The sequence below is a fragment of the Danio rerio genome, chromosome 1, assembly GCF_049306965.1.
Source record: "Danio rerio strain Tuebingen ecotype United States chromosome 1, GRCz12tu, whole genome shotgun sequence".
Lineage (NCBI taxonomy): Eukaryota > Metazoa > Chordata > Actinopteri > Cypriniformes > Danionidae > Danio > Danio rerio.
In genome coordinates this window covers 44,992,344-45,136,522 of record NC_133176.1, presented here as the reverse complement: position 1 = coordinate 45,136,522, position 144,179 = coordinate 44,992,344, and the positions used below count along the sequence as shown (strand labels likewise).

At 35.4% G+C, this 144,179-nt stretch overlaps 3 protein-coding genes and 2 long non-coding RNA genes across 25 annotated transcripts in view; 1 reads left to right on the top strand and 4 right to left on the bottom strand.

Annotated features, from left to right (window-relative positions):
* The window catches only part of si:dkey-37g12.1, a 67,672-nt gene extending 38,853 nt beyond the window's left edge, over positions 1 to 28,819 (bottom strand). For 5 of the 14 annotated variants that reach the window (XR_012407410.1, XR_012407417.1, XM_073953245.1 and 2 more), the window contains exons 1-17: positions 17,529 to 17,890; positions 13,289 to 13,351; positions 13,009 to 13,179; positions 10,542 to 10,663; positions 10,116 to 10,205; positions 9,868 to 10,013; positions 7,918 to 8,039; positions 7,674 to 7,820; positions 7,415 to 7,569; positions 7,145 to 7,280; positions 5,520 to 5,611; positions 5,276 to 5,405; positions 4,312 to 4,390; positions 3,929 to 4,028; positions 1,348 to 1,440; positions 1,134 to 1,211; positions 879 to 983 (exon numbers count right to left, since the gene is read on the bottom strand). Coding sequence is in view for 7 of the 14 variants with exons in the window: in XM_073953245.1 (XP_073809346.1) it covers positions 879 to 983; positions 1,134 to 1,211; positions 1,348 to 1,440; positions 3,929 to 4,028; positions 4,312 to 4,390; positions 5,276 to 5,405; positions 5,520 to 5,611; positions 7,145 to 7,280; positions 7,415 to 7,569; positions 7,674 to 7,820; positions 7,918 to 8,039; positions 9,868 to 10,013; positions 10,116 to 10,205; positions 10,542 to 10,663; positions 13,009 to 13,179; positions 13,289 to 13,295 (1,773 nt within the window). In the remaining 7 variants the exon portion in view is untranslated. Of the gene's footprint in view, positions 1 to 878; positions 984 to 1,133; positions 1,212 to 1,347; positions 1,441 to 3,928; positions 4,029 to 4,311; positions 4,391 to 5,275; positions 5,406 to 5,519; positions 5,612 to 7,144; positions 7,281 to 7,414; positions 7,570 to 7,673; positions 7,821 to 7,917; positions 8,040 to 9,867; positions 10,014 to 10,115; positions 10,206 to 10,541; positions 10,664 to 13,008; positions 13,180 to 13,288; positions 14,648 to 16,165; positions 16,304 to 17,528; positions 17,891 to 28,196 lie in introns of those variants that run through there. The other 9 variants (XR_012407419.1, XM_073953253.1, XM_073953293.1 and 6 more) reach the window with 5 other exon arrangements.
* A 5,739-nt stretch (positions 28,820 to 34,558) lies between these two features.
* smox (spermine oxidase) lies at positions 34,559 to 51,391 on the bottom strand. Of its 2 annotated transcripts, NM_001328186.1 has the most exons (7): positions 51,188 to 51,391; positions 46,016 to 46,250; positions 44,151 to 44,377; positions 41,741 to 41,914; positions 40,223 to 40,922; positions 37,977 to 38,137; positions 34,559 to 35,077 (listed from the first exon to the last, which is right to left on the bottom strand). In NM_001328186.1, the coding sequence occupies exons 2-7, from the start codon at positions 46,221 to 46,223 to the stop codon at positions 34,928 to 34,930; spliced, it is 1,620 nt and encodes a 539-aa protein (NP_001315115.1). In that variant the 5' UTR covers positions 46,224 to 46,250; positions 51,188 to 51,391; the 3' UTR covers positions 34,559 to 34,927. The 2 variants fall into 2 exon arrangements, with proteins under 2 accessions (NP_001315115.1, XP_073777225.1); XM_073921124.1 differs by lacking the exons at positions 41,741 to 41,914; positions 44,151 to 44,377; positions 46,016 to 46,250; positions 51,188 to 51,391 and adding an exon at positions 41,555 to 41,656.
* An 11,575-nt stretch (positions 51,392 to 62,966) lies between these two features.
* rnf24 (ring finger protein 24) lies at positions 62,967 to 133,048 on the top strand. 6 transcript variants are annotated; one of them, XM_073943578.1, is made up of 8 exons: positions 63,051 to 63,203; positions 73,682 to 73,807; positions 76,696 to 76,821; positions 106,727 to 106,876; positions 117,182 to 117,224; positions 117,388 to 117,429; positions 126,146 to 126,225; positions 128,834 to 133,048. In XM_073943578.1, exons 4-8 carry the CDS (start codon positions 106,734 to 106,736, stop codon positions 128,973 to 128,975), a joined length of 450 nt encoding a protein of 149 aa, XP_073799679.1. In that variant the 5' UTR covers positions 63,051 to 63,203; positions 73,682 to 73,807; positions 76,696 to 76,821; positions 106,727 to 106,733; the 3' UTR covers positions 128,976 to 133,048.
* LOC141386141 (uncharacterized) lies at positions 93,126 to 97,638 on the bottom strand. The gene is made up of 3 exons (XR_012407409.1): positions 95,783 to 97,638; positions 93,825 to 95,654; positions 93,126 to 93,566 (listed from the first exon to the last, which is right to left on the bottom strand). It is a non-coding gene; the product is annotated as an uncharacterized lncRNA (long non-coding RNA).
* Positions 101,400 to 134,921, bottom strand: LOC141386140 (uncharacterized). 2 transcript variants are annotated; one of them, XR_012407407.1, is made up of 4 exons: positions 134,573 to 134,921; positions 121,900 to 121,946; positions 105,772 to 105,906; positions 101,400 to 104,347 (listed from the first exon to the last, which is right to left on the bottom strand). It is a non-coding gene; the product is annotated as an uncharacterized lncRNA (long non-coding RNA). The 2 variants fall into 2 exon arrangements; XR_012407408.1 differs by lacking the exon at positions 121,900 to 121,946.
* Between the last annotated feature and the right edge of the window lie 9,258 nt (positions 134,922 to 144,179).

Below are 144,179 nucleotides of genomic sequence, written 5' to 3'. Positions count from 1 at the left end.
TTAACTAGTTCCTTAGTACAGTTGTGTACAAAAATAAAGGGTAGAGAAAAGTTTTTACAAAAATTCTACAGTGTGAATGGACCCAAACTGAACTGAACTATAGTTTGTATTCACCTACTAATAATCACAAGGAATGAAACATAAGCCTTAGCACATTTACATGATCCTGCCAGAAATAATATATAAATACTTTCTTTATTGTAATGATATAACATTGATCAAACATTGTCCACATCATCTCATTATACTGTATTTCTTTAAACTTGATAGATTAATTAGCCAAACATAAATGCACTCTAAAATAATGCTGATTTGTTATAACTCAATGTTGTGTCAAATACAGACAACCCATGTTATTTAATTTAAATTGAAATAAATTAACCCAATGTTGGGTTTATCCATATTTGACCCCACATTGGGTTGCAACCACCCAGCATTTCAAATTGCAAAACAAAGATTTGATGCTATAATAATAAATTTGTCAAAAAATAATGGCTATGAAACACATGAAATGCTTGAAGGTTAGTATGGTTACAGCACGAACGATCTAAAGTTCTCTCTGGACTTCTCTCTATATTTTGCTGTTTTTATTTATGAGTACAGTAAGGTATGTGGTAAACAATTTTTAAAAATACATGTATGTTTTGAGGTACATTATAAATTATACAGTCACACTGCAAACCTTTTTAAAGCCGCCAGGTTTTAAAAAAATAAACACATCTTGGAGTCAGGTTTCTACATGGACTGCATACAGTCGTGTTACATTACATATATGCATTTAAATTAAATGCATAGATCAAAAGTGCTAATTCCCAACCTGATTAGTTCTGTAACTAATATAAATAAAACATTAATATAGTATCTTGATGTTGTGCTACCTGCAGGCTGCCTTTAGGGCAGTACTCTGTCAGAATGAATGGTTGAGATGTTTCCAGGGCCGCTCCAATAAATTTACAGAGGTTATAATGGGTCAGATCCCTAAACTGAAACACATACATGATTAAACGGTCAATGTTGTTGCGACAGATTAAAAAATCAGTGGTACTGCTCAAGTTACATAACATTATCCACATGGGTAAATGCACAATAACATTAAAGTTAAATGCATTTGTCAATGTTTAAACAGATGTCACCTGTTTGAGCTCTGCCAGCAGCTCGCTGTTCAGATGTGTGCTTCTCAGATTTACGAAGGAAACAGAACAAATTGTGCCCTGAAGAAGAAAGATTTAATTAACTGAACTATGAATTATTTTATTGGGCAACTAAATTATGACCAGTGTTTTGCAGAGTAAATTGTCTTTTACATAATACCAGTGTTGTAAACGTTTAAATGGCAAGATACTTTACTTTGTAGACTGCGGTTCTATGCGCTGATGGCTTGTCTTGCATACTGCAAATGATGGACTCCAATGAAGCCTGAAGGGGTTTGGATCTGTGGGACTGAACCAAACAGAGGGAAGTCTATTATTAATGTAATCATTCAGTCAAATCTTTATTAACTATTGATTGCCCTTGTGTATGTTAACATATTATTTTATTAAATATGTTCAAGCAGTAAAAATATTTTTATGCAAAAATGTTATATGCAAAGTGTGCACAAACACAGAATTTTTGTAATTTTCAGAAGCTCAGGGTACATATATAAATATCAACAGATGAACACAAAAGAACATTTAAATAAGTGGAAAATAAAGTAAAAAATAAATTATGAAGCTTTATACATACACACACACATACACATCTAGATGTTTACGAGCAATATGTGCATTATTGATGTTTTTAACTGTACAAATAATAAACATTTATACATCATGAATAGTGAGAGTCCTGTATGTTTATGACCATAAGAAATTAGGTAGCAGCTGATGTGCTAGCTATAGGGCATATGTCGAACTAGTGTTTCTTCCCATACTGATAAACTTCCGGTGAACGGTTAATGTGACCAAATATTAGCCATATCATTTATATATGACTGTGTTGATGATGAGGTTCAGTTCCAAGCTATCGGCAGGCTAGCGCAAAAGTTCCACTTACTGGAGTAAAATAAATGTTTATATTTTAAAGACATGGCGGGGAAAATTAGACCCACTTTATATCAGTTATCACTCAGCCAGTTGAGATTGCTGATTATTAAAGATTCAGTTCCAAGCTATCGCCTGCCAAAATTGACTTGTTAAAATATGTAAAATATAAATAAAAATGTTTCTTGTTTCTTTTTTTTATAATATACGGTTCCTTTTACAGCATCGATGCTGTAATGTAATTAAAATATAATCAGTTAAATAGACTTTGGCATTCACTTAGATATTCAAGCGTAAAACGAGTTGAAAAGCCGTTTACTCACATGCGCCTGTCAAAATCGGCAGGCAAGCGCAAAAGTTCCACTTACTGGAGTAAAATAAATGTTGATATCAAGACATGGCGGGGAAAATTAGACCCATTTTATATCAGATATCACTCAGCCAGTTGAGATCGCTGATTATTAAAGAAATCAGACTTTAAACGGGACGATTTTGTGATGGCATAGAGTTCACTGAAAGCGCGTGACCCAGGTTACTAACAACTTAAAAGTTCTTCCGCATATACCCTATTCACGTTCAATATCAATGTATTTGTAGTATTTTTTCAAGTGTATAATTTCAATTACTGCAACTAAACAAGTTCTTTAAATAAAGTTAACAGCATTTTGATTCAGAAATTTATTTTTATACTTGAAATAATCCTTTATCCATACTTTAAGTAGATTTAAAAGTAATCACTTCTAGTTGACCATTTAGAAAAATGGCAGAAGGTAGATTTTTCTGATAAATCATCTGTTGAACTGCATCTCAATCATCAAAAATACAGCAGAAGACCCATTGGAACCCAAATAGACCCAAGATTCTCATACAAATCAGTCAAGTTTGGTGAAGGAAAAATCATGGTTTGGGGTTACATTCAGTATGAGGCTGTGTGGGAGATCTGCTGGATCATCATGGATGGGAATGGGATGGGAACATCAACAGCCTGTGGTATCAAGACATTTGTGCTGCCCATTACATTACAAACTACAGGGAGAGGGCAAATTCTTCAGCAGCATAGCGCTTCTTCTCATACTTCAGCCTCCACATAACAGTTCCAGAAAGCAAAGAAGGTCAAGATGCTCCAGGATAAGCCAGCCCAGCCACCAGACATAAACATTATTGAGCATGTCTTGGGTAAGATGAAGGAGGAGGCATTGCAGATGAATCAAAAAATCTTGATGAACTCTGGGAGTCCTGCAAGAACGCTTTCTTTGCCATTCCAGATGAATTTATTATTAAGTGATTTGAGTCAGTGCAGAGATGTACTGTAACTGTATGGATGCAGTCCTCCAAGCTTAAGGGAGTCATACACAATATTAATTATTTTTCCACTGCACCATTACTTTATATTTTATACTGCACATTATTTAGACCTTACTGTCCTAAATAAATAATTAAAATTCAAGGCATAATTATATTCTATTTTGGTAAAGTAATTGTAATCTAGAAACCGTTGCCTTTCATATTAGCCACTTCTGATACCAAATGATCAACTAGAAGTCAAGTTATTATTTGTTGCTCTTAAAACTTGGATAGGTGACAAAACTTTTGTCAGGTGGTGTATCTGTACACTGCAGTTGTACCACATAAAACTTTACATTTCAGAGTATGGAACATATACTGTGTGCTAATCTTCCTAAAATGGCTTAATTATACAAAGCCAATATTGATGACGTCTGTTACAATATTATAAAATCCTAAAAGGGAGATTAATTAGATAAAGCCAAATATTAGCCATATCATTCATATATAACTGTGTTGATGATGAGGTTCAGTTCCAAGCTATCGCCTGCCAAACTTGACTTGTTAAAATAACAGGAATACTTAAATGGATTGCCTTGATGAAAACTTATATCTTCTCAAACCTTTTCTGGCACAGTTGAGGAATGATGCTCCATCATTATGACATCATTAGCATTGATCGTCCACAGCATCTTGGAAGCTTCCTCCGGGAGTTTGTACTTCCTGGTAATAAAAACTCATTTAGACTTAAAGGTTTATTTCTAATGCAAATTATTATTTAAATGCCAAGGAAATCTAAAGAGCTGCAGTAAGGTAGACTGAATACAAGGCCTGCATTTAATATCGGCTCTAACGCTTTAGCTGAATGCAGCTGAATAACATCTGTTGGAAAGGATAATCATAACACATACATCTCATTTATGTAAATATTCTCTCTTTTAATCTTGATTATGCTATTCAAAGTGTTCAATGTCAGGTCTAAAAGCAGTCAAAACACACACTTTACCTGTACAAAACACAGATTGCAAGGGTCCCTGCAGCCATCAAGCCAGCAATAATCCCCAAAGCAATCAAGAATTTTCTCTCTGAAAAATAAAACACATCTGTAATCTGCAACTCTGCTGGGTGATCAGCACTCATTTGGTGTCAACATCCAACTGCGGCCATTTATAGAAGTATGATACAGCAAGACTTAAAGCCGCCAAGGGTAATTCTGCAGGAATGCAAAATGAAACAGTCACCTTTTCAGAATTCTGATAAAAGGATTATGTCTGGTTGCATAAGTCTGTCCTGACTTTATTGCTTCGACCTGTTAGCTTGAGGGAGATTCAGTCAGCGAGTAGCTGAGAAATCTTTACTGACGTTGAGCTGGACATTTGAGTCTTGCAGGCATTAGTACATTATTCAAGATTTTTTTTTTACTTTTTTTTCTCCCCTTTTTTAATCAAAGAGAGGGCAGGAGGCAATAGTGTAAAGATTAAAATTAAGGGATGAGAAAAGGAGAACTGGGGTGTTGGTGTGAATGTGCTGATCAATGGTGTGCATTTGGTGCCCCCTACTGGACAAAGTTATTGCAGTGTGGCCTCTGACTGGCCTCTTGAAGAAGCCGATAAGCGAGAACCACATGAATACACTTCCAAGCTTCATATTATGTTTCTGAGTGTTATTAGCATACAGACACTTTGGAAATTAGCAAAGCATGGGCCAACAGTATAAAGTATTCAAGTCCCAAGACTAACCCAGAAGAAAAGTTTTTTAAAGGGAAAAACAACTCTAGATACAATTCACTGCACTTTCCAGCATAAAATAACACTAGAAGTAGTAAAATAATTCAAAAGCACAAAAAAGTACTCAGCTTTTTTGCCATTTCTTGCCAAAAAATACTTTGGTATGCTCATAGCCAAATCTGAATCACAAATATGTCTGTAAAAATGAGGTTGTTCTTCTTTTGAGTCAGGGTTTCCCAATACCTAGATTGATGCAGAGTTCTCCTCTAAAACCACAGTCTGGAGAGTCTTTTGGAGGACTTGTCAGTCCTCCAGGCCAGAGGATCTGAACTCCTTTTACTGCCTTATAAGTCCCAAAATAGTTTGCAACAACCTGTAGAGAACCAAGTAAGTGATTTAGTTAAGACAGAAGAGCACAGCAATTTTAAAGTGGTTTGTATTTGCTGTGTATTTGTATTTAGTCAGTCAGCTAATGGTAATATCTCACCTGACATTGGTTATTGCTACCTCTGATCTGTTTCATCATATAGTTTAGCTCACGATCTCCACTTGCATCAATAGTCACATCTCCTTGGATACCTGTATAACACATATTTTTAAAATATGTATGTTAGGAACTGCCTGGTAACTATTGTAACTACTTTACAAATTGTTGAAAAAGTATACAATTTAATTTGAAGGAAAATGTAAGATTTTAAAAAGTAGGTGTGCACCTAAAGCCCAACCATCATTGATATATATATATATATATATATATATATATATATATATATATATATATATATATATATATATATATATATATATTGATACATATATATATATATTATTGATAAATTAGCCACAATATAGCCTATATATATATATATATACACACACGTTAATGTGAATTGCTCATCCTTCAATGATGGTTGGGTTTGGTTGCACACCTACTTTTTTAAAATCTTACATTTTCATACAAATTAAATTGTATACCTTTTCACCGTTAAGTTCATTCATACATATGAGATCGTAAAAAACAAAACAAAACATAAATTAGCCAAAATATAGCCTATATATATATATATATATATATATATATATATATATATATATATATATATATATATATATATATATATATATACATACATACAGTTGAAGTCAGAATTATTAGCCCCCCTTTGAATTTTTTTCTCTTTTTTGAATATTTCCCAAATGATGTTTAACAGAGCAAGGAAAATTTCACATTATATCTGATAATATTTTTTCTTCTCGAGAAAGTCTTAATTGTTTTATTTCGACTAGAATGAATGAAAAAAATTTTAAGCACCATTTTAAGGTCAATATTATTAGCCCCATCATAACAAACCATCATTATACTTGTCTAATTACCCTAACCTGCCTAGTTAACCTAATTAACCTAGTTAAGCCTAGTTAAGCCTTTAAATGTCACTTTGAGCTGTGTAGAAGTGTCTTAAAAAATATGCAGTAAAATATTATTTACTGTCATCATGGCAAAGATAAAATAAATCAGTTATTAAATATGAGTTATTAAAACTATTATGTTTACAAATGTGTGAAAAAAATCTGCTCTCTGTTAAACATAAAATAGGAAAAAAAATAAACGGGGCAAATTATTCAGGGGGCTAATAATTCTGACTTCAACTGTATTTTTATTTTTATTTTTTAATGAAAAGTTCACAAATTGCTGTGAAATTGTGTTGGAACTGCAGGAATAGGCAAAGGCTTAATTATTCCTTTACCAAATACAAACCAGAAGTACGTACCTTTGAACTCGGCATTATACTCGGCATTAGATAAGCACATGTAGGCTATAAACAAGTCCATAAAGGTTTGGGAAAGTAAAATATTCATATTATTACAAAATACAGTGTTTGCCATTCAGCTGGGAATACTATGTACTATATATATGTCAAGGAAAGTTCAAACAGAGCACCCTAATAGCAAAGGAAATTGACTTTAAACATGGCATGGTTGTTGATGCCAAATGTGTCACCAAACCTGATCGATTTGAGATTTTGCATGGTCTACTGAGTCTTGATTTCTGCTGTGAATTTCAGATTGTACAATCATTATAGAATAAAGCTACTGAGTGTAAAGTCAACAAACCTTTGATAGTTCTGTTCCACATCCGTCTAGTGACAGCTAAGCCATCATATGGGTTTCCATTTTCTGCCAAAGTTTCGTTTAATGCATGAGCATACAGCCAGACAGTATCATGAGCTATCGCTGCTAACACTGAAACCTGTTGAATTAAAAATTATTAAAAACAGCTTCAAGTTAGTCTGCTTCGTTCATTCATCTACACAGAAACTCACTGCCAATAGTATCATTAATAAAAGAGTCAGCTTTTGTTGATTTCTATAATCTAAAACCAACCTTTTCCGTTTGAGCATATGTATAGCCAAAGTCTATTTTGGATCTACTGATGACATTCTCTGAGAAAGCCTGATACCGTTTATCACTGGGTTTATACAGAGACAGGAAAAACAGAGCCTGATAGGCCTGCTTGGCCATTGAGTCATATGAATCGCCTGAAAAAAAGAAGTCATGCAGCATTAGAAAATTACGTCATGTTAAGTAATATCTTATTTTTGGGGGTTAGCAAAGTCATCGTGTTTGTGGTTATGTAACGCACCTTGTTCCCAGTCAAAACTGCCAAACAAGACCTTTTGCTTGTACGGCTCGAAACAAAAGAAAACAAAATCTCCATTGGTCAGGCCTTTCTTGTGAGCTTCAATTAGTAAACTACGAACCACCTTGCCATGTGCTGATATCACAATAACTGTGCAGGTGTAAGAATAAAACAGATGAATAATTTAGTTTCACAAAATTTTTCTGAAAATAAAATGTCATTCTCATTCAAACAGAGGAATTATTACTGCGAGCCACTTGAGCCATCTCATTTAAGACCCTTGACCAGTTCGACGTGGACCCCTGAGAGAGCGAGCTGTGGATGTCTTGATACTTGGCCACTGTGATGTTATTGTGCTCTGCTTGATACCTGTGGAGAAAACAAGATTTTATTATAATATTAAATATATATATATATATATATATATATATATATATATATATATATATATATATATATATATATATATAGAGCACTGTCATCAAACAGCAATAAGTTCACTGCTTCGAGTTCCAACTGGGTCAGTTGGCATTTGTGTGAGGAGTTTACATGTTCTCCCCTTGTTTGCGTGGGTTTCCGCTGGGTACTCCAGTTTCCAAAAGCATGGGGTATGGGTGAATTAAATAAACTAAATTGGACATAGTGTATGAGTGTGTGTGAATGTGAGAGTGTATGCATGTTTCCCAGTACTGGGTAGCGGCTGGAATGGCATCATGGCTGCATAAAACATATGCTGTAATAGTTGGCGGTTCATTCCACTGTGGTGACGCCTGATAAAAAACAAACTAAGCTGAAGAAAAATAAATGAATGAATAAAAGTATTTTCCCAGAGATGGGTTGCGGCTGGAAGGGCATCTGCTGCGTAAAAAACGTCTTGGATAAGTTGGCGGTTCATTCCGCTGTAGCGACCTGGATTAATAAAGGGACAGAAAAGAAAAGGAATGACTGAATGAATAATAGTATGAAACACTTTTTAAATATTATCTTCTTGGATATATAACAGCAACTATATTATTTATAAAATATGTGGGACAAAGCTAAGACTTCCCATTTAAAATTAAAATTATTAGCCCTTCTGTGAAATTAATTATTTTTGAGGACATTTACATAGTATTTCCTAATATTTTTCTTCTTAAGAATGTCTTATTTTAGCTCAACTGAAATAAAGGTGCTTTTTTAAATGTTTTAAAACAAATTTGAAGATCAAAGATAATTTATTTTGATTGGATACGGAACCAAGTTGTCCAAGACTTGCCTAGTTAAACTAATTAACCAAGATGAAACTTTAAATTGCACTTTGACCCTATGACTGCCCCACCAACAACAAAAAAAATTTGGATTGCATTTCTTAAATCCTAATGTTTCTAGTTAAATGTACTTTTTTTTCAACACATCTCATAACTTTCTAAAATATCAAGCATTTGGTAGAGCAGGCAGTTAAAGGGTTGCTAAACAACAGTCTCTTGCACAATTATGAATTTCAAATAAATGTTTTCAGGTAAAAAAAAAAAAAACAAGACAAAAGCAGCAGCAGTGGTTGCCAAGATGCTACCATAAATTGAGTAAATAAATTGTGTTTTACTGTAGCGTTGTATCAAATCATTTAGTTTTTCACTCTATTAATTTACAGATATTTATCCATAGACTTTGATTACAAATTTTTCATGGTTTTGGTTATGATAAACATATGAACATATTAGGGCTGGGTTGATAGACATCACGATACTGAGCCGATACACGATCCACGTCCACATTGGTGTTTCATTTAGCATTTCTAAACAGCTCTCCATCCACACTATACGCACATCACTTGACCACACACACACACACACACACACACAAACACAAACACACACACACACACACACACACACACACACACACACTCTGTCATGCACTCTAGCATATGCGCACGTCTGAGCTACAGGCAGCCAGCAGGTGCTTCGAGCACGAAACCCCAGAGAGCAGTGCACGTCGGACAGTTTAATCAAGAATGTACCGCTAGATCGCATCTCACTATAGTTGTAAGAGTTGACATGGGTTGTAAGTGTTGCGTTTATAAATATGCCGCAATAAAGGTTTTGTTTCCATTTCCCCGCGATGAGAGCACAGCTCACGTGTGGACCCACATATGTGGATTACAGTGGTCTGCTAACATGCGACAAAAATATGTTTGTAAGGAACATTTTGTACATACTTGATGCCCTCAACAGGAATAGCCCAGGTTGGTTTGCCGTCATAGATGATGCCGATGTGCTGCCAGCCAAACTGTTTACAGATTTCCACAAAGAATGCTCCTAGTTTAGTGAAGGGTCCAAACACTCTAGTTAACGTTGGGTAGGCCTGAATATAAGGATCCAAAAGAAAAATCCATAAGGTTACCAAATATCAATGCACATTATAAGATACAAACATATCAATGCTAACATACACATCACAACCAACCTTCTTATCCAGAAACTGTTGGTCTGCACATACCGGACTGATGACAGCAATGTTCCAGAAAGCTGCTAGTTTAGCAGTCACTGCACAGACCTTAAATAAGTATTAGCAACAGATAATAATACTCCATTTCCTCCTTCGTGAATATTTGAGAGTAATATGCCTTGTAATGATGATATCTTGTGACAAATCAGATTATAACGACTTTCGTAATTACTTTTTGATAGCCCATCATGCGTTAAAAGTCAATTTGAAGCTTTAATTGGAATTGTGTGCTTGTAGAAGACAGGTATCTTCATTTAAGAGTCTACTGTGTGAGTAATGATATAATGTGTGAAGATTGACATGTTCCAATTGAACCAGCTGTATTTTTATTATTTTGACCTTTAGTTCTCTAGCCTTGAAAATGACGCTAATGCAAGCACGTACATTTGAGCAAGACGGTCCAATGAAAGCGCTGTATTTATGCCTATTGTAAAGCGCTGCAATTTTCCCTGGACCACGTAGATCATTGCATTCATCATCCACATAATGATAGTCCAGATGATGACCTGAGACAAATCAATCAACATCTTATTACATTAAGTATGATACATTGTATAAAGACAAAAACTTCTAAATGATCAAAAAAAATGTAAAATAGATATTAAATAGATAGAAAATAAACTGTTCATTTTTTATATATTCGAATATGTCCTGATTAATTATATACAGGTATGTGCCAAAATAGAATATCGAGGTAAGTCAATTTATTTCAATACTTTGTTTCAAAACATGAAATTTGTGTGTTATATTAGTTCACTACACATAACATGAAATATTTCAAGCCTTCATTTGTTTCAATTTGAATGATTATGGATTAAAGATGAAAAAAAAACTAATTGAGTTTTTCACAACATTAGAATATTTCATGTGACCAATAAAAAAAGGATTTTACACACATATTAGCCTTCTGAAAAGTGTCAATGTACTGTATTATTTCCTCAGTACTTTGTTGGGCCTTCTTTTGCGCTAATAACATCATCAAGGGTGTATCACATGGATCAGCCTTTGACACAGTTGAGTTGTTATGGCAGCCCATAGTTGCTTTGATATTAACCTTTAGCCCGTCTGCATTTCGGGGTCTCTGTTCCCTCATCTTCCTCTCGACAATAGCCTATAGATTATCAATGAGTTTTAAGTCAGGTGGGTTTTCTGGCCAATTAAAACCAGGGATATCATGACGCTTAAACCAGGTACTGGTAGCTTTGGCAATGTGTGTAGGTCATGCTGAAAAAAAATCCTCATCTCCAAGTGGTATAGAGCTGTGTTAATTGTGAACTTGATAAAAGACAATGGACCCACACCAGCATATGACATGGCTCTCCAAACCATCACTCACTGTGGAAACTTCACACTGGACTTAAAGCAGCTTGGCTTTTGTGTCTCTCCGATCCTCCTCCAGACTCTGAGATCTTGATTTCCAAATGAAATACAAAATTTGCCTTTATCTGAAAAGAGGACTTGGGACCACTGGGCAACAAAGCAGTACTTTTTCTTTTTACCCCGGCACAGATGCTTCTAACATGGTTTTTGGTTCAGGGGTGGCTTGACGCATGGAATTCTACAGCTGTAGCCCATGCCCTGCAGACGTTTGTATGTAGTGGTTCTTGATGCTCTGACACCAGCCTCAATCGCCCTTGCTTGACAATCCTTGAAGGGCTGCAGTCATACTTGTGCACCTTTTCCAGCCACATTCCCTTCCTCTTAACACTCCATTAATATACTTAGATACTGCACTCTCTGAGCATCCAGACTCTTTTGCAATTGCCTTTTGAGACTTTTCCTACAGAGGATTCCAATGATGGTCTTCTGCACAACCGGCAAGTCAGCAGTCTTCCCCATGGTTCTGAAGCCTACTAAGGCAGATTGAGACATTTTCAAGGCTTTGCATTAATTAGCGGACTAGATTGAGACACAGGGAGCCTACAATGTTAAGCTTTGTCATGATATTCTAATTTTTTGAAATATAGTTTTTTTTTTTGCATCTTTAATCCATAAACATTCGATTTGAAACTAAAGAAGACTTGAAATATTTCACTTTGTGCATATTAAACTAATATAACATACAAGTTTCCCTTTTTGAAATAAATTATTGAATTAAATGGACTTTTACTCAATATTCAAAGATTTTTGGCACATAAACCTGTATTTTGTTTGATGATCAAACCAACTATCATACTTTTTTCACCATTAGTTTCAGAAAGCACCAACAAAAATGTCAATTCAGTGTTCAAGGTCATTCAGTGTTTCTATACAAAATTAGTTCAGTCATCCTCAGAATAAGAATATTTGTACTTGTATAATTATAATGTCTTTAAACCACTAAGATTTACCCATTACCCTCTTCTTTTATGCATAGCCACAGATAAGAAGTGATTATTTTGCACATAAATATATATTTTACACTGAAAGATGTTGAAACATTTCACCCATATTCAATATTCTACTTTCACAAGTTAATTGAAACATTAAAGTGATAGTTCACCCAAAAAATAAAATTTGGTAAACATTTGATTATCCTCCACTTATTCCAAACGACTTCTATTCCACTTTTTTCTGTTGAACACAAAAGATGATACTTACAAAAAGAACTATTGAGAACTAACTATTGACTTCCTTATAACATGTAAAACTCACACGGGTTTGAAGCAAGTGAAGAGTAAGTAAATGATGACTGGTTTGTGATTTTTGGGAAAGCTATCCCTTTAAAGTGAACACTTTACTAGCATCTAATGTGCTTTCTAAATATAGAAATAATTTTCTTGAATTTAATTTCATGCGACACCAAAATATAATTTCTCACATCTTTAACTCAAATATTTCTCATCTACTTTTCTACAAATAGCTGACTGACCTCGCAGAAGCTCCGGGCTGCTGTTTACAGAACTGATGGCGATTAGAGCACCAGCCCCAATCCGACCAGAGCTGAAAGGAATGGAGGTGTTGGGCATGGAGATCAGCAAGGTGAACCTGGTGCCCAGACTTACATGAACCAGAGCCATCAAAAGCAGCATTGAGCCAAGAGCTGTGAAGATACACTGCTTGAATGGCTTTAAATAAAAGCATCAATATTAAAAAGCACATGCACTATGATTACTATATGAGTGGAATTAATTATAATGTAAATGACTCACCATTCATTCCAAAGAAATAACTCCAGCTTCAACAAAAGCAGCGAAACAAATATCAGAAACTACCTGCAACCAGAATGGGAAAGATATCTAGTGGCAAACTTTGGCCATATGGTTTTGATCAGAAAGCAGCCATCCACAACAGAAATCTCCCCAGAGCGACTGTAAATCAAGGGTCGCACATTAATACTGGCCTGTATCTCAAGCTCTGGTGCTCCTCTGACGTTTGTTTACAGCTAAATAAGCATATGAGTAAACAGATGTCTATGGGAACTCTCATGTCCATGAGCTCCGGACAAAACTGTGTTGTGTCTGTTAGTGGTTTAAGTAGTGAAGTTTTCTGTTTACATATTTAATAAGGGCTCTTTTTAGAGCATAAACATAGTTTTCCTAAAATTATGACACAGCTGGTGAATGGTCTAAATTAATACATCTATTACTTAATACCTCTAACCACACTAACGGTTATTTAATTACATTAACTATTTCACAAAATTTAAAATTAAATATTTAAAATTTTAAATACGCATGAGGCATACTTTTATGAATGCTCTAGTTTGCATACATTTCCTAGAACAAAAATCTGAATATTGTTGGGGAAGAAGGGGTACAAATTCTAGTTTATAGGAATAATTCATCCAGTACTGTAAATTCTGTTATCATCTACTCACCCATCACTTGTTCAAAGTGAAACAACTTGTAAGTTCCCAACAGCTAGAACACAAATACATTTTTACAATTTTTGTAGAAGAAATTTTAATGCAAAAAGCCTATCGTGCATTAAAGCTCCAAATCTAAAAATTGCCGAATGCTTGAAAAACAGTTTTTTCTCTGCCATCTCTCACCATAAATTGAGGCAAGAAAAAAAAACTTTGACTGCCAACAAAAAAAATAATGTAAACTTTAAATATAATTGATGTTTAATTCACATATTAATATTCTTAGATCAAGAATCAGCCAGGTCAAATGGTTAAAGTTGAAATAAGCACAATGTCAGTGCCCTGCACACTCTGCCACTTGAAAGGTTTCTACAGTATATCGTGGGAATTGCCTCAAGTGCATCTGTCCATCTGAATTCTCTCTCAGAGAGAGAGAGAGAGAGAGAGAGAGAGAAACAAAACACCATGGCAAAGAGAGATAAATGTTGTCAACATGTTTCCCTCAAACTACTTAAAAACAACAAATACTATTTTGGGGTCAGTTTATGCCACTGCACAAAAATACATGGGAATAGTACAGAAATAGCGGAAAGACATTTGCATTTGGTATTGTATGAGGCAGTTAAGTGCAATATAATTAAATAGATCATAAAATTGTTTAAACTAGGGATGCACTGATATAATATTACTTAGCTATTTGCTAGATATGATTAATAATGATGCAGGCATTCAAAACATTTTATTTCAGAGCAAAATGTCCAATATGTATAGAATATCTGGAGTCCCCCAAGCCCAAGAACTGAAACAAAGCAATTATAAAGTTTGAAATAAAACTTCTTGGAGGATAAAAAATAATAATAATGCACTACAGGGAATATTTTTCTTCTGTAAAATGTATTTATTTATTTATAATTTATTTATATATTAGTTTTATTCTATGTCAAATAAAAGTAATGCTGTTAGCCAAAAAATAACAATTATGGGTATAGCCTAGTTTAAATTATACACAAACTGATTAGTGGTAGCCAATGTGACACTGATACAGGTAAAACAGGCATTGAAATGTATCACCAAGTCACAGAACACAGAATGTGTATTCATTGTAAGTACAGTGCAGTATAAAAACATTTCCTTTTAATATTAATTACAGGGAAACCTGTAAAACATCTGCAGTTTTATATATATGAGCAATATCACACGAGTAGCAGTGCGATATGGCTGTGTATCGGCACTGGTGGGAGGCGTGCGCTGGCACGAGGCCGCAGGCCTCCAGCTGACTATTCGGATTTGCTGGTCAAAACATTACAAGTAATAAAATGATAAATGAGTAATATGAGAGAGGCATAATAAGAGATGAATCTGGTTTAACTTGTTTTCAACATTACATTAAATGCCTTATTTTGGTAGTTTAGTTGTACTGTTGCAGTGTGGTAATCTTGTTAGTCGATCGTTTGGAGTTTTACACTTCAAAAGTATGAAGAATATAACATTTGTTGATCTTATTTGCAGTGTAAAAGTATTACGTTACAATCTAAAGTCAATTAAAAAGGTAGCTAAATACATTACTTAGTAACTATTTAAGGAAAGTAGTGTCAAAGTGCGTGTTATTTATTTATTATGTTTTTAAAGAGTATGTGCTTATTTAGACCTCTACTTATTTGCAGTTATTAAGCATCTAAACTGGGGATGCTCTGATATTGTTTCTAGCTTAATAAAGAAAAAAATCATTTTATATCAGAATCAGTTTAAAAATCCTTATAATTATATATTTTTTGCTGAATGAGAATGTCAGTTTTCTGTGGCACAGGGAATAATTTCAGATTCTCTGCACATTTGTGCAGTTTATTTATTCAAAAAAAGTGGACTGGATACTCAAGATGTCACTCGTTAAATCAATTACTAAATTATCAGAGATCATAAATATAAGAAACTAGTTATTATACACTGTTAAGAGTTTAAGAGTAGGCACTAAAGCCTAACCCTATTCCACCAAGGTCCACTTTGTTTAAAATGTCTGGCCTCGCCCTTCATTAATAGTAGTAGTACTGTAGTATTAGTAATCTCCGGGTCAATAATAACTCTTTAATGAAATCTCTGAACTCAGATCTTATGCTCATGGCCACTCAGAGGTTTGAGAATACACATGATGAAAATTAGGTCAAATTTACATTTTTTATTATTTAACAATAAAAAAAGTGCTGTGAATCACATTAAACACTACCTTAATAGCCTCAAAATATCTCTTGTTGTCTACTTTCTGAACGAATCCGTTTTAAACAGTCCAGACAGTGCTTTACTTCTTTGTTGAATGATTCAGTTGTTTGAGCGAATGGTCTCACTCGTTTGACTTTACTACCACCTGCTGGAAGATTTAGATTCTTATTTTGAGGATTATTTTTATATTTAATCAAAATCACACTTTTTCACATAAAAATGCAATAAAGTACAATAAACTATAATCTTTTAAATAAAGGCATAGTTCACACACAAAATAATTTTGTCATCATTTACACATTTTGGTGCCATTTAAATCTGTATGAATTTCTTTGTACTGTAGACGATCTTTTGTAAATGTTTACTTGCTTACTTCTTTTCTAATTTAACACAATAATGAACTGAAATCTTCTTCCGGTGGTCAATTCTGAGTCAATTTTACAACTTTCAATTAAATGTTTTTGAATTTAACTCAGGAAAACCAAAAATGACCCAGTAATGGTCATTTGTTGTTGTTTCTCTTCAGGGTCGTAAGTAGTACATGTTTGATGACAATTTATTCATTTCATTCATGTGTTGTAGGAAAACTCGCCCATTTCAAGAAACTGAAAAGTGTTTTTTTTGTTTTTTTTTTTACAAAATGATTTTAAATGTTCTTTAAATTAAGGTAATTAATAAATATTTCACCAATAAATATTTAATTCTTACATCTGCAAGTGTTTTTTTGTAGGTGTGTGTTTTTGTTTGTGTTATATATATATATATATATATATATATATATATATATTTTTTTTTTTTTTTTTTTTTTTAGAGAAAAGCTAACAGTAGCTTGAATTGGTCCATCCGTAACTCCACATAAGCAGTAATTTTAAAGTTTCGTCCGGTCATTCGGGTGACATCTTCTGTCTGGAGCATCAGGCAAATCTTCTGCTGTCCAGAATTAGGTGGTTTGTCTTGGTCGGGCATCTCAGCTGAGACCTGTCCACTATGGGTGACCCTACCGGTAGCTGTGAAGTACCAGTGGCGTAGCTCTCAGCATCACTGATGCACACAAGCCCTCACAGCACGTCAAGCTGCAAACCATGTGAGGGACCCTAACCTACCCTAACCCAACAGCCAACACTAACAACCCTAACAACAATCACAAATGTGCCAAAAACCACTCAGAGGAGACCAGCAACACGCAAGAAACCGCCTAGAAAACCTTGCTAAACGCATGTCAACATCCAAAAGAACCCAAGAGCTGAATATCAGCAGCACGGACCATCACCAAAACATCCAGCAATGTGATAAACTTGAATGAAAAGTTAAATTTGATTTATTGCAAACTTATTCTATAACTATATACAATATATACAGTATGTACATACGTGCCCATGGTCCTCCATCTGGCACTAGGATGACTCAGTGCCTGGGCCTCTTCCTCCGGGGCTCCTTGGGCAGTGGCTCTTTGCTGATGTCCACCTTGATGTGAGGGGGGACGCTGGACTCTGATCTGACCTCTGTGATCAGCACACGTCCATCAGGCAGCTCTGTCTCCAGCAGTGCAGGCCGGTCCAGCTTCTCCCACAGCCGCTGCTTTACCTCTAATCCTTGCTGGAGGGTGTACTTGCCAGCACGCTTCTTCTCGGTGGAGTCCATCACACTACGGTAGATAACCTGATACTCCTGTACACTCCGGCCGTGGATGGAGAGCGGCTCCTCCTGCGGACACCCACCCGCTGTGAAGACTGAGGCTGCGGGACGGACGACAGGAAGGACAGCTGCAGGACGGAGGACAGGAAGGACAGCCGCGTTCCTCAGGTGTCGCTCCAGCAGGAAGTCCTTGAGGTGTCCGGGGAGAGTCCTGGTTCTTCGTGAGCGTCGCAGTGCCATCGTGAACAACTTCAAAACAACTTCCCAAACTGATGAAACTTGTTCAGTTGTGTAGCGGGATGATCAGAATCGACCACTATATAGACAGTTGTGTGGATTTGTAAATCAACTCATGTTGCCATGGTGACAGAATGACGAGGGTCATTTAAATGTACACAATTTCAGCGTTAAGTCAATTAGAGGAGCAGGAGCTGTATGTTTGTTCACTACAGTTTTTTTTAAAATGTTATTAAACACAGAAATTCTCTTAATAAATATTAGGTATAACAGTAGAGGGCCCATATACCCAAATAAATAAATATTGTCCTCGTTTTTCTTTATTACGATATTTTCACCTTTGAGCTTGAAATTCGCGTCATCCATTTCCACGTCAGAAATCTGGTCACGTGTTTTAATTTGTTTACTGCAGTATAACACAAATACAACGAGGCAAAATTCGACCATTTTCATCTACATTTACAGGACAGAGCCCATATAATCAAACCAATAAGATAATAATTAAATTAATTAAAACAGAATAGACAAACACAAACAAGCCATTACAGGCTCTTCTATCCATTTAATTTTGTTTCAATAAACTAAACGTCTTCTACCTAACGCGGAGTTTAACATCTTTAAAGATTTACTGTGGATTTGTTTTAAGGCACTTTGCAGTTATGAATAAAATTTATCTTAAATGATTATGCAATACAAATTGAATATTAACATCTTCCCCTGATAAAACAAAGAAATTTTAATTTTTAGAAAATTGGGGGGCGGCGACAGCTGTATGGTGATGTGATGTTGATATAATTATATACTTTTTTAGGGAACTAAATCAATTCCTAAAAAACATTGGCAATCAGTTCCACGACACTGCCTTAAAATAGCCACAAACAGGGATGGGCTGGGTTGGGCTATTCTTACCTGAGAACGCTCAAGATTTCAGTCAGTTGAATGAGTTTAGAGGAGTGATGGTGTGTGTGATCTTGTTGACTGTTGTGTGTATTGGATGTTCAGCTGGAACCAGAGGGATTGCTGTGCTGGGTTCTGTCAGGAGCGCTGGGTTTCTCTCTGGTCCTCTCCTTTATTCTGGTTCTTCCTCAGTTCAGTGTCTTCACCTGAGCTGAGCCTTCGGCATTTGTACTCTACAAACAAGTGTGTTCACGATTTTACATAAGAAGTAGAATAATACAACAAGAAAATATCAGAGCATCAAGCAGCATAACAAGCTGTTTTTAACCTCTAAAAATCTATGTTGAACGAGACCGGAAGTCTCCAGTCAAACAGATTTTTTTTCTGTGATCCATGCATACTTTTGTCGTTTGATAAAGAAAACCCAACTCTTTTGTGGGTCTTACCCTTTAAGCCAAAATATTTGCTTCAAGTGTTTGAATTTTTAATTTCTCTTTAACTTTACATTTGTTTGACTTCATATTTTGATTTGATGTTATATTTAATGATGCTGATAATGAATGGACTTTATTTAGAATAATAATCCTATTTAAATACAGTTGTGGCGGAAGAAATAGGAGACAAAGGACTCAGTTTCTCTGAATTTCTGAATCTAAGTAAAATGTTCACATGCATTTTATTCTATAACAGTCTGAAAACATTTCCTCAACATGTCAAGTAAAAACATTGTCATTTAGAGCATTTCTTCAGAAAATGGCAGCTGTCAGAAAAACTCACTGTGACTGAAAATTGAGGTTGGTAATTGACTAACTTCTCTAAAGCTAAAACATTAGTGTCGTGTTGACTAAAATGATCATGTCTGAAAACTTGATCCTATCTTGTTATTTTAGTCAAAAAAGAGCGAGAAATGTTTAAACGTCATTTCTATGTTTAGAAAATGTCACCAGCAATTTACAAAATAAAACAAAAACTAATGACTAATTACCAGAGAAATGTACAATATCTGAAATGAATCTAATATCTTTGATTTTAACATGACCAGTTGATTATTATAGGGAAAATCACAATCTATTAAGCTAACTTTGTAAAGAAATAAAAAAAGCTTTTGTAACATTATATTACAATACTGAACAGCTTGGAGCAAGTATATTTTCCCCCTTCTCTTCTTTTTGTCAAAGAACATTTTAAAATGATGAGTTTTATTCAACTAGGATACTTTAAATTGAACAAAACTGACGATTAATCGTTTATAATGTCCTTCAATTTTTATTGCTATAAATGCAGTTCTTCTGAAAATTCTAGTCATCAAGAAAATTGAAAAAACTCCTCCCTGTAAGCCTGTCCGCTTTGCCCTGCACCAGGACGTAGATGTCTGTCTGATGGACTGAAATCCCACCTGAAAGAAGCAGAGGAACAGGATGCTAAAATACTTAGAAATAGAAATGAATGAATCCTCAATTTATTGTTACAGCTGTTGTTCTTTTTATTATTATCATTATTATTAGTATTATTATTATTACCAGCATGAGTATATTATAGTTATCAAGTTAATAATCTATCATACATATCTTTAATATTATTCTTGCATGTGGGTTTGTATAATTCATAATTAGCATTGATATAGTGTTTTCTTTTTTATTTATTTAGTTTTTATTATTATTATTTTTTTTTGCTTATTCTCATTGCTTTGTTTGCTGAACATTATTTATTTTATTTTATTTTTTACTCTTTTTGTTTCTTTTCTTTTTCTTCGACTCCTCCCCTTCATTTTCAGTTTTTTTTATTTCATTTTTATTTATTTTTTATTTTTTAATTATTATTTTATTAATTTTTGTTTATTATTATTAGTTTATTTTCTCTTTTCCTCTCTTTCCCCTTCTACTTACTACTATTATTATTATTTATTATTATTATTATTATTATTATTAGGTAATTATTATTGAGTTAACGATCGATTATTAGGTAATTATTTACTACTACATGAACTAAGTTGTAGTTCATGTAGTAGTAGATGTCATTGGTATAGTTGTAGCAGAAGTAGTAATGGTGTGGTTGTTACAGTAGTAGTAGTAGTCGTTGTTGGTGTAGTATTATCAGTAGTAGATGTTGTTGATGTAGATGTAGTAGAAGTGATTGTAGTAGTAGTAGTAGTAGTAGTAGACATTGTTGTATTAGTTGTAGCAAACGCTATAGTAGTATCAGTATTAGTAGACACTTTAGTAGTAGTAGTCGTGGTTTTGGCTGTAGTAGAAGCAGTAGTAGTTGTAATATAAGTAACTTTCTGTAGTAGTAGTTGGTGTAGCACTTGTGATTTATTATTATTGTTGTCAGTTATTACTGTTGTCCTTTCTCACTTTTTACTCTCATATTTACTAGCATACATTAATAAGCATTGTTGTTACTCCCTACCTCTGACTGGTTTCTTTCTATACGTTTTATCTATATCTGTGACACTTGCTTCATTTATTGACTGTTATTGTTCCTAATGTATGTACTCTGACCTGTCCACCAAGTTACCTTTACATGCATACACACACTCACATGCACACACTCATGCACATACCAGTACCTGACTATATTGTTGATGTTTTTGTTTTGTTTTTGTTTTGTTGCTTTGTATTTGTTATCTGTTGATGTTTTCATATATTTGTATGATTTTTACATATTCTAATTAAAAAAAAAAAAAAAAAAAGAAATAGAAATGAATATGTGGTAATAGAAAGCTTTCAGAAAATGTGATCATTGTCATGTGTTTTGTATCTGCTGTGTAGTCTGTTGTCCAGCGGAGGTTTCCAGAAACTGGGATGGTTTCTGAAGGTTGTCTGTCGATTTTAATGGCCAGCCATTCTGAATCAAACTCAAGCTTCTCGTAGGAGCTTCCTCCACAGTCTGCAATGACAAAACAACTGAATCTACTTCTGGATCTCACTACCTTGCTGGATGACGGCAGGAACATTACCTTCTAAAGGAAGACATTGGTCAAGTGAGAGAAACTAGCTGATCTTTAGGGCAGCATTGTTCATTATTCTTAGCCTGAAGGGACAAACAGCTTGTTGTTATTCATTTTAAACTGATATCTACATTTTATTCTGAGCCTTTTTCACACCTGTAACTGCAAGAGGTATAGAATCAAACTTGAGTTCACATTGTCATCGATCAAAAATAACGAAAGCATGCAAACCGTTAGCAAATTGTCCTCTTTTTGTTTAAAATTACTTCCATGACACTACATTTCAGATATGGGTGAAAAAAAAGTTCCTTGGGCATACGTTGTAGCAGATATAGTGTACACTCAACGGCCACTTTATTAGGTACACCTGTCCAACTGCTCATTTACGCAAATTTCTAAACAGCCCTTCACATGGCAGCAACTCAACGCATTTAGGCATGTCGACATGGTCAAGGCGATCTGCTGCAGTTCAAACCGAACATCAGAATGAGGAAGAAAGGTGATTTAAGTGACTCTGCACGTGGCATGGTTGTTGTGCCAGACAGACTGGTCTGAGTATTTCAGAAACTGCTGATCTACTGGGATTTTTATGCACAAACATCTCTAGGTTTTACAGAGAATGGTCCGAAAATGAGAAAATATCCAGTGAGCGGCAGTTCTGTGGATGCAAATGCCTTATTGATGCCAGAGGTCAGAGGAGAATGGCCAGACTGGTTCCAGCTGATCGAAAGGCAACAGTAACTTAAAAAACAACTCGTTACAACCAAGGTATGCAAAAGAGCATCTCTAAACGTCAAACCATGAGGCGGATATGCTACAGCAGCAGATAACCACACCGGGTGCCACTCCTGTCAGCTAAGAACAGGAAACTGAGGCTACTATTCGCACAGGCTCACCAAAATTGGACAAAAAAAGATTTCTGCAGATGGTATTGTCAGAATTTGGTGTCAACATCTTGAAAGCATGGATCTGTCCTGCCTTGTAGCAACAGTTCAGGCTGCTGGTGGTGGTGTAATGGTGTGGAGGATATTTTGTTGGCACAAGAGCTTTGCATTATGGATGTGCAGCCGACAAATCTGCAGCAACTGAGTGAAACTATCAGGTCATAATTAAACAAAATCTCCAAGGAATATTTCCAGTACCTTGTGGAATTTATGCCACAAAGACGTAGTGCAGTTTTGATTGCAAAAGAGTGTCCTTTACTTCAGAGGGTACTACCTTAACTAGTAAGGTGTGCTTAATAAAGTGGCCGGTGAATGTACAGTATGTTACATCTTATATGCACATAACTTTAAAAATAAAGTTCAATTTAAAGGCTGAACTAGGTTAATTAGCTTAATTGGGCAAGTTAGAGTAATTAGGCAAGTCATTGTATTACAGTGGTTTGGTCTGTAGACAATTGAGAAAATATTGCTCAAGAGAAATAATAATATTGACATTAAGTGTTTTTTTTTTATTTAAAATCTGGTTTTATTTTAGTCTAATAAATAAATAAGACTTTACACTAAAGAAAATATATTGTAGGAAATACTGTGAAAAATTTCTTGTTCTGTTAAACATCTTTTAGGAAAAATTTGAAAAAGAAAACAAATTCACAGGAGGGCTGATTACTTTGACTTCATATTACAATGGATGTCATGTAGTGTGTGAATCAGGCTTAATCCAAAAGCAACCAAAAGTTTCTATTTGTCAAAAGCACAGAGTGACAGTGAATGAGGACCCACCTGGTGCTGCATCAGAGTTGAGTCGAATGCAGGTGAGCAGAGATCCAGTATCTGGACTGCAGGTGCTCTAGAAGCTCAGCAGCAGCAGGGCGTCCCAAAGTACTGCTCTCCACTTCCTTTCTGAGGAACTTCTTCCTGCGCACAAGAGCATTTGTGTTGCCGTTCTGATAAATGCCTCATGGACAATCATGCACCAGGAAGATGGCTTTGTGCATCTACATCTGGAGAAATTCAGTGAGAATACATTATTTACTGCATTAGAGTGGAGTCTGATGTGTATTAAATCCATTCTAATTCATTTCCAGTTGTTTCTAACAGAACAGTTAATCCGACTGCTTGACACAGAAAACTTTAAACTGTATTGCAGTAATTATAAAACACTGGATGTCAGTTAGTAAACAAACTAGGCCGACAGTACTATAAGCAGTGGTGAGGCTAAAGGGCCAGGGTGGCTCTGGCCCACTCAAATTAAAGGCTGGCCCGCCCAGACGAAAATATTTGAAAGCTAAAAAATTCTGCAATAAAAACATGTAAAGAATGTGAGGCGGAATATGAATGTAATTGAATGTTGACGAATAACAGTACCATTTAGTTATTGTAAATTTGTCAAAAACATTTAAAGTTTGTGCTGATGAGCACTTTTGTTTTTGGCTTGATTTGATTGACAGAGGCGGCAGCAGCTCTGAAAATGAAACTAGAAGTGCTGTCCAGCTGACTATTCGGATTTGCTGGTCAAAAACATTAGAAGTAATAAAATGACAAATGAGTAATATAAGAGAGGCATTGTCACAGTGTAAAACTAAGACACTGTGACTAACAAACACACATCACATTGCACTCATACATAAAATACACACTTTTAAACATGGACCTTCGTTTTATTTGTATTGTGCATGTGTGTGTTTGTGTAATATGTATATGTTGTTTTCTGTCAAGACTAGCATTGTGTTTATGTAAAAATTTCACTTATGTCAAACAATAGCCCATAGCAACACTGAAATAACCACAGACACATTTTCTTTCAAACTTCATTTATTAACCAAACATATAGAGTTTACATATACTTACCAGTTTCCTATTCTCAGCACCAAACCTGTTTAACTTTCAAACAAAGCCATTTATACAGATTTTTCCCGCCTTCACTTTGGAGCAGCCATTTTCCATAACATCATCAGGGTCACAACCCCCTGGTCAGTAAATAAAAATCACAGTTTTGTTGTTTAAATTTGTATTGGTTATTTGTTGTGTTGTATTTTGAGTTTTGTATGCATATTCATTTACTTGCATTAATTTATATTTCTGTTGAATGTCTTTTTATGTATTTTTTTGTCTACATGTCAACCCACAAAAAGTAAAATGGTTTAACCCATGGGAGGGGCCAATACAATAAAATGGCCCCAAACATTCACTTGGAGTGGGTAGTTGTAGGAGAAGGTTGTGTTTTGTCAGTATTGGTAACAGAGTTTGTTCAGGTCATTTACTTGATTTAGCTGAACAAGCCTGTATATACATTGTAAATATATAATAGTTTATTTTTCTTTATTGTTATTTTGTTACTTTCACCTGTTTTGCTGGATTTTTGTTTTCACTTTGTGTAAATAAATCACTCTTCACTTTCACCAGCGGCTTCTGTGACACTTTTTTTGCCTCCATCCACCCGGTCAATCGTAACAGGCATAATAAGAGATGAATCTGGTTTAACTTGTTTTCAACATTACATTAAATGCCTTATTTTGGTAGTTTAGTTGTACTGTTGCAGTGTAGTAATCTTGTTAGGCGATCGTTTGGAGTTTTACACTTCAAAAGTATGAAGAATATAACATTTGTTGATCTTATTTGTAGTGTAAAAGTATTACGTTACAATCTAAAGTCAATTAAAAAGGTAGCTAAATACATTACTTAGTTACTATTTAAGGAAAGTAATGTCAAAGTGCGTGTTATTTATTTATTTATTATGTTTTTAAAGAGTATGTGCTTATTTAAACCTCTACTTATTTGCAGTTATTAAGCATCTAAACTGGGGATGCTCTGATCGATCGGCCGGAGATTGGTATTGGCCGATAATCACATTTTATGACTCGATCGGTACTCGCCAATCTGGCCGATCTCATGAACTGATGGCTGGTGTTTGTTTACATGTGGAGGAAGAGACACATGCAAATTAAATTAAATACCCTAGAAATCCTAGAGAGGAGAGTGAATATGCAAGAGAACAGGTTGTGAGAGGCTCAGTCATGTTATGCGTTTTTGACATTATTGCAGGTTCACTAAGAACTGGCTGAAAAATAAAAAAGCATTAAAATGATTTTTTATTTACTTGAATATTTAATATATACCTTAATCTAAACCAAATTGTTAATTAATGCCCTTAATTTAGTCTTATTTTACTATCAAAAGCGTAGATACTTCACTGGTCATCATTACTGACCTGTGCGCGCCAGCTACTGGGAGAGAATGATGAAGAGTTTTCTACAGGGGTGAATAATGCAACTTAATTTCACCAAGCCAAGATGTGTTTCTAAATCTTCATTTAATTTCTATTTTGAAATAATAAATCGACTTTAAATAAACAACGACTCAAGCTACCTAATGGCCACTGTGTGGATCACTGTTACTGCAGTGCTTGCCAGTAAATGAATTGCCAATCAGTGTACCACAGCCTGTGATAAAGCAAATAAACACCTAGTTTGTGTTGTCATATTTCCATTGTGTGCTTTTGTTGCTATTGTTTCTAGCTTAATAAAGAAAAAATACATTTTATATCAGAATCAGTTTAAAAATCCTTATAATTATAGATTTTTTGCTGAATGAGAATGTCAGTTTTCTGTGGCACAGGGAATAATTTCAGATTCTCTGCACAATTTTGCAGTTTTTTTTGAAAATTGAAAATGAAGACTGGATACTCAAAATGTCAATCGTTAAATCAATTACTAAATTATCAGAGATCATAAATATAAGAAACTAGTTATTATACACTGTTAAGAGTTTAAGAGTAGGCACTAAAGCCCAACACTATTCCACCGAGGTCCACTTTGTTTAAAATGTCTGGCTTCGCCCTTCATTAATAGTAGTAGTAATATAGTATTAGTAATCTCTGGGTCAATAATAACTCTTTATTGAAATCTCTGAACTCAGATCTTATGCTCATGGCCGCTCAGGTTTAAAAATACACATGATGAAAATTAGGTCAAATTAACATTTTTTATTATTTAACAATAAAAAAGTGCTGTGAATCACATTAAACACTACCTTAATAGCCTCAAAATATCTCTTGTTGTCTACTTTCTGAACGAATCCGTTTTAAACAGTCCAGACAGTGCTTTACTTCTTTGTTGAATGATTCAATTGTTTGAGCGAATGGTCTCACTCGTTTGACTTTACTACCACCTGCTGGAAGATTTAGATTCTTATTTTGAGGATTATTTTTATTTTTAATCAAAATCACACTTTTTCACATTAAAATGCAATAAAGTACAATAAACTATAATCTTTTAAATAAAGGCATAGTTCACACACAAAATAATTTTGTCATCATTTACACACTTTGGTGCCATTTAAATCTGTATGAATTTCTTTGTACTGTAGACGATCTTTTGTAAATGTTTACTTGCTTACTTCTTTTCTAATTTAACACAATAATGAACTGAAATCTTCTTTCGGTGGTCAATTCTGAGTCAATTTTACAACTTTCAATTAAATTTTTTTGAATTTAACTCAGGAAACACAAAAATGACCCAGTAATGGTCATTTGTTGTTTCTCTTCAGGGTCGTAAGTAGTACATGTTTGAGGACAATTTATTCATTTCATTCATGTGTTGTAGGAAAACTCGCCCATTTCAAGAAACTGAAAAGTGTTTTTTTTTTTTTTTACAAAATGATTTAAAATGTTCTTTAAATTAAGATAATTAATAAATATTTCACCAATAAATATTTAATTCTTACATCTGCAAGATTTTTTTTGTAGGTTTTTGTTTGTGTTATATATATATATATATATATATATATATTTTTTTTTTTTTTTTTTTTTTTTTTTTAGAGAAAAGCTAACAGTAGCTTGAATTGGTCCATCCGTAACTCCACATAAGCAGTAATTTTAAAGTTTCGTCCGGTCATTCGGGTGACATCTTCTGTCTGGAGCATCAGGCAAATCTTCTGCTGTCCAGAATTAGGTGGTTTGTCTTGGTCGGGCATCTCAGCTGAGACCTGTCCACTATGGGTGACCCTACCGGTAGCTGTGAAGTACCAGTGGCGTAGCTCTCAGCATCACTGATGCACACAAGCCCTCACAGCACGTCAAGCTGCAAACCATGTGAGGGACCCTAACCTACCCTAACCCAACAGCCAACACTAACAACCCTAACAACAATCACAAATGTGCCAAAAACCACTCAGAGGAGACCAGCAACACGCAAGAAACCGCCTAGAAAACCTTGCTAAACGCATGTCAACATCCAAAAGAACCCAAGAGCTGAATATCAGCAGCACGGACCATCACCAAAACATCCAGCAATGTGATAAACTTGAATGAAAAGTTAAATTTGATTTATTGCAAACTTATTCTATAACTATATACAATATATACAGTATGTACATACGTGCCCATGGTCCTCCATCTGGCACTAGGATGACTCAGTGCCTGGGCCTCTTCCTCCGGGGCTCCTTGGGCAGTGGCTCTTTGCTGATGTCCACCTTGATGTGAGGGGGGACGCTGGACTCTGATCTGACCTCTGTGATCAGCACACGTCCATCAGGCAGCTCTGTCTCCAGCAGTGCAGGCCGGTCCAGCTTCTCCCACAGCCGCTGCTTTACCTCTAATCCTTGCTGGAGGGTGTACTTGCCAGCACGCTTCTTCACGGTGGAGTCCATCACACTACGGTAGATAACCTGATACTCCTGTACACTCCGGCCGTGGATGGAGAGCGGCTCCTCCTGCGGACACTCACCCGCTGTGGAGACTGAGGCTGCGGGACGGACGACAGGAAGGACAGCTGCATGGCGGAGGACAGGAAGGACAGCCGCGTTCCTCAGGTGTCGCTCCAGCAGGAAGTCCTTGAGGTGTCCGGGGAGAGTCCTGGTTCTTCGTGAGCGTCGCAGTGCCATCGTGAACAACTTCAAAACAACTTCCCAAACTGATGAAACTTGTTCAGTTGTGTAGCGGGATGATCAGAATCGACCACTATATAGAATTGTGTGGATTTGTAAATCAACTCATGTTGCCATGGTGACAGAATGACGAGGGTCATTTAAATGTACACAATTTCAGCGTTAAGTCAATTAGAGCAGCAGGAGCTGTATTGTTCACTACAGTTTTTTGTTAAATGTTATTAAACACAGAAATTCTCTTAATAAATATTAGGTAAAATAATAGAGGGCCCATATACCCAGATAAATAAATATTGTCCCCGTTTTTCTTTATTACGATATTTTCACCTTTGAACTTGAAATTCGCGTCATCCATTTCCACGTCAGAAATCTGGTCACGTGTTTTAATTTGTTTATTGCAGTATAACACAAATACAACGAGGCAAAATTCGACCATTTTCATCTACATTTACAGGACAGAGCCCATATGATCAAACCAATAAGATAATAATAAAATTTATTAAAACAGAATAGACAAACACAAACAAGCCATTACAGGCTCTTCTATCCATTTAATTTTGTTTCAATAAACTAAACGTCTTCTACCTAACGCGGAGTTTAACATCTTTAAAGATTTACTGCTGATTTGTTTTAAGGCACTTTGCAGTTATGAATAAAATTTCTCCAAAATGATTATGCAATACAAATTGAATACTAACTCAGGGCTGCCAACATTTGGCTTTAGCTTGGGTGAGAATGTATGCCCCGCCCCTATGCCCACAAGTCCCGCCCACACTAAACCACGTCCCCATTTATTTATAAATCTATAAAAATTATATATTATTTTAATAAATACTTTTTATAAAATATTTATAATAAAGTATTATTATTATTATCCAATTATTATTCTATTCTCAATTCTAGGCTAAATTATCCGTGGTGTATGTGTGAGAATGAGTATGTATTAGCATTTCCCAGTGATGGGCTGCAGCTGGAAGGACATCCGCTGTGTTAAACATTTGCTGGATAAGTTGGCGATTCATTCCACTGTGGCGACCCCAGATTAATAAAGGGACTAAAGAAATAAAGAAAATGAATGAATGAATGAATGAATGAAGTCTAAACTCCCTGACCTCATCCCCCCTTTCTGCTTCATGCAAAAAAAAAAAAAATAAAAAATCTATATTTGTCTAACTAATCATCACATTGTTTAAACTTTAGACTTGCAAAACTCACTTAAGGCTGACACCTGTAGTCTACATAAAAGGCTGTTACCCCTGCATAAAATGCACTCCCTCTGAAATATGCATCTATTAACTGAAATTGATACAATCTTTTTAATAACAGCGAACCCCTGCCTTACAGAAGATAAGTTTTAATGAAAGTCTATGAAACGGGTGCGTTTTACGGCAGGGGTGCGTTTCTTAGCACAACACAACGCATAAGTGCGTGTGGGCAGCGCGTATTTATTCCTATGTTTACAACTGGGATTCATACCGGAGCGGGAACGCAAGCAGCGCGTCAGCCAAGCCTCTTTTAATGTGACAGACTAAAAGTGTTACTGATAAATAGGGAAACTTCTCCTAAAGTCAAGCTGATTGACTTTGGATGCGGAGACATTCTGAGCATATCACAATACAAGACATACAGGAGTATAAATTATGAAATTAATCAAACCTACCCTGTATAAAGGCAAGACCTTCATCACAATAAAATTAAACAAAACACTTGAATTGCTATAGGAATAATAATCAAAGAGAAGATGTAAAAGTTTAACATCACAGAATGTGCCTGCACAGAATGCTGATGGCTAAGAAAACTCCTACACCACCCCCAAACTGGGCTAATAATTCTGGAAAAGCTCCCACAACTACTTTAAAGTTGACCTAAGATCAGATGGAAATAATTCACTTTCTCATCAGTAGAAACTGTCAAACTGGATATGGTTTCAGGTCATCACATCAGACCGCTCCATCTGAAGTCTTTTGTAAAGCTTGGTATCTTGTGAGCTACAACGGGAGACACCTCCATTCCTCCTATAGCCTTTGCATCTTGCGGAGTGAGCAAGCCTTGTAGAATGTTTTGCACCTTTGCTTGAGAAAGCAGTATTAGGATATGTGAGTGCTGTCTCCAGGAGGATCCTGTATATACTGTATGCTTATACTTCATTTTGATTGTGTGACACAATTGGGCACTAAAATTAAAACAAGAGTTTATATTTTGGATAAGGTCTTAAATAAGATAACCCTCTTGGATAAAGATTCAGAAGCATCAAATGCTCTTCTAATGGTCCCGAGACCAAGGCTTTAACCTTACATTTTAGCAAGTTTTAATGTTTTTTTTATTTTTATTTTTTTGTAGTAGTAGTATTATGATATTTATGAAGTTATTATGAAGCCTGTTGGATTGTGTTTTTTAATATTGTGTGTAAGGGATTCATGTTTGTTGCCCATGACGCTACTGCCCTAATTTAATCACCCCTGGCAGGATTAAAGAAGTTGTTAAACTTAAACTAAAATTAAATAAACTTCAATAAAATAAAATTGTCCTCAAAGAAAATGTCAGTATTTTAATTCAATTAAAAAAAAAAACGTTTCAAACTGGGCAGAGCGGTGGCACAGTGGGTAGCAATGTCGCCTCACAGCAAGAAGGTCTCTGGTTCAAGCCTCAGCTGGGTCAGTAGGCATTTCTGTGTGGAGTTTGCATGTTCTCCCCATGTTCTTGTAGGTTTCCTCTGGGTTCACCTATAGCACAGTTCAGACATGTGCTATAGGTGAATTGGGTAGACTAAATTGTTTGTGGTGTTTGTGTGTGAATGAGTATTGGCATTTTCCAGTGATGGGTTGTAGCTAGGGCATCTGCTGTGTAAAACATATGCTGGATATGCTGGCGGTTCATTCCGCTGTGTCGACCCCTGATGAATAAAGGGACTAAGCCGAAAAGAAAATGAATGTTTATTAGGCAAAAGGTGTGTTATTATGTTACAGTAGTTCTAATTTCTAACCTAAACGTGCATGAAGTGCAAAAGTACTTGTGATGCTTGACTAACCTAATAACCCAAAAACTTTTTCAAGTTTATTCAGAATTATCCACTCTTATAGATGATGAGAAAGAGGATGAGAGCTGGTGTCTATTGAAAAATCAAAACAACATTGTGAGCATATGAATATGACAATGTGAGCAAATTAATTCACAGCACTTCAATTAAAATTTGAACACAAGTATACATTTTATGCAAGTTTAAATAAACTTACCTCATAAATAGATCCACGGCAAAGGGGAACACTCATCCAAAAATAAAAGTTTGCTGTTAATTTACTCATTCTTAGTGCTTCGAAGTTGTGGGTGATTGTTTTTTTTTTTATTAAAAAAAGATTTTTGACAGAAATTGTGGAAAAACTAAATCTATACCGATTGCTCCTGATGATACATCAAGGTCTTTTGTAGTGAAGCAGCTTATATTTGCAAGAAAGACTACTCACAACATTGCTTTTGTTTTTTTCATAACACCTCAACTCATCGTCAGTGGTCATGGGTAGTTTTTTTTTAGATTTGTCAAAATCACAGGTGTCAAATTCAGTTCCTGGAGAGCCACAGCTCTGCAGTTTAGTTCATTTGTTCATTGTGTTTTCGGCTTAGTCCCTTTATTAATCAGGGGTCACCACAGCAGAATGAACCAACAACTTATCCAGCATATGTTTTACACAGTGGATGCCCTTCCAGCTGCAACCCAACACTGGGAAACACCCATATACTTTTGCATTTACACACATACATTACAGCCAATTTAGCTTATTCAACTCCCCTATAATGCATGTCTTTGGACTGTGGGGAAAAACCGGAGCACCCGGAGGAAAAAACTAAGCGAGCATGGGGAGAACATGCAAACTCCACACAGAAATGCCAACTGACCCAGCCGTGGCTCGAATTAGGTCAGTTGGCAAAGTTGTTGCTGTGAGGCAATCGTGCTACCCATTGCGCCACCCTGCACAGTTTAGTTCCAACCCTAATTAAACACACATGATCAAACTAATTGAGTCCTGGCTTGTTTGAAACCTACAGGTAAAGCTGCGGTCACGCTGGGCTTTTCCTCCTATAGACTTCCATTCATACGCACGCAAATTCGTCAGACCGGAAACGCAGGGTCATGCGTCAAGTTTTGTAGGTTGCTGCGGTGCAAAGTTCAAGCTTGGTGAACTCTGACCTGTGAAATCGCACCACTTGACTGCGTGAGACCAATCGAGGATCAAAACATGACCTCTCTGGACAGAAATTTAAAACATGGAGCAATCACTCGCTTTTTAATGTCTAGTCATCTTGTTTAATCCCGCCCCTTTTCATAACGCCGTTTGACAGAATTTTGCACACACAAACTCTAGTGTGACCGCAGCTTAAGTGTGTTGGAGCAGGGTTGGAACTAAACTGTGCAGGGCTGCAGCCCTCCAGGAACCGATTTTGACACCCCTGAATCTATATATATATATATATATATATATATATATATATATATATATATATATATATATATATATATATATATATATATATGCGGTTCATTCCGCTGTGGCGACCCCGGATTAATATAGGGAATAGGCCGACAAGAAAATGAATGAATGAATTTATATATACATATATATATATATATATATATATATATATATATATATATATATATATATATATATATATATATATATATATATATATATATATATATATACTTTTTTTTACATTTTGGGCTGTTTGAATGAGCAAGGTCTACATGTTCAGCTAAAAAATCATGCGAAAGATATATTTGGTAGTTTTAGACAGCAGTAATAGACGAAAGCTGAAATCAATGATTAAATCGTACAGATTGTAATTTTCTTTTTGACCAACAGATGGCAGTCAATAGGTGATTTTGTAAATTCATCAGTGAGTTTTCTTAGATGCTTAAATATATTACAGCATCTGTAATATTTCAGGGTTTCTTCGGGGTCTTAAAAAGTCTTAAATTTACTGAAATATTGATTTTAAATCTTGTTTAAACAGGTCTTAATTTTCCATTGTTCGCGTTTTGCTTTCAAATCTGGCCAAAGCCCATACAATCACCAAAAATCACCTCAATAAAACTTAAAACTTTTTACTTAAAAAGGTCATTTGTAACTCTATTTATCATAATGGTTTAATTATTTTCCGTACAGTAACATTTGTTTGAAAGTTCTCCATGTATTTAAATCTGAGGACACCGACCATCTGCACAGATGCAGATTGCTGTGCATAGGTTTAGTTTATTATAGTTTTTAAAACTTTTAAAACATTTATTTTTTTAAATTATTTTCAATAAAGTTTAAGTTGGAAAAAAGTGTATGGAAGTACAGCTTGCTTGTTATTACACATTATTATCATTATATTATTAAATTATAATTTGTTTTGATAGGGCAAATAAAAATCTTTTCCGTCTGGGCCATTTGAAAAATTCCTTAGCCTTTAGCCCTTTATTGGTCAAAAATGTTATTCATAATTGTATTAAAAATGTCTTAAAAAGTCTTAAACTTAACTCTTAAATCTTAAAGGCTTAAAGATAAGTTTTTGTAAATAATGACTCCGTTAGCAAGCAGGATGAGGTCTTTTTTTCTGTACTTTCTTTGTAATTTTCATTGTTTTCAAATGAAAAAGAGATGCTACACTACGTAGTATGCACGAGTAACTTAATGAGTACGATTTCACATCCAAAATGCTATAGTAAAGCAGTATGGACTGTATAATTTTACAAAAAAAAAATTGCACATATATAGCACTAAATAAAAAAAGATGGCCTAGATCTCAGAATAATGTTAAGTTACATTTAATGACGAACAGAAATCTAATTAAAAAGGAAGCAAAGTCTGTCTAATTCACATTAATGTACATTTTATTCATATCGCTTTTTTTGTTGTTTAATCTTTTTTAAAGACATGACATTAAATACAGAAGGCACTTACAAAAATGGTTAAATTATAGAAACATATTGACAAGGATTAAAAATAATCAGAACAAATAAGGACCAGAGATAGCGGCACATGGCAGCCTTGTACAGTACATCTCAAATAAAATCTACAGAGCGCTAATCTAAATACAGTATAAAGAGGATTTATTGTTATTAGTTTAATGCCCCTACTAGGTTTTCATACATAATTTAATCATCTGAAATACAGAAAGCACGTAACACAATTGTTTTTTGTCACTAGTAAGTGGTTCTTGTTTTTGTTGCAATTTGTTTGTTTTAAATGTTAGGCTTTGTGGTTTCTGCACAGGAGTACTGGTACAGCTCCATCAAACGGTTGGCCTCCCTCTGTCCTGACAACAAAGCACCGTGGGTAGTGGAATAGTATTTTCTATGGGTGGCCTCCCCAGCAAACAACACCTGAAGAGGCTTTGGACAGAAGAAAGAAAAGGAGGACAAAATGTTAGCTTGACCAAACATATGTTCTACTACATGCTGCCTGGGGCCTGGTTGGATATTTTTAGCACAGATCTCAACCTTTCTGCGGTAAAAAAAAAAAAAAAAAAAAAGATTTCGTAGGTTTTTTGTGTGTGTGTGTGTGTGTGTGTGTGTGCAGCGTTGAGGTCAGACTGTTCCTTTCAGACCCCTAATTGGCCAGATGATGTTTGTGTGCGTGTATGTGTGTGTTTATTTGGCAAATGTACAACCCAAGCTTCTCGTCTGACTCAAATTTCAGTCTCGGCGCTGCACAGGTCAACATGACACATTTTTAAAAACTACCATGCAAGCAGATTGAGTTAGGCTGACCGTAGAGCAGTCCAGGGACATCTAAACAAAATCCAAAAGGTGAAAGGGCAATGTAAAGCTGGGCTTTCGTTGTTTTGGAGTTTTCAAATCCTGACTGATTATTAAACTGGGATAATCACACTGATTATCAAGCCTACATGCTTGCAGATTACATAGCAGATTGCAACTGATCACTATATTTAACAGCTTCTTACTACTGTTTTAGCCGGTGTTCAATAATACAATATCTTATGATAATAAATATGAAGAGTTCAGATGCAAAAACCTTTAAATACCATCTGAAATATTCTTCTAAATTGAGCATTTTCTTCAGCCTCCTATGTTTATGTTTAATTATTTCACTTTAAAGGCAATGGAAAGAACTTATTCATTATATAAAAGAAAAGAGCCTACACACAAAAAAATTACTTTAGAAGAAAATGTCAAACAGCATTTAGAGGTTTTTGCATCTAAACTCTGCGTATGCACAGTATTGTTATCATGGGCTATTGTAAGTACTGTGAATGATTTTTAGGCCACACTTTATGTAACGGATGAAAATATGATGTGATACTGCATGTAACATGCTATACAAGAGGATAAAACCCATTTTAAAGTATTATTGGTCTACTGAGAGTACAGTTACCTGGGTAATGTTACATAATTAATGTCAGTAATAACATTTAATATATTTATAGAGCTAAATGTTAACACAATCAGATTCCAATAGTCAAGTACTTGCCATTAAACTAAACTATTTTTAAAGGCACCCATTTTACCTCTTTTTTTAAGTCTTTTGTTTCTCCAGAATGTGTCTGTAAAGTTTTAGCTCAAAATGCTCAACAATTTATTATACCTTTTAGAATATTGGAATTTTCTGCTTTGAACAATTTGTAGTGGTTTTTGTAGTCTGTGCCTTTAATGCTGGTTCTTCCCACCCACCGTTCCCGACCTGCCTGTCAGAGTGTGCCTCAATCTCAGGCTCGGCTGCTTCAGATAAACAGCACAGTGACAGACATGAAGCAGATGTCACGTAATGTTTGTGGGAAATGCTACAGTGAGAACTTTCCCAATGATTATTTAATGTATTTGTTGTGGAGTTAATGAGTCACAGAATTATAAGTCGACATGAGTGACACACAATGTCGTTACAAAGTTCACACACACACACACACACACACACACACACACACACACACACACACACACACACACACACACACACACACACACACACACACACACACACACACACACACAGTGTGCGCATTTAACTTTGCACTGTTTTCGCACACAAATGTGACAGGATACACGTTAATATCCACCTCTGTATAGATTTCTGTTATGTTAATGTACAAAATAAACCTGATTTAGCGTCCACAAACCAGGATTGAAGCTTCTTTGATAATTATACTGACATGCGGCTGTGGTGATACATGCACTGTTTTAAAAACTGAAAAACTTGTAAAAAAAAACAAAAAAAAAACTTGTTTTGAAACTTGTAAAACTCATTCTTGATCACATTTGATGATGATTGATGATCTCAGAGCGCTGAACAGATCTTTTAATCCCTGTTGCTTTGCGCACATCCTGTATTGTTGATATGATTATACGTGTTACTACAAATACATGTTTATACGCAGATGTCAATCAAATCGGTGGGTGGGGAAACAGTGGTCGGCCTCAAAATGGTAAGAATTTGCATCCTATTTTAATGTCAGAAAGTTTTGAAAAGGAGACTTATTGTGTTTATATCACTCCAATATGACTGTGGACACACTATACCAACACACAGTTCTGTTCAAACAGCTTACAAAAGATGATGCCCTATAAAATACTCGTAATCATACAGCAGTTACTTATTTTTTTGGCTACACTTTTAAACAGCTACTTTCTACACTTACTGTACTAAGTACCATCAAAACTGAGGTGTTTCTCCCTAGTGTTTCTGTTTGTCCATACAAATGTTCAGCTTGTTTTTGACAAACTATATTCAGACAGTTTAAAATCTAAATTCCTCCAACTTCGCTATCCAATGGGCCTGAACAGCAATTTGCTTCTGGGTATTGGCTTTATTATCCTGACTTAAACCTCCTAAATATCAAAAATGTTTCTTTGTAGAGTGATTCTGATGTTTCTTTGCGCTGCCTGGGAGGAGTAAGATTTGATCTTGCACTACCAGTTAGTCTGGGACATTGAAACCGAAATTAGTTGGCATTAAAATATAATTTCCTTGGATTGTCAGTTAAATCAGCATAAAACTCATGTGTGGGGGCCTTTGTTCTGTGAGGCTTAAGTGGTTCTTAAAATAATTGAAAAGACTTTAATTGAAATAATCAGAAACAAACTTATTCCTTAAATGGACACCTGTTGGCCTAAGTTAATGGAAAATAAAAATCCAATTTTTTATACAATTTAACACAGAGAACCAATACTTTTTTCATAACGACATTTCATAAATTATGATATTTAACCTAAGTTAAGAAACATTGTGCAAAATATGCAGTATTTTCTGTACAACTGAGTGTAAATGTAAACTCACTGGAGCCTTGGTGTTTTTAATGTAAGGCAGGGGCTCAGCAAGCTTCTCCACATCTCTGCCGCTTGAGCCCACTCTAGTGAAGGAGTAAGAACCCCGGATATACGGATTACTGCCCCATGAGGAGCGCAGGATCCGCCTTGGCTTCGGAATATTCTGGTTCCCTGTTAGAAACATTAAACATGTTAAAAGAAACATCTAAACTATGTAAACCAATGAATTAATAAATATTTATTTTTATTGTATGCACACTGTAGTACAAACTATATGAGGTTGGTGGTATTACACAAAACCCTATTTTCACGCACTGTAAATGTGGTCAAAACACGAGTAAACAAACCCTTAGGTTTACAGTCACAATGAAAACAAATTAGGAGACCTATCAATTATCAGTCATGAGGTGTGACTAAATCCAATTTCAGCACACTAATTACATTGGACTGGGGCAGATGGGAGAGGAACGTGCCGTGAATCTGGATTAAAACAGACTGACCTACTTAAGGGGCATGGCAGCCTGTTGACATCATCTACAGAGAATGTGTGCATTGACCCTTATATCTGGTTAAGCATTCGGTCACGAAAGAGTTCCACCAGAACAGAAAGCAGAGATGTTTACAGTACAATCTTTCATACAACCCTGAAAACCTTTAAGCCCTTGTTTAAACCTTGTTCTTCTGTCTTGATTTAACAGGTATGTCTTCTTTCATGTCATGGAGGAATATAACTTAAAAGCATGGAAATAAGAAGAAGCTGGAAATAATCTACCTTGACTGTTACATTTAGAACAGGTATTATGTAGTTGGAGAGGGTATTAAAGAGCTAAATTCATTATGTAACAATTAATTAAAAAAATGCACAGTGCTAGGTTTAAAAGATTAAAAAAATACTTTAACATCCATCCGTAGACACTCAGGGAAGTGGTTGAAAAAGGATTAAGACATTAAAGGTACAGTATGTAAATTTGACACCCAGTGGTTGAACTAGGTATTGCACTCCTGGATCAAAACAAAGGCAAGCGCAGGTTGCCAGACTGAGGACGGGAGCAAGTGATTTAAACAGTGTTTTAAATAAAAGCAACGGCACCCAACATAAGAAATATTTTCCATATTAAAAGGAGTTTTTGTCCTAACCAACACCACCATTGATTATATTAGAAACGGCTTCTATTTCTTGCAGCTGAATCACACAAAATTATGACAGGTACACCTTATGTGCTTTATTCAGCGTTAAAGGCTACTAATTTGAGATTGAATGCCATTTTACGTGACATTTATTGCCAGCAGCAGCAGATAGTTCACCTCAGATCTTGAAAATTAAATAAACCGTTTGAAATTAAACTTTAGAACTAAACACATGAGTGCTTCAGCATCTACATTTCATAATGTTAACGAGGGTTCATATGTATAAAATAGATTATAAACCTTATAATTTCATGAGTGAGTGCATGTTCTGTGCTTCTGAATGGCTGTATTTAAATTTCGGTCATGTTTCGTCTGGTGCAAACAGCCAAATTGCTTATCACTGCGTATCTCGTCTCAAAGCTAGTTAGGACACGGGGTTACAATGTAACCTCCTCACCTAATGTTTACGTTTGTAATATTTATATTATTTGCTAATTAATAACCTCATATGGAACTCGGAATCTGTGTCTCATTTTGGAGTCTGCTACTGTCCACCAGAGGTCGCATTTCAGGCACGGATGCATGCTTTCAGAGCCTTTCTGTATGAATGAATGAAATATGCTGTTTTTTTACCAAGGCAACCAGGGGAGCTGAAATATAGTTGGCTAAACTGGCATTGGGAAGATTAAAAAGACCAAAACAAAGACATGTTCCGGCATGGAAAATACATTTTCAAAGCAGAATATCTGACTTGTTTTTCAGATAAACACGAACGTTCACTTAGCATGTTTCTTAAATATCTGCAAACATATTGTTTTTTATGCTTTAGAAGAGTCAAAAACTTACATACAGCACATTTAAGTGTATATGGGGATCCCTCTCCCATCCACCTTTCCCCTTAACCACAGTTCAACTTAATACCAAAAGTAAACAGGACCTTAGCAGTGGTGTGAAAGTGAAGCAACCCAAAACATGCCATTAAAACACTAAAGGTGTAATTATCTTGTTTCCTCACATCCTAATTGAAGACTAGTTAAAAAGAATTTCACCCAAATGATAAGAATCTTGCATAATGTGTATAATTACACTGAATATAATTACTTGTCTAATTGCAGTGAACGCGCTGACCTGTGAACTGGCGCAGTAGTTCTGTGCATATCTCCGCCACAGTCTCGTCGTCACACCTTTCCATGCGCAGGGCCTCTTCTCCGCAGATCCATCCACTCAGCATGTGGCCATAGCGCTCGGGCGGATACAGCACATCAAAGCTGCAGATCTTTCGGTACCACAGCTCTTCTGGATATGCCTGGCTCTCCAGTTGTGCCTCGTCCTCCCACACAAACTGAATGCTGTTGCATTCTGGGCTCCAGAAGGGCTCTGCAAACTCCAGAAAGATCTTGTCAGTGGTGCTAATGCCCAGTTTCTGGATGGCCTGTGCCTTGTCTTGTGGAAGGCCTGGGGAGAAGAGAGTCTTGTGAGCTTTCTTCAGGACCCCAAGAGAGGCAGTTAAGATCACATGGTCCGCCAGCAGACGCTCGCCGTCTTCGCACTCCACACAGACCGGAGAAGGGCTGGGCCGTTGGTCCTGGTTATGGTCAACCTGGTCTCCAAATTCTTCTGCATCCTGGGAGCTGCAGTTCCAGTGGACGCGGCGGACAGGCTTGCTAAGGTGGAGGACACAACTCGGGATGTCCTGAGCCAGGATCTCAACAACTTTAATGAAACCAGTGGGAATGACATGATGAGCGCCAGGAATCTCAGTCCACTCGCCAAACTCACTTAGAGACACTTCATCCATGTTGGGGGAACTGCTTTCACAGCTCTCCACCTGAGGCACACAAGAAGACACACATTGCTAATCTTACCCTACTGTAAGACTACTTCTTGGCACTTGTATGGCCTTGCTTTGGTTCATTAACTGTTGGTTTCATCCTGTCACAGTGAACGCATGGGCTCTGCTAAACACCACGTTCACTCTAAGGTTACTGTTCTGAAGTACACTGCTGTAAACAAACACAGGCAGACATAGTCTAGCAGGCATAAAGCCAACTGAGTGCTTTTTCTGGTCCTGGCCCCTTCCTCCCATAACCTCTAGCATTACAGATTGACATTCAATGGTGACATTTAACACTTTTACTTCAATAGCTTTCATTACTACCCGAGTCTCAATGAATAGTTTGACTAAACAGTTTCAGTATAAAAAAAGTTGAATTATTTAATGAATTATAAATGCAAGCCCTTTGCAACTCTAGGCTGTGTGAGAAAAGAATAAAAATGTTGTTTGGTTGGAATCCACACCTCTTCTCTGAAGTCTATGGTTTTGAATTTCACAAAGAGAACCTTGCTGTTGTGACAGAATGGGAAGAGTGCAGTAAGCCTGACATCACTACTGTATTACAAAAGCTGAAGAGACACGCAATGCATTTATTATTGTCATAGAGTTGCAGTAAATGTGCTTACGACAGTAACTCTGCTACTTCCTGTTGGGGCCTGTTAAGATGTCAAACATGATACCACACCTTATATTTCAAAATAAGGTCTAGAGAGGTATGTCTGGAGAGTCTATAGGAGGAACAATGGGTATGTTACCATGAAACTATGGGTTAGCAAAACATGGGAAAATATAGACCATAGAGCCCAGCTCACCTTGAGGTACTGTTGTAGCATAGATAACTTGAGCTTCCTGATGCTTTCTGAATCATAAGGATCAAGCATGATTTTCTTGCGCACCACGTCTCGTGTGAAGATCCCCACACTGTTTTGACTCTCAGCTCCCACAGGCTTTCCATTCTGGAAGAACTCCTGAGTCAGCTCATACACCTGCACAGAAGAGGTTGTTAAACAAGATTAAAAAAGAGAGAGAGAGACCTGAGAGACATCAGATCACCCATCCTTTCCACTACAAGTGTTTTATTGTATTAGTCACTGTGGTCGAAACACAGTATGGTCTAAATCAGGGGTGAAGTACCTTGACCTTGGAGAGCAGCTGTTCTGCAAAGTTTAACTCCAACCCTGAAAAAATACCTGCCTAAATCCTGAAGACCTATGCTGTATCCAAAATCGCCCCCTCATTCACGACTCCCTACATTTGTCCACATGAATAAGTGAATGCAATGTAATGTGTATTTATATAGGGCATTTATTGTGTATGGCCATACACCCAAAGCGCTTCACAATCATGAGGGGGTCTGTCCACACCACCACCAGTGTGCAGCATAGACTTGGATGATGCGAAAGCAGCCATAAGGAAAATGGCGTTAGTGCGCTCACCACACACCAGCTATTGGTGGAGTGAAGAGATAGTGATAGAGCCAATTCGGTGGATGGGGATGATTGGGAGCCCATGATTGTAAGGACCGATTGAGGGATTTTGGCCAGGACACCGGCGTTACACCCCTACTCTTTAAAATAAGTGCCATGGGATATTTAATGGCCACAGAGTCAGGACCTCGATTTCCGTAAGACTTTGGAGTGCATTAGGGGTATTTTCTTGCTGTTTAGTGTACATGGGTTGTACACTCGTTATTACAGTGGATTATGGGATTGATTGAGTGCACTTCTGAACGCTACAAATTGCTGTTCCCTCAAATACTGGACTATTTAACATCGATTAGTTGTTCAATTTTGTTTGGTTTGGATTAGAGCTAAACTCAGCAGGGACTGAATTTTTTGTCTACATTTTTATTTATTTTTTTTACTCTTGTCTAAATTATGAATTATTTAATGGGATAGTTCAACCTAAAATTAACAGTGTCAATTTACTCACCCTCATGTTGTTAAAAACCTGATAGTTTAACTTGCCAAATATTTATTGTATGATACAGTGCCTGATAATACATTGTCAAATGTAAATTTATAGAATAAAAAGTCTCTTAACAACACAGGGATCTAGCAAAAGATTGTTGGAGAGATAGAGAGGTCGATAAGTTCACTCTGAGAGATACAGCTCAAGAAAAGAAATCAACAACTAAACATATAGACTTTACTCTGGCAGCCTTGAGCTTGAATCGCTTTCTCTAAAAAAAAAAAAAAAAAAACAATTCCTGAGGGTGTGTTCATTGGAGAAAAAAAAACAGGTAGGAGCAGTTACAATGCAGTAGTCAACATTTGAAGTGGATCATCACCTTTCACAAAAGTTGTCTTAAAACTATTGAACAACACCCATTCCTGTCCAAGGACAATTTTGAAAACCATTTCTGATTCACTTTGAATGTTGACTACTATATATTAGGTTTCATAATGTTGAGATTCTCTAAAGCTTTGCCATTTATGAACAAAGCCCATCCCAGGGCTCAACAATAAGGACTGCCCGGTGGCCCGGGGCCAGCGTGAAAGACACTCGGGACAGTAGACAGGATTGTTACTGGCCCCTATCGGCCAGTAACGATGAGAATGTTTTTTTTGTTTATTTTTTTTTGTAACCTGGTGACAACCAGTACAGTGAAAAGATGGCAACATGGTGGCAAATTTAAACAATGAGGCTAAAAGAAAACGTTTCTAAAGGCTTAGAAGCAGACCATTACATGGGTACAAAATTAAGAAACTGAAAAAGAGAACAACAAAAAAACAGTTGTCAGTTTGGCAAGCCATTTTTATAAAAAGTTATTTAGAATTGCATTAAAACACCAGCACATTTTTCATACTGCTCTTTCATTTGAAAAAAATCTTGAATCTTGAATTTTGCTTATTATACATTTATTAACATATTTAAAATGTTTAAATTCTACAGGCATAATTTTGCCACTATTTAAAATATGTGGCTAAGAAATAGCTATTAACTTTTTAGTTTTTTTGGTGGGGCTAGTGAAAATTTTGACAGGGCAAGTAAAAATCTTAAGCAATGGCCCGATCGGACCCGTATAAAAAATCATTAACGTTGAACCCTGCATCCTCCGACTTTAAACTCTGCTTATAATGTCAATGAACCAAATATAGAGCCGGCCGAATACTTAAGTGACCACATCACATTTTGGAAATGCTTTGCATCCTGAGGAGGTCCTAGACTTATCATATGTACATATTTTATAAAACATGCCATGCAGCTCTCGTCTATCACCTCATTGTACAGGTCACTGAACTCTTCCACCAGATCCTTCGGGATTCGCTTGCCATTATTGGTCTGGTAGTGGGCCACACCATTTTTGGCGTAGAGGCTGATGCGGCCCACACTCCTTTCCTCCTCTGTGGTGTGCTCCAGCAGTCCATTGTCCTCAGCCAGGTGGTAGACGGGGTTCCCATTTGCCCCATGGATCCAGGTTGCTCCAAGTTCCAAAGTGGTTTTACCTGTGGAGATAGGAAGGAAGGGAACATTGAAAAGAAGCAGATTAAATCTAAAAAAGTTAGGATGAAGTTATATAGTTAGTTAATCCCAAAATTAAATCTTTGGAAAACAAATAAGATAATTTAGATGTAATCCAACAGATCCAATATTGATCAAAGATGGCAACGGGCCTGAAATGTTCAAAGTCCATAAAACAATGCATGTCACGTCATTTGTAATCAAAAAAAGCTTAAAGAACACTTTTGTGTGCAAAAAAACAAACAAACATTTGTAAAAACTATTTGTTCACCAGTGTCTTCGTTATAGCATAAGAGTGAACATTTACTATGATCAAAATGCAATGCTTGTGTGTTGCACTGCTCACTTTTATGACAATACATCATACTTTCTTTGGCACACAAAACTATTTTGGGGCTTTGTATGATTACAGTTGAACCACTGAAGTGACACTTAATATTTTGGCAATGTTTCTGGTTCCTTTTCTGGGCTTTGAATCACTAGACCATTGCTGTCTGTGGAGGGAGAGAGAGCTCTCTGATTAAATCTAAAATATCTAAATGTGTATTCCAAAGATGAACGAAAGTCTCAGGAGACTAGAACAGTATGAGAGTGAGAAGTCAGTTTCAGGGTAAGTATGAGTTTATGGCCCATTTATACTGAGTGGTACGGTACGGTTCAGTTTGGTACGCTTTAAGGGTCATTTCCACTGTCAAAAGGTACCTAAAAGGGAACCGTACCATACCACTTTTTGGGTACGTTTTGCAAAGGGTACCTAGCACAACAAAAGGGTACCAAAAGGCGGAGTTAGACACACAGCTGAACGCTATTGGTTTACAGAGAATCGTCACTACTGCATACACAAGCTAAAGAATAAAACCAAAGGAACCACCATTTTTAAATACACAGCCAAGACATTACATTGTATTAATATATACATTTAATAATGAACCAGTTTTGACCTGAGCTCAAACAAACCTAAATCTGCCTTGTCCTGTTTTTGTTTTACGAAAGCTCCAGAGAGCTTGCGATCACTTGCATGCGCACCTATATTAGAAATAAGTTCTTGAGCTGATGATAATCATGTGCACATGATTATTGAAGTGCTTCTGACACCCGATCCTTTCAGAAACAGACAAACGTGAGAGTGAACAGTAAAAAAAAACAAGGAGAAGCTTGAAAAAACAATGAAGCAAATGATTCTTAACCTAAACCGTTAACAAACTGCCATGTTTAACTATTATCATCGCCTTTTGGACTATCACAAACTCGGAATGACAGAATTACTTTCTGACAGAGGTTATATGTGCTGGTGAAGAGAGGTTTGCACGGACTGTGGGCTATAAGTTAAGAGTTGTTATTTAACCTAAATAAGGACTAAATGTATGCTTTGTGTAGATTTTCTGTAATTGGTAACATATTGGCGACTGTAAGCATATGTATGTGTTCATACATAAGTATTTATGTGTATAAATCATCTGTTTTGTGAGAAGTTTGGTATCCATTGGTACCCTTTTGGCAGAGGAAATGCAAGCCTGATAAAGGTTACCCATACCAACCCGTACCCTACTGTACCAGTAAGTAGAAACGGACCATTAGATTCAACTAACATTCTAAAAGTAAAAAGGAAGCTGTTGTCTCACCGTGCTGAATGCTTTGCACTCTGCCTCCAATACGGTCTGAGGCTTCTAGCACCGTAACATTGGTGAAGCCGTTCTCCAAGAGGGTTTTGGTAGCAGCAAGGCCGGCCAAGCCCGCACCAATCACTACTATTCGCGGTTGTCGATGTCCGTGTAAGGCACTACTAAGAGGATCATCAGTGCTGTCTGAAGATATTTCACAACTTTGCATGCCGTCCGAGCTCTTCTTCTAGGGAATCTAGAGAGGGTGAAACAAGGAGAAATCATTACAATACTAAGCCCTCTAGCAAGACAAAAAATAGAGACCATTCACAGAAAGAAGGGGAAATAATGCAGGAAAAGATACAGAACTTTAAATTTTTACTCATGTGGTTCTGAAGACCGACTACAACACTGTCTCTTTTCAGAGCACAACCTTAAATAACACCACTCCCAAAATAAGGAGTTTTATCTCCAACCTCTTGTGTGTGAGTTGAGAGTGATTATATCACCACCGCAGGGCTGAACAAGGGTGAATATGAAGCAAAAAGACTTGTGAAAGGTATATTTGATTCTTATTTTAAGCCATTACCATTCTGAGGACACAGTGCCATACAGGATAACGCACTCGTAATAAAACACAAAAGAATGTAAAATGTCATTGAACAGAGTCTATTACACTAGTGAATGGAAAAAGTCTGTGTGTGGCTGTGAAAATAATTACACTGCGATAGCCACAAGGAAATGAATGAGCCTGGATTTCCATTCAGGCTTTTCAGGCAAGCTTTCCACATAAACACAGCAGATTATGTGTGACAGCCAAATGGAAAAGATGCACCTGATGTGGGACAGACCTCATAAGAGAAGCTATCACAGACCTGAATGGGGAAAAATCTTAACGAAATATTATTGTGGGTACAGGATGTTGTTATGGAGGACTAAACATAACTTTTGTAGCAATTTCTCCTGTTAAATAGAAGAATCTATTGTAGTTCCAGTCATACAAAGATACTCTTCTTTGTAAAAAATCATACACAGCCACACACACTCCTTATCTCTCCACACTTTAATGCACCCAGTAGGCATAACCACTCACGTGCATTGAGGAAGTGATGGACAACTGTGAATGAATATGATTTGAATGAATGAGGTTGTGGCTACTATGCTCTCAGTGCACATCACAGTAACCTCCTGTTGGGAGTTTGCACAGGCCAAATTCATTAACACAGTTTGTAATCAGACCGTGGCGAAGGCAGGAAGGGCTGCCTGCAGCTTCTCTGACGCACAATGGCAGTCAGAGCACTTATAAGCACAGGAAGAAACTTGCATGATAGATGTATCATACTATATGATGTTTGCTTCTTAAGAATTCTGGATGTGATCTTAACTCAAGTAAAAAAAATAAAAGAAAATTAAGAAGTATTTCTGTTAACATTGCACCATTTTGTAAAGATTACAACTGATAGCTGCATTATGTGTGATACTATGTGATGTTTCCTTCTTGAGAATTCTGGATGTGACCTCAACAACAACAACAGAGATAGTTTGTTAATGTTGCAACATTTTCCAAAGATTACAATTGATCCACCTGCAAAAACAAGCAGTGTCAGGGAAAATCAAGAAACCCCATACTGGCTAAAACATGCGAAGTAATGTGAATGTAACAAGGATCTATCTAAACAAATAATATTTTTTTGCTCTGAGATTTAGACACGTACACGCAGTGAAGCTGGAATTCTCTCAATGGGTAGTCTGCAGCTATAAAAACAACCAGTCAGAATAACAGGGTGAAGACCATTTTTTCCCAAACTCTGGAAAAGATAATGCTGTAAGGAGCAGCTGACCGCAGGCATTTTAATAAACTGCTATGACTTTAGCAGAGAAAGCTGCTTCTGAAGCAGTTCCAGTATGAGAAAAGCCTCATTTGCATTGTTGATCGGGCCATTTAGAAAACATGACAATGATGTCATTAGACATATTTATAGGTCAATGAGACATTTGCTGAGACATTTGAGAGAAGTGGTGAGGCATTTATCAATGACTTGCGATTAAAATCTCCTATCAGAGAATAACATAGGTGAGAAGATCTTTGATGGGAGTCCTGAAATGGAAGGGCCCGGATGACCTCAGTGTAATAGGCATGGGCCGCTATAAGACTCTAACTGTGTAATAACCTTGGATAAAAATATCACGGTTTTGCGTTATTGTCATTACTGCTCTAAAATATATTCTTTTAAATGTCTGTGTAAAAAAACAAAAACTTTTTTTTACCCTTTTCAACACACTATATTTTATTTTGAGAAACATTTAAAGATATTTTGGAGCAGTAAACATGCCAATCTAAATAATTCAAATAAAACATTTACTTCTGCTTTTTCTATTAGTTTCTAAAGCAGATCTTTGGGCATCTGTTCTGAGAAACTGTTGTCCTAAAAAAATTTAAAAAACGAAACCGTAAACATACCTTAGCAACAGTATAGCAGACATTTTTTGACGGTTTTAAAAGCTTGATTTTTCCAAACCACTGTATACCTTGAAAACCATTATCATCCCATGCCTCCAGTGTAAACTGCAGGTACCCAACTTAACCCATTCTAATCTCATGCAATTTGATAAACAAAAAACAAGGCATTCTAGACTTGTAGAGCACATCAGAAGTTGCTGAAGGCATTAGAAACAGCTGTACCAAATAAAACTTTAACTACAGAGTTGACCTCTTTTTTTTCAACACAATGGTCGTGGTTGAGAGGGTTTGTGTATGAAACACTGCATGCATGAGAAAGCCCTTGCCTTGTGGTATGTCTGGTTTCAAGGCAGAAGCAGAAGGTCACATCTTATAAAGCTAGGATGAGGCCATGATGTAAGAGAAATAAATAAATAAAGGCATGGTTTCCATCCTTCCAGTCCACTGATCCTATATTAGATGACCTGATTTTAAGTCCCTTAGCATCAACAAGAAATTTGGACAGTGAAGGGTACTGATGCTCTTCTGGGCTGGAGTCAGTGCTATATAGACAGACAAATGGAGAATTGCTCAGCATTTAAATGCTAAATGCTTTCAAAAATGTCTTGTTATGACCTATTCATGTCTTATGATTCTTGTCTGTATATGAGCCACTCCACGCTAATGTCAACATTGCCATAAAAAATGAGGTTTTCACCAAAATAGAGAAACTGTTTCTACATTTTTTTTGTGTAGGCAAGTATTTTCCAGTACTTTAGAAACACTCAAAAATGTCTCTGTAGGTGTTTTTAAACTATTATATTTGATTTACCAAAGTCACACAAGAGCCAATTTTACATCTGTCACATCTATAACCAAGGTTTTCCCTCATAAATGCAAAAATGTCAAATAAAATAAAATCAGTGATGTTTCTTCTACAAAGAGCCGGCTCTCATCCTTTTGATTAGCATTGTTTCTTTTGGGTTGTGCAGTTTAATTCACAGAATTTCTACAAAATATATTGAATACTGCAAACTCGCAGACTTTCCTGTCACATCCATATTACATGTTTATTTTTCTTATTTAAAATATGAAAAATGTTTACAGATTGATTTTTTTCTGATCTCATAACTTTGTAGTCAGTTGTTTAGGGAAATATAAACAGTTGCTTCAGAATAATGCTATAACGTATACTTTCTATGTGATTTTATGTTTTGAGTTTTTACTGCAAATGTTACATTCATAACGCTGAAATTGCTCATATATATATATATATATATATATATATATATATAAAAATTCAGATGGCACTTATATATAGTGCCATCTAAAATTTCCTTTAAAAATAAAAAAAAATTTCAGCCTCCTTTGTTTATGTTGAGATATTTCACTTTAGAGACCAGGAAAAGGACTTATTCTTTGCCATAAAAGTGATATTACTAAACATACACAGAAGCCTGATTTTAAAAAAATGCTCATTTTACAGGAAAATTTCAGACGGCATTTAGAGGTTTTTGCATCTAAACTTTTCATATAGTGCAGATTCTTCTTTTTTCTGATGATTTAGACTTTATTTACTATGGTCAAAAATAAAACTGTTTCAGTTGGGTTGCTTAATATAATAAATAGCTGATGTATTTCGAAATCATCTCTTTTTGAGCAACCTCAAAGCAGCACTTTTACATCACTGTGTCTTTTCTTCTTCTTCTTTTCTTTCCATGAAACACTGAAGTAACATTAATTCAGCTTTATGATTTTTTCCCCCTCCGGAACTTATTTCACCTCCAGCCATGGCAGACTTGGGTTAACTCCTTGTAGTAAGATAATAACCACACCACATGTCCCGTCTTCTCACTCATAACAGATTATGGGTGGGCTTTGGGGGATGCACACACTCTACATGACCTAGAAATCACTGCCTACAGCCTCTATAATGCCTGCTCCTCCACCGCTCACACACACACTGTAAGACAAAGCACTGTGTTGTTTTCCACTTATCCCCTTATCAGAATGGGCCCTGCTTATTAAAGCAAAGCTGAATAGTTCAACATACCCGCACTTGAGACTCACAGGGAACTAAAACAGAGCAGGAACTGTCTCTTTGGAAGAAGATAACCTTCATAAAGCCGGCAGATGGATTGCTTTCCTTGTGATATTTATCCAATACAACATATTATGTTGTGTGGATATTAGCCTATTATTGTTTATATAGTCTTTTAAAAATTCTTATATGGTAAATAGTGGTTGTGTGAAGATGAAAGTCCAAACACTGGGTCATCCGAGTTGAGACGAGAAGTTTGCCTCAGCAAAAAGTGCGTCCAGAGGAACCAGCGCTGCCACGTAACTGCCTCGGCTACTGTCACGGCCGACTGGACTCCAGTGATAAGAAACGTCAACGTGTGACAGTAACCTAATTTGTTTGAATTTTATTTTTTAACGATATCAGCCATCACCCTTCGAGGTAGGCTACCCTACTAAAATAGGCAAACGCGTAAATAAACAGACTATTTCTCAATGTAACAGTGCATTGTAAGAAGCAGCTGAATGATAACTGACAGACACTGCCCTGTGTTTTAGCAAAGAATGATGAGAAACACGACTGAGAGGAACAAACCTGTCCGATATAAAAACACGAATCAGTCCTGCGAGTTGTTTACAATTTGGAATTACCGTTCCCCTTTAACAACATAAATCATAGAATAAACTACAGTGATAAAACACACACACACCATCCGTTCAGTATAGGTCTTTACCTGACTTTATCGTCTTCAGCGTAAACCGTTGAACGATCCTCTCTGTTCTTTGTATAGCCTATTCGGAGAGTCTCTCTTTGTATTTATCTGTCTTGAAACCAGAAGCAGCCAGTTTAGCCGATGCCGCTGCCTCCCCGCTGAATAAATATGAGGATCCGTGACGTACCGCCAGGAAACCGGCGCTGAAGCGAGTCTTGGCGTGACTCACTGTTTGCCACAGGGGCGTTTAAACGGCACGCAAAGCCCACCCTACCTGTAAAATAATGAGTGAGTAGAACTGAGTTTGTTCATGTAGATTAGCCTACGGGGAACGCCTGTACTTAAATAAACAAATACAGTAGTCAACATTTAAAGTGGATCAAAATTATCCTATAAGACAAGAATGAGTGTTGTTCAATAATTTCACAACTTTGAATATGTTTTGATACAAATGTTGACTAGGCTAATCAGGCATGGTTTAAGGAATCGCCCAATAAATCAATGTTTTAAAAACACCAATCTCACTGTAGTAATACAGGCTACATGAAATCAGAAATACGTATGATAAGTGTTTCTAAAATATTTAACAACAGGTCCCTAAGTCACTCTTTATTCATAAGCACATACTACTTGACAACTAATAATAATAATAATAATAATAATAATAATAATAATAATAGTTACTATTATTATTATTGTTGTTGTTGTTGTTGTTGTTGATATACTGTATATATATATATATATATATATATATATATATATATATATATATATATATATATATATATATATATATATATATATATATATATATGCTGCAACTGACTATATTAATATTGAATACTACAATTAATATTATTAATATAATGTAAACACCCCGGGCTAACAATAAAAAAATAAGGAAAAAGGCTGATGGCATTTTAACTGCACGTTGTTGGTTTTAATGTATACTCGTGAATACTATTTTTATTTTCTGTTGGTTATGGATAAAATATGGTAATTATAGTAGTTTAATCAATTTAATTAGATATTTTTAAATCACCAAGAGACCCCCCACACACACACACACACACACACTTTGGGAACCACTGCCTTATTACACTACAATAATAGTATAATAATTATTATAAAGGTAACATGCCTATATCTGTTCATCTCTAGGCCTAGTGCATTGTCTGAGGTTATTTTTAAATATTAATTTTACCTAAACACATTTTCTGACCAAAGCTCTGTGATGTAATACAGCATTAGTTGATTTTTTTTCTGTCATGAAGATTAAATGCAAGCTTTGACATTAATGTAATAATGTGGCAATCTGGTTTTAATTTGTATTTGTGTCTTTAAAGATATTAAAAGGTTTTCATCCAAAAATGAAACATTTCTCACTATTAACAAACCATCATGTGGTTACAAACCTTTATTAGTTTTTTTTTTCACTGTACACAAAAGAAGATATTTAGAAAAAAGCTCAACAGATTTCCATTTGTAAAAAAAAACAAAACATGGAAGTCAGTGCAGTGGTTTCAGATTAACACTTTTCAAAATATCTTCTTTTACGTATGTTTAACAGAAGAAAGAAACTCAAAGGATTCAAACAAGTGAAGGATGAGTAAATGATGACAGAATTGTATTTTGGGTGTGCTGTTCTTTTAATCTCACCAGACTAGTAATTTTTTGTAGCTGTCATTTCTTCTTAGTTGTTGTTGACTAAGCTGTAGTTCAGCAGATTCACAACTTCTCTTTTTTTAGATTCAGTGGAACATTCTGTTCTTGCTGTGGAAAAAACAATAGTTGTTAGTTTCGCTTGTCTCTACAGTTCATGACATGTGCTGATATGATGTCCTAAATTCATACGATTTTCCTAGAAATGCCAATAAAAATGTGTTAGATGCATTATTTATTAATATTTATTATTCATGGATGCTTTGGTCAATGCTTTTATCCAATTGTTTAACACATATTTTTACAAGCTGCACATCTGTTTTTCCTCAGTTTTCTTATTGATTTTACATGACTGTTCTCCTAATGATCTTTGACATATGTTCAGCATGCATGTGAAAGAGTCAACTGTTTTGAATAGAAGGAAAATGTGCTACAAGCACCTTATAATGGTTTTAAACAGAAATCATTAGTTATATGATCATGGTGTCTTTATGAAACAGTAAGGAACTATATTTTTTGGAAACTTGAGTTGGTAAGGGTCAACATATTCTAGTGCCAAGTGATTAAAGGTCCACTTGCAGGCTTTGTTTTAAAACACACACATGCACACAAGGATTAGCGGTGGTCAGTACGTTCCTGAAATGTGGTTTCACTAAAACTAGTTAAAACCCTTTCATGAATGGGTGCCAAAGCACAACTGATTGTAATTAAAACACAGGATTTAGAAGCGTTCCATTTGGGAATTAGAAAGCAACCAAAAAGCATGATCTCATACAAAAGGCCCCCTGCATGCCTGTTTACTGTATCACTTGATTATTAAAAAGATTTCATTTTCTGTAATTTAGATGTTACCATTGAAGGTAATCTTTTAGTTTAAGTAAATAAAAACAGGAATTTTTTAGGAGCATGAAAATAGTTATCATCATCTATGTAAACTATAAAAAACTTCATTTGTGATAACAGTCACATTTTCTCCATCCATTTTACATGTTCAGTCTATTAGCATGAAAGCTTGACAGCCAAAACAACAGTGCTGGAAGAAATGGCCGATTATGTGTATTTATGCCATATGTGATTTACTGTAAACGTAATAAATTAAAATTGTTTGTGCATTGATAAGAATAATAGAAATGTATGATTCTATATCTGACCGTGTGAACGAATATCTTCGTTGCTTGAACACTTTGTCATAAAAATAGGGGTGTAACGGATCATGGTTCATTAAGAACATACTTCACCCATGAATTAAAACTTTTTTTTTACTACTAATGTGTAACGATCGCAGAGAGAGCGCGCCATTCAAATCACACATAGCATTTAGGTTTTTCTGTAAAATACGGAAATTTTTGTAGGTTATTCGGGATGTGGTGGGATTCTTAGGTTATTATAGGTGTTTTCTGTCATTACTTCTTTAGCCTGCATTAATGCATTCAATGTAAGCTGCATGATTAAAAGTGATTAAAAGTGTGGGATTCCAACAATCATATGACAAATTATAAATGATGGTGATTTGCATGTTTATTAATCTTTCGAATCGCTGTAGTCAAATGTGTTAGGAAAAAGTACAAAAACAAAAAAAAGGGTTCAGTGTTTAGTTTACAAACAGTCAAATAGCACAGAAGTACTGGGATAACAGTTTATAGTTTAGATGTAATCACTGATGTTTATGGTAAAGATTAAAATCCCCTTCTTGCATTTATCTTGACCTTCAAAAATGAAAGTTGTAGGCAGCAATTACAATATTTAACCAATAGGTGGTGACAACCAGCCATCAAAAATATGCCACTGAATAATTCTTCAAAAATGACTCAATGAAAGCATGAAACAAAGGTTTAAGAGTGAATAACTGAATCGTTTATTTATAATGAAACTAAAATTGTGCACAAATTATAATGTTAGATTTCTACATTCAGCAAAAGTAGTAGTAACAGTTATTTTTTCACAGTACTGAATATTTCATAATTCCCTTTTTTCAGCTGGGTATTTCTTGATTTTATTTTTATTAAAATTACAGGTTCTCAGTTCTGTTGTTAAAACCAAAAGCATCCTACAGTGCTGTTTTTGTAATAAATGGAAAGCAAATTACATTGGTCTCCTCCCCTTTTGGTCTGATCTGAAAAATAGTCCAATACGTGACTAAAAAAAAAAATATATATATATATATATGTTTTCCGAACTGTAAGATTTGTGATTCATTACACCACCGTCTTTCGGATGAGACATTAAACCGAGGTCCTGACTCTGTGGTCATTAAAAATCCCATGGCACTTCTCGTAAAGAGCAGGGGTGTAATCCCGGTGTCCTGGCTAAAGTACCTCAATCCGTCCTTACGATCGTGGCGTCCCAATCATCCCCATCCACCGAATTGGCTGTATCACTGTCTCTCCACCAATAGCTAGTGTGTGGTGAGCGCACTGGCGCCGTTGTCCTGTGGCTGCCGTCGCATCATCCAAGTGGATGCTACACACTGGTGGTGGTGTGGAGAGACCCCCCCCCCCCCCCCTCATGATTGTGAAGCGCTTTGAGTGTATGGCCATACACGATAAATGCGCTATATAAATACACTTTACATTACACTAAAAATAATACACATGTACTAATACACAAGCATTTAATTGCCTACTGTCATACAGTCATTTTTTTAGATTGTTGTAAAATTATTGTAAAGCAAAACTTTTCAAAAACGCTCCAAAAATATATATTTTTTCATGCAGTATAAAAATCCTCAAACACTGGTCATATTTCTCTGTTTTGACAACATATTAGCATCAAAACCCTGTTTGTTTTGGGAGAAGTCATTTGCCATTTGAGTGTGAAGTATTTCCATTACACAGATAAAGTCTCTCAGACATGCTTATTATGCTGTTTCATGGGACAGAAAATGATGTTGTTGAATCGAAATGATCTGTTAACCCAGTCTAATTATAAACTAAATTTTTGTTCTCTTTATCTGAGGAATCACTGTTGTGGGGTGGCACGGTGCTTCAGTCAATAGTATCTGGATGCAGCCTTTATGATGCAAACAGAGTGCATCACTCAGCAATGCAATGTCAGACTCAATGCACTCAAATGGACTGAGTGACATCACTGTGTAGTGTAGGTAGGGTTAGGTGAGCCCATTAAAAAGCATTGGATGCAGCCCAGATTGCACTGCATTAGACCCCTCTCGACTCGGTGGTTAGCACTGTCACCTCACAGCAAGAATGTTGCTGGTTCAAATCCCGGCTGGGCCTGTTGGCATTTCTGTGTGGACTTTGAGTTTCCGGGTGCTTGGGTATAGGTGAATTAGATTAACTAAATTGGCTGTAGTGTGTCAGTGTGTGTGAATGTGAAAGTGTGTATGGGTGTTTCCCAGTACTGGGTTGCAGCTGGAAGAGCATTTGCTGCGTAAAACATATGTTGGCAGTTGGCGATTCATTCCACTGTGGTGACCATTGATAATCATGGATTACCTGTAGGAAAACGATTGAATGAATGAATCACTGTTGTTACTTTAAGATCATTTATTCATTTTTCTTCTGCTTAGTCTCTGATTATCAGGGGTCGCCACAGTGGAATGAACCACCAACTATTCCAGCATATGTTTTACGCAGAGAATACCCTTCCAGCCACAACCCAGTACTGGGAAATACTTGTGGATCCAATCTGTTACATGGACTCAAACACTCTGAAATCAAACAGGCAAAACCCTGTCACTGTTTAGCACATGGCTCTGTTTTTCTGTGTTATTTGAGAGAAAGCTTGCCTTGGCCACTCAAAAAGGCTGCCGTTATGTGGCCAGCACATGAAAGGACACGAGTCTCCTCGGTAAGTGGAATGTTGTAATGGCCTTCAGCAGTGGACCAATCTAATATAGAATGGCTCTACTGTTGGTGACTTCGGTGGGGTGCAAAGCCTGCACGTTGTGAATGCTGACCGCCCAGTCTTCGTTTTCTCTAGCATTGGCCATGTGCCTCAACAGCACAAAAGAGAAGGAAGAAAGTGTCTTTTCACTAATGGGAAAAGGCAAGCCCAGTAACTAGGTGGAAGTGTTCTCATCAAGATGGCATTGGCCATCTTGTTGGCCGAACTAAGATTTGTGTTGTTGTTTTGCTTGTTAAAGGGATAGTTCACCCAAAACGTCAATTGGTTCCAAACATTTAAGTTTTTCTTTCTAGTTAACACAAAGGAAAATAATTTTGAAAAAAAATGTAAAAAATCTGTAACTTTTAACTTTCATAGGGGGAAAACTATGGTTACAGGTTTCCAGCACTCAAAATATATTCCTTTGGGTTCAATAGAAAAAAGGAGCTCAAACAGGTTTGTGACAAGTGATGGGTAGGGCCAGACAGAATCTGCAGACAATTTTGCCACTTCTGCAGAGGATTTTGTAAAAAAAAAAAATAAATAAAAATAAATAAAACTTAATACATGAAATAAAAAATAAGAGTTTTAGCTTTTATTTAATGTTTACAATGCAAATCCAGTTAGATCCACTTATTTGGTAAACAAATATAATATCTCCTACTAAAAGATGGAAGATATTACTTTTCAAACTGTTTTGTAAATAAATCAAATGAACACTTTCATATTAGTCAATAATATTTCTGAAATTAGTTTAAAAACTAAATAAATATAAATTTTTACACAAGTTAATAAATAAACTCAACAATGGGCTAAACATCTGTGACAAACTGACCCGTGTGGGTCTAGTGATGGGAGAGAAAATGATAACAGAATTTTCTGTTTTGGGTGGATGTCCAGTGTTCTACAGCCTCCAATGCCTAGACTGCAGCTCTGCACAAAAAGTTTGGCCCGGGAAGAAAAGGTTGCACCCTACTGAGCCTGATTTCTTTCAAGGTTTTTTTCTTTCACTTTCATCAATTGGTGAAGTTTGTTCCTCGCCACTGGCTTGCTTGGTTTGGGACTTGTGGAGCTGCGCATTGATTCATTTGCTCTTCAGTGTTTGGACTTCCAACAGTGAAATTTAGACCATACTGAACTGAACTAAACTGAACTTCAACTATGAAAACTGGACTGACACTGTTTCAGTTTACTAGAACTTTACATTGCTTTGACAATCTACATTGTAAAAGCGCTATATGAATTTAATTGAACTGTTGGCTGAACTTGAAATGTTTTTTTATTAATTAATTAATTAATTAATTAATTTAATTAATTTAAATGGTCACATAAGTGGTGAGCTACATTCTCAGTTGTTTTCTAAGTAACAACAAAACAATGCTTCTGTCTAAAATTTGAGGTCATATTCAAATAATTCCATGAAAAAGGTTTCACTATAGTAATCTAATCCCGGATCAGCCTGGGAAACCTGACACAGGATTTGTGGTTTGTCTTTTGTTTAGTTCTGAACAACCTTTCGTGTTCTCCTTAAGAGATTTAACGCAGGTTTGGCCAATTCCACAACTAAAAACTATGAGTCATAGAATACTATTGCTCCTCAATTTACACAAACATTTCAAATAATGTTGTTCTGCATATTTATCAAAGAACCCTTGGTTACACTTTAAGGTTATTACATTGTAACTATTTTTTTAACTACTAAGTAATATTAATTAGCTACATCATGTTCTTTTATGGTTAGGGTTAGGTAATAGGTCTGTAGGTTGTTGCATGTATGGTGGCTCAGTGGTTAGCACTGTTGCCTCACAGCAAGAAGGTGGCTAGTCGGAGTCCCAGCGGGACCACGTGACATTTTTGTGTGGAGTTTGCTTGTTCCCACCATGTTCTCATGGGTTTCCTCTGGGTGCTCTGGTTTCCCACACAGTCCAAAGGCATGCACTTGGGTGAATTGAATAAATTAAATTAGCTGTAGTGTATGAGTGTGTGTGTGTAAGTGTTACCCAGCACTGGGTTGCAGCTGGAAGGGCATCTGCTGCGTAAAACATATGCGGGAATAGTTGGTGGTTTATTTCACTGTGGTGACCCCTGATAAATAAGGGACTAAGCTGAAGGTAAATGAATGAATGATATTTATAATCACTATAATAAGAACTGGCAGCATGTGTAACAAGGACACTTCAAAATAAAGTGTTACAGAATCCGAAAAATGTATTATAACTTCAATATCAGCATCAAAATGATTTCTGAAGGATCATGTCACAATCAAGAAAAAACTATTCAGCTAAAAGACATTTTTTAAAAAGATTTATAATTATTTTTTAATTGTAACAATACTTTTTTGACTTTATTAAACCATAAAAAACTCAAATTTGTTCACTACTAAAATAATTATAGGGTAACCAAATAAAAGTCAAAAACAGCCTCATCAAGTAGAAGCAGTTTCATCATCTAATTGTTGTTTTCTAATATAAAGTGTGATGCAAACACAGCCGCTGTGACATAATGTACCAAATGTGAGAGGAATTTTAATTGACTTCATAGAAAGACTCTGTTCTCTGCAACAAGAATGAATGAGTTCCAGTCTGACCAGGCAAGCCAAGACAGTCTCGTCGCCGCCTGCACTGCTTCACTATCTCACTCCTGCTTCCTCTCCGGCTCTTTTGTGTGCTTTCCCTTTACAGCTCTTGTTGCGCAACCCTCTTGGCTGAAAAACTGCCTTTCTCTTCATTGTGGTTATGTGACAAAGTGCTCTGTTACCTTGTGTTATGATTAAATCTCATTTTCTAGTGTGCCATAACTCACCGGGGCTGCACACCCTCCCACTTTAAGCTGATTATATTAAGACTCAACAATTAATGAACAAATCTGTTATTTTACATCCTGAAACCACATTTTGAGCTCCAGGCAAGTTCTGTTTTCAGTTCACACATAAATTGCATTTTTCTGATATCCCTGTTATCTTAAAATAGGAGTGTATGTAGTAAGGTTCTTTGGAGATGGAATCAAACTGTGTTTGTATTTTCCATAAAAATCTATAATAAAATGCTAATATCTTATACACTCTCAGAAATAAAGGTGTGTGAGCTGTAACTGGGGTGGTACCTTTTCAAGAGGTACATATTTGTACCTAAAAGGTCCATATTAATACCTCGAGGGTACATATTAGTACCTGAAAAGTACAAAAGTGTTCCTCTTAAAATTTTTAGGTACTAATATATACTTTCGTGGTACCAAAATGGGCCCTTCAAATGTGTACCTTTTAAAAAGGTGCAGTGACAGCTCGTGTACCTTTATTTCTGAGAGTGTATAGACATTTTTAAAAGTATTTGAAACACCTGCTGACTGCTGAAAGTGTGCAGTTAGTTTAATCTTAAACATATTCAATTCAATTCTTTAATTCTATTGCGCTTTTACAATGTGGATTGTGTCAAAGCAGCTTAAGATGAAAGTTCTAGTAAATTGAAACTGTGTCAGTTCAGTTTTCAGTGTTGAAGTTCAGTTTAGTTTAGCTCAGTGTGGTTTAATTTTCACTGCTGAAAGTCCAAACACTGAAGAGCAAATCCATCAATGTGCAGCTCTACAAGTCCTGAACCATATAAGTAAGTGGCAACAGCAGCAAGGAACAAACTTCACTAATTGTCGAAAGTGAAAGGAAAAAAATATCTGAGCACGACCATTTCTCCTACGGCCAAACTTCTTGTGCAGTCCACATAAAGGTTCTTTATAGCCATCAGGGGTTCAAAGGAGCAAAGGGTTCTTTAAAGTGGAACAAGGTTCTTTGGGAACCGAAAAAGGTTCTTCTAGCATTCTTACAAAAATGTTGTTTTGAAAACTGCTGAGCTCCAGAAACTCTACTTTAAATTAGATGCTTTTTTTCTTTTTTTTATCCTCTCTGCCCCCTCGTTAACTTGTTAGCCTTGTGTGTTTAAGCCCCTCTGATTGAGTCAAGTGCTGTTTAGAGATGATATTGGCTGTTTACACCAGGGGTGTCCAAACTCAGTCCTGGAGGGCCAGTGTCCTGCAGATTTTAGCTCAAACTCGCCTCAACACACCTGCAAGGGTGTTTCTATAAAGCCTAGTAAGAGCTTGATTAGCTAGCGCATGTATGTCTGATGGGGTTGGAATTAAACTTTGCAGGACACCGGCCCTAAAGGATCGAGTTTGGGCACCCCTGGTTTACACACTCAGAAATTGAAAAAATTCAGCTGAAATTCAGCCAAAATAAATTGTTTACAACCACTTAACATAAAAAAATTTAGTATATCCAAGGAATCATCTTTGAAGAATTTTTTTCAGTGTACCTTTAGTTTATACTTTTGCTCTTTTAATGTTCACTTTTGTACCTTTAATGTATCTATGAGGTACACATTTGTACTTTCTATGTATTAATATGTACCTTTTAAAACTGATTTGAGATCACGTAAAATCTATGAAACCTGTTTAGTAATTCACAGCTGGTGCAATCTGAGTGTAGCCACACCCAGCAGAGAACCACTAAATATTTGAAACAATCATCACAATTAAGCTATGTTAACAGATCATCCAACCTTACCAATTTGAGGGTTGAAGGTTTCAAATCTATGAAACAGTGCTTCAAATGTAGCCATCACTAATGAAGACAAAAAAAAAGCAAAAAAAAAAAAAAAAAACAGGGGACTTAAATACACAAGTCTAACAAGGCTGGGACAATCCAGCCTGATCTCATGAGGAAACGCACGTATTTTACGTTTTGTCTGTTTAGTGGCTAATTTGTACGAATTCGACAAGTATAGGCATTCAAAAATGTACGATTTTAAAAAGGAGGTGTGACAGCCAACCCCACCCCTAACCCCAACCGTCATTGGGTGATGAGCAAATCAAACTAAAATGTACGAATTAGATTGTATGAATTTATACAAATTAGCCACTAAATCAAAAAGTTACGAATTCCCATGAGATTGCGTTGGACAATCATACACCATAGCAGCAAGCAAGGGTAACACTGGGGTGAGGCACAGAAAAAAAGGAGAAGTTAACAAAACAGGTGACAGATATTTTAAGAATTTTTTGCCTGAAACAACACCACTTGAGAATGTGTAGTTTAAGGGAAAATTTTTAAAAATATTGACATTTTAAGAGAAGGGATCAAATACCTGTGGGGTATGGTTAAAATGCAAAACTAAAAAACAAAGGGGGCTTTGAAGGTTTTTTGGCAGATTAAAAAGGTGGGGATAATTTTGAATACAATTATTTAAATGGTTTTGGATTCAAATACCGATTGTAGTGACTGTTTGAGCTCCAGAAAGTAAGTGACTGCTCACAGTGAAAAACTAATAATAACATTGCTTTGACAGGATTCTTATTTAATAGCTACTGATTTAAAAGCAGCAGCGAGGTGACACATTGGGTAGTACAATCGTCTCACCGCAAGAAGGTCGCTGGTTTGAGCCTCGGTTGGTTCAGTTGGCATTTCTGTATGGAGGTTCCATGTTCTCTAAAAGCATGTGCTATAGGTGAATTGGGTAAGCTAAATTGTCTGTAGTGTACGTGTGTGAATAAAAGTGTATAGGTGTGGGGTTGCAGCTGGAAAGTCATCCGCTGCGTAAAACATATGCTGGATAAGTTGGCTGTGGTGACTCCTAATAAAGGGACTAAGAAAAAAGAAAATGATTGAATGAATGATTTAAAAGTCATGAAGAACTTTAATTTTCTGGACATTTTAAAAAATATATATTTTTAAATTGTTAGGAAAGGGAGTGCATAGATACCTGCAGAGGTGATAATTAAATTATTTTCTGACATGTATTGATAAAAAAAAAAGTGGCAGTAAATACAAAAAAAAGTTTTGTTTTTTTTTTTGTTTGTTTTTTGTGGCACTGATGGTTCCATTTTAATTTCCGTAGAAACATTTCCTTCCACAATATTTATTTATAATGGAACAAGGTTTTACATTCCTTTGGGAACAAAAAAGGTTTTTCCATGGCATCCCTGCAAATTTTACCATCAGGAACCTTTTTTTTTTTTAGAAGTGCATTTAATTTAATTTCAAATATCAGACATTTTAAGTAGGATATTAGAAGTATATCTAACAAATAAAAGCAGATAAAAGAATAAATAATAACAGGGCAAGGTTCTAAATATACCAGTTACTTGTTAAAAGCTTTTTAAAAAAATGAACCCATGTAGTAGCATAAAATTTCTTTATAGGTAAAAAGTCCTAATGGGTATACATTTGGTAAAAAATAGGGTTAATTATAATGGTAAATAATACTTTCTCTGCACACAGCACACTGGGTGTATTGCACTGCTATTCTTAGGCATTGGTGTTATGGCTGAGCTGACAGCGGCGTCTGTCCTTCCGTCCCGTCTCTCTTTGGGTGTGTCTGTTATAGCATAGCTCATATCCTCCTCTCTGAATCAGAGGAAGGAAGCCTGCAGTGACGGTGATGGACTCAAACAATTCATCTCCATCCTCATCTCAGGTCTTTCCTCAGATCCGGAGAGGAGTTACCTTAGGAGTGAGTTCAAAGACTCTCTGCACATCAGGAATCTGGTAAGGGTTTGATCAGAGTTTTCATAAGCATTGTTTTGTGGTTTAATATTAGAGATCATGTCTAGATTGTATATATAAAGCTTTTGGTTCAGTAAAACTGTTTTGTTTTTTTAGTTGAATTATATTAACTTGATTTCAACTTGATAAAGGTTTTTTTTTTTTAATGTGGAATTTCTTTGTAAGATCAAGTCAAACTTTTACCATTTTGTCATATTTGGTATAAAAATATAGTTTACAGTATGAATACATTAGTTTTACTCTTGTCCCAGACACATCATTTCTTAATTTTAGATGTTAAATTAAAAAAAATTCTGAATTTATAAAAATCATAAACTAAAAAAAGTTCAGAATTTCATATAAAAATCAGTCATTTAAATGATATAATTTTTACAGGAAAATATTTTATATAAACAAACAAATTGTGTTTCTTCACATAAATTGTTGTGTTGGCAAAAATTATCAGTATTAATATATTTTTTCCATCAGCACACATTTCAGCCAATCAGAATCAAATCAAGAACTTCAACTGTACACTGTAAACACTATATTCCATGGTCAGTTAAAGTCAGAATTATTAGCCCCCTTGAATTATTAGCCCCCCTGTTTATTTTTTCCCCAATTTCTGGTTAACGTAGAGCAGATTTTTTCAACACATTTCTAAGCATAATAGTTTTAATAACTCATTTCTAATAACTGATTTATTTTATCTTTTCCATGATGACAGTCAATAATATTTGACTAGATATTTTTCAAGACACTTCTATATAGCTTAAAGTGACATTTAAAGACTTAACAATGTAATTAGGTCAACTAGGCAGGATAGGGTAATTAGGCAAGTAATTGTATAACAATAGTTTGCTCTGTAGGCCATCGAAAAAAAAATGCTTAAAGAGGCTAATAATTTTGACCTTAAAATGGTTTTTAAAATTGTTACTTTCTCGAGAAAAAATAAATAAAATAAAAATAAAAATATATAATATATATATATATATATATATATATATATATATATATATATATATATATATATATATATATATATATATATATATATATATATATATATATTAACAGACATACTGTGAAAGTTTCCTTGTTCTGTTAAACATCATTTGGGAAATATTTAAATAAGAAAAAAAAAAAAATTCAAAGGGGGGCTAATAATTCTGACTTCAACTGTATATATAGTCATATTTATACTTATACTTTTTTCTATTTTTTTTGCTGATTAACTGATAAAAAGATGTTACTAATTGTTACCTTTTTAAAACTGTCTAAAATGTACCATTGTACTTTGTACATTGCGTACCCTTTATAATTACCCAATGTACACGGGCACACCTTTTGCAAAGGTACGCACCATGACAGCCATTGTACCTTAAGGCTCCTGTGTACTTCAAATTATGTTTTTTTTTATTTTTAAAAAAAAAAAAAATTTTATCGTTTGAGGGCAATACGTAGTTAAACAAATTTTTGGTAGACTGTTTATGAACACTCCAACACCCCCACACTGCAGTAGGTGGAGTTGTCACGCTTGCCTGTATAATAAATAATTTATTATTACAGAATGTTATTAAAGGCTATAAATAACTGAATTGTGGCAAAAAAATGTCCAGTGTTTTGTAGATGAGAGACAATATCAAAATATCGAAGTAGTTTCATGGCACCTTATTAGGGTCTGCTACAGTAAAATATTCATTTATTCATTGTTTCGGCTTAGTCCCTTGTTAATCAGGGGTTGCCACAGCGGAATGAACCGCCAACCTATCCAGCACATTTTACGCAGAAGATTCCCTCTCAGCTGCAACCCATCACTAGGAAACACCCATACACTTATTCATACACATCCACAACAGACAATTTAGCTTACCCAATTCACCTATAGTGCATGTCTTTAGACTGTGGTGGAAACCACAGAGCACCCAGAGGAAACCCACAAAAACATAGGGAGAACATGCAAACTCCACACAGAAATGCCAACTGACCTAGCTGAGGCTCGAACCAGCGGCCTTCTTGCTGTGAGGCGACAACGATACCCACTGTGCCACCACGTTGCCCTAAGATACTGTGCAGTTTATCATCATTTTATTAGCAATGAGAATGATCTTCAAAATGGCAACATGACAGTTGACAGCACAAATCAGTAGTGCTGTAACAGTAGATGAGATTCCCTTCCAGATTTCTCACAGCAACAGAACAGGCATCAGAAAACACTTTCACACCATCGACAGGTCACTCTCTCCAGATAAACCACTGATACTAAACATATACTCATGTGTATCAGTGAATAATCATCTGAAACAGCAACATAAGTGCTTCAAAAAAGCTATTGTTATCCTTCATCAAAAACAGCAAAAGAAAATGAAAAGGGTAACGCAGACGTGCTGCATGATTATTAGCGTCAGAGCTAACAGGTTCACGCTGTTCTCACCCCATGCCTCTAAATCATGCTGTAAAATGATACTGTAAACAGTCCATCAGCTGGGTTAGTCAGCATACATTCACCCCAGACATTCAGAACTCGGCTGAGAGACGAAGATCATGTTCAAAACAAACACTCAGACAAACTAGACCGCATTGAGACGTTTACATTTAAATCACTGAAAATTTTAAATATTAAAATACTATGACTACAGGTAAGCTTTGTGGATATTAAAGCATTTCAAAATAGGGTAAAACCTTTATAATATTTTAAAAGTGCCATAGCATGCATTGATATAATATGTTAGATTGTTCTCTGATATCTACATAGAAGGCATGTAACTTGGGTAGGTGCAAAGATTCTCCAGAAATGGTTTCATGAGCCCACAACCTTAGACTTTACTTCCTTCAAACGATACTCTACAGTAGAAGTAGACAGAGAGTTGTATTTAAAGTTAAAAATGAAGGCATAATTTAATATAAAACACATGAAGGCATTTCTTCTATCTTTTTTCACTGGACTAGTCTGCAGTAGTGAAAACAGGAGACTCATTAGAAACAGATGGCCAACCAAAAAGTAACTCAAAGAGAGTCACTCCTTGGTTATACTAAGAGTGGCCAAAACAAAATGCAAACATTCCTAACATGCGAGTCCCAACTCACACTCAACACAAGTAAATTACTATGGCATAAATACAGCACTACAACACACAAAAGAGAGAAATCGACTTGGAAAGTCACTTACCAGTTTAATAATGATTTGATTAGCTATAGTCAGAAATTACGCTGTGGTTCTAAGGGCTTATTATGCGGACTCTGCCGCCAATGCACTGGCTCTCAAAAATGATAACTATTTAAAATAGGCACTTATCCTTATAAATAAACTGCATAGTTGCAACCTAAAAAATTGCATTCTCGACTAAAAAGGCTCAAAAGTACATTAAATTGTCCAACAGCTGCAGTATTTGTCAAACTGTTGAGTGCTTGTTGCTGTATGTGGGTGGAGGAATACACAAGGGTGAAGAGACTGGACGAGTGCTGTAATATGCAGAATATCGGAAAGCTATCAGTCAACCAGATTCTAGAATCAGACAGAACTGCTGTATAAACACTCATATTAAGCAGTTCAAACGTGTCTGTTGCCTCATTACAAACATACATGGAATGATTCCCAATATGCATGTTCAACTAGCAAAAACTACTTTTGGGGGTTAAATTTGAAATCTTTATATCCTATATTTTGTTGTCTGTAGTGCTGTGAACACAAAGAGACTCTCTGTGAGTATCATCTATTAAGTATAATACAAACTTAGGCCTTGTTTATACTGCCAGTTAAATGTGACCAAGACATTTTGCTCGTACACTGCAAAAAAATGCACGGTTCCACACAATTTATTCCTGTCATCCCAACACAAATCGATTAAGTTAATTTAAAACTTTTAACAAAGTTATGTGGATTGAACATAAAAAAAATAAGTTGTCCCAATGAAATCTCAAGAATTGTGTTGTTTCAGCTCATTTTAAATAAGTTTGAACAAGAAAAAACAAATATTGTTTTGAGTGTATGTGACACAGATCGGATCTGTTCTATGACCGTGTAAACATGAAAAAACGCATGCATTTGGATATTCAGATCGGTTTCAGGCCTCCTTTATATGTGGAAATAAATCAGATATAAATCGTATATGTGACAATGCGACTATCATGTAAACAGGCAGATCAGATTGAGAGGGGTTTCGATTTGTACGTCATTAAAATTGCGACAATGTGGTACTTCTCCTGGTTTAATGATGTAGAGGAAAGAGTGTGTGTGGAGAAGCTGACGCGGTAACCAACAACAACAACAGAGAAAACATGGAGGAGGAAAGTCGTCAGTCGCCACAATTTGCTCCCAGATGAATGGTGAAAAACACCATATGTAAACCATAGGCGTAAGCTGTGATGACAGCCCTTTCCCTCCTCCTTCGCCTTAAAATCATTTTAAAGTGGAACGAATTTCACATATTTCGCAGAGCTAAAAGCAAGACAATTTCTTCCATCGTGGCTAGTGTGACGCTGATGCTAGAACCCGCCTTTCCGCATGTGCGACGTCATAAATTGTATGGTAAGTGTAAACACATGAATCGGATATAGGTGACAAATAAAAGAACGTGTAAACTGACATGCAAAATAAATAAATAAATAAAAATCTGATAGACGCAACAAATTGGAATTGCGCAGCAAGACCTGACAGTGTAAAAAGGACCTTAGATAAACTTTAAAATAAGGCAAGAAATATAATAATTGTAGGAAACATGGCCAGTCAAACACTGCCTGATGGGGTGCATATTAATCATCCTGTTTGAATCATCAGAGTCAGAGCTTTGTTCTGATTGGTCTGTTTTTTCACAGTATTATACTTTCCCAGGATTTACATGAGAACAAGGAAATGGTGTTTAAGGCTCAGCAGTTATTTCCATGTGTTCAACTGCTTAGTGCACATTCAAGCATTTTCCCACCCAATTTAACTTTATTTTGAACAATAAAGGTTAGTGGGGTTGATTTCTATCCAAAAACATAGACATTAAATGGAAAGTTCAACCAAAACTGAAAATTTTGTCATCATTTGATTACTCTCAGGTTTGTTACAACTGCTAAGCATTAAACCTTTTTTTTTTATAAAAATAGGAAACCAAACAATTGTTGATGTCCATTGGCTTTCATAGCATTCAAAATTACGGTACTATGGACGTTAAAGGGGATCCGAAACTGTTTGGTAACCATAATTATTAATTCTAATGTCAATATTTTTTTAGAGAGCCTTCAAGGAAGAGAGAGTTTTTTTCAAACATGAATGAATAAATGATGACAAAAGTTGAATGACAGATGACAGAAGTTCCCTGTAATGTGCGAAGAACTCACAGCCTAAGTCAGAATTATTAGCCCCCCTGTTTATTTTTTCACCAATTTCTGTTTAATGGTGAGAAGATTTTTTTTTCAACACATTTCTAAACACAATAGTTTTAATAACTCATCTCTAATAAGTGATTTAGTTTATCTTTGCCGTGATGACAGTAAATTATATTTTACTAGATCTTTTTCAGTGACATTTAAAGGCTTTAGGGTAGGGTAATCAGACAACTTATTGTATAACGATGGTTTGTTCTGTAGACTATCGAACCAAATATAGCAAATATAGCTTAAAGTAGGCTAATAATTTTGACCTTAAAATGTTTTTTTTTTAATTAAAAATGCTTTTATTCTAGCTGAAATAAAACAAATAAGACTTTCTCCAGAAGAAATAATATTATCAGACATACTGTGTAAATTTCCTTGCTCTGTTAAACAGCATTTGGGAAATATTTAAAAAAGAAAAAAAGAATTCAAAGGGGGGCTAATAATTCTGATATCAACTGTAGACAATCTGAACAAAAAAGATGATTTAGTGGATTCACGTAATTTTGGTAAAACTTTTGTTCTGGGAGATTTCACACATTAAAAACAAGTTTAATGCTTTATGAATAGACTTTTCTGTTTTTTAAAAAAGACTAAAAGTACATTGGCCAAATATCATTGGCTTCAATACGATTTCCAGAGCTTTAAAAGAGAAAGGACAGCCTCTCCATCCCTAAAATACAGAGTTTTGATGTATCCACATAAAATACAAATAATTTTATTCAGCTTGCTGAGTTTGTTAAATGTCAATCTAACCGTACCAGTTCAGATTTGTCTGCTGGACCTCCTACACTGAACCAGACAAGGACCTGCTGTTCATCTGAGTCATGCCAGTTATGAATACCAGTGTGTGTTTGGTTTTGGTGTAGCTGGTGTCATATCAGTGTATATTAGCCACACTCACCCAGAACTAATGACTTTGCATTGCCGTTCATATTTTCTAGCAGACCTGTCTGTCACACAGCAGATGGTTCGGCAGCTGTGCGCCTCACAGATAACTGCTGTTATTATCCAGCCCGCCAAGATCTCCAAACCATGTCAGATGACAGAGGAAAATGCACCACATATGTGCAGGTTATGATTCGTGACTAATATTTACTAAAATCTCAAATTTCTAAAAAATAATGTAAAGAAAAGTTTAAAGAACATTAGATTTATGCTAAAAGATTTGGTATTGTATATTGTAAGATACTATAGCCCATTTGCCTCCCAACTAGGCTGAAGGCAAATTCATTTACAATGATAATAATATACTAATAATATCTATTGTAGGTCTTTAAGTTGATCTAAATATAAGAAGAGTAAAGTCTACACCACCACAATAACAACAACAGCCCAGTGTAATGATTTAGAACAGGGGTGCCCAAACTTTTTCGTAAAAAGGTCCAAAAACCAAATATCATTGAGAGCCATGGACCGAAGGTAAAAATACTTTATTACATTGCCATGTGTAATTTCCTAATTTATTGGAAAAGATTCATTGAAATCATATTAATTAATGCAGTATAACATGATAACCAATTGCAATAAACCATAAACAATCACATTTAACACAGTGGAGTTCACTAGTCAAGCAGAATCTGCCTTTCCCTTGATTTGTCCTCTATCCATCAGGTGACAGTATGTACATTTAAACTAAATCTGATTAATTTACACCAAAATCAAAACAATTAATTTCAGTTAGCTTTCAACAATAAATCAAAGAAATAAAAAGTTACATTAGATTTGAAATGACAATCTCTAAACCATTCCTATCATTCTTCCGTTCTTCTCAGATAGGATGGTGGGACATATCAAAGGTTACCATGGGCCAAGTTTGGGAAGATCAGATTTAGAATCACTTTCAAGACCATTTTCTCCATTTTGAGCATAACAAAAATTATTCAGAATCTATTTTCCTTTAAAGGGTTAAAGACTTGTATCAATTCACTAAGCAAAGGAGGAGAGTCAAAGCTAACAATGGCCAAATGGGAAGTAAAGGATGACAGAACTTTCATAAAGTCAAGTATTCAATTTACTGGGCACTCACTTTATGAGCGTCGCGCTGTCCCCAATAGACCGCACTATTTGTCTCTCTCCATTACATTTAAACCTGTTTAAACACTATTTTAAAGTGTTATGAATCATTTTAACTCTGTTATTTTATTTCTTATACTTGTTGTTTCATTTTTTTTCTTGTTTTGTGTACAAAACTTTGATATGCCATTGTGTGTGAAATGAGCTATATAAACAAACTTGCCTTGCCTTGCCTTAAACTAACTTGGTTTTCCGGGGTAGTGATAAAAAAAACAGCTTATCAGTAACACCTGGATAACATGTTCTACCAAATCAGTGTTTACTTATACCACTCTACATGGATGTATAATATCGAGAGCCTTACTGTTCTCCAAACAAAAAGAAAAAAAAGAAAGACAAAACACCCAAAAAACGTCCATCTCATGGGTCTTCAAGTTAAAGCAATTTCATGATTGCTAACTCTGAGCCATTAAATTTTTACATATAAATCATTTTCTGTTGATTGAAATCATCATTTTAACATACTGCATATACATATGGATTATTGCATTATAAAAAAAAAAGCTTTTGTATTTTTTTCTGCTTTCAAAATCAGGTTTGCCTGAATTTCACTCACTTGCCATTTCATTCACCAGAAAGGTTGGCAAAACTGTGTGTAAGTAAGGTATCCATTTTTTTTAGACTGAATCACACTGAATCATTCAGAGAGATATTGTGTGCAGTACACAGTAAAACATCTGCTTCATAACCCACAAAAAGAGCACAGAATTTAAATCTATTTTTAAATAAAATCAGTTGAAACCTCCAGATGCATCCTGTCGTTTGCAGGACGGAGCACTGTTACAATGACTTTAAACAGCTCTGGGAAGTGTCACCTTTAAATTGCAACAGTAGTTTTATAAAGGTGCATTTCAAACTAGCTCATTTTATCAAACAGTTAAAAATGTAAATAAAAATAATTGCTGAGTGCCCCGCTATTCTTCCTTTAATTGTGGTCATGTTTTTTAATCAAAAGCATGCAATTTGCACATCATGCTTTGATTGCATATAAAATTGGTATGATTGCTAAAATGTTTATATTCCAATATAGGGAGGTTTGTTTGAAATCAAGCTAATTTAAATATTAGTCAAAATGAAGACTGCTGATCTAGACAAATTAAAGAAAGGTTATTGTTAAGGGGAAAAAACAACAACAACATACATAGCCATGTGTGAAAGAAATCAAGAAACCACTAAAATTGGACCTGCCTGTCAAAGGGAAGTAGACCAGAAAAATCTTCAAAAGCTAGACGTCATGTCAAGACACTAAGCACTCAAAAACAACTGAGAAACAAGATAATTGAAAACCATTGACGACAGACGGAAAAAAGGAAAAAACACGAAACAATGGAGAACCTTGCCATGAGTGGCCACTGCCAGCTGACAGAAATTACCCCAAGAGTGCAGCGACAACTCATCCAAGAGGTCACAAGAGACCCCACAACAACATCCCAAGAACTGCAGACCTCTCTTGCCTCAGTTAAGTGTCCATGACTTCACTATAAGAGAGAGACTGGGCAAAAAAAAAAAAAAAAAAAAGGTTTGCACGGCACATTCCAAGATGAAAACCACTGCTTAGGAAGAAAAGAGCATAAAGACTTGTCTTAGTTTTGCCAGAAAACAACCTGATGATCCCCAAGATTTTTGGGAAAACTGCCAAGACAAAAGTTGAACTGTTTGGTGTAAAAGTAACACTGCATTTCAGAAACAGTAAAATGTGGAAGTGGGATAGTCTGGGGCTGTTAAGCTGCTTCGAGACCTGAAAGTCTTGCTGTGATAGATGGAATCATGAATTCTGCTGTTTTCCAAAATATCCTGAAGCAGAATGTCTGGCCATCTGCAAGTGATCTCAAGCTGAAGTGAACTTGGGTTTTGCAGCAGGACAATGATCAATATCACCAGCAAGTTCACTTCTGAATGAAGAAAAAACAAGAACAAGACTCTGGAGTGGCCTACTCAAAGTCCTGACCTGAATCCAATTGAGATGCTGTGGTATGATTTTAAAAAGAGGAGCTCCATGCCTGAAATGTGGCTGAATTACAACAAATATGCAAATATTAGTTGGCCTAAATTCCTCCATAGTGCTGCAACAGATTCTTTGCAAGTTATTGAAAACATTTAATTGCAGTTGTTACTGCTAAGGGTGGCCCAACCGGTTATAAGGTTTCGGGGGCAAATGCTTTTTCACACAGAGCTATGTAGTTTTGGATTTTGTTTATTCTTAATAATCAAAACCTTAATTTCAAAACTGCATGATGCATTTATTTTAGCAACCTTTGATTATGTTTTTTGTTTATTTGTTAAACTAGTTTGATGATATGAAGAAGTGTGATAAACATGCTAAAAATAAGAAATCAGTATAGACTAAAACACTTTTTAATCCCATTAAGCACTGCTAACTGACCTGACTATAATGCAGTTTACAGCACATGCATGTGAATGCAGATCTCTTTGTCCTGTAGAGAGAGATTGACATCAGTAAAAAAAAAAAAAAGTCAAAGAGCTCAGTGTTCGCATCTCTTCATTAGCAAAAGAGGCCATGAGGATGTGTTATGCAACTGTTCTCTAGCTGTAAGTAATGCCACAGGCTTGACTGTGAAATGTCTGGAGTGAAGTGTCCTCTAACGGCCAGCAAACAACAACTAATTTGAGGGACATTAAAAAGCCATCCTCTGTTAAATATCTCTGGTTTTGTGATGTGAAAAAGACTGTTTTGCACCTGTTGGACCACATTGATTAGTTTCTCATTCACATCTAATTTCAGTAGCTAATTGCACTTTAAAAGCAGGAGAATGCACTGTTAATACAAACAAACGGCAACATATATACAGCTTTAGAAAAGAAATCAATTAGAGAAACACTGCAAGTATTAAAACAGCAACTGTTTGGTATTCTAAGAAAAATATTCTTTTCCTGTAAATACGGTACATGCAGTGTAGTGAGCATCCTTGACTCAACTCGTTCAGTTCTAAATATATTGAAGACAATTACTGCCTTGTGTAGGAACATCTGAATAATCTCTGCTTTTGTTGCACTGAAACCATGGAAACTTCATATATCTTCTCTAGGGCTTGAAAAGGAAGATCAGTGATTCACTTGATGGATCATAGCGATCAGCACAGCTCCAAATGAGGGGGAAATGGCGAAGAAGAATGTGTATAATTTCTAGAGCTGTCTAGACACTGCTATTACAGGTAAAACATTAGTTATACTTACCATTTCAATGTGGTCATGTCATTGGCCCATGAACATTTGCTGCTAGTTATCAAAATAATTCACAACTGCAACAAGAGGCAATTAACTTAATGTTAGAACAGCTGCCCTTACAATATTAATCAATATTTAGTACTTTCTGGACTCTCGGAAGCTATAGAAAATAAAAAACATGAAAAACAGACCCTTGTTTTTGTTTACATCTCTAAAAATGGTCTATAGGCTACCAGGAAATCTCAACCAGTGGGCCCTGAGATAGCTTAAAATATAGCTATGTTAAATGATCAAAGTAATGCACTTTCTCCTGTACTCTGATTGGTTACTTCAAACTTGGTGCAACAACATCATCACATCTGCGAACTAGTACAGTTAAGTCTGTTCATTCACAAACCATGTGTAGAGTGAATGTAAAAGTCTCTGTACAAACGCACACCTTATACAGGAGAATCTAGTGAGGCTCAATTGTGCTTTCCTGCCACAGAATAAACTTACATATGAGCTTCAGATGTGCTCTGGCAGAGCTGTTCACTGTTCCTGTCAGCGATCTCTCAATAATATCTAGCTGCAAACTCAACTGCCATTAGATCGACATTTTTCAACAGATTGGGTGTTTCTGTATTTTTGAATAGTAGATATTATTTAATAGTAGGTATTCAGTCAGTCCAGTTTGAAGCAGAAACTGATCTTTTGCAATCTCCCTGTTGATCATATGTAGTTTTAGTTTTATGTACAATTAAATTTAAATAAAAAAATATTTTAATACAAGTTCTGATAGGGCGAGGCAGTGGTGCAGTAGGTAGTGCTGTTGCCTCACAGCAAGAAGGTTGCTGGGTTGCTGGTTCGAACCTCGGCTCAGTTGGTGTTTCTGTGTGGAGTTTGCATGTTCTCCCTGCCTTCCCGTGGGTTTTCTCCGGTTTCCCCCACAGTCCAAAGACATGCGGTACAGGTGAATTGGGTAGGCTAAATTGTCCGTAGTGTATGAGTGTGTGTGAATGTGTGTGTGGATGTTTCCCAGAAATGGGTTGCGGCTGGAAGGGCATCCGCTACGTAAAAACTTACTGGATAAGTTTGCGGTTCATTCCACTGTGGCGACCCCGGATTAATAAAGGGACTAAGCCGACAAGAAAATGAATGAATGAAAGTTCTGATAATTGAAAATAATGGAAGGCACAACAAATGTATCATGTAATATATTATTTGTTAATAAAAAAGGTTTTAATTAGCATTTCATACAAACATTTTAGAGAAAATGTCGAACAAGTGGGCCTTCAAAAGTTGATCAGAGAAAGAAATGGGCCCCGAAGTGAAAAGGGTTGAGAACCCCTGGTCTATACAACCTGTACAAAATACGAGGCCATAACGCCATAAGTGTATTTTGCTGCCACCTAGAGGACACATGGTCGTAGAAGATTCAGGAGCACGTTTATTTTATGGAAACCATGTTCTTGACATCTATTTAGCTATTCACACATACCTTAATCTATTAGAAAAAAAACACTTAAAACTATCCGTTTCTCAAAAAAAAAATGTTGTTGCATAAAATAAATAATATTTATCATAGGCTATATAATAATAAGGTGCCATGTTTTCAGATGTGTTCATATTCAATCGTAAATAACACAATGCAATATTCTTTAACTGAGCAAGCTGGGTTAATTAGGCAAATCCATCGACAAAAGTGGTTTGTTCTGTAGCCAATTGAAAATGAAATGCGGAACAGGGCATTATAAATGGCGCAATGTTTTCAGATGTGTTGATGTTCATTCTTAACACAGTGCAAGTTCTTCAGAGATTATTTAATCAATATTTGGTGGAATATCCCTGGTCTGATTAAAATAAATACATTATTTGAGATATTTCTGGAAAAAACTCTCTAAATGACAATATTTTTATTTAAAATTTGCAACAAATGTGATCAGACCTTTAAAGGGTACCTATTTTACCTCTTTTACAAGATGCAAGAAAAGACTTTGGTGTCTCCAGAATATGTCTGTAAAGTTTCAGCGCAAAATACTGAGCAGATAATTTATCCAGAATCTGCCCATTTTGGTTTCTGAGTTCAGTGCAGTTGCTTTTCTCTGCCCACCACTCCCATGTGCATCTGCTGCTCATGCATAATGTCAGATAAACAGCCGTCAGTGATAGAGACAGACACAGGTGAAGCTAAAAGAAGGTTAAAAAATACTAAGTACTTTTTTTATGTATTTGTGGTGGAGTTTATTCAAGCCTTTCTGAAATGATGAGTCTCACACAAATGGCGTTTGCAGTACACAAATACTGAAACACGTGTGTTTACTGACACCACGCGGCTGTTGTGAATATAGCATTTACCTAATATATGGCTATTTTACTCATTTTATTACAAGCATGCACGGTTTTAAACATATTTTAAACTTATAAAATTAATTATTGAGGTGCAACTGATCACAAATAGTTGTAACTAATGTTTTAATCCCAGCTTATTTGCAATAAAAAAGTTCTGTGGACATGTGTATACATGTTATTATGGAGACATGGCACCCGTCAATTAATATGGTGGGCAAGGAAAACCACACTCATACGTCACGTTGCGGTGGGCCTCAAAATCACTGGGATTTGGATCCTATTTTAACATCAGTAAATAAAAATACATAAAAAAAATCACTCCAATATAACAGTGGACACACTATACCTACACACATTTTCATCACAGGTGCCTTTTAAAGACTAAAAACAAATATTAACATTTAACTTAACTAAATCCAGTGAAATATTCGCTATCTTTACCTTGCAGTGCTGCTGCTCCACAGGGATGTGTGTTTGAATCCCTTATTGATCTCCAACAGATTGCCAACAATTTCCCTATCACTAATCTTCTAACAACATCCAGTTACAGGATCTTTGTATCTCTCTTTGACAAATTGGATTCGATGTTCAGCCTCAAGCTACATGACTGAGCTCCTCTTCTTCCGTGACCTCTGCTGGGTCTTGGTTAAAGGGTAGTTGTTGCCTTCAGGTGAGTAGTAAATAACATTCCCAAAAACTATTAGAACAGCTGATGCTCCAGCCACACAGCAACAAACAAAACTCTTCAATGCCTAAAGGATGTTTCTTATAACAACTTGTCTTTAGAGAATGATAGAACAAACACAACGTGCTTAGACATAATTAAATTAGACATTAAATGATGCTAGTTATTTCCTCACAGAACTTCTGCATCTTTCGGTCAACATTTTGGGCAGTTCTTTTTATTTTTAAAGTTTATTTTAATTGAAAGATGAATTAAATTCTAATAATTTTTTTTTTAATTTTCATTAACACCATTACATTAACACGCTCTATATTATTTTTTATTTTATTATACATGCTATTTTATTACTTTCGTTGTCTTGAATACTGCTCTACTCATTTGTAAATCACCTTGGATAAAAGCATATGCTTATTGAACAAAATGTGGATATTTTAGCACATTCGAGGGTTTCATTGAAAGAAATATGTATTTAATTAAAAAATTTTTATTCCATATGTTTGCTCAAAACTGAATTGACTGATTGCACTGAAACTTTCCAACAGTAAATCCATGAGTAAATTCCAAAAAGATTACACTAAAGAGTGAAGTAATTATGCTGTCAAATCTGCTGAATACACACATACAGTATATACATGCATGCATACATAATGTACGAATTATACATTGATCAGCAGGGTGCACTTTTTCGGTAATGTTACTGTTGTTACAAGCTTCGGTCATTTATGTATTTTTTAAAATAAAAAATAAATAAATAAATAAAACCTATTTAAGTTTTCAGTGTTTTGAGAGATATTTAGTGTATTCTGACCTATAGTATCCTCTGATTAACTATTTCAAGTTCAACTATACAAACTATGATTCTAATGTTACTTTACTATAGTCTTGTCAACACTTAAAATGTCTATCAGTGCTCTAAATCTGCTGGTTTCAGACAGGTAAATGCATTTTTTATGCATTCACAATGGTATAACCCATTATAGGGGTGGTCAAATGTATATTTATAACCTGTATCATTTTAATTATTAACCTTATTATTATAAAGTGAACTACTCAGCATTAAAAGGTTGATCACTCCTTTCACCCCCGTCCCCTCCCATACTTCATGTTTTGACATCCTTCAGGGGGGAAAAAAAACATTAAATGGGGGGCCAATTCACTATTCACTATTATTCAATAATAATTTGTCTTTGCTATGAAGAGTACACATTTAATTAGTTATTTTTTATTTAAACATTGTTAATTAATTAAGCAAATCACTGGACTGGTTTGTTCTGTAGCTAATAGGAATAAAAATGCTGAAGGGGGCTTATAAAATTATATTATATTTCTTCTAAAACTGCGTTTATTCCGGCCAAACTAAAATGCATACAATTTTTTTTCCAGAAGAAAAAAATATTTTAGAGCACACTGAAAATTTCCTTGATTTGTTAAACAACTTTAGAAAATAAAAACAAAAAACGAAGATGAAAAAAGAACCAATAAAATGTATTTATTTATTTTTTTTAGAAAACAATTGTAGCCCCGGGGACCATAAAATATATTTTGGAAAATAATAATAATAATATTTAAAAAGTTTAAATGGGGGGGATGTAATTCAAGCAATTCAAGTTCAAGTGTAACATCCCGTGCAAACACTAGAGGGCGAAATAAACCTACACAAAAGTAAGCAATCCGTTTGATGTACGTGTATTTGAGCTAAAACGAGCCTTTGAGGTTTATGGCGCTTTTGTAGTGGCGATTGAGACAGAATATTGATTCTTTGACTGGAATCTCCATTCTATTCTTATAGTCATGCACTACTGACCTTCTTTTGTGGGGCAAACTAGGGCAAAGAAAGTCGCAGCCAAGTGCTTGGATACGGTCTCATTTGAATCACTTTGTGAAATTAACAGGTATGTGCACATGAGAAAATGACTTTGTGAAATTAATCTCTGCCAATTGAATTAAGATGTTAATGAACTGCACGGAAAAGGACATCTAGCCTACTTGTTTTGCTACGGAGCAGATTCAAAACATGCAAACCTCAATGCAAAGAGAAACCCAACAATCCCCCCACATTTACATAAGATTCAAAGCCACTATTAAAAACAAGCATAAAACAAAATTTAGCTTTGCATGTTAAATGGACACAGATAAACACCTAACTGATATTTTAAGGCAGTGTGTCTCAACCACGTTCCTGGAGGACCACCAGCACTGCATGTTTTAGATGTCTCCTTTGTCTGTTACACCCATTACAGGTCTTTCAGTCTCTGCTAATGGACTGATGATCTGAATCAGTTATGTTTGGTTAAGGTGCCATGGAAAATGTGCAAAGAAAGTGGTCCTCCAGGAACATGGTTGAGAAACACTGTTTTACAGCACGTTTAGGCATCATAGAAGAATGCTTTGGACATTAGGATCACGTTAAAGCATGTGTCAAACTCAGTTCCAGGAGAGCTGCAGCTCTGCACAGATTAGTCCTAACCCTAATTAAACACACCTGATCCAACTAATGAGTCCTTCTGGCATGTTTGAGACCTACAGGCGCTTGTGTTGAGGGAGGGCTGGAGCTAAGCTGTGCAGACAAACAAATATATATTGGCTGATAGCTGTGTGATATTCTGCAATAACAGCACTAATACAGCCTCTTCACCCTTGTGTATTACTCGACAAGCAGAAGAATAAGCTCACTACAGTTTGACAAATATTGCATCTGTTGGACAACATAATGTGCTTTTGAGGCTTTTTAGGCAAGAACATAGTTGTTTACATTGCAACTATGCAGTTTATTTATAAGGAAAGTGCCTATTATAAAGCCTTTAGAGATACAGCGCATCAGCATCCATGTGATATTGCTCATATATATGGAGCAGTTCGATATAGCTGCAGGTTGAGTGCCTTAAAGTGTCCCACCAATGATAATATACACCCATATCGCACTGCTACAAGTGATATTGCATTTATATAACTGTTCGATGGCATCAAACATATTTGAGAACCAGACAGAACTGATAAAGTCATTATTTTGTTTTATGTGTGCACAAAAAATATTACTGTGGCTTGATAATATTCAGATATAACCATTAAAGGTGCAGGGTTTGTTTTGAGGATGTTTTTTGTTACCTTTTAAGACTTTAGATGAGGCGGTAACCTGGCAGTCAGTTTATGGAGGATGAGGAAGCTCTCAGATTTCACCTACAATACTTTGTATTCTGAGGATAAACAAATTAATACCAGAATTGTCTTTTTTGGGTGAACTCTTTAAATGTGTACTTAGAAAAACATTCAAACTTTGGGACAGTGATAAATAAGTAAGTAAAACAGCAAATATAAAGTCAGTGAGATGTTTCTTAACTGTCACTCTAGAGGTCTAGATACAATGTATAGTCTAATACTCCATTCTACTTCATCGGTTTGTACCAGGGATAACACTTCCTGTCTCCATGCACGCTTTATACTCCACATGTCAGTTGATTCAGTGCCAGTCTAGTGCCCGGTGTGTTGGCCTCAATAGGGCTTTGTAAGCACTGCCATCCTGGTCTCTCGACCCGCCCCCAGGCAGCTATTCATGGGTTCCCATGATTCCGCCTAGTTGGCTCTGATACAATACGTGTCTGTCAGTGGCACCTCATTGGCATGCACTGGCACACGCTCACAGGCTGTGTCTCAACCAAGTGTGCCCACTCACTTACTGTGCTTTCCAGAGACGTTGAATCCAAAATGGACAACGATTTGAACTTTCAAAACTGCTCTAAATAAAGTCAATTCGATTTAAATTTTTTTTTTTTTTACAAATTTATTTAATTCTTTATTCATTGATTTAATAATTATTTTATTTATTCATTTAATTATTAATTTCATGAATCATTTTACTTAATATTTTAATTCTTTAATTATTCATGTAATTAATCATGTTTTATTTAATCATTTATTTATTTATTTAATTAATCATGTTTTATTTATTCATTTAATTATTTATTTAATTAATCATTTATTTAATCATTTAATTATTCAGTTAATTAATCATTTATTTAATTATTTAATTGATAATTTATTTAATTATTTATTCATTTATTTAATTATTTAATCATTTAATAGTTCAATTCATTTATTTAATCATTTATTTTGTATTTAATCATTTATTTAATAATTGAAAGCATTTATTTAATCATCTATTTATTTTTTCTTTTATTTATTTATTTAATCATTAATTTATTTCATAATTTATTAAATCATTTATTTAATCAGCACGTCATGGTGGCGCAGTGGGTAGCACGATTGCCTGACAACAAGAAGGTTGCTTGTTCGAGGCCCGGCTGGGTCAGTTGGCATTTCTGTGTGGCGTTTGCATGTTCTCCCAGTGTTCAATGGGTATTTATTTATTAATTCCATTTATTTAACTCTCTATTTAATAGCTTATTTAATAATTTATTCAATCATTTAGGCATTTATTTAATTACATTTTTTAAATCATTTATTTATTTTTTGATCATTTATTCATTTAATTAATTTAATCATTTATTTATTTAATCATTCATTTTATCATTAAATCAATTATTTAATCATCTATTTATTTTCTTAATCATTTATTCAATCATCTAATTATTGATTCAATTATGTATTGATTTATTCAATAATCAATTTATTCAACATGCATTTATTTAATCATTTAATTATTTAATTATTAATGTATTCATTCAATCATTTATTTAATGAACTATTTAATAATTTATTTAATCATATGTTTATTTAATCATTTTATCTATTTATTTATTTAATCATTTATTTATTTAATAAAAGTAATCGTTCATTTATTCAATCATCTATTTAGTTATTATTATTATCATTATTATTATTATTACACATTTTCTAAAACGTTTACAATATAACATTTAACAACCATATAGAAAAAGCAGTATGGAAAATGTATATAATAAGTGGTTTTCAGAGATGAATTCAAAGCATGTTTATACACATGTAACCAAGTTATGACATGCATATAATATAACATGACTTCAACTAACCCTTTAGTAGGGCTTTTTTATTACATTGATATTTTTATATTATATTACTAATAATTTCCCAACCGTTTATGCATTACAGGACACATCTGATATCAAACTGTCATATATATTACTATACTGAACAACTAAGAGCATCCTCGTGTGGTATATTTCTAAATTACTTATGCCAAATAGAGACACTGTTATATGTAACCATGTCATGTATGTTTTATGATATATTTTATTTATCTCCAGACGGTTTATGCATCATAGAATACATCATATCCCACGTTAAATTACATGCTAATTTACATGTTAAATTACATGTTAAATTACAAATAAACTTATCCATTCATTCACCAAACACGAACAGCACCCTACAGTGAATAATAGTGCATGAACAAACACTTACAGTGTATAAATATCACATGATATTAAATAACATTATATACACACACTTATCATTCATTCTCCAAACTACAAAGAGCATCCTATAGTGATAGTTATATTACATTACGTTATGCTTTCGATTCTATTATATGGTTGCAGGCATATTATATTGTTAATCATATTATTAAATAAAATTATATGAACACTTATCCATTCATTCTTTAAACTAAAAAGAGCAACAGTGATATGGTTGTATAACTTGTGTTGTAATATACTTCCTATTATATTCTTTAATAGCCAGTAATTAAAATATATTTATATATATATATATATATATATATATATATATATATATATATATATATATATATATATATATATATATATATATATATATATATTTAATAGCCCAAAAATAATAATAATAATAAAAAACATCACCTCCCCCCTACAGCATCCGCATCTCTCCCAATACCCCCCAACCCTCCCTCCCTCTCTGTATGTGATGAAGGGGGAGGGACCAGCTCGTGTCGTGTCGTGGGCTACGTGCACAAACCACATCCACCACCAAAATCCTCAATCGACCACCACATGCAGTCGTATATGAGGAGCACACACAAACTTCACTCTAGTCTCAAGACGCCCGTGGATCGCTTTTACTTTCTGTTTGCGTGCAGCGGTGAACTCCCAGCTCGCGATGCCTCTGTTTATGTAGGCTTGTGTTGATATGTTAATAACGCGCTCGGATTTATGCTGATTAAAAGACGTGACTGATTTATTTATGGTCGCTCCTTAGAATAAAGTAGAGGTTTTGCATCGCGGAGGCGCTGAATTTGAGCCTTTTCCCATCAGTTTTGGGGTTTGTGATCGAGCAGGAGGGAGGAGTGGCGGAGAAACGGCTGGTGAGTCCATAATACTACACCTCCACATGACACCATAAATAAATACAGATATGTGCTGGATCATAAACAGACATTCATCCTTGGCTGTGTTTTATTCTTGAAGTGCACCGATTAAAGCTCAAAACTTAAATTAAACCTTACATGGCATGAACTGAGGTCCTGTAACGTTATAGATTCCGTTATCGGTGTGCGAATTGTGAACGAGTCACTTGAGTCGAATCTTTATTATGGTTCACTCGATCAGTTTCGTTAAACCGGTCTGTTCAAATCTTAGCAAATCCTGGGGAATCGGTCCTTGTGGTATTTAACCAAAAATAGCGGACTTATTTATTTAATTGTGAACTGAGTACTTTATTAATAGAGCGAAAGCTATGGAATTTACTTTAAAAAAATTTAAATATATAACACAAGGGGAAACTGGTCAGGTAAATGTAAGATTCATTTAACATTAATGTTTATTTAATGTAAATACAAATGACAAATGAAGCCTAAGAGCATAATTGAGTAGGCTACACCCTAGCAGAAATCAGAAAGTCTCGATTTTAATTAAATGATTTCTGTGGGAGTTTGTCAAATCTGGTTTATTGGTTGTTGACTACATTTGATTTGTCAGGCAAGATCAAATTGATCTTAAAATAGCCTAATTTAAGATTGTGGTGTTTTAAACGTTAAGTTTGAAATGTAATTAACACGAATAATAATAATAATAATAATAATAGTATTATTCTATTTTATTTATCCAAAATATATGTTAAGAAATACATTTCGTATGTTAAAAATAAACATATTGCTATTTAATAGGTCTATACTCTAATATTTATTTTGTTGCCTACATCATTTGTACACACTGTGAACGGTTTTACTCTGTTAGCACTAGGATGTCGACTGCTGGCTATAGGCCTATTGTAACTGGCGGTTATTAATGGGGGGGGGGGGGGGGGGGTGGCAACAGAATATAATATAATTCGCTTACATAAGTCTTTACTGAAGCATGTTACACGCTGAATGTCTAGGACCACGGGCCAACACAATTACGTCATGACGCAAAGAACGTTGAATCTTTTTTTGAACTGTTCAAACGAATCGATTCAGAGTGGTTCTTTTCGTTACAGTTGCACATAGCGGAATGGCTAGTACGCCAATTCGTCTTTCTCAAAGCTTATAGTTGCGGCAAATGGCGTGATGTTTACGTTATTTATGATTAGACATATACTGCTTTTACAAGCAGTGAGCATTTTATGTGTAGAGATGGCCAACACACAAATACAGCGATAGAATAACCGAAGTGAAGAATCCAAACATGGTTTAAATCTGAATCCAATTTTAAGCGTCTTTGCTTTCGGATTTGAGCAGTATTGAGGCTATTTATCTACTGTGTGTCTCCCACAGTCTCCCACAGCGACTAGCTCTTTTTTCTTTCAGTTTTTTTTTCTTCTGAATGCTCGTTCATTCATGTGTGGTGTCAAACTTCTCAACGTCATCATGACAATACATGGAAGCGCGCGCAGAATGTTCGAGAGCACACGCCAGCTGGCCTGACCCCAGCTGTTTGTTTACCACGTGCTTCTCTTACACAATGTAAACACAAAAGTAATCGGTGCACTTCTCTAGGAGCTTCAGTGCTGGAGAATGTTTAGTTATGATGCACTGGCACTAGATTTTGCCTTAGGAATGGGATATTTACATGACATAATGCTCAAAGTTTCATACAGTAATGTGCAGGCGAAAATGCACGTTAGCCTAAAGTAAATCAGATTTAGGGTGTGTTCACACTTGGCATGCTTGGTTTGATAAAAAATTTATAAATATAAATTTTATTTATTAAACATACATTTTTGCAATTGTGTCAATGCAATTTCTTTGAAAAGGTGTGGTTAGTGTAGCCTACTTCTAAACTCTGATCTTTCTCATCATAGTCACATTGTAGCCCATTGTAGATCAAAACAGCAATCTGAAATACATCTCCTTATGGGAGATTTTCATTTGCTTGTGTTATGGGGAATTCCCGGCACTCATTTGACTGTCCATTTTTAACAGATTTTTACATGTTCTCATATACATGTACCAACAATGGCACATTTAGCCCACTTCGGAACATTACTTTGAATGTTTGGCAAGTTCAGTTGGAAATTGCATCATAAAATCTGCTATTTAGATTCATATCTTTACATTTGGTCTTGAAAATGAATGTAAAACCTTTTTTGGTCTGGACTAGGGCTGGGGGATTAATCTATTGTGGTTTTCATGCACATTTGTCAGCAAAGCCAGTTGTAGTAAACCTCCAGCATCTGCTTTTAGATGGAGCCAATAACCTCATCAGAAATTGAAATCAATTTAATTGGATGATAATGACACAGAGATAAATCACTGATTTTGTAGCATCACCTCGAATGAGGACTCTGTGTTATAAATTCTGCATGTGAAAAACCACATAGAACTTTATATTTATCCCATACTTATTTTTGAAGCAACTTCAGTCGAATGTTTGAAACAAATACTTCTGAGATGTTTCTGTAGTGTGCAGTTATTTTTCATGAATAAAGGTAAATAATCGGTTTATAAGGCAATGCTAGGAAGATATCTTGGGTTTCTTCATTGGAGGTTTTTGGAGTTTCTGTGCAAGAGTAACCTCTGGCTTTCGGAGGAGATTTACTACTGATCACAGAACCGTCGTTCTTGACAACTGCATCTTAGCTCAATCACATTTGTTATTCAATTTCAATTAATCGCCCAGCAGCGCTAGTCTGAACAAAATGAAGCAAAGGAACTGAGCTACAAGTGTGAGCACATCTTTAGACAGTTAGCATGAGACACATTTCATTACCCAACAACCTTTTTTAATTTACACATTTGCATATAACTAAACATGAAAAGTCATTCAAAATGTCATGGAAAGAAATTCATTTACTTAAACTGCATCGCTCACATCACCAAGCAGGCAGGTCTGGTCTCTGGTGTAATAAACGGTGTGTATGCATGCTGTTTTTCAGTCTAGCTGGCTGAACGTCATGTACTGCATGTAGCAAGAATTAATCAGGAATTTGTTTTTGTGCACAATGTCCAGAGATGTCAATTTGCCTTATGCCATCCTGGCCACCTAATAGTAGACAATGAAAAGAACAGCCTCCTATGGTGAAGAGGTCAACAGTGTGACCTTATGTGCAGCAGTACTCGAAAACTATAAATATTTGCCTACAGCTCACTGATGAAAGCAGGTTATTCATGGGCAATTGAGCCCCAATTCCATCTGTTTCCACTCTGTGTTTATTAATATTCAAACATGGTGACATTTCAAAACCAAAGGGCTTATTTCTGAAGTTGATGTGATTTGTAATCATGTACAGAATGCTTGTATGTTACTGTGTGCTTATGACTAACATAAATTCAGCTTTGCTTTAACTTTGAGGTTACTTAACATGCAAATGAGCTGCTGAGCAGCCTGTCTTTGAGTCGTGCATGATGCTAATGAAGAGTTTTACACATGCCAGACATGACTCATAGTTAATTCCGAGCCTAATTATTTCTTTCTGTTCATAAGACCGGAAATTGCTTTATTCAGGTAGAAACATACCCTGGATAGTGAGGCGATTCGTCATCAGCTGGATTTGCATGTTTGTTCGCCTCAATTTTTGAAAAAGAAAAAGATTATGTAACTTTTAAGGACACAGATGTGAATTAGTCATCATGTTTTGCAGGCTCCTGAGTTCTGAATCCTGCCTAAAACCCACAAAGATGATATATCTGCCAGTGTAAGTGTTAACATAATGCTTTACAACATCTTTAATAGCTCAAGTTGTCTAGTCATTTAACTGATCACCAAACCGCAGCTACAGACATTCTGAAAAAAGAAAACGGCCACGATAATTGATCGCTCAGCTCAGCAAGTTGCTCATCTTCATAATGTCTCAAACTGTTCTTGCATCAACAGCTTGTAAGTCTCTCTAATGAACAGTTGCTCCAGCATTTCCGGTATCTGCTGGTTTTACAGACCCATTGAAAGAGAAATCACTCTCTGCTGTTTAAAAAAACACCAATTCTCCTGCAAAACATAGTTGTTTACCACTAATTCTGTATCGAAGGGTTATATTGTGGATATTTGTGTGCATACATGGCCACCCATTTAACACATGATGAGACCAAAGTAAGATTAGGGCAAAAATCATTCAAAGTTGTTTATGAGAGTCCTGTGGGGAACGTCGGCTGAGAGGGTAAATTAGGGGCAACAGCTGCTGGTGTCACTTCTACAACTTGTTTGTAACATCTCATGTTACAGTTTAAGCTCACAAGACAGGGCACTTGCCCTCTTACATAGATTTAGGATCATGAAGCCCCTTATAAAATTGTCGGCAGATCTGTTCTCAGATCAGCATAACAAGCCAGCTTGCACTTAGTTTCAGCAAAGCAAAGCATTTGAGAGAAATATTGCAAGACAGGCTATTTATTCGCATGCACCACATTCATCATCGTTCCGGACATATAAATCATATCTTCTCTCTTATAGTGCTTAGTCAGCACTACGTATTCCCATTGACCCAGAAATGAAAACTCTGTCGTCGTTTACTCACCCTCATGCTGTTCCGATTTTAAACCCATGTGAAGTTCTTCTGTGGAAAGCAAACAAACAAAAAAAAAAGGTTCATCATTTTTGTCCTGTCTGATTCCTCACTTACAGCTTTGCTTTTCTCTAACATGGATTAATTTGCTGTCAGAATAACACTATTGCCCTGAATTAAACACTATAGTCTCACTGCCCAGTCACACTCTAAACAACGTGCCTTATGTGATTTAGGCCCCGTTTACACTAGTGCGTTTTAGTTTTAAAACGGCGTTGTAGAATGAAAACGATCCGCGTCCACACTCGCGTTTTACCCAGCGTTTCTGAACTGCTCTCCGTCCACACCAAAACGCTGAAAACGCACATCACGTGACCACACACACACTCTCGGGCAAGCGCTCCAGCATTTCTACCCAGATGAGAGCTCTGCTTGTCGGACTGCTCATCACGCATCTCCCGCTGGAACTAATCTCACTATATTTGCTAAACGTGATATTTCATTCATGTTGTTGTCTTTATCTAACGACAAAGGCCAATTCCCTGACTTTGGTCATTGACATCTATTAAGTTACTTGTTCACGGGTAACATGTTTTGGTTAAGCGCAAAGATAAGTTAATAATTAATCCAGGTACATTGACTGATCGCTCGTCTTTATTTCCTACAATGTATAAACTTATTGTATGTTATACTTTTATAATTATCGATTATTAAAACTGATATTCAGCAAAAGAGAGGGTGCGTTTCGTATTTTCACTGAAATTGAAAGGAGGCAGTCGTTATCGGCTCCGTTTTGTTATAAATATCCACACAGTGAAGATGACGCTCATATATGCAGCAGGACGCCTCAACATTTCTGCTGTCTGTTAAGTTGCTAATATTAAAAAGAAAATAGGCAGTTCCTTAAATCATGTTTACATTTTATTGTTGAGAAAGTGAAACAACGTAGCCAAAGTGATGTGAATGAAGTTATAAAGTACACTGTTCCCTTTGAAGATTTACCCGTGTCCTCGGTATAGTCTGTTTTCCATATCAAACTGAGAAGGGGGAGACTGCAGCCTTGATCAAACTTGCGAAGTCTTAACTTACAAGAAGAGGATGCGAGACTGAACTGTGTGTGGGCTACTTAATATTGAGGAAAAGCCCCAATCAGATAGGCGAACGGGGGAGGCAGCCCCGCCTCCGTTTTCAGATGTCTCCGTCTTTCCCCATCCACACTGAGACGGAGCAGCAGCGTTTTAGAATGAAAACGGCCTCTCCAGCGTTTTCAAAAAGCTCCGTTTTCGGCGCTCGAGAACTCCGGCGTAGTGTGGACGGATGGCGTAACCGTAGCAAAACTTATGCGTTTTCAAACTAAAACGCACTAGTGTAAAGGGGCCTTAGATAGTAGTGATTGTTGCACTGATACAATATACACTGTAATAAATGCGGGGTTCAACATTTTGTCCCTTTATGTTGCCCTAAATGCAAATTAAGGCCCCATTTACACTAATACATTTTAGTTTTCAAACAGCGTTTTAGAATTAAAACGATCCGTGTCCACACTGACGTTTTACCCAGTGTTTCTAAACAACTCTCCGTCCACCCTACACTGCAGAAAACACACATCACGTGACCACACACACACTCAGGCATGCACTGCAGCGAGGAGAGCTGTGTACGTCGGACAGTTCATCAAGGATCTACCGCTGGATCTAATGGCTCGTTTCCACTGACTGGTACAGTACGGTAAGGTTCAGGTCTGTACGGGTCACCTTTATCAGGCTTGCGTTTCCACTAGCAAGGGTACCCTTTTGGTGGGCGTAGTGTATGACAAAGTTTCAGTCGACGTCATGCTCGCTCGAGAAAATGTCTACAATAAAGCTGCACAGGTCGCTCACATATCATATGAAAAGCACTTCTCTCAAAACAGACGTTTTACACACATAAATATTTCTGTATTAATGGTTATTACTAACCTTTCTATGAACATGATTTGATTATAACTGCAGATCAATAGCAGTGCGAAATAGCCTAATGTAACGTCTGTAATTATTTTAAAGAAATAAATAAATGCAACATATATGAACACATACAGACCCTTAAAGTCCTTGATATGTTACCAACTACAGAAAAAGTACACACAGTTATTATCATCAGCTCAAGAAGTTAGTTATTTCAGATATAGGCGCGCGGCGAGCGCAAGTAATCTCTCGCTGTGTATTTCAAACATGGCGAGTCCTTTGTTTACATTCTGGCTTGTTGCGCAAGCGAATGACATATCTCTGTAAACCAATAGCGTTCAGCTGTGCGTCTAGCTCCGCCTTTTGGTACCCTTTCTTGTGTTTGGGACCCTTTCGAAAGGATGCCGAAAAAGTGGTACGGTACGGTTTGGTACGCCTTTTGACAGTGGAAACGGCCATAAAAGCGTACCAAACCGAACTGTACCCTACCGTACCACTCAGTTTTGTCTATCTAACAACATATATGTACACACCCACTATACATATACACTTGTAATCATGCTTATTTATCTGCATACTACTGATTATTAATAGCAACCTGTACATATATTCATATATTGTTACATATACTTTTGTAATCATGTTTATCTATCCCTGTACATATATTCATATATTGTAACATATACACATGTAATCATGTTCATCTATCTCTGACATATATTCATATATTGTAACATATACACATGTAATCATGTTCATCTATCCCTGTACATATATTCATATATTGTAACATATACACATGTAATCATGTTCATCTATCCCTGTACATATATTCATATATTGTAACATATACACTTGTAATCATGTTCATCTATCTGCACACTACTGATTATTAATAGCAACCTGCACATATATTCATATATTGTAAATCTGTTCATAGCTTATCCAACCTGTATATAATGTTCATAGTACATCCATCCCATCTGTAAATATCACCATAGTTTTCTATAACTGCACTTTATAACTTATTCCTGTATCCTGCACTTGCTGCTATTGCACTGCTGGTTAGACCTAAACTGCATTTCGTTGCATTGTACTTGTACATGTGTAATGACAATAAAGTTGAATCTAATCTAATCTAATCTAATATTCCCAACTTTGGTCTTGTGAATATATTACTTGTTCTCAGGTAACATGTTTTAGCTGAGCGCAAAGATAAGTTTATATTATATTATATTATATTATATTATATTATATTATATTATATTATATTATATTATATATTATTTAATGTAACCGCGTACACTGATTCTGCACATTTGACTGATTGCTTGTCTTTATTTCCTTTATTGTATAAACTTATTGTACGTTATACATTTAAAATGGCCATTATTGGTTATTAAAACTGAAAATGAAAGGGAGGCAGTTATCTTGTAGGCTCCGTTTTGTTATAAATATGAATTCAGTGAAGATGACGGTCATATAAATATGTAGCTACACGAAGCCTCAACATTTCTGCTGTCTGTTAAGTTAAGCATTTTTTCAGTTTCAGTTTTTAGGACTGAAACTGCATACGTTTAAAAAAAGGGTGGAGGATTTTAAAAACAAGGTTGTGGTGTCAGTGTAAATAACTAAAAAGTCTTTGAAAAGAATGGCATCATGCGTCATGCACATCATAGTACACGTTTAGGAAATTGTAGATTAAAGACAAGCTCAAACAAACATACACAACAATGGTGGAGAATGTGGTAGTTCCTCTTAAAATATTTAGCTACTAATATATACTTTTGAGGTACCAAAATGGACCCTTCTAGTACAAATGTGTACCTTTAGAAGAGGTACCACCCCAGTGACAGATTGCGTACCTTTATTTCTGAGAGTGCACACTGCAAATAATACATAGATATGAGACGGCATAAGGTCACTTCCCTACAGGTACTCTTTACTAACAAGATGACTGCAGCAAATACTGGCCTGGCATTTGTAATACAGAGTTTTTGGCCATTTTTGTTTGTTGTTGAAAAGGTTGTGGTGTAGACCTGAATCTTTTTTAAAAAGGCATGGAGAAAAAAAATATATAACTTTTAGATGCATCATTGTCATATAAACAGTTTAAATGTGATAACATCCAATGACAATTAGCCAAATCATCAGGACTTCCTGTAGAAATATGACCTTAAAATTAGTCTTTTTTTTGTATTAAATACTGTAAATATTATTATACTGTAAATATTATTAGCAGTCTTTGTTAACATATATTTATTATTATACTTCATATATTTATGGCTTCTGATGTACATTTATTCACCAAACATATCTTATAGCTTCATCATTAGACACTTGTTTAAAGGTTTGGAGTCAGTTTTTCATATGTAATGTTTAAGAGTATACTCATTTATACTTTACTTCTTTACCAAAACAGAGATTCAATTGAAATGCAATTATCATTTACATCATATCTATTTGCTTGCTTTCTGTTTCACTCAAAAGTCATATAACAAGGGTTTGTTTGTTCTGTAGCAGAAAGAAAATGCATGTTAACACTAGGTAGAAAGCCTTACCCCACAGTCTGAGTAGGTGATAAATAGTGAAAACAGATTCACTGATTACACAGATAAGGAAGTGTTTATTTATGCATATTCTGGCAGTCTCTATCTGACACCATCTATTATTCTCTGTGCTGAACTTGCGCCTTGAGAGCAAATCTAATTTAAGTTCACTGGGCATCTCGTCTTGTAATTGTGACTGCTCCTGCAAGACCATCAACTCTTTTAAACTCTAAAAAAGTGATCACATATTCTCACTAACCTTGCTCTGTCAGGACCTGCACTATGCACTCCCCTTACAAAGCTGGAGGCCCACTAGTTTAGTTGTAATATTAAGTTTCAGATGTGCAACTGGGAAAGCCAGGGCTCAAGGCTCAGTGGAAATTTCCACTTCAAATTCAGACAGCAGCCTTTGTTCTGGTGCAGGGGGCTTGCCACAAGTCGCTGGAAATTGGCATGGGACTTTGTTGTGAAAGAGCGCAAACAGACAACGTTTTTCCCCGTCAAAGAAAATGAAAAAATAATGGTTAAAAAAAAAGAAAGAAAACAAATCGGTTTCAACTTTTGGCAACCCCTGTTTCTGTTTTATAGGCCTCCAGTGAATAGAAGGATATTGAGCAATTCAAACCTTTAAACATTTAATGTTTTTCAGTCTTAAGCAATTTATTTTCTCTTTTTTCTTTGCATGAATTATTTGCTCCTTTAGCCATCAGGAATACAAATTACCTGAACTAATATCTTGTTTGAGGTCCAAACAGTCGTAAAGAGCTGATGATCAACTTAATGTTAGCTGGCGTGTAATGTTTGCTACTCAGTGAGGGGCGTTTACAGTAATAACATGGATTTGCAGTTCTAAGCTTCAAGATACCGAGCTCCTCCTTTAATGGTGGGGGGTAACAACTACACTCCCTGTGATGGAAGATTACAAGAAGTACTCAGCGAGGAGTCTTCTTTCTGCTTCACTATGTTCCCATGAAGAAATATGAGTGTTAACTTACAGGAATAGGAGGGTCATTGAAGCAACTATGTCTTCAAAAGTGTGTCACGTTGTAGAGAGGTCAATGAGGAGCGCTGACAGTATGAGCAGTACGAGTTATTTTGTTGAATTTATTTGAAATGTCTTTAAATGAAAAGCTAGATAAACACTTTATAATTAAAATTAAATCTGAAATTCAATTGCTAGTCATCTATTATCTGGCCCTAAAAGCAATTTAAAATCGTCATTATATATCTTGTCTTGAAAAAGGTGTGTGAAAACAGTATACTTGCGTCTTAGAGATGTAATTTTGATGACATCTAAAATATACACGTACCACTTACTAAAAAGGCAATACCAAAATGCACTGTGAAAAAAATTATGTTGGAAAGCCATGAAAAATGATCCATCTATAAACATTTGATTAATTTTAACCTGTACTCCATCTGCTAAATAACAACAGTACAACTTAAGTAAAAGATATACAGGGTGGGCCATTTATATGGCTAAACCCTAATAAACTTATTGTGAATTTCTCAAGAAAAAAACAATGCTGTGCTTGGTTTTAACGTAACCTTATTCTTTTATGAGTTATTTACAAGCCCCCTCACATATACTTATGTGCCACAAACTGGACGTTAGTATCACCAACCAGTCCCATTTTATTAAGGTGTATCCATATAAATGGCCCACCCTGTACTTCCAGATTTTGTTGAATTTTGCCATCAACATAGCAAATGTGTAAAGTAAAACCAAGAAAGTGATAAGTTGACTTTACATAATAAAGTAAATGAGTGAGCCCCTTGTAACTTAAAACACTGAAGTTGACTTAATTTTTTACTTAATCATTTTAAATGAACTAATTACAGTGTGGGCTAAAACTACAATTGAGTTGTGCAAGAATGATGTTGGAAACTGGAAGTCATAGTTTTTTTTACGAGATTTCTATGGAGTTATAAAAAAGTTTTAGGTTGTAAGTAAAATGAGGAGGTATGTGGTAAATAAATATTTAACTTAAACGGTTGGTTCGAGTCCAAGCTAGTTGGCATTTCTGTATGGAGTTTGCATGTTCTCCCTGTAGGACATGGGTTTCCTCCGGGTGCTCCGGTTTCCCCCACAGTCCAAAGACATGCGATATAGACTAAATTGGTCGTAGTGTATGAATGACTGTGCTTGGGTGTTTCTCAATACTGGGTTGCAGCTGGAGGGCCTCTGCTGTGTAAAACATGTGCTGGATATTTATAAGTTGGCAGTTCCGTCTGTTGTGGCGACCCTTGATTAATAAAGGGACTAATGGCTGGTTTATATGAGTGTTTATACTCCGTGTCAAGTGACCAGAGTTGCATGCCTTGCACATTGCCGTACATTTACACTTCTGCATGCTGTTTGTGTTGCTCTGCAATAACACTTCTGAAATGCTATCTGGCAGTAGGTTGTTATGTTCCTCGGTGTCGAGTTTCTTTGCTGGTGTTTTGTTTTTTCTGAACGCTATACCTTAAATAAGTGATTCAAACTCGCTTATTTTGAGGCTGGAATTGGCGAAGGTGCAACAACTTTAATCATAAGGTAAACACAAAACAATAGTTTTCATCTGGAGCTCTTTCGTGGGACTCGACACTTGTAAACACTCGCTCCAACAGGATCGCGAGGTTCTCACTCTTGCTCACACTCATCAGCACTACCAATCTGACCAATTACAGAGCTTGTGCTATGCGTCGTTGCGATGTGTAGTTACATTTGAGAGGTTTTTACAGCTACGGGAAGGCCTAAATGACCATGTAGAGGCTGCGCCAGAGCATACACATGCGCTTGACGGAGAAGTCCAAGTCAGCCTTAAGCTGAAGGAAAATGAATGAATGAATTTAACTTAATATTTTGTTCTACAACAAACTGCACACATTCGCACCGATGTTTTTGATATGAGAGTTTAATTTACATTGTAAAGTAAAAAGGCTTTAAAAGTATTGTCAAATTATATAAGCCACAGATGCAATTTACCCATAGAAACCCATTGGATAATCTTGAACTCACATTAAATTATACTTTCAGGTTCTGACGTTGTTCCCAAACCACTTGATACATGCATTTTAAAAGCTTTTTTATGGTTTCAAACCTACAGCCTTTGTTACTAGTACTACTTTAGCGACTAGGCCAATGCAACCCCATACATACCGTATTGGCTATAACAATTCATAAAAGATCAAACTCATGTTTGACTACCTGCATAATAGGGCTGGGTGATTTGGCCTAAAAATCAAAATCTGAATAATTCAACATTTTAAGTCTATTCCGATTATTTAATTTATTTATTTTATTTTACTGCCCTCAGTTCATGGACAAGTTTTGTAAAGTAAATATGCTCACACATTACAAGAGAGATATTTTTTAAAGAAGGTGCATTACTGCCATTTTAAAATTATTGAAGCAAACACACACACACACACTATCTACTTACCATGATTATTTGTCAACATCAATGTTGAACAACTGAAATTAAAAAGTACATTGCCTAAAATCAAGTCACTTTTTCTTATACATTTTTTTAAACAAATATGTTGCAGTTTTGGAAACAAAATTAATTTTCAATGTTTTCCATGTTAAAAGTAGAAAATAAGCAGTATCTCCTTAAAAAAACTCCTATATCCTGTAACTAATATTTTAAACAGTGCATTTCTTGCATCCTCTGTAAACAACTATTCTAATGTAAATAATAATTTTAATGTAATAAAAAAATATGCCATCTCAAGGCATCTCTGGTGCAGCTTCCAATCATCGTCAATGTATTGCTCAGGAAGGCTCAACAATGGGTCCATCGGTCTATTTAAGTATAAACCAGCCTTAATCGGGGTCACGTGACTCCACACATGGTAGGGAAAGTAATCGGGAAAGAATAAAATAAATAAATCGACTTGAAAAAATGAGATCGATTATAGGTTCTGATTACTTTTCGATGAATCACCCAGCCCTACCTCATGAAAAAGTTTCACTTTGAAGAATAGGAAATTGTGTGAAACCAAGGAAATGCCTATGTTGGTTACCGGTAAGACTAAAAAGTCCAAAAGGGGAATAAAGCACCTGGGTATTTTTGGAATAGAATATAGGAATCTTTTTTTTTTCTTTTTGTCAAGATAGACAGTTGCCGATACGGTCTATGGATATGAACTTTCTGCCATTTAACTTCACTTTTTAATTTGTCCATGAGTCATGTCTCACTCAGACGCAAAAGGAAGCATTTATTGCTGTAAAGAGAACTATAATTACACACTGTGTGCACAACTCCGATTGCTAAAGTGTTTGCATAGCCAGTAATGGTGTGAAACCCAGTGAAGCAGACCATCAGCACACACCTTTATAATGACCACTTACGTTGTCTGGCGGTTAAAGACCGGTTACATGCTTTATTGTGCAGATATTTCACACTGAGTGGACTCTAACATATTAAATATAAATGATGTTAAAGTTGCATTCCAGCAGTTAAACTTCAAATTGGACCTTTTTAAGAAATCTAAAGTGACTTTGAATAACATAAGGAACTGTTTTTGAACCCTACAAAAGGACACTGAACTCAAAGCACTGTTTTGATGCGAATTGTAGGGCTGAACAATATATTGTTTGAGCATCGATACCACAATGTGTGAATAAATGAATTTATTTAGTTTACAGGGACATGCACAAAAATTATATTGACCTCAAAAAGGAAAGATGCATTGTGCCAGGTTGTAGGATTGCTATTTTCCACCTGCAGACCCTAGACAGGTAAAAATTTTAATAATAATAACCAATTAATTTAAAAAATCAGTTCAAAACATACAGGCATAAATCCCATATAAACTAAACACTGACAAATCAGAAACATTTTACTCAGTGTGTACAAATTTGATTTGACAAAAACCATCTCCTAGTCAGGCGGGAAAACATCTTATAATTTGCGCATGTGATTATTTCTGTTTGGGAGAGAATCCCATAGATTTGTTGCTTTATATATAAAAAAAAGACTGACCAAAACTACTAAGGTACAAAACATTTCCCTCTTACCATAGAACGTGTCAAAAGCGATGTTTTCTCTTTGTAATTTGAAATTTAAAAAAAAATTAACAATGGAGCAGAAAGATTGTGAATAATTTTAAAAACAAAACAAATATTGGAATATTCAATAACATTATTAAAACTTTAAGATATTGCAGTGATGTTATAACCAAGGCTTTTTTATCATGAATACTCTCTTGTATAATTATTCCAAAAGATAATCATTATACAAGATGATTAACAGGCCTGAGAGCAGCTAGTTATACAGTACAACAAATGTGGAACAATCATAGTATTTAAATACATAACGCGTTTCGGGTCTGGAACATTCGCGTGCATATGAATGGAAGTCTATGAGGAGAAAAGTCCAGTGTGGCCGCAGCTTTAAAGCTAAACTCAGCAGGACATCGGCCCTCCTGGAACAAGTTTGGAAACTCCTGTGCTAAGCTAACAGTGCTTTAGTTATAAATATGTATTTTTTTCTGCATTTATAGTAGTTTATGTTGTTGAATTAATCTCAGTTTAAGCAGATTCATCAAAACAACCAAAAAATGTGCCATGCAATATGAACACACACACACACACACACACACACACACACACACACACACAATAAGCATTGTTTTGAAGAAGCTATACACTGTTGTTGTGTAAATAAATGGCTGAATGAATTTTGCCAATGTTTTCAATGAGTGCTGTGTAAAAAGAACCCTTGGGTAAAGATAGTTGCTCAACTGATTAAGTCAAAGTCAAAGTCAGCTTTATTGTCAATTCAATCACATGTACAGGACATATAGAGAATCGAAATTACGTTACTCTCAGACCCTAGGTGCCTAACATATAATGTTAATACAAAAAGTAGAGTTTTAATAAAGAATTTACAATAAATACAATTATACATAAAATGTAATCTAAATATTTACCTAAAATTTAGTCTAAATATATACCAAAATGTGATCTAAATATATACATAAACTGTAATCTAAAGAATAATAAAAAAGAAAGAATAAAAATGGTCAATACAATACAAAAACATTAAGGGCATATGGCAATGAGTGCAAACCAGAGTTGTGCAGATAGAACTGTATATAGTGTAAAAAGGCTTGTAAACATGAGAATAACAATATAAACACGCAATAACATTAATAGTTAGCTATCCCATTAGCTATTATACTGTATGTATATACCTAGTAATAAAAACAACCTTCAGTTTAAATTTGCCGATGTTTAACAGTAACTGTAGGGTCTCGGTAATAGTATTCAGGCCATAAAGTAACGTTTTCTAAGGTTGACATCATGTTTCCAAACTTTGTGTGTCAAACTGAAGTTCTACATTTTAAACTTGCCGCCTCATTTTAACTTGGAAGTCGCCTCAACATGTGTGTTTTTACAGATGTCTAGAATGAAACCGTAGCTTAACGATAGTTTATTTAAAACCAGCCACCTTCTTGAGTGAACATTACATACGGTTCCCCCAGATGGTTGTCACGGGTGCCTCACTAAGCAGATTTAGCGTTGGCTAAATATACCCATTGTGATCTAGTGAGGTGAATGATGACCACACAGATTCGTTGACTTTGACACGGGGCCTGCATTGACTTCAGCTGGGAAAATTCAATGCATGTAAATGCACGCGCTCAATGTATCCCAATCTGGCGGACTGTTCTCCCTTGGGCAGATTTGTTGGTGGTTAATCAGGCTTTTCCTCTGCTGTCTGGAATACAGCGTGTTTATATTGTTCACATCAGGGCACAGTAGGTCTGAAACTGCGATCGGAGCTTAGCTAAAGCACAAAGTGAAACGTGACATTGTGCACCGTGTTCTAGTTATGTAATGATGTGGTGAAGTGGATATACTGTACAGAGAGAGAAAGAGATGCAGGGAATAAAACAGAAGGCAAGGAAATTTGTATTAAATCAAAATAATTCAAGCACTTTTCATTTATTTTCATTTAAATGGGCTTCAAGGTTAGTTTCAAGTTTTAGGTGTACTTGTAAATATTAAGTACTTGTGTTAAACCTTGTATCTTTACATTTTGACAGTTCTATGTGTTTTTTTCCGTCTATAAAGCATTGATTAATGTCCGTTTGTTGGCTTAAAATGTTCTAGTTAATGAAAAATGCATGACTTTGAGCCATCACTGCTTGATTCCAGTGCTAGAACTGGATTGTATAAATAATTATAGGGTTTTCTTTACTGGAGAGACACAGTATCAGTAAATTCTGATGTTTTATGGATTTCTGGAGTAGTTTGTGCAAAACAGTCAGCCAGTATGTTCTTACATAGTCTTAGCATAGCCTTTCATCTTTTATAATGTCAGATTCTGTCCAAATGTCTTTTATAGCCACCACGAAGTTCATAAAATGTAAGTTGAAATAATTTGATACGCTTACTAACAACCTAAATGGTCTTGATCCATAATATTTGCCTGAGCTATCAATCCCCTGTGCTTTATGCTAGGCATAGGCTGGTATAAGATTCTGACTGTATGATAACCTTGGATAAAAATATCACGGGTTCAAGGTATTGTGATTACTGCTCTAAAATATATTCCTTTTAAATGTCTGGGTAAAAAAAACATTTTTTTCCCCTTTAAACATATTACAGTTTGAAAAACACTTCAAATATATTATTTTACAGCTATTATTGATCAGATGTTATACATAGACCAATATTATTGATTAGTACAGATGTTATTCAAATAAAAGACAATTCTTAAACCTGTCTGATGTCGCTGAGTGGATTATATGTCATTGCAAATCAGATCAATGCGTGTCTATTTTTCATAATTTAAAGTTACATGTTACATATCAGACAGAGAGTGTTTCTGATATTACTGATCAGATGTTATACATAATGACCAATATTGTTGATTAGGACAAAACCTTAGATTTTTTAGACTAAAACCGGCTGGTCTGATTAAAGCTTATACATCAGATCAATTTGTATTTAGTTTTAATAATTAAAAGTTATACATTACAGATCAGAGTGTTTCTGATATTACTGATCAGATGTTATAGATTAAGGACCAATATTATCGATTAGAACAGAAACAGATGTTATTTATATAAAGACTAAAACGTGTCGGAAAGCACGGACTGGATTATAAGTCTTTACAAATCAGATCAATGTGTGTATTTTTAATAATTTAAAGTAACACATTATAGATGAGTGTTTCTGATATTTCTGATCATATGTTACACATTAATGACTTGATTAAAGCGTGACAAAAATTATTAATTAGAGCAAATGTTATTAGCAGTAAACATGTCAGCCTAAATAATTCAAATGATTTATTGACTTCTGCTGTTTTCATATGTTTAAAAACAGATTTCTGTACAACTTAAAATGGCATCTTTGAATATCTTTTCTGCTAGAGATCCAGTTGTCCTAAAAAAAAATTGACGGTTTTAAAACCTAGACTTTTTCAAACCGCGGTATCATCCCATGCCCCATGTCTGTTGCTGGTCATTTAACTGTTAAGTCAACGCAGTTAAAATCCATAGGAAGGGGTCAGACATTCTCTTCATCTGATATTTGAATTGCAGAATCCTATAGTGTTTTTAAATCATCACTTACTTTTTTAGGATAACATTTATGTAAAAATATTTTTTAAATGTTATTTCAAATATTTCTTAGATTGTTTTTGTTGCTTTATCCGTATATTCACACTAGGTACAGTTGCTTTGAACCGTGATGAAGCACCATTGTTCCCCTTCCCCTCTCCCTAGACGCCCTGCACTCACACTGCATTTTGCAGGAGGTTTGCTGAAGGTGCCAAGAGGGGTTTGCGTCTTTAATACTTTAAAGTTAAAACATCTGAAAAGATAGTTTTGGTCATTATAAAACGCCTTAACCCTTTCAGTATTAGTTCTATTATATAGAATCAAGAGTGTCTGTGCTCCGCGTCTCACGCCTTCAAACGCCACCGTGCGTTTACTGTGTGTCGGGATTGCCTTCTGAGGTGAGAGTCATTTATTAAATGAGGAAAAGATTCTCGCAGCTTCTCCTACTGCAGCAAATCACAATTTTACCGTTGATAATTAGCGCCAGATAATCAGGAAGTGACGGTTTTGTTTGCTTTAACTCATCAGATGGAAACGCTGCTTTATTCGCTCGTCTTGTGCGATAATCCAGTTTTGCGCGTAAAGTTAATTCGCATTTTTGGATGGGAACATAGCTAATGATTGATGAATTGATGTTTACTATTTGCATCTCCATAAAATCTAATAAACCATCTATAAACATTTAGCGATCCCTCATCACATTTTCACTGTGGTATTTTCATGCATAATCTATAAATACAATTAAGAAAAAGATGCTACAAAAATAAGTGTTTTATCAATCCCAGAGTCTAACAGTATTCAAGTAAAATAAATGAGTGATAAAATATAAACAATTCAATAAAATTAAAGTCACAAGTGCTACAACTTATGCCTGAATGTTTTTAAAATCATTATACAATTCCAGGCGTCAAAAACACATGCAAATGATCAATTCTAATACAAACTCAACGTTGCATATATCCTGTGTTGTGCGAAGGATCACATTCTGATGTCGATGCTGAAATTATATATTGTGTAGCCCTAATTGAGACTTTATTTTTATACTTCCTGATACTTTAGTTAATAAAACGAAAATAGTGCATGATCAAAAGGAAACTATATAGTCAATCTTGTTTCTTTATTTTTTCAGTCTCAGGCTTTACTGTATGAGAACTGCTGTATTTATCTAGAAGCTTGCTTTCTTAAAGAAACCTATATGTTATGACAGTAAAAATGCAAAAGCAAGGGCCACTTCAGTGTTCTGCTCTTCCTCTTAGCTCCGAGTGACTCAGTGCACTACTGAAATGCTTTTCCTCCTCACTGGAGGTGAAAATACCATTTGGCATTGTCGTTACTGCAAGGCAAACACTGCAGAATGACCCTGTCTGGTCAGTTCAGTGACATGATGGGAAGTAGGGGTGAAAAGAGACTAGATATTGCACCCAGAGGTACAGAAGATCAGGAAAAAAAGGGCTATTTAGTTTCACATCCCCTTTTTTTTGGTGGCAGCAATGACTTGACAGACACTTCAAAACACCTTTTGTGTTGGAGGCTGTTTTCCTCAGCAGGACAGTGGCTCCGTTATACATTTGCTGTCTGCGAATGTCTCGACCAGCAGAAGTTGGTGCGTGAAACTGTCACTCTGGTATACAGGGAGATTTCCTTAAAACTGTCCCTGCTGTGACCTTTGCAATGCTTTGCTCATTTCCTTTTTGTTAATCTGGCATGTACTTTCAAAAGCTTTTAGACAATCTGACCTGCTCACTATTGGAGCTTCTCTGTACATGCAAGGGTTCATGAAAGTTACGTAACTGTCTTACTGCGCTCCATCGAGAATGAAAGGAAGGATATAGGTCTACTTCTCTTTTAATAAACATCATCTCAGAATCACAGGGTTACATGTGGGGAAAACCCCTTACACTCCCAATGTGAATTTCTGTTATGTCATGAGCAAACACAGGATTTTTTTCCTATCAGTGCCATAAACTGCAATCAATTCTGCTATAAATCAGTGCTTCAAATTTACGATCTGTTAAAATTACTCATGGTCATAAAGTAAAAATTGATTGTTATCTGGAAAAAACGCTTCAGCTTCAACTTTATAAAGCCGCGTACGAGAGCCAGCTCTGTTTGAATGGCTTTCTTTCTTTCTTCAGTGCTGGAACAAACTCACACCAAAGCTAAATTGGATGAGGACAGCAGCAGCTAGACAATGCAGACAGAAAAAGGGTTTGCTGAAGTATGAGAGCCTCATTAAGGTTTATTACCTACATGATAAAACTTGCTTCGCGAAAAATAGGGCTGGTGTATTTAAAATAGCAGTGAAATAGTAATTACTGGATAAATTCGGTTCATTATTACTGCTAGCAAAAATGGAATTAAACGGCATTGTTTTAGATCATTAACTTGTTTTGCTTTATTGTTTTGTTTTAATCTTTACTACTCTGTAAATTCCAACAGTGAACTTTATTCAATGAAATGTGTAGTGAACTTAATTTACTGAAAGTTAATTCTACTCATTTGAAAGGAGTTTTAAACGGTCTTGAAGATAATGAGTTAATTAAGTAGCTTAAATAGCTTGAGTTATCTTTTTGGGTTTTTCAGTGTACACCTCAGTTACGATGATCTAATCTGAAGGATTACTGACTATTGCTACTATCAGATTTAATGGTTATTGTTTTGGCCACAGCAAGCTGTTGATTATTGTTTATTAATGTTGGTTTAAAATGTTGACATCGACACATACTAAAGGCTGTTGTAGACTTTTTTTATACCCAACAAAATTTCATTGTGCACTCGATTTGCCCTCATTATGGTTAATAAACACAAACACAAGTCTCGCTTGGAATGTTGTGACTGTTAACTGGGGTGAAAGTGATGTTGTAACAAACACTTCCAGCTCTCATACTTTGTCTCCGAGTAGCTCACTGTAACCTGGCATTGACCTTGATTTAAATCAATTAAAGTTTCTCTATTATCATCAGTGAATACTATGGCTGAATATGCACACTCACTCTTTAAATACTCGTATGAAAACTTGAATGTATACTAATGATACTCTTGATTACTCTCTGAATGATATTCTTTTATCGGGTAAAACTGTTCATCATTCATTTTAATAAAATTGGGCTAGATTAAAAATTTGTGGCTATGTAAACCATCTTGGTATTAAAAATACTTTCAGATTCAGAACAAAAACATACAAATATCAATAATGAGTCAAAACTTTTGATTGGCAGTGCACACTTTTCTAATCACCCATGTGCTGTGATTGCAGTATTGTGCCAATAGATGTTTTTGAGCCATTTTTTGATTGGCAGAGCTTGTTATAAGTTCCATTCCTTTCGTTTGTTATATAAAAGTGGCACATTAAGCAAGTAAGCATGTAGCATACATGACACACTGAGGAGAAAAGAAGGAAAAGTAATGCACTGTGGCCAAGGGAGCCTCTCCCAGTCTTGAACCCATTCAACATGCCCAACCCCCTCATTCCTTTAATATGTAGGTCCTTCCGGATTCTTTTCCCTGTCTTGAAGTTGTGGAGTTTTCCCAAGTGCATGGACTTATGTGCTTGCGGGCATTAAAAATGTCAGAAGTTTTGGCCGTGTGACAAACCAGTGCACCGGAGGCTCAGATGAGTAATGACTGTAAAACAAAACAAAAGAATAAGAGGCAAAATACCATCCTGGACCAGACAGATTCAGACCTCCAACCTAGCCTTAAAACAAAAACAACACAACTGTTTACTAGTACATATTGTTTTGGAAATTCTGAGGGATGCTGTTATTGATATAAAAGAGTGTGTGTATAGGCAGCTGCTCATTGATTTTCTGTTTGGTTATTTACCCTCATCTGTCAGAAAGCTTCGCATGGGTTGAGCTGTAACAGACAGAGACAGAACATGACAGGCAGAGTTCTGGGATTGAAAGTAAACAGTGTGTTTAAGGTTTGTAGGAATTTGGGTGAAAGTGGGAGCGTTTCTGAATGTGTCCAAGGCTCTGGCTTTTTTGAACAGGTCTAAGGCGTCCAATGTTTTTAGGGAGAGTAATGCTCTTAGTATGTCTATATACCCAGTATGATGGATAACCATCCGCTGGATGTGATGTTACATCACTAAGTAGTTTTTCAACCTCCCCTTTGTTTATACACAGAGCCTCACATGTGCTGTTACTCTAGTCTTATCTACTAAAGGCATGTCCGGACATGCCCCTGTTGGGAGGAGCAACATCCTATTAATGTCCAGTAAAACCAGTGTCATTTCTCACACATAAACAAAGAGCCATACACAAACACTTTTAAAACCATTGTATGGATGTTTTACTGGTTCCGTTTGTTCTTGAATTAGACTTTTAGATTGTAGGAAAAAAAAATACAACCCTCTATATTTTGTAAGCAGTTGCTTAAGTTTTTTTCTACTATGGTGAGAAGCCTTTGTTGTGTTTAGGCTGAGCTAAGGCCATTTTCTGCCATTTTTCCCAACACCGCATTGAAGGCCTCGTTTACACTAATACGCTTTAGTGGTAAAACGCATAATTTTGCTATGGTTATGCCTTTAGTCCACACTACCCCAGGAGTTTTCAAAACACTAAAGAGGCTGTTTTGGTTTTAAAATGCTGCTGCTCTGTGTCAGTCTGGATAGGGGAAAACGAAGATGTCTGAAATTGTGTGGCTGCAGACATTCACCTATGTGATTAAGGCTTTTCTTTCCCTCAATATTAAGTACTCAAAGTTCAGTCTTGCATTATTTTCTTGTAAAGTTTAGACTTCGCAAGTATGATATGGAAAACAAACTCCTGGGGACACGTCGGGTAAATCTTCAAAGGGAACAGTGTACTTTATAACCTTATTCAAATCTCCCTAGCTTTTTTTGTTTCACAAACTTAACAATAAAATGAAAACATATGATATTTTTATTTCGATATTAACAACTTAACATGCACCAAAAATGTTGAGGGGTCATGTAACTAAATATTTATATGACCGTCATCTTCACTGAATCCAAATTTATAACAAAACAAAGCCTACAACAAAACTGCCTCTTTTCATTTTCATTGAAAAATGCAACTCACCCCCACCGCTCTTCAGGTTCGTCGCGCACAACTCACCCCCACTGCTCTTCAGATACGTTGGGCGCACATGCCCCCACCGCTCTTTAAAAATGTCGCGCGCACACACCCCCACTGCTAAAATGTATCAGATGGGGCCTAAATTACACAACAGATAGATAGACAGACAGACAGACAGACAGACAGACAGATACAAACAAAAGACTCAGAATATAGACAGAAATCAACTTCATTTACTGCAAATTTGCCTCTAGTCTCTTGCCTTTAAAGACACATTTCAATTATGTTATTAAACAGATTTTCCAAAGGTTTAAGTATCCTATTTAAAAAAGTTTGGTCTTATTTATATTTAATAACGCTATCCAAGCACATGAAAATATAAACTCTTAGGGTCCAGATACATTTGAATTGGTTTTGAATGTTAAATAATTTAGCCATATTCAGCTTTGTTTAAAATCTGAGGCTTTCCGATTATTTTGCTACCAAGAAATTAAAATACTGGACATAAAAACACGATAATAACAGACCAAATCAAAAGCAGCGCTGACTCTCATAGATTCGTTAACACTAATTTCCCACAGACAGACAGTGTGGGATTTGCTTAATGGCTCCTGCCGGACCAATGTTCTCAAACTCTCTCTACTGGAATATTACATGCACTGCCCAATGCACAATTTAAAGCATTAATGAGTTTATTCATTGGTCTGTTGGGTGCATAAACAGTTGTTGTGGAAACAGTCTAGAAATCAAGCCAAGTCACATATCAAATCACAGTCATATTGACGAGAGCCTTTCTCTTAAATGTGCATGGGTGATTATTTCCCTTTGGGATTGAGCTGACAAAGCATAAATGGATTTACTGCACTAATGGCCATGTGGTCTGCTTTCATCTGCACTAGCATTTTGTGATCAATGAATCACCATCTAATGTTTCTTTTCCCTCTCGTTTTCCATCCAGGTTATCCATGACCTCAGATTTACAGCATTACAGTTTCAGGATGCCGAATATCGGGTTCCAAAACCTTCCTCTCAATATCTACATTGTCGTCTTTGGGACGGCCATATTCGTCTTCATCCTCAGCTTACTCTTCTGCTGCTACCTAATTCGGTAAGATCACCTGTCTTTTCTACAGTGTGTGCAGAGCAGCAAAATGTGTTTCAACAAGCCTCAAAACGCCACACATTTTGCCTTATTTGCCTTCATCAGGTTTGAAAGTCTTGGCGTGATCATCAAAAACATACAGACTACAATACAGACCTGCTGCAATTCAAACATTTTCTAAGCATAATTTGCATCATGATTGGTTTGGAAATGAGTGAAAAGGCTTTAAAAAGAATTCACATGTGATTGTAGTTAAAACCTGTGGTGTAGAACAACACCAATGTACGTCAAACATCACCGTTATACCACAAATATCAGTTAGAGATTTTCAGGAATAACATATGCTGACGCCATACTACCTACTATGAAATTATGGCCACAAATGCTTGGACTAACCATTGTTCAGTGGTGTTCATCTAGACAGTTTTAATGCATCATGGTCAAAAGGTAAGAAAAAAAAAAAAAAAAAATGGAGGGGAGTGTGAAAGACTTCAGTGGAAGCTCAAAGAAAGCTGACAGATGGTAGTGGAACAGAGAAGTTCTTTCATGTTCACACAATGTCTATGTGATCTTGCTTTTATTATGCTCACTTTGAAGATTGAAACAGCTCTGCATTTTAGAGCCGTGCCTTGGGCTCTGACCACATGGAGAATCTTTTTGCTATACTGACCGAACTCTGCAATGCGGAAATAAGCTATTTTCTGTGATTGTCTTAGGACTTCCGATTTAATTGCCTATAGGACAAATAACTTGGAGTAACAAATGGTCAAACTACTTGCTTTACAAACAAGTGTTTATGACTATACATTAAAATCTATATAATCAATATAATAAAAAAATCATCAACTTGCAAAATCAAGCAGCATAACAAGCTGTTTATTATAGTTAAAAAAATCTAATCAATGCTAGTGAATCAGGCCAGAAGTCTCAAGCCAATAATATTCTTATGGCTACACCAGCTGCAACATAAGAGTAAGATCAATACAGAAAGATTTAGTATCAAATAGTTGTTTCCCAATTTTTTAAACCGGGTTCCAAAGTGGATGAATCTGAAAACAACACCCTGGTGTTTTTGTGTGAGCATCCAATCTGTATATTTTGTGAAATGATAATGTCATCAGCCCACGTCTTGACCACAGTCAGACGCTACAACATTGCGTAACAGTACACAACAATTATGGCAGACTGCATGCTTGAGCTCCGTAGCTTTTGCAGCACAACCCAAGAGCTTTTCTAAAAAGCATTCATTATAAATCTTGTAAGCGTATACAAACACAAGATGAACATGAACAAGTCTTCTCTTTTTTTGTGCATATCTGTGGCAAAAATCACAGCAGCATATACTGGTCTAATAGGTTTGTAGTAGTTAATTTCAGTGGTTGTGTGTACTCATTTTCTTTGAGACAAAGCAAAAAAAAGATCAAATAGCAAATAACGTGATTGTTGTCGCACCTTTGTTATTGATAGTGGTTACCCAGTATGTGTATATATATATATATATATATATATATATATATATATATATATATATATATATATATATATATATATATATATATATATATATATAAATGGGCCTCTTAACAAGAAGATCACTGGTTCAAGCCTCGCCTGGGTCAGTTGGGTTTTCTGTGTTTCTGTGTGGAGTTTGCATGTTCTCCCTCCCTGTGTTCGGATTTCCTCCAGGTGCTCTGGTTTCCCCCACAAGTCCAAAGACAGGTGAATTGGGTAAGCTAAATTGTCCGTGGTGTATGTGTGTGAATGAGAATGTATGGGTGTTTCCCAGTGATGGGTTGCAGTTGTAAGAGCATCCGCAGTGTAAAACATATGCTGGATAAGATGGCACCAGATTAATAAAGGGACATAGCCAAAAAGACAATGAATGAATGAATGAATAATAGTTATAAAAATAACAACAACAACAACAGCGTCATAATAAAAAGTTGTTTGTGCACAAAAAAAAAGCATTTTCATGATGAGTAAGAATGTTGAACAGTACAGTTTGGAGAAGCTAAGAAAACTGACTTTTATAATCTGAAATGAAAAATAAAAATCACCACTACAAACTCCCACCGCTTGGATTTGGCTTGTGGTTTCAGTGTAGATGGATATAAAAGCTTCTTATATGCACTTAACCCCAAGCAGCTTAGTTGCACAATCAAATGTATTTTTGACCTTGACAAGACTACTATTCATTGTGTCACCAACACCCTTTAGGACTGAGTGAGCTATTGCATCTGCTTCATGACATTCATTTGAGTATGAACCTGGTAATGAAAAAAACTGGCCACTTATATTTACCATACAGAAATAGGAATAGCATCTGGTTCCTCATGAAGCATAAAGATACTCTCACACACACAGTAATGTGCAGTTAGCATCTTTTAATTAAAACAGTGAGAACCAGCAACTTATCCAAATGTTCCCTAACCAATGGGGCAGATGTTAAGCTCCTTACTCTTTCTTATATAATCGTTATGTTTGATTTACGCAGCTTCCACCTTTTTGCATTTTCAAATGTACATCTGAATCGGTTGCCTTGACTACTGAAAACGTTGGATTTTGTATTCAGATTACAAAGTCATTTGTTACAAAAAAAAAAGGCAGTCCCTCTTGCATGCAATTAGTTCATTTCTCATTTAATGATTATGCATACAGTACATATAGTGCCCGAAAAATGAATCAGATACATTAGGTTCACATAAAAATGCATCATTGTTATTCCTAACTTAAAAATATCTACAATTTATCTTAGATGAATGCCCAAGCACTCTTTCCTCAACATGTTTGTTAGGTCGTGATGGTTCACTGTACCTCTGAAAAGCAGCTCTGAAATATTTATACATAACACCAGCTGAGTAATATGAAAATGACAACAAATCGCAAATTCAGCAAGCACTAAAATAGTAGGCTACCATTCTACGTAGCTCCATAATTCACTATATTTATAGCATGCTATTTATCACCTCCACATATACCTTCAGCGTCACTGAAACAATAGTCATGAGTCCACAATGACTATCCACGGCTTTTCATATCATTTTAAACATTTTAGGCTGTTTTAGGCTACTTCAAGATGGACTTGAAATTCAATTTAATTCAAGTTTTTTTGTTTAGTGCTTTTCACAATAATTATCATTTCAAAGCAGCTTTACAAATGGTGTAAATAGTAGCGTGTATGGAGGTGTAAGGAATGTAGTTGCTTTGACCACATCTAAGACTCTCTTTACACCTAGCATTAGTATCCATTGAAAATAAAAAAGGCAAATGAAAATGATGAGACTGCTATGTACAATGTAGTGAAATATAAATATTGTTTTGTGACCTCGCTTTCTTAAAAGATGTCCCATAACAAATTACATTATGTCAGTAGGCAGATTGTTAGTGATCTTTAGTGGCTATATGATATATAAACTCATATGACCACATGATCATGATCATTTTATCATTTCCACTGAGTGGTACAGCAGGGTAAGGGTTGGTACGGGTCACCTTTATCAGGCTTACGTTTTCACTGCCAAAAGGGTACCAAATGGTGTACAACAAAGTTTCAGTCAACCTCATTCTCGCTCGAGGAAATGTCAAAGTAAATCTCTACAGGTCGTTCACATATCATACGAGAAGCACTTTTCACAAAACAGATGCTTTATACACAAATACTTGTGCATAAATTCTATGAACATAACTGCTGATCAAAATAACCTACTGTAATGTCTGCAATTATATAAAATAAATAAATAAAACATTTGAAAACATAAAGACTTATAGTCTCCGATATGTTACTGATTACAGAAAAACTACACACAGCATAGAGTTAGTCCTTATTTGGCTTCAAAAACAACATGCAACATATAGCTCACAGTCAGTGCAAACCTCTCAACTGTGTCTTTAATCTTCACCAGCACATATAACCCGTTAGAAAGTAATTCCGTCATTCTTAGTTCATAATAGTCCCAAAGGTGATGATAATAGTTATAGATGGCAGTGTGTTAATCTTTAAGGTTGCTGAAAGAATCATTTGGTCCTTTGTTTTTTTTCCCGGGTTCTCCTTTGCTTTTTCATGCTTCACTCTCGAGTTTGATCGATTTGATCAAGGATCGGATGTAAGAAGCACTTCAATAAATCACACGCACATTATTATCTTGAGCTCAAAATGTTTGTTATTTCAAATATATACAAAGGCAAGCACACGCAAGAAAGCAAAACCACTTGTGCTTTAGACGGCCTTGTAAAAACTACATGGCACAGTGTATTTAAAATTTGTCTATGCATTTCAAAATGGCGCTTCCATGGTTTTTATTTTCCTGGCTTTTGCACAAGCGAGTGACGCATCTCTGTAAACCAATAGTGTTCAGCTGCAAGTCTAGCTCCGCATTTTGGTACCCTTTAATTACGCTAGGTACCCTTCCAAAAATGGTACTGTACAATTCACTTTTTAGTACCTTTTGACAGTGGAAACATCCATAAAAGCATACCGAACCATACTACTCAGTGGAAACGGGCCATTATACTACAAAAGGGATCAAATGTGTTTGAACGCATCTGGAGGTGGGTAAAAGTGGACAAGCTTAAATGCATTTAGGCTGTCTTTACACCTGCATTTAATGTTGATTACTTGGTATTGGATTGAAGAAAATGCATCTTAAATTGTTTTTATTTTTTAGGTAAAATGGGTCTTTTTGCATCCTTTATGAATTTTGAAAGTTTCAGTTTGGCATTCAAATTGTAAAAGCACTAATGTTGGCAACTATTACTGTGTTTGATTAAATCAATCATGTTGGGTTTTGAAAATATCTAACCCAGGATTATTGGAAATGTGCACCCACAGCTACATGTTTGAGAGCTGAAAAATATGTACCCTGGACTACATTTTATTGCAGTTTTAGTTTTCACAAATTCACAAAAGGCCACCATGTGCATGTGATAACATCTGACCCACGTAGCCCCTTCCCTAAACCCAACTGATAGAGTTTTCAAAAGCAAATTAGAAGAGAAAAGCTGCATGCTTTTACCATGGTATCATACTGCTCTTTTTTTGTATTTAGTTTTATCTTGTTTTTGAAACTGTCCTTCGCCAGACTTGAACCTTAGTTTGCTCTGCCTCCCAACTTTGGTGCTATCCGCAGTGAGCGATCAAGCAACCCAAACCGTGTCATACCAGAAAAGCCATCCATATGGGGATAAAATGGTGAGTGGTACCACGCCATAGAGTTAATTTAAAAAAAAAAAAAAAAAAATGCAGCCATTATGTAACCAGAGGCACATATTTCTTGGTTCTTAAGAATGTTGCCCTGGGCACATTTTCTGTATGAGCCGGTGTAGCACATATGAGGGGATAATGACAGAAGTTTTCTTGTTGCGTGAAACTAACACCGAGCTACTGGTTTAAAAGTTTTGTAGCTCAAAGTAAAAAAAACAACAAAAAAAAACAATTATAATAAATTATTAAAAACTAAAACATGGGCGAAAAATGTTTGTTGGCTTTACGAAGCAGAAATTCGACAGATCTTCTGTGTTTGTAACGTGACTAAAGTTTTATTTTCATTTAATAAATGAAATAAATGACTCATTTTTGATGAAAAAAGACAACTACTGTTCAGTAAAAAAAGTTAACAGCCAAAGCTTTCCTTATAATCCGTTGCATTTTGTGGTTTATTCATTAAATGAATGAACGATACTCATCACGATACTGGTCACGCAGCAGACTCGTCAAGTTTGTTTGCATTAAGCCATTTTGCCAGTGAAATCAACACCGTTGTGCTTAGACAAGCATATAGCTGGTCTTTCTATCAGGGATTTGACAACAGAAGTGGCTTTCCATTTTTAAAGTCAAGACAAAATGAACGAGATCTGAGAAACTTGGCTCTTAGCCAGTTACCGGTCAAATTAAAATGCTATTTTATCACACACTTCAAAGTCTGAATGAACAACCCCCTGACTGTAGTGTTGAGCAGCTCTGTAGACATTCACATCGTGAGAGATGATGGAGTCGTGAGCTCGAGTGGACCTGTGAAGGACGACATGATTCAGAGCAAACACAATCAGCCGCACGTAGCAGCCATGCACCAGCTCTGACACACAAATGCAAAATGCCCCTGTGACTGGCAAACACACACTTCGAAAAGGATAGAGGCGGGTGGAGGAGTGTTTGTCTGGCACAATCTCCCTCATGGGAAGAGAATTTAAATTCACACACACGTCTGAGATTGAGCACTCGGTGAGATGTGTTAATAGCTGTACCAGTTATTTTACATTGCTTAGGAACAGTCACAAGGTGATTTTTCAACTAAATTAATCGTAACACTTGCCTAATGATGCATGAGAAATCATGACTGCTTGTAGTTAGTCTTGATGTATATAGCCCACCTCAGGAGACAGACCAAACTGCACTGTATGACTTTGCTATGATTATGCAATATCTTGATGACTATTGAATTTAGGTCAGGTAAATAGGAGAGCCATTCTAGCAGCTTTTTTTATTTTTTATTTATTTTTTGTGCAGTGTTAATTTTGACAGCCAATTTTGATTTAGTTTTTGTCTTTTGAATAAACTTCCATTTTAGTTTTTGATATCTAGTTTTAGTCAACTACATTTCATAAGATCTTAGTCGACTAAAGGCCGGCTCACACGGTGCGATTTTTTTTTAAGAATGTATGTAATTAAATTTAAAGTTATTAAATTTTTATAATCCTCAACGATTGTAGCATGTCAGACTGCACGAATATGGCTCCCATGTCACATTGTAAGATCACAGCTGTCATGAAGTCAGACTGAACGAAACACGAAAGGAGTTTGACAACATCCACCCATGACACTTTCACAATCTAATGTTCTGAAATGATTCCTCACAGCAAACGTAAACAATCTGTTGTGGCAATTTTGCAACACAGCGAGTCTCAATAATAAAACTAGATAGAAAAAAACAGTTTAGACATTTCCTCGCAGTCATTTGAATTGTCGCATGAATTGAGTCATCAAATTCGGAGCTCCTATTGGATCGACGCTCATCGCAGCTGCTGTCACACTGCAGGAAAGTGTCTAAAATCTTCTGACACTGCCAGAACTTTATTGGAAGAAAAATCTGATCACAACGGGGACTAAGTGGCTGAACATGTCAAACCAACGATGAAAGACCACAGATTTTTGCCAGGGATTTCAGCAATCTTTTAGGATTTCCCAAATTTGTCTTAGATGTCAAAATCATGGCTGAAATCTCACAGTGTGAGCAGGGCTTTAATCTACTTGAGGTTAAGTAAAATATATTTGGTTTAATTTAAGTGGAATTTTATTAAAATATTGTTTATATTTATTTATACAAAATATTTACAATTAAAAACTTAAATAAATGATCTAATTAATTAAAATATGGAATATAGCCTTTCCATTGAAGACCAAAAAATGAGATATGCATTGTTTATTTAGATCATAAGTAGTTATGTTGGTGTTCCTGTACTGTACATGGTGCTCAGCTATAGTACTGATTAAATAAGTAATGACATATGACTGGCAAATGATAATGTTATCTTGTAAAATGTGCACTCAGTCCCATGGCTGAGTTAACTCGCATAGAGGAATTCTAAAAAGAAGATGTACTCATGTTTTCAAAATAAAAGCACGCTTCACTTCAAGGCAGTTTCGTTATCTTGTATGCGACTGCCTGATAAGCGGAGATTATTGCTCTACAGTATCATTACATCCTTACAGACGTAAGATCTAAAAATCACACCACTGAATGACGTCCTGAATAAATTGTTTTGTGGTACAGGTACAACGTAAATAACTATTGTCATGACGATCAAGGCAGACGCAGACAGCGCGTGAACCTAGCACAAGTTAGCTAAACTGTAACCGCAGCTACTTGTAAAATAAACAACTTCACAGGAAAATAAATGCTATGGTCATATAAATTTAAGACTTGTAGATTTAACGTCTTCTTCAGACTAGATGGGACTAAAAGCAGCTAATATGCATTTACACTGACAAGGTCTAGAGTTGATTTCTATGTACTGAAACATTTTAGCTGCTTTCTGGGCTTTCCATTCCTTTTTTTACCTTCCTTTCTTAATGTGTTCAACACTTTTTCCCGGTGTCATTGAATTTTATTGCATAAACAAATTTCTAAACTAATTAGTCTTTATTGCATGTATGGATTACTTTGATTGTTATTTGGTCTTATTTTGTGATCCCATTCATATTTAATTTTGAAGAATGACAGTCTATAGTCACATTTACTGTTGCTTTGTAGCTGTAATGTTTTAACTCAATACAAGTTTCCCACATAATAGACATTTTGCTCATTTTCAGTCGATTAAGTAAATTCACGGTTTGGTTTTAGAAGTAATTTCTCTGTGAGTAGTGCATGAATTTCTACACTACACTTCTTTTTGTCAACCAAAACTTTGCTACAGTTAATGAAACTAATGTGACTATACTTTTACAATCTTTTCGTTGCATATTATGGTGCTTATAATATAAGCAAATCTTACATGTTTTGGGGTTTGTATGCATTTGCATTAAAGCACAAGTCAACCAATGTCCTATAAAGACCCATAAACACTCCATAAGGTCCCCCAAAAGGACTACCTGCACCATAGTCTCTTTCAGTTTCTCTTCTTGACTGTGCTGCCTGTTTTACAGGTCTCTCTCTCCATGCTGAGAGGTTAAGCTTACTTAAAATAGAGGTTAATCTTATATCTTATATGTTAATCTCCAATTTCTTATATTTGTCCTACTCCTTCCCCTTGATAATTAATCTCTGATACATGGCTTTCACTTATAACTTTTCTTTGTACAGAGAGTCATAATGGTCTAGTCAGTATTATTTTTCATTAGTGAATGTGCTGTCATATGTTTCAGAAAATCTAATGGATTCGGCTAAACAGACGATAAAAAAAGCCAGGATGAATGTATTTTAAAGTTAACTGGACTTCTAAAACTGGAAAGTTCAAACAAATCTTAAAAGTAAAACCGCAAATCAAAAGCTAAACATAGAGTGACATTTACTGGTTTCTTTAAATAGATTCTTTCTTACACTAGAGACCCTTCAATCATGCCTGACGCATTCCAGTTATTTTCCATCAGTGTTTCTCTCTCACTTTCTCTGTGACACACGCGCTTGCTCAAGATCAAAATAGTGTTAAATGTAGACTGTCCATTGCTTGGCTGCCCTCATTCCTTGAGTTCAAGCCAAGAGTATCTGTATATAGTTTTATTTAAAGGGTCTGGCACTGGACTGACAGTCACACTCTGCAAAGCTGCGGTGTTGAGTGGGCAGGCTGGTTCAGACAGGCTCTTAAAGTCTAGTCAAGCTCGACGAGACAATACAAAACCCAAACTACAATAGGAAGACTCGAACAATTCCTATTTCTTCAAGAAAAATATATAAACATACTTTAATCATACCAAGGAAGCTCACAGCACTGCTAGAACTTGATGCAGCCAAGGGTAAATGAGGTCTAGAGTTGTGTAATAATGGAATGACACTGAATACTGAACTGCTGAAATGTATTTAATACATGGAGATACATTCTTTTCTGAAAACAACTTTACTGAGTTCCCTTTGTTTAGGTAGTTTCAGCTGGTAATTTAGGTGTTGGGCTGCTATTTATTTACACTTACAAGGACAAGGGTTACTTTATAAATGCACAGAAAGATTTTAGCTGCTGTCTGGGCTTTCCATGCCTTTACACCCCTCTTTCTTCATGGGTTCAATACTTTTTTGGTCTGTCTTTTAATTTTATTGCACATATATTAATTTTCGAAACTAATTAGATTTGTTTTGTTGTATGTATGGATTACTTTGGTTGTTACTGGCATCTGAGGAAAAATGTGAGTCAAAAGCACTTTTAGAAATATATTTTTTTTAAATGGTAACATTTTTGCTTTTGTGGCATCCAGTGAAGTGTAGGAGAAACATATCAAAATGCATTTTAAAGGAAATGTACAGTTAATTACATTTTAATTCAATGTTGGTTTTGACTATAAATGATCAGCATGACGATGTATGGGAACTGAAGGCTACAATTTGTCAAATTAAGACTTAAAAATAAGATTAAAGCATGTGTTGACCACATACAGCTGGAATATGTAAACAAAGGCCATGGAGCACACGGCCACATTTTGCTCTGCCAAAACCTATAGAAAGCAAGTGGCGTTTAAGATGAACTGTATTTCATTATCAGTATTTAATTAGATGTCTTTGGCTTTTGTATATATATATGGTTATGTACAAATCAATATCATAATAATAACAAAGACAATTTTTTGAAAAAGTTCTCAAAAAACTGAAACAAAGGATTTCTTTTGTCTAGGTTACGGCACCAGGCACACAAAGAGCTCTATGCATACAAGCAGGTAAGCTGATGACTTGCCTATTCAAACATTTACTGTATTGTATAAATGTACAATATTCATTATAAATTATGCAATAGTGTTATTCTTTGTCATAGGGTTTAACTCAACCTATATTACTGTAAATAATACAATATCTGGTTATTGATTATCTTTTCATTCACAGGTTATTCAAAAGGAAAAGGTGAAAGAACTAAACTTGCATGAGGTGAGTTCCACTTTTAGTTTTCTAGTTGTGCAGAAATCCTTTTTTTAATGGCAAGTATGTTAATCAGACAGAGGTGTGTTATATTTATTGTTTAAAATAATAAAAAAAAATTGTTTATATAATGTGCACGCTAACTTGAAGTATGGCAATGAATGTAGAACAGTAGAATCTGTTAGAACACAAATAGAATCTCGTTTTTCAAGTGATGAAAGCAAAATATACCCTTGTATTTTTGTTTTTTTATAAAACGAGATTAATCATTTAAATAAAAAGTTAAAATAGACAGACAAATACATTAATCAAGTAATATCATAAGCAAGTGTGCTGAACGATAGTGTGCGAGCAACACTCATGGTGACTGTATATTGGTTTTATATTAATTAACATTTGAACAACAATCAAGATAGTAATACACAATGTGAATTAAGATATATGTTTTTGTCAGCATTGCAAAGCAGAAAATTTCAGGAATGCCAAGTACTATTTTCTAAAAAGTGTGACCTAAAATTATGATTGTCTTTTGCAGTTTTGCAGTGCTAGTTTTGCCACAAAAATGTATTTTTCTAGAAAAATAAGATCACAAGCAATTGTAAGAGTCACTAAATGAAGATTATTTATAAACTAATTTCGAGAGGATTATATGCTTATGATTGCTTGCGGCTGGACCCACATTATTCAATTCATAATGCACCAATCAGACAATTCCTAAGCTACTATAAATACCCAGGTTACGCATCACAGCCATCTTCTTTTTGAAGAATCCCTCTTCCACCTCTTCCTCCTCCTATATGGGTGGCAGGGTGGCCCAGTGCTTAGCACTGTTGCCTCACAGCAAGAACGTCACTGGTCCTAGTCTTTACAAAGCCAGCTGACGCTTCTATGCAGAGTTTACACATTCTCCCTGTGCTCACATGGGTTTCCCCCGGGTCCCCCAGTTTCCTCCCACAGTCCAAAAACATGCAACTTAAGTTTATTGACTAATCCAAATCAGCACAATGGACATGCTCCTACCAAGTACTTCTCTTTAAAGAGCAACTACTTTCCGCTCTTCAGCCACTATGAAAGGGGAGCTCTCAAGATCTACCTGAGCTTAAACTCCCCTCTTGATGAAAAACTGAAGAATAAGGTGATGTGAAAAAAAACAGTGACAAACGACATGTTTTGGGTGTTTATGTTGGTTTTATATCTCAAATTGTCTCAAAATGAAAACGCAAATTGTCCCGGTTTTGGAGCACATCAACATATCAATGTCCTTTAAATTAACAGTCTAACATCTAACTGGATTTTCCTGCGTTTTTAAATGGCAGAAATTTTTGCCTAGGGTCTTAGTGTTCAATTCATCTTGTGTGATTTAAGTCTTGATGTCACCAAGTGTGATTACATACAGTAGTAACTGCTGGTCGAGATATTAAGAAATATCAGTGACATTGTATCTATTCATGGTTATAGAACAAACTACCCTGAATCTCAAGACCTTTACACGACCTGTACACTTCACACGTTTATTATTAGCAAGAGCCTATGTAGTTTAACCTTCACTGAGTGTTTGTGGCTGTGTTCATAAGCTAGTGTCCTGACTTCATATGTAGGTGCTAATGAAAAAATTGAGGTGTGAGGACACCAGGGTTCTTGCTGATTGCTCAAACTCTCCTGGAATTTCTCATAATCTTTTGCTACCGCTCGGTTTCTCATATGAGCTCACTGTCAAGGAATAGTGTCCACTCAAAGCTTCTTGCGTTTTCAATATTCTGGCTGTATTAATCATTATTAAGTGACTTGTCTTCTCAGTGGAATTGTATGAAACTCATTTAAGCAAAACAACATTGGTTTTGTTGGTTTGGTTTGTTTTACTGGAAAGATCTGCCTCTTGTCTTACGTCTGCCTTTTCCCCATTTGAACTTGATACAATAGCACTGATATTGCAAGCTGTACTGTATACACTGTGAAAGTTTGTTCAAAAACAACCCAACCAGAAAAAAAATAACATTTTAATCTTAGGAAGGAACACAAGGTTCTTTTAGGTACTAGAAGTGCCAATGATATTAGCATCAAGGTCAGTGATTTTACATTAGTCATATCTTTTGAAGCAGTGCCGAAAAACTATCAGCACTGCCCAAAAGTGCCAAGCAAATGTCAGTCACACTTGTAGAACACGAGGGGGGATTGGGGGAGCAGCGCACCCACACAAGGAGTCATGGTGTTCATTTGTTTCTTTTAAATGACAGCAGTAAAAAACTGAACAATTATTTGAACTGTACAAAAGTATAAGCTAAACATTAACATTTATTTTTATATCTTTATCTACAAAGCGTGCAGCTTTTGTCTCTGCAGTGTATCTTAATGGGCTCCTGGAAGAACATTTCAAGTAAACTACTAGTACATTGATGTTAGTACTTACTTAATAAAGAATACTTTTATAGTTGATCTTTATTTAAGTATACTTCTTTTTCCTAAGGGTGTATTTACTGACTTTCCCAGATCAGTCTTGTACAGCCAGGGGGAGTATTGCTGCTCTGACAGCCAAGTTAGATCAAAGCTAGGGATGCTCCAATCAGGATTATTACAGTTGATACGGAGTACAGATTCCTTGTCAGAGTAATAGGCTGATACTGAGCACCGATTCTAATGCTTCAAAGCTTTATATTGCATTGAGCACATTTTCCCTCCAAGTATGAACTTAATAGAAGATCTTACCTTAACTAAGAAAATAAATTAAGGATGCTGCATATAATACCTTAAAAACATCTCTAATAACCATTTACAGTAGGTGTGAACGTGTCATGGCCAGAAGCAGCTTTATGGAAAATAATCCATCCATTCACTTTACTCTGGCTTAGTCCCTTATTTATCAGGAGTTGCCACAGCGGAATGAACCACCACAGAATATAAATCGCACACATATAAAAATTATGAAAAATTACAAAGCAATTTGGAAACATTGCAAATGATGAAAGAACAGTTCAACATGACTCAATCAAGAACAAGTTTGAAGAGCACATTTGATGCACAAGTTAAAATGAACAGCTATAAATCGAAAACTTCTTTACTAAAAAGGAAATAGGCCTTTAAACTACTGTTTATAGCAATGAGTGTATTACAAGTTATATTAGTAAATATTCATGTTAAAAAATAAATGATGATTTATGAAATGATTGATTAACAATTCCAGCCAGCTTTTATTGAACTTGTAATAGTCAACACAGAACCTTCAGGTGATTTACGTAAAAAGACCTAAAAACATGCCATGACCATTCAAATATTTTGCTTGTCTCCAACTTTTGACAGCAGATATCTCAATGAAAGTGACAGAGCGAGAGAGGGGGGAGGGTAATATCTTTACTGCTCCATTCATTTAACCTAATAAATATAATGCTTAGACCATCACTGTGCCTCTTGCGATCCGTTATGGTTATTGGTTATTATATTAGGTTATCTGTCTGGTGTTTTAACTCCTTTTTGTGATCGCGGAGCTTCCGAAAGAGGTCAATTCGCATTGGATGAGACGCTAGATAGGGGGGAACCCTCCACTTGTGTTACAGCAGCGCAAAACACTGGAAATACAATGGCTGCTCTAGCAACAAAGAGAACATTGCACCAGTCGTGCCAATTGTTCACCGTTTGTGTGAATAAGATATTACATACGACTATTTAGCTTATTTATTAAAAGGAGTTGTGATCTGGCGCTTTATATAAAATACAATTAACTTGACTTCAAGGGGGGCGGGGAAAGCCATTGGGAGGCCGGGACGCCCCCCTATGATAATGGTAGGGGTAAAACTGCTATAGAAGTTAATGCTTACCAGTTTCCATCACAGTTCAAAAGAACTTCAACAGAAGACAAACAGGTTTGTGACAAGTAAAGAGAAAATAACAGAATCATAATTTTATATATTTATATAGAAGTTTTATATTTGACATTGATCTTTGGTTTTCACAAATATACAACCCTTTCTCCCCAGAGACATTCCCCAGTTCAGAATTGCAGCTGTTCTCGTTTTAAGTAGCTGTATTTGGCTAATTTCAGACTGTTTTAAGAGACCATATATATATATATATATATATATATATATATATATATATATATATATATATATATATATATATATATATATATATATATATATATATATATATATTTATATATATATATATTTATATATATATATATATATATATATATTTTTTTTTTATTTTTAATTTTATATTAATTATAGAGGAATTTTCCTTGTTTCATTTTAGTCCCCCCCCCCAAAAAAACAATTTTTGATTTTAGTCATTACTGCAAATTCTTCCCCATACAAAATTGTGGTTTGCTGTATTTATCATATAGCAAACACTTAGCACATTCCCTCAAACAGGTTTTTAGAGGGGATTCGTGAAACTAAATAAATAGGTCAGTAGTCCCCTCGCCTGTACTGGCAAGTCTGGTTTGCGCTTGTATGTGTGCTCAAACAAGAAAGAGTGTCTTACATAAAGGGGTGGGGGCCAAACTGCAAGCTGATTGGTCTCTGCATCCCCTGCACATAAGCCAAAGGGGAAAAACACTGTCATGATTGTGCACCACAGGCATGAGAGTTTCACACTTGCATAGTTAAGAGATTTTACAGACACGTACAGCTACTGTTTAGCCTAAGGATTGTGGGCTTTATCAAAATGGTTTACTCATTTTGGTTTGTTCATGTAAATGAAAACAACCATTGTAATTTCTCAGTAATTTTCTGAAGGCCCAGAGTTGTTTGGACCTCATATAAACATGACAAAATATCATTTTAAGAGGGAGTGAACCACTAGAAGCATGAAATAAGGAATGTAGCCTTTGTTTTTTCATTCAAGGCCACATTAGAAAGGTAATCTGTGTGTAGTTGACCTGATGAACAGAGTTATACAGCTTCATGCTGCTCTATCAACTCTGTCCTTGATCTTACATAAGATACAGAGGCCCCGAGCATGAGAGGAGTGAATATAATCTTAGTTCTCGAAAACATCAAGTCCCCTTCTTATAACGTGATTATATACAGACAGTAATAAACACATTGTACTGTAGAGTTTGTGCGCAGCATCTGATGTGCAAACACAATGGTGCAGAAACCTAGCATATGTGCCAGACGGTTGCCAAGATATGGATCCTCAGCTGGCAACCAGAACAGCATGGACATAAATATCACCACATCAGTGAGTAAGAGTTACTGTGTGTAATTCCACTGCAGTCAAACTGTCGGAAATAAAATGAGACAGTTTGTTTTTTTATAATGCTCCTGCATAGCTGCAGCTCTCTAGCGGAGAGATCAAACAGATGAGAGCAGCCGCGTGAAACAGACTGAGCAATTCTTATGAAGGCTTATTTCCGTTTCTATAAAAAAAAGAGCTTGGGGAGTCACGATTGAACAGCAGAGGTGGTCCTTTCAATTCAGAATCCCAGCAGAGAGGCCAGGATGTTAATAAAACAGAGATTCATGGTGGCATAGCATCACTGTTTAGTCAAGCCATGCTTTATTCAAATCAGGTGTGGCCAGAAATATTTTGGTCTTCCTTGCAATTTAAAGCATTTTGATTTGTTGTTTATTGCATTTATCTTTATTTTCTTGGTCATTGTTATCTAGAAAGATCTGGCTAGATGAGTCAATGACTAGGTTTACATGGACATCAGTTATCTAATGATTTGCCTTAATGTGAATTAGACAATAATATGGTTGTGTTTACATAAGTTGCTTTTTGAATGTTCCTTTCATGATCCTGTTTTACACGTTATAGCACATAATCCAATTAAGGTCATTGAGTACGACATGCGACTTTATTCGATTTCTGTTTAGTTTGATTAATGATTATTACATAAATCCGCAGGGTCTCAAAGTCTTAATGTTTAAAATCTCAAAAGCTAAATTTTAGACCCTAAATCTGAAATTTGGTGTACATAAATCTTTTTTTTTTTTTTAATTAAGGGTCTTCAAATAGTACAAAACAACAAAGACAAAAGACATTCAGACAAACAAACCATCCCCAAGCGCTACAAATTAAATAATTTGCATAGTTTAAAAAAATTAATAATTAAAAAATAATAACACAACAGCAACAACAATAATAATAATAATAATAATTATTATTATAATAAAGAAAACAAAAAGACAGAACTCTCTGAGAAAATTCAGAGTTTATGTAGAAAGTAATGGAGATCCCAAAGTCTTCTGAATGTGTCCTGTTTGTGGTTAAGGTCATAGGTTAGTTTTTCCAAAGGAAGAAAGAAATAGTTGGAATTTGAGAAGCAGACTATTTTAGTAATATACATTTCTTAGCCAGAAATGTAAGAGTTGTTATTGACAGCCATGTTTTGTTCTATTTTTAGTAAGAGTTTTAGGGTTTGTGAATGGATATTTAAAAATTAATAAAAAATTTTTTAATTAAATAAATAAATGAAAACTAAATTATTAATAAATGTATTAATGTTTAGTCACTTTTGATAAGGCAAGTAAAAATCTTTTCTAACTGGGACATTTGAAAACAAATCCTTACATTTTATTCATTATGGTCTTTAATAAAAAAAAAAAAAAAAAAAAAGGTCTTAAATTTAATTTGGTAAAACCTGCAAAACCCAATAGATTTAAAAAAAAAAAAAAAAAGCTGTTTACATGGTAGACTCTTAATCAGAGTATGGTCTTAATCATATTATAAATCAAATTATTGGCATCCAAATAAATGTACTCAATGTTGCTGGTCCCATATGTACTTCATACACTGTAGTGACAAAATGTGTTTGTCACTAAATTGTTCCCAAAATTTTAATGCAGCCTGAAATTCGGATAAAGCCTTGGTTAGCTGCTTCAAGTATGTTTTATTAGGCTAAGAGTTAAAATTCAAAAGACTAATCTGATCTAAAAATCAACACTATTACTAAATATACACTTTTCTGTGAATATGAATTATTTTAATATTTGTTTACCATTCTGTACTATCACACAGAGTACAGAAAACAATGGTGACTTTTAGGAACTGTCCGTTTTGTGCTGGATGCAGTGGCTACACGTTACGTTTTACAATGAAACATCCCTTCTTAGCCCTGTTAATGCCATTCTCTCCAGACAAAACCCAACAGTGTAAATTCAGCAGACAATCTCTTACAGCGAGACGTGTGCTAGCAGTCTCGCTCCTCTCAAACAGAGAACCATTGTGTCTCAATAATTCTCCAGCCACCCCCTTCTCAGGGTCAATGACACCTCAGGCACTCAGACAGTATACAGAGATGCAACCCATTTTAAGAAACACACAGAACAGTAAATAACTGTTGTGAAAAACACCCAAGTGTCCAGGCACATTTGTCTGAAACCTCTTTTGTCCTTTTACAATTACTACAGTTGTGAGTCCCCCCACCCGCCTATATTTGCTGTCAACAAGATTAATTAAATATTTGCTTTGTACGCAACTCTGGAAGATGCTCTACATAAAAGTAGCGAGAATGTATCAGGTTTAACCTTCACTTGCAATTATTACAGCTAGACAGGCAGACAGATGGACAGACTGTTAGACAGATAGACAGACAGACAGATGGTCAAATGGATGGATAGATAGACAGATGTATAGATCGATAGATGCATAGAAACATAGATGGACGGACAGACAGACAAACAGACATTTAAATAAACTTCCTGGATAAATTGGTGGTTCATTCCGCTGTGGCAACCCCGGTTTAATAAAGGGACTAAGCCGACAAGAAAATGAATGAATGAATACAGATATATAAATAGATTGATCGATAGAGACAGATATATAGCTATATAGCTTGATATCTCGATATACATAGATGTATAAATAGATATACGTAGATAGACAGATAGATAGACAAATAAATATATGCATAGACAGACAGACAAATAGATATACAGACAGACAGTCAGATAGATGTAAACATAGACAGATAGATATATACAGACAGACACATCGATATAGATGAATAGATAGATATATAGACCGACAGATATATACATAGATAGATATACAGACAGACAGACAGACGGACGGACAGAGACTGATACAATATACATAGACAAAATCTTGTAAAAACATGTAATGATTTTCTCTGACACTGAAAGCGTTTATTTTCATTCATAATTTTGTTAGTTAAGTGTTGTCTAGCAGTTTAGCTTTTCCTCAGTTGATTTCTCATTTTCTTACTTGTTCCTCAAAGTTAATGACTACTTGGAGTAGGAGCTGGTAGCTTTTAGCCTTATAAGGTATAGCAAGTACCTGAGTTTTTCACCTACTTTCAGAGTACATCATTTAATTACGACCAAATGTTCACAGAATTCCACTCTCTGATGCGAGACAAGTCATTAATCAAAGTGCTTGGCTTGCCTTTTACAGCTCCGCGTCCAGACATGTTCAGCTATCTAAAAATGCTGTATTTCTACTGTCCATGAAATGTTGCTATTTTGCCTGATGAAATGTCATATCTGCTCCCCAAACTGGTTCAGCTCCCTGCTAGATTCTGAGAGTAGTCTGATTCATTGCTTAAGATGAAACAAAAGCCTTGAAAAAGAACTGTTCAAGCATATCAGTGTAACATCAATCACAAGTTCTCATGAATACTGCAGTAAAGTATGATTTCGGCTTACTGATCATTGAAGATTATATTAATTCACAGCTTGTAAAAGCATGTTATGAAGAACTGTTTTTGAAGGGAATTTTTTTATCTGTGCATTCACTAGAGTTTGTTTTATCTCCCCAGATTTGTGCGGTGTGTTTGGAAGAATTCAAGCAGAAAGATGAGCTGGGAATCTGTCCGTGTAAACATGCCTTTCACAGAAAGTGAGTACCCTGGCATATGTTGTTTTCTAAATGAGGACCCTCAAGACACAAAGTTTTGCAAGCTGTTGGTTTGAGCATCCCCCCAAATTTGTTCATCTTTGGAACACAAATTAGGATATTTTAGATGAAATCAAAGAGCTCTCTGACTCCCCATAGACATAAAAGGTCATGAAACATCCAAAGCACAGAAAGAAAGCAGGAACATCATCCATGGGTGATCAGTGGTTCAATCATAATTGTTGGTGGTTAATCGTTATTTTATTAGTTCAGACACACATTAGCAATTGATGAACGAATAGTCTTTTTTTGATCTTTTGATTCATTCATAAAAACAGTCACTCACTTTGTTTCTAAATGCATCATATTTTCAACAAAGCAAATCAGATGTTTTGGAGTTTGAATCAATGATTCGGTTAATCATTCAAAACAAACATGCAGTCACCTACTAGCTGTATTAGAATCACATTTATATAGCCATGATAGGTCTAAAAAAAAAACACACACAACTAGATTAAAACATTACATACAAATAAACCATCAAAAGCCTTAACCTGCATGTGAATATGCAATGTTTTATGGTTTCCACAGTGCTAAATGGATGTGATCAGGCATTGATCTAGTTGAAATGTGTCTGCTTCAGCCATCTTCTCCTTCACCCCTTTGTGAAACATTTGCACTAGGCTGTATGTTAGAGTAAATGCCAAAGTAAATGTCAGAGCGATGCTTGGACATTTATCAGAGGGGTGGGGAGCTCGGGTCTTTTTAAACATTTCAGTTTGCCATAGGAATCCAGCCAAATTTCTGAGTTTAAATAGGTCACTGAAGTGAAATTGCACACACACACGCTTGCAGCTATCTTTATGGAGACTTTCTATAGAAGGTTTTTATACTGTACAGACTGTATATTCTGCTCCCACCCAAACTCAACCCTCACAGGAAACAATCTGGATGCCTACATCTTCAAAATACTTCATTCTGTGTGATTTTCCTCATGGGGACCACAATGTCAAAATTAACTAATATTTCAATACTTGTGGGGACATTTGATGGCACAACATAAGGAATACAATGCACACACACATTACATTTGCTGCTATATATAATCTATTGTAGACTTACAATAAACTTAGACACTAAATATTTAAATGACGACTTAGATTTTGTCAATATACGTAGAAACACTTTGCTTTAGAAGCACGGTTGCAGAGTGACTGTAGTAAAGACACAAGGGTGTAACCTGATGAAAATCAGGCCCCAAATAGACATAACCATGACACGTTACATAATGTGACACTAAATCACATGATGCTTATTGCGTATCATTTGCATGTCGCACAATATGATGCATGAGCACTGAGCAGCTCATTCCAATTTAAAAATCCCCTATGCAAATTCCTCTCACACGCAAAAAAATGATTACTGCTGCTTGTTCAAACTACCCGTTTAAAGTAAGCTGAAACAATTCTTGTAAATTCGTTGGCCAATTTATCTCTTACGTTTAGTCCACTTGAGTTTATTAACCATTAAGTTAATTTAAGCATTTTGTGTTGGGACATCATGAAGGAATTGTGTTACTTGGCTAGGGGAAATGTAGTTTCTCTGCATGGTTTGAAGAGGGAAATATTGATGATAAAAGTAATCTTAGGTGTTTAAAGTTAATAGAAAGACTTGTTAGAGGTTAATCTTCACTTTAGTTTGAAGATTTAGAAAATGCCATGTAATCTTTTGAATTGAGACATGCAGAAGCACCCATGCTTTTGGTGTTTGCAGCTTAATTATAACAAAAATGCAGTTTGTTGCTTTGCTCAGTGAGCAATAACTGTCCTAAAATGAGTTCTAAGATCGGTTTCAATCAACTGTATATGTAACTCTTTCAGTTCATTTAGGATAACTTCAAGAGACTTCAAAATGTAGTACACATAATAGATATGCATGATAATATCAGACCTTTGAGTGGAAGTTAAATAAAAATAGAAATGTATTTAAACTTTGATAAAATCATGTTGGACCAACTCAGTTGAATTCAACTGTGTAAACAGAATTTTTTAGTTGGTGCTAAACAAAATTATTGAATGGAAATCCTGCCCTCATTTAAATTAAGTTCATCCAATGAGTTTTTATAGTACAGGCAGTCTTGCTTCAGAGGGAAAGTAGTATAATAGAAGAAACAATATAACAAAAACTGTCATTGGAAGATGTTGTTTTTTTTAAACTAGTTTTACAAAACTGTCAAAATCCAGACTGTGTCAGTGGTTAAATAGAGACTTGTGTATCATAGATCTGTTTGTGTACCTGATGTGACCAACACGGCCTAAAATAGAAGTGTGCTTACAGTGAATTATTCATCAGAGCAGAGATGCCAGCATCTCACTCCAACGAACCCGAGATTCAGTCTCACATTCACATGAGCTTCCTGTATCGAGACGCCCACCTTCCTCAACACAGACACATCATATGAAAGCACTCCACACATGCTTTATTGAGAGTTTGGGTTAGCAGAGTCTCCTTGTACTGTAGCTAGTAGTTTCGCATGCTTTGTCAAATGTTAGGCATGATGTTATCCAGTTTGCCTTTGATCTTCAACATTTTCTTTGCATCTTCCTCTCAGGTGCCTTATTAAATGGCTGGAGGTGAGGAAGGTTTGCCCGCTGTGCAACATGCCAGTCTTACAGCTGGCGCAGCAGCAGAGCATGTCTGAACCCATTGCCCCAACACAGCAACATCTGCCCGGGGTGGAGAACCTGGTCTAGAACCTTCTACAAATGTGACTGCCACTACTTTCACACTCCCTCCTGTACAGGTACATGCTCGTATCCAAGGACAGACTGCAGGATTGGCCCACGGTGACCTGTGACCTGCAAATGCTCAAGTCCTGCCTTGGTGGCTTTATAAAAGGATTATAAAGGATCTCCAAATTACAATAATAGATGATTTACTCAATCGGTCTTATTTGGATTTAGCTTTTTTCCCCTGTGGGATCATGAAGAAGAGTTTAAGTAACCGTTCCACGCCAAAGCACTTTTGTTGAGGATACCAGTGAGAGGCAAAACAGGACTTAAAAACAGCATTAAACACATTAAGATAATCTACAGTTTTTTAACAAACTTTTTTTTAAACAAGCACTTTACACAAAACTCAAACCTAATTGCTTGTGATAGTAGCAAGATCTTGTTTTATATTTTATAATTTGAAACTTTTTTTTTATAAAGGTGATGTACGCAGAGCCACAGAGCAAAGTACCATTGGTTTTACTTTGATTAGAGAGGGTTACGTTTATACTGTATATTAAAGGGACAGCAGCTCTCCAATGTGTATATGTTTGTTTGTTTGTTTGACTGTTTGTGCATCGATGGCCAAAACAAATGTGAATGCAGAGTTTGTCTTATTAGGGTCACGATCTGACCCAGCAGTATTTAATCTGTGTTCTGTGGATGTCTTTATATTGAAAATGCTTTTTAAACTGAGGGCTGTGTTAAATACACATTCACACACACACACAAACACACGTCGACTGCTTTGAGTTCAAGGCTGTATTTGATAAGAATCTGAAACTAACCAAAAAAGGAAAAGAAAGAGAAAACGCATATGATCTGATACACAAACTTTTCTAGATAGAATTTATATTTTCCCAATCACTATACAGTTGAAGTCAGAATAATTAACCAAGCCCCCTACCCATTGATTTTTTTTTTCTTTTTTGAATATTTAACAAAAGATGTTTAATAGAGCAAGGACATTTTCACAGTATGTCTGGCAATATTTTTTCTTCTAGAGAAATACTTATTTGTTCCATTTAACCTACAATAAAAGCAGTTTTTAATTTTTTAAAAAACATTTTAAAAGGTCCAAATTATTAGCCCCTTTAAGCTATATATTTTTTGATAGTCTATAGAACAAACCATCGTTATACAATAACATACAATAATAACCTAATTAATCTTACCTGACTAGTTTTTCTAATTAACCTAGTTAAGCCTTTTAATATCACTTTAATCTGTATAGAAAGGTCTCAAAAATATAGTCAAATATTATTTACTGTCATCATGACAAAGATGAAACAAATCAGTTATTAGAGATGAGTTATTTAAACTATTACGTTTGATGAGAGAATGAGAATGAGAGAAAGTTTTTTCAACACAATTAAACAGAAATTGGGTAACAAACAGGGGGGCTAATAATTCAGTGGGACTAACAGTTATGACTTCAACTGTATATAACAAAATCGCAATAATTCAAAATATTTCCCAGACTAAATAAAACATCTGTTATAAAAGTAACACCTTTAATTTAGCAATGAACTTGCAGACCTCCCGCAAGATCATTCATGTCAGCTGATACTTTAGGAAACTGCTGCCATAAGATCGCTTCTGTCTTCACTAACTGATCATAGTTAGAGGATTAGTCAGTTTCTGGCTTCAGTTTCCCAATCCAGAGCGAATGTTTTCATTCTGCAGATGTTATATAGAGTTAATGGAAAAGTTACAAATTGACCAAGAGGGGTTTTACCCAAATTTAAACTCCAACTAAATATCCCAAAGTATTGTTTTGACTTTCATGATTACCTTTTATGCAAATTGGTCAGGTTTTTAATTCCCATTGTACAATATTTGCTTAATTATCACATATCTCCAATGAAGCCTTGGTTCTACGCAAAGCAGCTAATTTGTGTCTGTGTGCTTGTGTGTGTGTGTTCACACAAGCTCTCATTTTGTGCTGCATAGCTTTCTCAAAATATACTTGGCATAAAGAGCCCAGATCTGTCTTCAATAAATATTAATAAATTAAATGTCAGTCTAGTAAAGAAAAATCAAAAATAACATAAAAAAAGTAAACCTGCTGCCCTAAAGTTCAGTAAATGTGAAGTGAACATAATTCCAAGTTACAACAGGTTTACTCACTTTAAATAAAGTCAACTTATTGCTTTTAAGACAACAGTAATGCTTTTTAAAAGTTACTCATTGCTTTTGACAGTGAACAGCCCCAGATTACAGTACACAGTCTAGTTATCATTCCAGCATATCTGTAAATCAGTCCAGCACTTTGCAACTCAGAATCCTCAGCCATAAAGATCATTGACCAGCAGGTGGATGTAGTCAGCAGTCTGTAACAGAATAGACACTCTGGCACTTTCCTGCTCTATAGTACAACTATTTTCCGCCCTTTTCATCCCACCAACCAGATAAGGTCATCCTGGGTCTCTGTGCCCACCATTTTAAGCCAACCTATTAGTGAAACATGCATAATGTTGTGCATACAGCTGGCCTCAACACTATAAATGATGCCAAATGGGAAAACTTAATTTCCATTATCTGATACAAGCTTGATACATATCAGTATTAGGTTTGATCAAAAGTGCTGGTCATGAAGTAAATGGAGTACTGCTAATTCATTGCCAAGAAAACTGCCCACCGTGTTCTGCAATGTATTTTTTGTGTGTGCTTGAAAGGCAGATTGTGAATTAAAGTTAAGCTTATTTAAATATTTTTTTTTATATATTTAATAATTGTTTGCATTTGCAGAGTGTGTGCGGAAACTCTTTTGACTCTAATATCACTAATCATTTTTTTCAGTGTGCTTTGGTACTTTGTCTTAACAAAGTGTAAAACACTGAGGGTTTCCTTTAGAAATCCCTTTATTGTGGACAAATAACATTGAGTCCTAAATTAGGATCTCTTCATCTCTTTGGCTTTAGTAACACAGCAGGTCTTAAAGAGTCACTCTGATCACGAATGTATGCATATAGAGAGCTGTGGTTCAACTGTGTCATTATAATGTGAAAGTAGTTGATTGTGTCTAAAATGTACAAGTTACATCACTGCACTTTTCATATTCTTCTGTTTAGGTGGTATTAGTGCCTCTCTGTTGAGGTGGAACGGAAACGGCGCAAAAATGTTATTTATTGTGTGCTAAAGTTTAAAACCCATAACATTTCAATAGTACTTTCTAACTGCTCTAATTTAGTGTTTAGGCAAAGCAAGGCTTTGTGATTGTTGCTAAAAGCAATTTCAAAATCGGTTTGGAAACATATCTAGAAAGTCAAGCTAGCATGTTCATACAAGTGGTAGTCCTCAAGAAAATTGGGAATGTTAATGTTAGGCCACATTTTTAGCATATTTAAACTAATGTTTTCTACTGATCATTACTGAGAGTGCCATATCTGGTTTACCCGTTTTAATTTGAAAATGCAACATTAGGTGTTTGCTTACTACTTAACAACTCTTGTTTGTTCCTAATGGGCTTTTTAAACCAATAAGACATTGTGAAAAAAGACTGTTAGGAACAGCCCGGCAGTATTTCTGTTGTTTAGTAGTACTTTGTAGAATGTGCTTATAAAGGCACATGACGCAATTCAAATATTATGTTTTAATAAACAATTGCCTATCTATTAACTATCTCAGTGTCAAATCTGTGACATGGTTTTTCAAGGTTTCCATGATGTTCCTCCTTCACCATGCCACTCTTTTTGTCTGAGGTGATCTAATATTTGTCCCGCCCCTCACCGTTGTGACCTCACAGATGTAAACATCATAGCCCCGCCCCTTCCCAACACAGTCTTGTTTTAACACTGCTAATGTTTGTGAATCTCACAGACATGTTTGTAAAAGTAAGAATTCTGCAGCAGAATATTTTCTGTACAGTATTTGTAAACTATATTTTTGTATATTTAATCAACATTTTGAAGAAAAGTTAAAAAATGCAAAGACGCTTTTTTTTTTTTTTTGCTAATTTTGTGTTATATTCATTAAAATATGTTGCATGTGACTGACTTGAATTGTAAATAAAGTTGCCAAGTTTTTGCAATAAAGAAATTGTGTTGTCTTTTTTTATGACTGAAAACATTGTGATCAGTTCAGCATTAGAACCAGGCATCAGTAGCATTATAATACATACATAAGAGGCTGGTCGAGGTAAGCTGGTCCACTTTTTCTTGTTTTGTCAACAAAGGTTAACCAGGTTAAATATTTATAATATTGAAATCCAAATCTCACAATCACTATTTTGAAAAATAGATGTTCTTAATCTAATAATATATCCTTTATCAATACAGCTAATTAAGCCGAATGACTTTCATGAGACACTTTGACCTGCTTTTATGTCAGATTAATTTTCACTGTCATGAAGAAAAATCACTTATGCTTTTCTGCAATGATCTTTAGTCACAGATCACAACTTTTCACATCCATAAACAATTGTGACCTTACAAAAGCTAGGTGTCTTTTTGCATCCGTGCCATTTACTTTATGATTTTTGCAAACAGAAATAGATTTTATTTTTTATTTTTATTAGAACCAAATCGGTCTCATTTGTATTAAGACTCTTTTCTCTCATTTTGAGGGATGCGTTTGATAGTTTAATTAAACGATGGGAAAAATCCCTGAAGGTTAGCCAACTAAATGTGAATAAATTCATTGGTTTAATATGTGCCTGTTTTTAGGTCATGGTTTAGTATATTCTTTGAACAGTAGACAAAAGTTAAACTATAAAATAAAAGTTACAGTTTTTTTTTTTTTTTTTTTTAATGGACAGTGGTTGAATACATACAATTAATTATCGATTTAAAAAGTATTGCATCTGTAAATAAATCTAATGCTAATTAAAAATCTTAATGGCATAAAATCTTAGCGAATGCCATAAACTTTGAATACCAGTTACTTGCACATTACTTTATTATAAAAAGCTAGATTTCTCAGCAGAACCCCAACTACGTTATATTATTAGACACGCATAACTATTAGATAATAATATAATAAAAATAATCAACAGTGAAAAAACAACTTAAGAATCTTGTTTTTATTACAATTTTAAAACGAACACATCCTGGACATCAATCCATCAATATGTAGGTCAATATAGAGCAAATATTTAGATAAAGCTCAAGAGTTCATTGACTTTTCTTAAACTGACAATCTGAAGGACATTGAATGATAAAGCTAAATGTAATGCTATGGGTAGAAGACTGGTTGAGCAATTACATGAGCTATTACTGTTTTTCTTTTATAATTAGTTGTAAAATGAATGAGGTGCCAAACAATCTGCAACATCAAAAACACTTGAAAAAAGTCTCTGTTTCTTATTGAAAGTAACAAAACAACAAAAATATTGGAGGGGTTTTGTGTTATCTGGTCATTTACGACACATTCAAGAATTATTTTAAAAGAAAATATCCAAAACAAACACATGTCTCCCCTTATTGCTCAAATTTGCATCATGCAAATTGCTAATAAGAGCTAGCACCAGACAGCTCTAATGAGGACACTCAAAACTTCCCTAATACTTACTATAGCTAAAAATTACAACAAAATATTGTTTCTGTGAAACATGACAAAAGGAATGTTAAGTTACTTACATGTTGACAAAGAGCAACATTGGCTTTCATTTCCAGGTCTTCCCAAGATTCTCTCCTGGCTTATCCTTAACTTGAGTAGTTGTTTCTTGGACATTATAAAAATTAATTTTCCAGTGATATTCATTTGAGCTTTTTCTTCTTTGGTAGTGTCTCCATCTTTTACACCAGGGGTGCCCAAATCAGTCCTGGTGGGCCGGTGTCGGGCAAATTTTAGTTCCGACTTGCCTGAACACACTTATTCTGAATCGTTGTGCCCAGTAAAAGCTTGATTAGCTTTGGTTGGAACCAAATTCTGAAGGACACCAGCTCATTGGGACAGAGTTTGGGCACCCCATGTGTTATAATCTTTATTTCACAGGTGTCACACGCAGTCCTGAATGGCCGCGGCCCTGCACAGTTTAGCTTCAACCGTAATTAAAAACACCTGAAACCTACAGGGTCGTGGTTACGGATATTGTGGCTGAAGCTGTCAAACTGTTAATGGCCGCCACCCCGAACGCTGAAGTAAAGAGTAGTTGTTTGAAGAATAAAAACAAACAAAACAAACAAACTAACTAACAAAAAACTTTTTATACAGTAGATTAACTTGCACATATTATTCATCCACATTCTTTAAAGATGTATATGCATTCATTTATTTTTTGTTATTTATATATATATATATATATATATATATATATATATATATATATATATATATATATATGTATACATATATATATATATATATATATATATATATATATATATATATATATATATATATATATATATATATATATATATATATATATATATATTGTTAGTTAGTTAGTTACATTTTATTATAGAAATATTACATTATAACCAGCGTGGAAACAAAACCCAGCAATCACAATAAACTAATTTAAATAGCTTAATTAAAATGTTTAATTACACACACACACACACACACACTATAATTCTCTATATAGTTATTTTGTAGCCTATACATTTAAGAAGGCAGTTAGAAAATATTTAAAATAGATTAACTATTAACCACCCCAAGTTTTCTTTCACATTTTATTTAGAAAATGTAAATATCTAACTAAACGAGGTCATGTTCTGTCCAAAGGGCCACTTGGTGTGTTTACTTCCAGCCTACTGACCCACTAACACCAGTTTGGCCTGCTAGCACGTGTTTCTCAAACACAACTTTCCCTCTGCTGATAAGCCGTCAGGAGAGAAAGAACTTCTCTTTACCGCATACAATAATAAAGACACAGCTGTTTCTTTGTGGAAATTTACCCCTGAAACCTGATGTATTTGTATCCCAACTTTCTACTAAACGCACTCCTGGGGTGAATAATAAAACACAATAAACACAATGTAAGGATAATAAACATGAACCATTAAATAAATCAATACACAAACTGAAGAAGACCGCAGGTCACGTTGATTGTCTGCTCGCATTTACTGTGCTCTACTGGCCTCTGGTGGACACACTATGGAATCAATTGTTCTAAAACCAAACGTCAATGTCAAATGGAGATTACTACTGTTTAATTTACATAATAATCATTGTGCACTGTTCAAATTTACTATCCTTTTGTAATGTTATGAAAATCTCCACCGAATTAAACTGCGGTAAAAATGCATAGATAAATAGTTTTTTCATAAATCTGTTAATCTACCTGTTCACATCATAACTACTAAATGTTCTATAACATTACAGGATTTTAACTCTTTTATTTCTAAGTTCCTAAATAATGTCACTGATTTGGTGAAAAAAAAAAACAATCATGTATTTTTAATGCAAAAAGTAGATTTTTTCTCTTTTATCACAGTCATTTTTTTGTGATGAAATTTTTATTGAACAGTTGAAAATAAACTCGCACACATAGTTATAGACAAAAATACCAACCAACTGCATTTTCTATTATTATTCCACCCCACCCACCCCAGGCGAAAATAGTATTAAACAAAAAAGAAAATCAGAGCAGAAAACAAAAAGAGAAAATAAATAAAATAAAATAAAAAAACTACATAAATAAATAAATCATCCTCTGCATTTAACCTTTTACAAGAATACTTTTAACAAAGGCAGATACATTGGTTAAATAAACAAATAGGTTAAATAAAATACAAAGAAAATTCACTATAGCATATATTTTATCTTAGTTATTGCACATATCCATGAAGTAATAGTTTTTGTAGAAGCGCTCTTTTATCACAGTCTTGAACATTTTAACAACTATAACAACATTGGCTTTGAAGTATTGACTTTCATTTTTCCTCCCTAATTTAATGTTGGTTGCCCCATAGACTTCCGTTATACCTACATTTGATGGTGCATGAATACACAGTCTTTGTCTTTATTTACTCCATGTAGTTCTGAGAGCTGAGATGCATATTTTTATTTTCTCAGACACATCAAGGTAAGAGGGCAAAGGTCACTCTCACACTCTCACACACTCCTATTTACTCTATGTAAAATCCAGAAACAAACCTTTTTTTGCATAGGCCTATCTGAAGGGTTAACGGTGCCAACTGATGATCAACAGTAAAAATTACAATTTTTACCTCTTCCCAACAGGGAAAACCACCAACAATCAAAAATGCATGATTATATGGTGTCATGGTTTTGCAGTCAAAAAAAATGTGGTCATAATGGAAGTCAATGGGGCAAAAACATCCCCTAACAGTAAATTAGGGAGAAAAAATGAAAATCAATCAACAATGTTGTTTCACATGTTCAAGATTGTGATTAAATTCGGCAACATCATTTATGAATTTGGCAATTAAAGAGTGTACAAGTAATTTAGTAGTTTTAAACAGGACTGAGGTTGACTAACATATTTATGCAAAAAATGCTTGAAGTCAGAATTATTAAACACCCTAAATTATTAGCCCCCGTTTATTGTTTCCTCAATTGCTGTTTAATGGAGAGATGTTTTCAACACATTTCTAAACATAATAGTTATAATAACTAATTTCTAATAACTGATTTATTTTATCTTTGCCATGATGACAGTAAATAATATATATATTATCTTTTTTCACATATTTTTTTTCAAAATATGTGTCAAAATAAGATTTTTCACCAAACATCTTTCTGCTAGCTGAAAAAGTTGTGGCCAAATTAAGACTCAAAATCTCCTCAGAGTGGATGAAATCATCCCCAACAGCACGTAAGGGTTAATAACGTAATGATTGGCAAATTGTTTATGACAATTTGGGCTTTAAAAATAATCTTCTGTTCATAATTTGCTGTTTTTGGTCAGCCTACCTGTATGTTGATACTGCATGAAGGACGCACTTCACTTCTTGTCTTTTTTTCTTTTCAGATAAAACATTACCCAAATCAGGTCCTATTTTATATACTGGATTTATCACTTGACTAACAACTGCCTGTCGTCAATAAGAGTGGGGTCACATTAGTCCTTGTCACTGGCATAATCTAAATGAATGCATGCAATACAAAGTTAATTGTTTTTTTTACAATGTATGTAATATATGTTATTAGAAGTTATGCAATATGTCTGTAGCTAAATGGATTTAATTTAAAATGATGAACAGTCAGTGGTGTGAAATAACAAACTACAATTTCTCAAATTAATGTAAATGAGTAGTTTTTCTCAGAAATTGTGATTTACTAAGTAGTTTTAAAGATGTGTACATTTACTTTCTCTTGAGTACATTTTTAGTGCAGTATCGGTACTTTTACTCCACTACTTTCCTTCAAGCTGCAGTCACTACTTTATTTTTTCTTGTCTATGGGGATTAAAAAATTCAGTCCTGTGATTCCTGTCCAATCAAATCGCACATAGAAGATAAATTGTATCAAAATGAACTACTTCAAGACATGAGTGATTTATTAAATTGTCTAAGAAGATGTGCAAAATCTTTCCACACAGTGACCCAGAGACTGTTTAGATGCATTTTATTGATGAGAAGATGATGGATGTTTACTGTATGATGACCGAAATTACCTTAAACAACCAGCAGGCACAAGACGTCAACATGAAATCGAATTGACATTGAATACCAACGCTGTGGGGACGTTACATTTTGTATGGATATTAAAATCAAGTTGATGTTAGGCCGATGTCAATGTCCAACATCCAACCAAAAATCAGCGTCTAATAATGTTAAAGCTTGCCGTTGTGTGGACGTTATCATTATGACCTCTAGATGTTGAATTTTGGTTACCATACCTGACGAATAAATGCCAGTATTTATCGGCAATATGACATTGGTTTAAGATGTTGGCTACACGTTGGATTTTGCTAACTTTCTAACACAACCTAAAATCAACCAAAAATCAACGTCTAATGATGTTACAGTTTGACGTTAACATCTATGACATCTATCAGACGCTGGATTTTGGTAGCCTTACCTGACAAATAAATGTCAGTATTTGGCATCAATATGATGTTGGTTTAAGATGTTGGCTCGACGTTGGACTTTGGTCACTTTCTAACACAATCTAAAATAAACCTAATATCAACTTTACATCGTTATTCGACATCAAAATAACATTGTCCATAGACGCTGACTAGACAGTGAATTTTGGTTTCCTGACGTCACGACCTAAATCTAACCTAATATTAACGTTTGATGACATTGTGTGCCTGCTGGGCAATAACTTTTGCACTACAGAATGTTACGTTTATACACATTCACAAATTACATGTAAATACATCAGCTTTTTACAGTGTAATAATCACTACTCTTGAGTACTTTTGAAAGGGCTACTTTTTACTCATACTTTGAGTAATATTTACAACACATACTTTTACTCTACTTGCACTACATTTTAGGCAAGTAATGGTACTTTTACCTGAGTATGATTTTCCTGTACTCTTTGCACCTCTGTAAACAATGCAATATTCTTTTTCATGTTTCACAAACAAATTAATTTCTTAATTTTTGCTGAAAATGGCTACATAAACTAAAATAAATAACAATAGACATAAAAAAATATTTATAATTTTTATAAATAATAAAAGTTATTAAAATGTATTATAATTTTATTATAATGCCTGGCACAAAATGAGACATTGCAAATAATATGAGACATATTTTGAAAATTAAAAAATTAAAATAATAGAACCATAGAATGATTTTTTACACAATTTGTCAATAAAACATTTTCATTCTCGTAACTTTAATGTGCATATTTAATCAAAACTGAAACATGCGCAATTAAGACCTCTCCACACAACGTGTACATGTATCAGATTTTTATTATAACTTATAGAATATGCCTGGAACAAAATGGCATGAGATTTGGAATGTAAACAATTCCATCACACTTTTTGCTTTTTCGCAAACTGGGATAACTGGTCAAACAGACAATAAGAAATGCTACTGAGCAGGCCACAACAACACAACGCATGAACAAAATGAGCTGCAGTCAGTTGTTCCGACAGGCAAGAAAAGAGCTTAAACATGAACATCGTCCAATAAATATTAAACCAACTACCTTTGGGTGATGGATCGTCTTTTTTGTGCAACGGCAGAGAATGTGCAGGGCATTTGTTAAATAAGGTCAATGTGATCTGTTGGTATAAAAAAAGCAACAATTTAATTCCTGTTGCAAGATGTTTGAGGTAATGCATGAAAGCAGTTCAGACAGGAGGAAATAAAATACAATCATTCAAATAAGAGAGGTACTGATGAGAATATCATGGCACAAAGCTGAATACTTGAGAAGCAGTACATCAAAACTGCACAATCAAGGATGCCTGAATGCCATATTAATGAGCAGAGCAACTAAATATAAATGAAAGGCATTTAGATGTTCACACTGTTTTGAGTTTGAATATGGCTGTTTAAATAGTGAATCCTGTTTCTGTCTTTTACCATGTCATTTCCACGCAAGAGCGGATAATACTCCAGCGATAATTAACCTGCTTTTGGATTTGTCTTTAATAATAGGTCATTGATCTGATGGTTACAATAACAGCTACACATGAATTGTCACAACATCTGGCACCTAACAATATAGCTAACACCACTATAACTGATTGTTTCAAGAAGTTCTGTTCAGTGGTACAAAAACAATTTTAAGCGTACATAGAAGTTATAATTTTCTTTCTGAGTGCTTCAGGCCTTCTCCTAAAGTGGCTTTCTGTGATTTTATCCCCCTATTGTTCTTTTGATTTTAAAATCTGTCCGGTTTTGGGTTAATCACACAGTAAAATATCCCTTTCAATCCATTTTTTTAGAATAAAAGGTAATGCTTTATTTAAAGGGGGTGTTCATAAGACTGTCTTGATACCTTTATAACCACGACACGTCATGAATACAAAGTCCTGTCTTTGTTTACCATGAAAACTTGACATTTTCATGACACTTGTCATAAATCTGTAATAAACATGATGATGCCATGTCGGCGCCAGTGGTCTAGTGGTTAGTTCGTCAATACATGCACTTCGGGGCGTTCGATTAATCCCTCACGACCCTATGCCAATCCTTCCCCTCTCTCTGCTCCCCATGCTTACCTGTCAATGCTCTATACTTTCCTATCCATTAAAGGTGAGAAAAAAAACATGATGACGCCATTATAACTGTGCCGTGAATATGTTTCTAAACAAGCTTTAAATGGAACAAAATAAATTTGTCATTAAAAAAAATTCTGTAAAATTTACATCTATACTGTTGAATAATTTTATAGTAGCATCAAAAATATTTAGAAATATTGAGATTTAATTTAATAATTAAATTCTTTTTTTTTAAATCTCTGTAGTTGAGGTCAACGCATAAACAAATATGTTACAAAAGATGTTATAAAATACATGACACAATTATAATTGCCTCATGACGATCATGTTTATGGCGGGTTTATGACAAGTTACACTCACCGGCCACTTTATTAGGTACACCTTACTAGTACCGGGTTGGACCTCCCTTTGCCTTCAGAACTGCCTTAATCCTTCGTGCCGTAGATTTAAGAAGGTACTGGAAATATTCCTCAGAGATTTTGCTCCATATTGGCATGATAGCATCATGCAGTTGCTGCATAATTTTTCGGCTGCATATCCATGATGCAAATCTCCCGTCCTGAGATGATTCACGCTTTATGACATGGAGATGGCTGTAGTCACACCATTACACCACCACCACCAGCCTGAACCGTTGATACAAGGTAGGATGGATCCATGCATTCATGTTGTTGCCAAATTCTGACCCTACCATCTGAGTGTCGCAGCAGAAATCGAGACTCATCGAACCAGCAACGTTTTTCCAATCTTCTATTGTCTGATTTTGGTGAGCCTGTGCGAATTGTAGCCTCAGTTTCCTGTTTTTAGCTGACAGGAGTGTCACCTGGAGTGGTCTTCTGCTGCTGTAGCCCATCCGCCTCAAGGTTCAATGGGTTGCGCATTCTGAGATGCTCTCCTTCATATCTCGGTTGTAACGAGTGGTTATTTAGAGTTACTGTTGCCATTCTTACAGTTAAAATCATTCGGCCCATTCTCATCTGACCTCTGTCATCAACAAGGCATTTGTGCCCACAGAACTGCAGCTCACTGGATATTTTCTCTTTTTCTAACCATTCTCTGTAAACCCTAGAATTTGTTGTGCGTGAAAATCCCAGTAGATCAGCAGTTTCTGAAATTCTCCGACAAGCTTGTCTGGCACCAACAACCATGGCATATTCAAAGTCGCTCAAATCCCCTTTCTTTCTCATTCTGATGCTCAATTTAAACTGCAGAAGATCGTCTTGACCATGTCTACATGCATAAACGCACTGAGTTGCAGCCATGTAAATAGCTGTTTAAAAATTTGCGTTAACGAGCAGTTGTACCTAATAAAGTGGCCGGTGAGTGTATGTTGTCTTGGTAGTGTCAAGTAATTTCACACAGCTATCTTTGCATTTAAAATGACATAACTGAGCTAATGACACTTAATGGCGGTTGTCATAAGCATGCATAAAATATCATTCATATTCATGACATCGTGTCATGATAAAAAGGTTTCACAACAATTTCAAGAACACCCCATCAAGTAATAATACCGAAATAAATGTAAAAGACAAAGTGCTCAGTCAACACTCCACTCCACATCACTTTCTCCACCACCAAAGCAAATGAATTCAGAATAAAAAAAAAACATGATCAAATGCTTTTACATGACCAAGCGATTATATAGATATATAAAATACTATGTATTTTTATATTGCAAGGTAATGCTATGCATCAAATAAGACCACAGCAAGAGTTTGCTAAAAAGTCACTAAAACTATTGATCACGCTGAATGGAAAGCTGATAGTCCTCTGGTGCAAAGTTTAGGAAAAGAGGAATTGCACATGAATAATAGAAAACCAACCATCGCAGAGCACTGGAAGCACTCTGATAAAAAAAGTGCATTACATGTCAGATTCGTTCAAAAGGCTTGACGTCAAATAAAATAGAACATCGACGGCTTAATACTAAACATTAGCAGTTACTTTTGTCAGAATAATGGTGCATTGGTTGCTCAGTCTAAAAATGAAAGGCAGCAAGCAGAGCACTCAGATAATAGTCTAATAATCTATAACATCTACAGCAGAACAGTTGAAAAGGCAACATGATATATAATGCTTTAGCACAAACATGCCATCATCATAGACATCTCTTTTATAGAAATAAATAGTTGAAATAAACTGTACTCTGTTTTTAAATTATTTCCATCTCTATAGGACTCTGATACACATTCAATATAAAGCATCTATCGTACACGGCATACTGCAAATTCCATACATTTGGACTCATCTCGGGTAAACACGCTATGTTCTCACTTTCTGTATGTGACATGTCAAGTATTTACACCGTTTGCGATTCTCTTTTCCTATATAAACAACATATACACATGGTTTTTAAAGTCTTAGAAGACCGAGCGCCAGCACACTCCAAAAATCATTGTTGCGAGTTTGCAACTTCTCCAGCTTCTGTTTGGAGAAAGGTTTTCCATAATTCCACGAACGGCCACTAGAAAAGCGAGCTCAAAGTAAACTCAAGCAGACGCTCCTCTCACGCTAGTTCAAGCCCCATAATTTGTTTTAAGACATGAAGTAAAATGTTGCACCACAGAAGTGCTTGCCTTGACTAAAGCACTTAAGAGAAGAATGTTTGGACTGTTTAACTCCAGCTCAGAGATCGGCCAAGGGGAGCAGCAATGCCTGATTAACCTACTTGCATCACTATTATTGCATCAGCATGTTTTTTTTTTAAATAAACTTGAAATTTTTGTTTTGTTGTATGATTGACTTCTAGCTAAAACACATTTTTACATCTTCAAAGCCTGACATGTCATGTGATACGTCCTAAAATATACCAATAAATGAACATTTCCTTTTCCAAACAAGAATAAAAAAATATCCTGGCCCTGACAAAACAAGACTATGAATATTGAATTCACTATAAGCTAATTATTTGTGATTTTGGAGTCTGATATGACTGGTCTAATATGGCCATTATTACCTTATAAGTCTAAAGGAACCAAAGCCAAAACGTAATCCACATATTTCAGAAGTGAATTCTTGCAGATTCTGCCAATATACCTGTGTATGTATTGGTTAAGTCACTTCTATTCGACTGTGCATTGTATAGATTCATAACTGAGAAGTTGTTATTTAGTGCCATCTAGCATGTAAACCCGAAA

Excerpts from the sequence above, each read along its gene's own strand:
- smox (NM_001328186.1), bottom strand. The coding sequence starts at position 46,223 with ATGCAAAGTTGTGAAATATCTTCAGACAGCACTGATGATCCTCTTAGT. Across the intron at positions 44,378-46,015 it reads AGTGCAAAGCATTCAGCACG|GTAAAACCACTTTGGAACTT; the intron begins GTGAGACAACAG and ends CTATCTCCACAG. Across the intron at positions 41,915-44,150 it reads TCAGTGACCTGTACAATGAG|GTGTATGAGCTGACTCAGGA; the intron begins GTGATAGACGAG and ends TCTTCTGTGCAG.
- rnf24 (XM_005160065.6), top strand. Across the intron at positions 117,225-117,387 it reads AGCTCTATGCATACAAGCAG|GTTATTCAAAAGGAAAAGGT; the intron begins GTAAGCTGATGA and ends TTTCATTCACAG. Across the intron at positions 126,226-128,833 it reads AAACATGCCTTTCACAGAAA|GTGCCTTATTAAATGGCTGG; the intron begins GTGAGTACCCTG and ends TCTTCCTCTCAG.